Here is a 130,571-nt window from a genome sequence, read left to right on the forward strand (position 1 = left end):
TATTGCCTCTCTCCAAGTTGATTCATTCTCTTCCTAACAGCAAAAGAAGAAGAACTGAATACGGACATAATCTTTGGGTAATAACTCAAGGTTTTCTACAGAGAAACATTGGATCAGACACTTTTGGCGATATATATTTGCTATAGAAATGCGGTGTCAAATACACTGGGTGATACATATTTGTTCAGGATTTAAGACAGAAGAATGGAATGTGATAACGCTCGGGCAAAAGTATCATTTCTGCAACAGCATTGTCTTTCCTGCCAGTGCTACTGCATTCTTCCAACCTCATTAGCTGCTCCAGTTTCTATAGTTAATCAGGGAAGGGAATAAAAAGAAAATAGCATTGTTAGGGCATTAGCAAAGGCTGCACTTATGGTGCAATGCCACAGGAATATAGGAAATGACATTGGATACAGGGTTCGTTGTCATGTATTTCTGGTCCATATATAGACGTTTTGGATCAATTAGCTGCATAGAAAGGGATGGAAATATGTAGGCAGGTAGGTATTTGTTGAAATCTTGAAGGTAAATTATTTTTAAAGGTATGATAAGCAAATCTAGTGCCTCGTGGTCCCTATCTATGAGCAGCAAAGCTAGACTAGAGTACAGGAAAGTTGGTATGTAGTGCTACCCAGAAAGGCTTTTGTGTGTTAGTGGCACAATATTTCTCATTTTAAGATCAGATGGAACTCTCATTTACCAATTGTGGCCAACTTGCATTACAATTTACAAGCAAAATCATAGAATCATAGAGTTGGAAGAGACCTTGTGGACCATCCGGTCCAACCCCCTGCCAAGAAGCAGGAAAATCGCATTCGACAGATGGCCATCCAGCCTCTGTTTACAAGCCTCCAAGGAAGGAGCTTCCATCACACACCGGGGCAAAGAGTTCTTTTATTTGTTCTGACTTTTATACCATCACTTTGATGCAGTTGAAGATGGATGTTGAGATTGACATAATCCCTCTTTCAAAGTCAAATATGGCTGTTTTCAACATCCTTGCCCATGGCCTGTTTACACATTAGGTAGCATGCACCAACATATCTTTTTTGATGATGATGATGATGTTTTTTGTTAATGCTGGATTGTGGATTATTTTATATTGTGTCTTGAATTTTGAACCTTGTTCTTTCTATGTTGTACACCGCTGTGAGTCACCCCCGGGCTGAGAACAGCGGTATATAAGCAAAGTAAGTAAGTAAATAAATAAATAAATAAATAAATATCTGTTTTTATCCAATAAGACAGAGGTCCTTCAGTTCTCTCAGGTTAACACTAATTCTGAAAGAAGACCGGGACATCACATTAGTCCAAAATTATTAACCAATTTCACTGTTAAATATAGATTATAAATTTTATTCAAATATATTGATGGAGAGACTTAAAAAGATACTGAAAACTTCATGAAGAATGCTGGATAGACAAATTAAAGACAATATGAGGATAGTTCTAAATGCAGTTGAATATCTACAAATGCACAAAGAAAAGCAAGGAGTGTTGATGTTCTTAGATGTAGAGGAAGCATTTAATAACATATCTTGGGTTTTTATTAGGTCTGTGCGATCAATGAAAAAAAAGTTCCAAAATAGCAGTATTTTATGCTGTCCTTCAAATTGTATACTGTACATCGTTATCCTGTGTTTCATGTAAAGTCAATCTACTTTACACACACAGAACCTCCTGCTGGTGCAGTGAGTTAAACCACTAAGCTGCTGAACTTATTGACTGAAAGGTTAGCGGTTCGAATCTGGGGAGCGGGATGAGCTCCCACAGTTAGGCCCAGCTTCTACCAACCTAGCAGTTCGAAACCATGAAAACGTGATTTGATGAATAGGTACAGCTTCTGCAGGAAGGTAATGACACTCCATGCAGTCATGCTGGCCACATGACCTTGGAAGTGTCTAAGGACAAGACTGGCACTTCGACCTAGAAATGGAGATGAGCACCACCCCCAATAGTCGGACAGAACTAGACTTAATGTCAGGGGAAACCTCACACACACAAAAATAGAAATCAAGGAAGGAGCGAGACAAGGATGTCCACTATAGCCTTTCTTTTTTATATCAGCTATGAAAGTATTGGTTAGATAAATTAGACCAAATACTAACATGGAATGTTAAACAATCAATAAATTAATTTATAAGATAAGTCTGTTTGCAGATAATATAATCAATCTGACTCAAAACCCTTTAAAAATACTCCAAAAGCATTAGAAATAATAACGGAATTCAAAAAAGTGGTGGGTCTTTCAATTAATTGAGATAAAACAAAGATAACTGATAATATGAGTAAGAAGACAAAGACATTTTGAAACAAGAGACAAAAATTAATACAATTAAAATGAAATGTTTGGGTATTCGATTGAAAACAAAGTCTGAATTATTTAAAAACAACTATGAAAAAGAATGGAAAAACACACAAAAAGGCTTACAAAGGTGGAATAATTTTGGCCTAACCCCATTGAGAAGAATATCAACAAGCAAAATGAATATAATCCCCAAAATGTTTATTTCAATACCAATTTCGTCAAAAGTAGCACTAAAATTTGGAATAAAAAACTGACAAAATTCATTTGGAAAAATTAAAAAAAACACAAAATTAAAATTAAAAATTTACCAGAGGCAAAAGATAGAAGAATTGCATTACCAAATATGAGAGCATACTATAATACTGCAGCTTTAATGTGGATAAAAGAATGGATTTTTCTAAAAAATGAAAGACTACTTACAATTGAAGGGCTTGATCTAAAATATGGATGGCATGCATATCTGATTTATGATAAAATGAAAATAAACTCCAACTTTAAGAAGCATCAAATAAGAAATTAATGATACTCATGGAATAAATATACAATTATTTTTATAATAATGTATCTGCATGGACAAAACCACAAGAGACTTTTCCAAAACTAAAAACACCTAGGAGAAAATATCTATCTTATAAACAACTATTAGAAAAGTGAACTCTGTGGGTATTAAAAACACTACAAGGGCTACAAAAAGATCCAACTATGACATGGTTTAATTATAATAAACTCAAACAGAGACTTTGTCTAGACAAAAAAGAAGGTATACAAGAATTGGAGACTCAGTGGAACCAACTACTTCAGACAAAGAAAATAAGCAAATTGGGAAATGATATCAATTTATTCTGAAAGATTTTGAAATTGAGGAACAAATAAAAGAACCCATGATTCAATGGGCAAAAAAATATAGATCGAGTAATAAGTTTAGAAGAATGGGAAAAATTCTAGAAAAAATAACTAAAATTTACAATGTCAAAAGAAAAATTTTACAAAATGATATATCAATGGTACATAACCCCAGAAAAACTTTTGAAGATATCTGAGAGATCCAACACATGTTGGAAATGCAAAGAAACAGTTGGAATTTTTTACCATTTGTGGTAGACTTGCCAAAAAGCAAAGAACTCTGGATAAAAATCCATAGAAACATGGAAACTATATTAAAAAAACAAAATCCCATTAAAACCAGAACTCTTTCTACTGGGATTATTAAAGATACAAACATTGAAACAAAGAAAGAATATTTATTTATATGACAACAGTAGCAATAATTGATTATGTAAAACTATAGAAACAACAAAACATACCAATATCAAAAGACTGGATTACAAAGGTTTTTTGAAATGGCCAAAATGAACAAATTAACTTTAGCTCTACAACAAACAAATACACAGAAACTTCAAAAAGAATGGAAATCCTATATTGAATTTATAAAGATCTAATGAAGATGACCACAGCAGGATTTGTTGACTAAAAATAGTATTAATACTATATAGATACATTTTGTACTTTTTCATGTCAGGAGTAACTTGAGAAACTGCAAGTTGCCTCTGGGTGAGAGAATTGGCTGTTTGCAAGGATGTTGCGTAGGGAACGTCCAGATGTTTTGATATTTTACCATCCTTGTGGGAGGCTTCTCTCATGTCCCCGCATATGGAGCTGAAGCTGACAGAGGGAGCTCATCCGCGCTCTCCCCGGATTTGAACCTCCGACCTGTTGGTCTTCAGTCCTGCCGACACAAAGGTTTAACTCATTGCGCCACCAGTATTTTGTACTAATTATATACTTTACATTCAAGAGACTAGAGACTTCAGATAATTAACTTGTCAGTACTCTTTAATTAGAATAGAAATGTTTCCATGCTTTGTTATCTAGATATTTCAAAACTACATACATACACACATGTACATACACAAATATATAAAGTTTGTGTCATGTTTTTAAAAAAGAAAAGATGACAATGTACCCAATATTAATTAACTAACAATTGAATTTTCAGATTTATACTAGCTGTCCCCTGCCACGTGTTGCTGTGGCCCAGTCTGTTGATCTGGAAAATAAAATTAATAAGAAAGTGTTGGTTTCTAATAGCATATTTAATTTCTTTATACTTGTGGGTAAACAGTATTTCTTGCTGTTTCTTTGTCAGTGTTGATGTGGAGAGTGTCTGTAACATGCAACATATCATTGTCCTTCTTTAAGGGTCCCTTTCAAATCTATGATACTATATCTGTGTTTGAATCATTATCTATCTATCTATATCTATCTATGGCTGGATGGCTCGTTGTCAGGAGGACTTTGATTGTGTTTTCTTGCCCTTATGAAGGGAGTTGGATTGGATGGTCTTGAGTATTTTCCGTTGGTGATGGGGGTTCTCTGTGGGAAGTTTGCCCCAATTCCGTCGTTTGTGGGGTTCAGAATGCTCTTTGATTGTAGGTGAACTATAAATCCCAGCAACCACAGCTCCCGAATGTCAAAGTCTATTTCCCCCAAACTCCATCTGTGTTCATATTTGGGCGTATTGAGTGCTTGTGCCAAGTTTGGTCCTGATCCCTCATTGTTTGAGTCCACAGCACTCTCTGGATGTAGGTGAACTACAACTCCCAAACTCAAGGTCAATGCCCACCAAACCCAATATTTTCTGTTGGTCATGGGAGTTCTGTGTGCCAAGTTTGGTTCAATTCCATCATTGGTGAAGTTCAGAATGCTCTTTGATTGTAGGTGAACTATAAATCCCAGCAACTACAACTCCCAAATGACAAAATCATAATTTTTGAGTAATGGTCACTCCTTGTGTTGTGAGACATTTTGTTGCCAAATTTGGTGTGATTTCGTTCATTGACTGACCTTGAAGGAGCTGGGGGTGGTGACGGCCGACAGGAAACTATGGCGTGGGCTGGTCCATGAAGTCACGAAGAGTCGGAGACGACTGAACGAATGAACAACAACAACAACAGGGCAGTTAAAGTTGTGTCAAATTGCATTAATTACGCATTGAAGACCCAGCCTTAGTCAAGCCTGCTGTTTCTCTTTCTCTTCTGGACCAGTTTTAAATCAGATTAGAGGCGTCATCACGGTGAAAAGAGAGAGGCAGCAGAGTGAATCTGTCACCCCGCACACAGCTCCCTCTCAGCAATGCTTTTCCCATCACATATGGGAAGCGTCGCCACCGGAGTCAGCACAACACAGGAAGCCTCCCATGTTTTGGGAGAAGCGTCCAATTACACTTCCATCCTGGTTGGGGGTGGGGTTGGGGGTGGGGCCTCTGTCAGAAGTCACATGATGTCATATGATAGGTGATGACCTATAAAGCCCTAAACAGTTCGGGCCCTGCCTATCTCCGCAATCACATCTCCCTCTATGAACAGGTGCAGACACTAAGATCCACCAGGGAGGCCCTCCTCTTGCTCCCACCAATGTCTCAAGCCTGGTTGGTGGGGATAAGGGAAAGAGACTTCTCGGTGGTGGCCCCCTGCCTCTGGAATGCCCTCCCCAAGGAGATAAGGCTGGCCCCATCCTTCACCTCCTTCTGAAAGAACTTGAAGACTTGGTGGTTTCATCAAGCCTTCATCAATCCTCGGTCCAACAGTTAGGACTTGGCCTTGTACCCCATCAATTCCCCAGTTCCCTGTCATCTGAGGGCATCTTTTCTTCCGGCCCAGACCTTTTTTATAGTCCTTTAATTGTCCCTGGAATTGAGTGGCCCCGGTCCTCTAGTGCGGCCATTGCTGAAACCGATGTTTGTTTGTTTATTATGGCCGGTGTGGGGCTCCATCCCTAAAAGGTACCTGTCCGAATGTATCTCCTTCTATGTCCCACCTCGGGATTTAAGATCTTCTGGAGAGGCCCTGCTCTCGGCCCCGCCTCTATCACAAGTGAGGCTGGTAGGGACGAGGGACAGGGCCTTCTCAGTGGTGGCCCCTCACCTGTGGAACTCACTCCCCAGGGAAATTAGGTCATCAACATCCCTCCTCTCCTTCAGAAGGAAGCTGAAAACATGGATATGGGACCAGGCCTTTGGGTAATTCAGCCAGCCCCAGTTTTTCCTTCTCCTCACACTAGCCTTGGCCCAGCCCGTTCCAAATAGTCCAGGCCCCTTATTGAAATCTTTGCCCCTGGCAGCTTACCTTGCATGAAGAAGAGAGTGGAACTGATTTAAAATTGATTGTATATGTTGTGTTAACCTATGTTTATGTTTATGCCTATGTTTTTGTTTTATATTGTATATTTTTGTATTATTTTGCATAGGTGGAAACCGCTCTGAGTCCCCTAGGAGAGAGAGGGAGGTATAAAATAAAGTTTTTCTTATTTTACTGACACAAAAGCACAGTATGTCACAGCAAACGATACCTATATGCTGGATTTCATGTCAAAAAAGCACAAGTCGAACACTTCCCAAGCATCTAGGCCAGGGGTCCTCAAACTTTTTAAACAGAGGGCCAGGTCACAGTCCCTCAAACTGTTGGAGGGTCGGATTGTAATTTGAAAAAAAAATGAATGAATTCCTATGCACACTGCACATCGCTTAAAAACAATACAATAATTAAAATGAAGAACAATTTTAACAAATATAAACTTATTAGTATTTCATTGGGAAATGTGGGCCTGCTTTTGCCTGATGAGATAGGATTGCTGTTGTTGTTGCGTGCTTTCAAGTTGTTTCAGACTTAGGTTGGCCCTGAGCGAGAGCCAAGTAAATGACCTTGGGAGGGCCGTATCCGGTTCCTGGGCCTTAGTTCGAGGACCCCTGGTCTAGGATTATGTGATGTATTTTCGAATGATGCGTGCAGATCCAAGTAAGGTGGCCTTTTGCAGTTGACAGATCATGATTTTGTCAATGTTTATTGTTTCCAAATGTTGGCTGAGATCTTTTGGCACGGCACCCAGTGCGCTAATGAGCACTGGGACCACCTGGACTGGTTTATGCCAGAGCCTTTGCAGTTCGATTTTGAGGTCTTGATAGTGGCTGAGTTTTTCCTCAATGTGGCTCTCATATGGTATGGCGACATCAATAATCCGGATTTTTTTTCTTTTCCACAATCATGATGTCTGGTGTATTGTGTTCCAAAACTTTGTCAGTCTGGATTCGAAAGCCCCACAGTTTATTGTTTGTTTGTTTGTTTGTTTATTATGGCCGGTGTGTCATTCCATCCCTAAAACGTACCTGTCCGAACGTATCTCCTTCTATGTCCCACCTCGGGATTTAAGATCTTCTGGGGAGGCCCTGCTCTCGGCCCCGCCTCTATCACAAGTGAGGCTGGTAGGGACGAGGGACAGGGCCTTCTCAGTGGTGGCCCCTCGCCTGTGGAACTCACTCCCCGGGGAAATTAGGTCATCAACATCCCTCCTCTCCTTCAGAAGGAAGCTGAAAACATGGATATGGGACCAGGCCTTTGGATAATCTGGCAGACTGACAAGGTAATGACGACCAGAATTTGGAAAGGACTATGGTAATGCTGAATGGACTTATGAATTTTAGAACTCAGTGAACGTTGGCCACTAGATTGGCTTTTTAGCTGTTATTGTATTAATTGAATGTTTTAACTATTGTGGTTGAATGTTTTAACTATTGAATTGTGCTGGTCGTAAGCCGCCCTGGGTCCCACCTAGAGGGTTGAAAAGAGTGGGGTAGAAGTGCCCAAAATAAATAAATAAATAAATAATAAAACGGGGTGGAATTGTTGTAGGACGCAGATTTAGGTGCATGTGATGTGATCGTAGGATCGCTACTACTGTTACTGCTGGTTTTATTTAGCTTAAGTACTTTATTGGTTACAACTTCTTTTTCTACAGTAGATAATGGAATATCTATGGTTTAGTAAAGTGATGCCTACTCCATAGGCAACACCCTTCCTTTTGGGTCTTATTAGTGTATCGCTCAGTGCTATATCTAGCCTGTGTAAGTGCAGAGGTTCTCTCTTACAAGCATGGTCTGTCTTTATCAGCTCGGAACCATGTTATTTCTGTTTGTTTTGGTTTTGGTTTTTTGGGAGCCAGGCTAGTAATTTCCTTTCCATATCTTTCACAATTGGTCACCTGTTGATGGAAGACAGAAGAAGTTCAACCTTTCAACAGGTTTTATTCACAAGACAGGGACATAGGCAACAAATGTGATTGGTAATAACTGCAGCATCATTATTGTACAGATCTCTCTTTAGACTTAAATCTTTAACACAGCATATCCCTTCCTTTCTATGGTCTTCCATCTCCATCCCATCCTCAGCCCTGCCTGAGTTGCTTCCCCTCCCAACATTCTTCTCTTCCAAAGACACTCCCTCCCTCTCTCATAAACATTCTGCCCTCCCAGTTTTCCTCTCATAGCAAGTTACTCTGAGTTTATTGTACCTGTTAACAATTAATCTCTGCTATGTCTGAGAATGGCTGCACCAAACTGAAAGGCACTTAGATCCATTGGAAAGTCCTTCATGCTGGTGGCTCCTTCTCTCCTTTGAAAGGGTAAGTTTCCTCGGAAAGGAGGGGTCTGAAATTCTTCCTTATTAACTTTGACATGTCGGATATATTTGGAAGTGGAAGAGTTTAGGAGAGAAACTAGATGTGGAATTGTGATAACCTAGAGTGTTGATACACTTTATACATAGGGCATCACACATTCTGACAACCCAAATGAAGTTATCATTGTTCTGGTTTGTTCAGCCTGATTTCCCAACGTCAGCCATGTGGGGTTTTTTTTCCATGCTGCAATAAATGTGACATTATCTTTTGAAAAATTATGTGAAACTGTTTACCAGTTTATTTTTTCCAGCTGCAAAGGTTTTTTAGAGGATGTCTGATACCCTGTGTGATAATGCACTTTATCCATTAGCCCTATGCTCACAATTGATTGCATCAGCCCGCCTGCCCAAGTTCAGAAACGGTTACTATTTCAGGCCACTGGTTGTTGCTCATTGGTCTTTATATTTTGTTATATATCTGGTTGTGTTATATTGTTTTATTGTGTTGTTATTGAATTTTAATATACTATTTTAATTTTGTTGTTAATCTTGTTCCCATGTAAGCCACCCTAAGTACCTTCAGGGAGATGGAGGTGGGGTACAAAAATTAAGTTGTTGTTATTGTTGTTATTGTTGTTATTATTATTATTATTATCTGTACCCGCCACACATTACTGTGGTCAACTTCTCTCCCTCTTTCTCTCCTTCCTTCCTTTGAACCTTCCTTCCTCTTTTTTTCTTTCCTTCTCTCCTTCGTTCCTTCTCTTCCCTTTTCTTTCCCTTCCTCTTTCTCCCCGTTCTTCCTTCTCTACCTATTCTTGGACTGCACCTCCCAGCAGTCGTCCTGATTGATCTATCTGCCTACTTTATCTAATCTATCTATCTGGAGGATTGCTGGGAGTTACAGTCGAAGAATAGGAAATTGGAAATATGCAGGGATTGGGATGCTCTCAAAGAAATCCAAGGAGAAAAAAGCTTGCATCTTGGAAGCGGCGCATTTGGATCATCCTCTTCTCCTAAAGGGCCCGGTCTAGAGGATTCTGGGAGCTATAGTCCAGAAGAGAGGGTGGATATGCTATTGTGTGTTTTGTTTGCCGGGGGCATCATTTTTGCGTGTGCACTGTAGTGTCTTTCTGCTTTTTTGGATTTTAAGTCCCTTCCGCTGTGTTTTTCAATGTTTTTATGAGTGATGATTATTCATTGGCCTGAGAGGTGTATTGTGTCCAAATTTGGTGTCAATTCGTCCAGTGGTTTTTGAGTTATGTTAATCTCACAAACGAATATTACATTTGTATTTATATAGATAATTATTGTGACTACAGGTGTTTTCTTACTTAATCTGACTCTCTGTTGTTTTTCCCCTCCCCCAAAATGGTACTATAATTTCCATCAGCCTAGCTAAAATGGTCTACTCTGATCTATTTCAGTAGAACAACAACACGGCAACTCCCATTCACAACTCACTAAATTTCTAAGAATTTCTAAGTTAGATGCAATATGATTAAAGTAGGAGCAGTGGGATGAATGAGAAAATACTTCTGGAGATCATTAATCTAATGTCGTGTTATGTAATGGAAATATAAACTAGTGCTACAAGTGCCCAGAAATACTAAAATGCAATGTCCCCAAACATTAGGATGAAAAGAAATTTACATCATGTAATCTTCTCCTCCTCCTTCTCAACATACCAAACTCTCAGGTGAAGAAATATCAGGATGCCACTGTGATGTTGATCTAGTAAAGCCAAAACAACAACAACAACAACAACAACACTCTTTCCATCTTAGTGCTCAGTGATAGCTCTCCAAAGTTATGACTAACTATTAAAGCAAAAAAGGGTGATAACAACCGCAACACTCTCTCCATCATAGTGCTCAGTGATAGCTCTCCATAGTTACTGCTAACTAGTAAAGCAAAAAAGTGATAACAACAATGCTCTTTCCATCATAGTGCTCAGTGATAGCTCTCCATAGTTACAACTAACTAGTAAAGCAAAAAAGGGTGATAACAACAGCAATGGTCTCTCCATCATAGTGCTCAGTGATAGCTCTCCATAGTTACAACTAACTAGTAAAGCAAAAAAAGGGTGATAGCAACAGCAATGCTCTTTCCATCATAGTGCTCAGTGATAGCTCTCCATAGTTACGACTAACTAGTAAAGCAAAAAAAAAAAAGGTGATAACGACAGCAACGCTCTTTCCATCATAGTGCTCAGTGATAGCTCTCCATAGTTACGACTAACTAGTAAAGCAAAAAAGGGTCATAACAACAGCAACGCTTTTTCCATCATAGTGCTCAGTGATAGCTCTCCATAGTTACAACTAACTAGTAAAGCAAAAAAAGGGTGATAGCAACAGCAATGCTCTTTCCATCATAGTGCTCAGTGATAGCTCTCCATAGTTACGACTAACTAGTAAAGCAAAAAAAAAAAGTGATAACGACAGCAACGCTCTTTCCATCATAGTGCTCAGTGATAGCTCTCCATAGTTACGACTAACTAGTAAAGCAAAAAAGGGTCATAACAACAGCAACGCTTTTTCCATCATAGTGCTCAGTGATAGCTCTCCATAGTTACGGCTAACAAGAACTCCCTTACTCTTCTGAAAAAGGAGTGTGGAAAAGCAAACAAAGTCTTGTGCTGGAGAAAGAAGTAACAGATAGGATGAGAAGAAAGCAGCACATATTTTTAAAATAAAAAAATCTTATTAAGTTGTACAGATCATCAGTAGTTCAACCAGTTTGGTCTGTAATTGCATAAAGTAGAATTATGCTGCTTGTAAACTATGCATAAAACTGCAACAAACCCCTGATCTTGTTTCTCCATGTATATCACCTCACTGAGGCCTTGGCTATATATATATCTGCATGTGTACGTCTTAAAAAAATGTAAATGAACCTATAATATTTGTCAACAGTTAATCTTTTAAAACACTTTATGTAATCAATGGTCAACGTAAAATGTGTGAGTGGAGGTGTCCCAAAAACTGCTTTGTGTCTGTACTGAGAGTCTTTCTTTCATAAGAATGTTCCAATGCTGATGTGCTGAGACTGGTCCTTCCAGTCATTTACAATCTTGCGATGTCACTCTGCCTAATCAAATACACCCAATGTCAAAGAGGTGTGTTTATCAGAGATAAGTTGGGTGTGATTGCAATTAAACAAGAAGCTGCATGCCAGACTCCTACTGTGTCCTCTTAACAAAATCCAGAGATTAAATGAGAGAGTGGAAGGATTTTCACAACCAGTTGCTATTTGTTCACCATTACTAATCACTCAGCATAAACTGCATAAGATCTTTCAGTTTTACAGTGAAAACCATAAATGTATCACAGGTTCTTGTTGATTTTTCTTTCAGTGTCATAGATAATTTCTATTTTAACCTTTGTTTTAACCTTCATTTTTAACTTTCTAGTATGAAGTTTTACCTTGGCATTTTAATGATGATATTTTTAATTACTTTTAACTTTTGACCTAATCAAGTTTTAATTGTGTTTTAATGTATGTTAGTTCACTATTACGGGAGTTTTCGGATAATAATTAGTGTCTATTTGTATACTGTTGATATGGTCAGTGGACTAATCAATAAACTTCGCTTGCATAGATTATTTAAGTCATTTCTATTATTTTGATAACCCAAGCTTCTCTTGATGGCACAACTGTGTTTTTCCATTGTTGGGCATAGACTGGGCATTTCTGCAGCCAAAATCATGCAGTGTGTTAATTTATCATTCAGGTTTTTAATGTATTTATTTGATAAACTGAGCCAATCTTAGTTTTGAAAAAAATTGCAGCAAATTTTGAATAATCTTCAAGTAATATTTTTGTAATCTCACAAATTCACCACATATTGGGGAAAGAAGCTGGGTTTTTTTTTCAATTTTACATGTATGTAATTTTGTAGCAATTGTAATAATAATAATAATAATAATAATAATCTTTATTTATACCCCGCTACCATCTCCCCGAGGGACTCGGCGCGGCTTACATGAGGCCAAGCCCACAGTACATCAATAAGCAAAAGCAATACATCAAACACATCAATAACACAACATTAATAAACAATCAATAAAATACAAATCATATAAATCACATAACAAAAACAACAATCAATAATGACATATTAAAAATGTAATAGATTAAAATTGAAAATATGCTGACGTGAACAGGTAAAATGTAACTGGGATAGGATTTTTCAGAGAGAAACGAGGGAACGCAATCCATCCTAAGTCAGTATTAAAGTGCATTATGAGGGCATATTGATGAGAGTTCTCTTTATTCTGGGAAGGCACACTGGAACAACCATGTTTTCAAGCGCCTCCTAAAGACTGTAGTTTTTTCTTGTGGCTTTCTCTCGCCTTTAAAAAAAGATTCAGAGATTTCAACAGAAATCTTTGGCTTCATTATTTTCAGATAAATGTACAGTCAAATAGTAAGTAAATATATATTTAAAATGAATTATCAAACACACCATTATAATGAATATCCAGTTATATTCTATTATCCAGGTGGAGGCCACTAGGGGGTGCTACAGATAGTCTATTTTAGGGGGGGGGGCAGTTGAAGGACGAAAACCATTTCCCCTGTTTTGCTGGTTATTCCCTCTACCCCCTTCCCATATCACAAACAAGAGTTGCTTCCTCGATTGGGACATGGGTGGGGGGAAATAACAGGAAAACAGGAGGAAATGGTTTTCTTCCTTCAACCCACCCTCCACCGCCTACCCCAGTGGTTCTCAATCTGTGGGTTCCCAGATGTTTTGGCCTTTAATTCCCAGAATTCTTAACAGCTAGTAAACTATGGCTGGGATTTCTGGGAATTGTAGACCAAAACACCTGGAGACCCACAGGTTGAGAACCACTGGCCTACCCCCTAGTGGCCTCCGCCTGGATAATGGAAGAGTACAGAATATTCTTTATTCAATGCAAGCTAAATTTACTTACAAAACTCCCACAACTGGTAAGACAACTGAATGCAAGAGCTTTGTAAGCTACCAGTAGTTTTACTGGGCACAACAAAGTTGGCTTCTAGGGGCTTTGGGGGAGGGCTGACAAGGACATCAGCCTTGCAGCGTTGCAGATAGACAGATATCTGCACAGCGCCATGGAGTCTGAACAGTCAGCTTCTAAAATTATATTTACCTATAGATTTAAAAAATAGTTAGTGGTTTTGAAGGAGAGAGAAAAATAAGATAATTGAAAGATCAGTCTATAAACATAAAAGACTATCCCTGAATCTCTCTGTAACGGACAACTATCAACCAGTATCCAACCTTCCATTGTTAAGCAAGGTACAAAAGCATGTGTTGGCTTCTCAACTTCATGGGTTTCTGGATGAAATAGATTATCTAGATCAGCGTTTCTCAACCTGGGGGTCAGGACCCCTGGAGGGGTTGCGAGGGGGTGTCAGAGGGGTCACCAAAGACCATCAGAAAACACAGTATTTTCTGTTGTTCATGGGGGTTCTGTGTGCCAAGTTTGGCCCAATTCTATCGTTGGTGGAGTTCAGAATACTCTTTGATTGTAGATGAACTAGAAATCCTAGTAACTACAACTCCCAAAGGTCAAGGTCTATTTTCCCCAAACTCCACCAGTGTTCACATTTGGGCATATTGAGCCAAGTTTGGTCCAGATCCATCATTGTTTGAATCCACAGTGATCTCTGGATGTAGGTGAACTACAACTCCCAAACTCAAGGTCAAAGCCCATCAAATCTTTCCAGTATTTTCTGTTGGACATGGGAGTTCTGTGTGCCAAGTTTGGTTCAATTTCATCATTGGTGGAGTTCAGAATGCTCTCTGATTGTAGGTGAACTGCAAATCCCAGCAACTACAACTCCCAAATGACAAACTCAATCACACCTCCACCCCACCCCAACCCCACCAGTATTCAGATTTGGGTGTATCAGATATTTGTGCCCAGTTTGGTCCAGTGAATGAAAATAGATCCTGCATATCAGATATTTACATTGTGATTCATAACAGTAGCATAATTACAGTTATGAAGTAACAATGAAAGTCATTTTATAATTGGGGGTCACTACAACATGAGGAACTGTATTAAGGGGTCGCGGCATGAGGAAGGTTGAGAACCTCTGATCTAGATCCATTTCAATCTGGCTTCAGCATTGGTTACCTTGGTGTATCCCTGTTGGTTCTACCGACTCTCTCAGAAGCTTTTGATACCATCAGCCGTGATGTGCTTTAGGGCTGCCTTGCTGAGATGGGACATAGAGGCACTGTTTTACATTGGCTCCATTCCTTCCTGGAGGTGTGAACCCAGAAGATGCTGCTGGGGGATTCCTCTTTGAACCCCAGGGCTCTGTTTCGTCTCCATGCCATTTAACATATATATGAAATTGCTGGGAGAGGCATTGGAGTTCAGGAGTCTGATGCTATCTGTATGCAGATGACACCCAGTTCTACTAGTCTCTTCCACCCAAAACCAAGGAAACTTTCCTGGTTCTAAAGCAGTGTCTGTAATCAATAGTAGACAGTTTGGAGGTACTCTTGGACTTGTCACTGCAGGTTTCTGCAGTGACTAGGAGTTCCTTTGTATATTTAAAGCTTATGCATCAACTGTGCTTGTTCCTTGAGAAGCCAGATCTGTTTGTTGTGGTGCATGCCTTAGTTCCGTGATGGCAAACCTATGACACGCGTGTCAGTACTGACACACGTAGCCATTTCTACTGACACGTGCCCGCTGGATATTATTTCTTTATTTATTTTATGCCATTTAAAAAAATAAATAGGAAAGAAATTATTATTTTGCAATGTTACCTAAATATTAAGGAGTTTCATATTTAAACTGAATGATAAATACTAGGGCTGGGCGGTTTCGTTTCGTTAATTCGTAATTCGTTAATAATTCGTTAATTTTTTCAATTACAAAACGATAACGAACCATTCTGGAGCAATTATTAAAAAAACGAATTTTCAAAAATGTTTTGTAAATGCTTCGTATTTCGATATTGTATTCGTTTCGTTATTGTTTTGAGGTCGTTTCGTTATTATTTCCGCATGTCTGGGCCAGTTTTATGGTTTAATTAGTGAAAAAAAATTATAATATCACACCAACAGTCAACAACAGAGGGAGAGGGAAGCTTCAGAAGGTTTTGGAGGTTTTTTAGCGTATTTCGCGGTCGCGTCCGCCATTAACAAATCAATTCGTTATTGTTTCGGAAATCGATTCGTTATTTTTTAACCATTTACTAAATTTCGTAAATATCGAACTTTTTAAAAGGAAAATTTTGTAATTATTTTAAATATCAAAACAAAAAAAAAACCCAAATACAAATCGATTTTAGAAACAAATTTTTCCGTTGTTACCCAGGCCTAATAAATACTATTACTTTGCTATATTATTCAAATATTAAAATGCATTAAATTAAATGTCAAATTTAAAAATACTTAATTATTAATATTTAGATAACATTGCAAAATAATATTGACCTCACCTCTGAGGATGCTTGCCATAGATGCAGGCAAAATGTCAGGAGAAATGCCTCTAGAACATGGCCATATAGCCCGAAAAAAACCCACAAGAACTGAGTGATTCCAGCCATGAAAGCCTTCGACAATATTGGCTTATTTAATTATTAAGTAAACGAATATTATTTTGCATTGCTTCCTAAATATTAAGGAGTTACATATTTAAATTAAAGTAAATGATATATAATACTTTGCTATATTACTCAAATATTTCAGAATGCCTTAAATGAAATGGTAAATTGAATTTTAATTTGACATTTAATTTAATGCATTTTAATTTAATGCATTTTAAATATTTTTAATATATGCCTTAATATATATATATATATATATATATATATGCCTTAAATGAAATGGTAAATTAAATTAAATATCAAAATATTATTTTGCAATGTTACTTTATTGTTATTGCATTATTATTATTATTATTATTATTATTAGAAATACATTAAATAGCATATTAAATGCTAGAAATACATTTAAATTAAATTAAAAATAAATAATATTTTGTTGGGTTTTTAAAATTATATTTTTATTAAACACTCCAAAAAGGATATTATTTACATAAAGAGAGGTAGAACAACATGATAAGAGAGAAAGTGGGAATTACAATTATATATTTTTTGTTATTTAAACGAAATATTGCGGAATTATGGTTTTTTTCTTGAAGTGACACACCACCTGAATTATGCTCAGTTTTTTGGCGAATTTTGACACACCATGCTCAAAAGGTAGCCCATCACTGCCTTAGTTACATCTCATTTGAATTATTGTAAGGTACTCTCCATAGGAGTGGCTTTGAAGAGTCTTCAGAAACTCTGGCTGGTTTAAAGACCCAGGCTGTCAAACAGGGATGGTTGCAGGCAGTGCACAACCCTTCCTGTTGCAACAGCTCCACTGCCTGCCAGTTTGTTTCTGAGCACAATTCAAAATGCAGGTTATGACCTATAAAGTTCTCTATGGTTCCGGCCAAGGCTATTTGACAGGTCATCTCTCTGTATGAACCTATCTAAGAAAATCAGGAGAGGCCCTTCTCTCAGTCCCGCCACCATAGCAAGCATGACATGAGGGGCCCAAGAGTCTACCCCCAGGCTCTAGAATTCTTTTCCTAAGGAGGTCATAATGCCCCCTTCCTCCTATCCTCCAGGTGGCAGGCTACAACCTTTTTGTTCAGGAAGGCTTTTAAAGAAGAAAGTTCTTAAGAGCGACTCACGATGTTGCTGTAGGGTATCTTGATTGTTTAAACAGTTTTGAAAGAGTGTTTAGTGATTTAAGAGATTTTGACTGACTAGTTTGCTTAATTCTATTTGTACAAGGGTTGAATGAAAAGTAATGCCTTTACCTTCATAACTCCTCAACAGATGGCAGTACTGGTATACGGCAGGTACTGGCTTGTTCAGTAGACTCTCCTCTACAGGGAAGCCATATGTCATGAATCTAACCTTTTGCCAGGAAGGCCGAAGCCTGGAAAGACAGTAGCTGACATGTTCAGAGATAGGCAGGAGAGCTAAGAGGCAAGAGGGAGGAGTCAGCCGACTCCTGATTGGCTAGAGCAGTCAGGGGAGGAGCTAGCTTTTAGAGGGAAAAAAGGCTGTGTCTTTTTGACAAGCTGGGGAGAAGAGTTTTAAACATCGTAGAGTGAAGAAGTATTTTAGGAAGAGGGAGCTGTGAGGAATTTAGACAGGGAGAACTTTTGAAGTGAGCCTTGTAGTTAGAGCATAGGAAAGGCAAAGGTTCCTGGTTCACTGTACAAAGAAGGGTCAGTGAAGGAAAGCCTGTGAGGCAGTCAGTGGGCTGTTCTCAGAGAGACACTGTGTCAGTGTAGTGAACAGTGTGAAACAAGGAACTCACAGGAAACAAAAGTTAAAGTCTTAAGAGAAGACTGCTTGTCTAACCAGCTAAGCCTCAGTAACAGCATTACGCTTTTGTACCACTCTGATTACGAGTTGATTTGTTAACCAAGTTTAAATAAACCTGTTTCTAATTTCATCTTAAACTGGTGTCTGCCTCGGTCTGTCACAATCAATAGACCTCAGTTAGCCTAAAGTCAACTTAATTTCAGTCCAGTCAGCAAGAGAAGCAGTTATTGAAGAAGAACCAAAGGCTTGAACATAATTTACCAATTTCACATTCACACCCATGTTTTCCTCAGACATATATTGAGGTGGTGGCGGCAAAACTACCTAATTACATCGGTCAACATTGTTCATACAGTTGGTCACTTTAGAATATTACTGAGGTGGGATAAGAGAGTCTTTCCCCCTTGCTATAGTCATTTTATCATCGTTATAGTAGTGTCCAGCTGAACGTTAAACCCTTTACATCGCTGGCAGAGGTGGGTTTGCTGGTCCCCTCTGCCCAGTGTGTCGTTGATCTTTATTATACTGGTGACCAGGGGTGGGATAGCCTTCCCCCCCTGTCAAAGATATCGTTGATCTTCGTTATATTGGTGGCAGCGGTGGGATTGCTTTGTCCCCTCTGCCCAGTGTGTCGCTTATCTCTTCGTTATACCATAGCATTGAACAGTTGTGTTGTTAAAGTGCGAAGTATGGAACCCTGAGCAGACGGTCAGTCAATGCGACTTAGGCAACGTGCAGTCATTGAATTTGTTGCATCCCAGACCAAGAAACGAGACCATAAGATTAAATCCACCACACTGGACTGTAGGAAAAACAATCCTTGTTTATTGATGAAAAATTGGTTAAAAAATAAAGGTAAATGCAAAGTCAAAAAGCCACAATAGAAACACAGCAGTCAGTAGAATCTCTGAACTTGAGCAAAATTCCAAAAGCCACAATACAAGAACCAGGAACCTGTTAGCCTCTCGCTAACCATGAACTTGAAAACTAGAAGCCTCTGGGATTACCAGCCATGGAACACAGGAATTCTGCCAAGGCACAGCCACAGTCCCAAACGTTGCTTGATCTAAAGAGAGACCCGGCAGGAGGCCCCTTAAAACAAAGAAGATATTCTTTGAAACGCCCTTTGATTTTGAAGCCTGGGCCTGTCTCTCCTGTAAACGGTTTGACCTTCGTGGAAACTGTGAAACATTTCTGTCTCTAACTATCTGTTCTCTTTGATCCTAATTAAAAAACCCAGGTGGAGAGATATCACGGCTAGCTTCCAAAACATTTTCCTCCAGGTATTCAGTTTCATTTTCTTCGCCGCTGACCTCAGCATCAACAACAGATTCCACACTGTCAGGGAGAGCTTGCTCAGTTGGAAAAACTATCAGATAACCCAGTTCACACAGATCAGGATCAGGCTGAACCCCAACAGAATTCTTGACAGCAGAAGGTGTCACCCCAAAGGAGATTCCAGAGAATGCAAGCTGTTTATGGTGATTGTGTTGATGTGAGTACAGTACATTGTTGGGCGAGTAAGTTTAAAGATGTTGAGGTGACACCTTCTGCTGTCAATAATTCAATGACTGCACATTGTTTAAGTAGCATTGACCAACCATCTGCGCAGGGTTCCATACTTTGCACTTTAACAACATAGTCATTCAATGCTAAGGCTTCCCACCAAAATGGAACTATAGAGGAGAGTCTACTGAACAAGCCAGTACCTGCCACATACCAGTACTGCCATCTGTTGAGGAGTTATGAAGGTGGAGGCATTACTTTTCATTCAACCCTCATATATGTATGTTGTGAATTTTAAAATTCACTTTTTTAATGTTGTGAGCTGCTTTATGTTTCTTTAATTTTTTTATTTTTTAAATTTCCCATTTCTTCCATCTATCACCTAGACCAGTGTTTCTCAAACTTCCTGATGCCGCAACCCCTTAATACAGTTCCTCATGTTGTGGTGACTCCCAATCATAAAATTATTTTCACTGCTACTTCATAACTGTAATTTTGCTACTGTTACGAATCGTAATGTAAATATTTGATATGTAGGATGCATTTTCATTGACTGGTCCAAATTTGGCACAAATACCCGATATGTCCGAATGTGGGGTTGGGGAGGGCATTGATTTTGTCATTTGGGAGTTGTAGTTGCTGGGATTTGTAGTTCACCTTCAATCAAAGAGCATTCTGAACTCCAACAACAATGGAATTGAGCCAAACTTTGCACACAGAACTCCCATGTCCAACAGAAAATACTGGAAGGATTTGGTTTTGGAGTTGTAGTTCACCTACATCCACTGACCACTGTGGATTCCTTGAGATTTGGAGTTGTAGTTCACCTACATCCACTGACCACTGTGGATTCAAACAATGATGGATCTGTACCAAACTTGAATGCACTTTGATTTATAGTTCACCTATAAATCCCAGTGCACTTTGAATGCACTGGGATTTATAGGTGAACTATAAATCCCAGCAACTACAACTCCCAAATGTCAAGGCCTATTTTCCCCAAACTCTACCAGTGATCGAATTTGTGCATACCAGATACTCAATATGCACAAATTCGATCACTGGTAGAGTTTGGGGGAAATAGGCCTTGACATTTGGGAGTTGTAGTTGCTGGGATTTATAGTTCACCTACAATCAAAGTGCATTCTAAACCTCACCAACAGTAGAATTGGACCAAACTTTCCACAGAGAACCCCCCTGACCAACAGAAAATACTGTGTTTTATTTATTTATTTATTTACTTTATTTGTATACCGCTCTTCTCAGCCAATTAGGTGACTCAGAGCGGTTAACAACAAGTAGCGGCAAAAATTCAATGCAAACATCGTACAGCCATTTAAAAGACAATTAACACAATAATACAATAAGCAATTAACATCAATAACCATCAGTAAACATCAATAAACAACTCACTGGTGTCTCATAACTAAAATCATAATCCAAGCTCGTCATCCGTTGTACTGATTTCCTATAATTCATTGTAATTCATTGCACTGCCTATTCAAACGCCTGTTCGAATAACCAGGTTTTTACTTTCTTCCGAAATGCCATTAATGAGGGAGCTAATCTGATGTCTGTGGGTAGGGCGTTCCACAGCTGAGGGGCCACTACCGAGAAGGCCCTGTCCCTCATCCCCGCCAACCGTGCCTGAGTTGCAGGCGGGATCTTTGGTGACCCCTCTGATACCCCCCCCCCCCCGACCACCCTCAGGTTGGGAAATGCTGACCTAGACCATATACTTCTATATCTTTATCCATGAGCACAATTGTCTTAATTTCTGTAAAATATTCAAATTGGCTTTACTGTTTTGATCCATTCCATTTAAACTATTTATTCATCTTTGATTTCTCTTGTGTTACCTTGTATCTTATTCAAGATAAAACTGGGATAATCATCATCATCATTATCATCATCATCATGCAATTTCCTTAAAGAATGGATGATCCTCCACCTAGTTTTTAACACATACCATCCCCAAAGACACAAGGACAACTAGATGGCATCATTGAAAGATGGCAATGGTTGATAAACATCAGAGATGTTGCATTGATGTAAATGGGAATACTATTAAAGGGAGGTTGGTAATGAAAGTCTGTAAAGCTTCTTAAGCAGCTTAGTGGTGTAGCACTATTATAAGACAGGCATTAATATGCTGGTATTGCTACATAGCAATGGGCTTTGTACTCTGATTCTTTTTGATCCTCACGAACAATCCCTGAGTATCTCCTCTGGAACTTTATAAGCAGCTTGTATTAACATTACTTGTACATTACTACACCTGGAACAATAGGAAAGGCTCAATGTAAGCAAGGAATTTCTGGTAAGATATTTATCAAAGTGTTCTGTAAACTTACTATGTTCCCCAGTAACAAATTTAGCAATCACAGACAGGAAGAAATGGCATACGTCCTAGAATGTATTATCAGTTCATATGAGTTCATTATGAGACCGGGCTTTCATCTAACCTGAGCAACAGACTAATGTTTTTTGGGTGCTCTTGAATATTTTTTTGGAGTCTCCTGCAGTGTTCAGCAAGTTTGTGGTAAACATATAAATATTTTTCAGGAGAGGTGCGGATCCAGAAAGGATTCTCCACAACCAGGCAGTTTGAAAGCTTACCTGTTTCCCCTTCCTGCGTTATATCTATGCTTGACAAGAATTCATAAACTGGGAAGCCAGTTGTTGCAAAGATAGAAAGAGCAATGACCCACTCCAAGGTGTCAACAGTGTGGCTCCCAGAGGCTCTCCTACACACAGGTGTGCTATGGCACATAGGAAGCAATGTGGGGCATAATTTTCTAAGGGTGAAGGTCTCATGTCCATAGGGATGTGGGCAGAACAAGTAGCTGCAAGGTGTTAAGGGTAAAGGAGTTAGACACAAATTGTGTGTACCCAACCCTCACACTCTGAAAACGCACACCCAGTCACAGACAGAAGGCAAAGAGCATGTAGAGCAGCGTTTCTCAACCTGGGGGTTGGGAACCCTGGGGGTGGTCACAAGGGGGTGTCAGAGGGGTCACCAAAGACCATCTGAAAACACAGTATTTTCTGTTGGTCATGGGGGTTCTGTGTGGGAAGTTTGGCCCAATTCTTTCGTTGGTGGGGTTCACAATGCTCTTCGATTATAGAGAAACAGTAAATCCCAGCAACTACAATTCCCAAATCTCAAGCTCTATTTCCCCCAAACTCCACCAGTGTTCACACTTGGGTATATTGAGTATCCGTGCCAAGTTTGGTCCAGATCCATCATTGTTTGAGTACACAGTGCTCTCTGGATGAAGGTGAACTACAACTCTAACTCAAGGTCAATGCCCACCCAACCCTTCCAGCATTTTCTGTTCATCAGTTCTGTATGGCAAGATTGAATCAATTCCATCGTTGGTGGAGTTCAGAATGCTCTTTGATTGTAGGTTAACTATAAATGTTAATGATTTATGTTACAATTGTTTTTAATTGCCCTATACTTGTCTTGTGATGTTTTGTATCGATGTTGTTCACCGCTTTGAGTCGCCTGAGGGCTGAGAAAAGCGGTATATAAATAAAGTAAATAAATAAATAAATAAATAAATCCCAGCAACTACAACTCCCAAATGTCAAAATCAATGCCCCTCCCAACCCCACCAGTATTCAAATTTGGGCGTATCGGATATTTGTACCAAATTTGGTCCAATGAATGAAAATACATCCTGCATAACAGATATTTACATTACGATTCATAACAGTAGCAACATTACAGTTCTGAAGTACCAACGAATATAATGTTATGTTTGGGGGTCACCTCAACATGAGGAACTGTTTTAAGGGGTCGTGGCATTAGGAAGGTTGAGAAACACTGATGTAGAGGAAACACTACCATGTTTTCCACCCACAAAGAAAGCACATGAACATATATCTCTGAAAACATACTCTTCACATGAAATAGCAAGAAGTTAAAGGTTGGCTCTATTAGGTTAAAGGATGTAATCATGAATTCTTACGATGTAATGCGTGATACCAAAAAAGAGGCATCAGTTTCAAGATTACACTTCTGTCTTTAGACTCCATTGTAAAAAGATTTGTGATCCAGTGCTTGCCAGTGTTTTTGCAACAAAATCTTGAATCCATATGACCAGGCCCGTAGCCAGGATTTTGTTTCGGGGGGGGGGGGGGGCTAAAAAAAATTCAGGAGGGTTTCGGGGGGGGGCTGAGTTTCGGGGGGGGGGGCTGAGTCTGAGTGAAAGAGAGTCTAGCCTAGCAAACCTTTTGTATCATTACCCCAATACCCCCATGCATATGGGATATATTGATTATGGTGATCAGATCATGATATGAATAAACATAACAGTTTAAATAATGTACCAGTAATGCCTTTTCGCGAGCCACCATGAGAATTTCGGGGGGGGGGGGGGGGCTGAAGCCCCTCAAGCCCTCATTATTTTTCCCCAAAGCCAGATATATCCACAGATACGTTTTATGGACATTTCGTGTAAAATTCAGAAATAATTTTTGATCAATTTTAATGCTATGACAAGGTTAGCAAGTAGCTTATACTCTACAGTATAGGCATCACTATAAACCTTAAATCAGGCATCCTCAAACTATGGCCCTCCAGCTGTTAGGACTTCCAACTTCCAGATGCCCTAACAAGCTTGTTCAATTGTCAAAAAGTTTAAATGCAGCCCTCCGGACATTTTTAGGTTGCATGTCCCAGCAACCCTAGTCAACACAGCCAATAGTGAGAAATGCTGGGAACTGCAATTCCACAAGGTCAGGAGGGGCACACAATTCCCACCCAGCTTTAAATCCGTGGTAGGATATTTATTATTTATTCACTTTATTTTTATCCTGCCTTGCTCTGGCAACTGAGGTTGGCTAAAAATGAATGTAAAACAATACTAATTTAAAACAGTACAACAACAAATATAAAAATTAAAATACAATTAAACAATGTATACCATTAAAATAATTAAATATTCAAAAATGAATCACATTTTATATAAAACTTAACTTTTGCAATCATACTGCCTTTAAAAGGCCAGCCCTCGTCAGTCTGAAAACTGATGAGGAGATAAATATTTTTACCTAACAAGAAAAGCCAAGCCATCCTGGTTTTTCTAGGAACAGAGTCTGAGAGCAGCCTCTGAAAAAGTCTTCTCATGAAGGTTGATTCCAGGAGTTTACTGCCATTTATTAAACATCTCTCTGATTTAACTCTACTCTCTTGTTGCCTGCATCTTTCTCATCCTGCGTCTCAGGGTATTTCCTCAAGAACTACTAGTTGTGTGCAAACAAAAATATGTATATACAGGCTGTGCTAAGTTACAAACATCCGACTTACAAATGACTCATAGGACCTTATCACATTGCTGGGGGAAAGTGGAGATATCCATGAGATAGCAGAGTAAATCTGGTGGGCAGCGGGGAAAACTGTTGTCCCATGCCCCGCATTATCCCTTTCTTCATCCTATGCGGGAAACACTTTCCCATCCCCCGTGCTTTCCCTAGCTTACCTTATGAGAACATGAGAAGCCTCTGTGTTCTCAGGGCTCCATCCTAGGATCCTTCCAGGATGGAGCCCTGCTGGAAGTAGTCTTTAATCATGTGATGAGCTCTGATGGGCTTTGGGGGAAAGCAGGGGCATCCATGGGATAGCACAGCAAATATGATGGGCAGTGGGGAATAACATTGTCCTACACCCTGCTTCATTGACTATTCTAAAGCCTTTGACTGTGTGGATCATAATAAATTGTGGCCAGTTCTTGGTGGGATGGGCATACCAAGCCACCTTGTCTCTCTCCTGAGGAATCTGTACAAGGACCAAGTAGCAACAGTCAGAACTGACCACGGAACAACAGACTGGTTCAAGATTGGGAAAGGCGTATGGCAAGGCTGCATACTCTCACCCAACCTTTTTAACGTGTATGCAGAACACATCATGCGATGTGCGGGGCTTGAGGAATGCAAAGCTGGGGTGAAAATTGCTGGAAGAAACATTAACAACCTCAGATATGCAGATGACACCACTTTGATGGCCGAAAGCGAGGAGGAGCTGAGGAGTCTTCTAATCAAGGTGAAAGAAGAAAGCGCAAAAGCTGGGTTGCAGCTAAACATCAAAAAAACCAAGATTATGGCAACAAGAATGATTGACAACTGGAAAATAGTGGGAGAAAATATGGAGGCCGTGACAGACTTAGTATTTCTAGGCGCAAAGATTACTGCAGATGCAGACTGTGGCCAGGAAATCAGAAGACGCTTACTTCTTGGGAGGAGAGCAATGTCCAATCTCGATAAAATAGTAAAGAGCAGAGACATCACACTGGCAACAAAGATCCGCCTAGTCAAAGCCATGGTATTCCCTGTAGTAACCTACGGATGTGAGAGCTGGACCTTAGGGAAGGCTGAGCGAAGGAAGACCAATGCTTTTGAACTGTGGTGTTGGAGGAAAGTTCTGAGAGTGCCTTGGACTGCGAGAAGATCAACCAGTCCATCCTCCAGGAAATAAAGCCCGACTGCTCATTGGAGGGAAGGATACTAGAGACAAAGTTGAAGTACTTTGGCCACATCATGAGGAGACAGCAAAACCTAGAGAAGACAATTATGCTGGGGAATGTGGAAGGTAAAAGGAAGAGGGGCCGACCAAGGGCAAGATGGATGGATGGCATCCTTGAAGTGACTGGACTGACCTTGAAGGAGCTGGGGGTGGTGACGGCCGACAGGGAGCTCTGGCGTGGGCTGGTCCATGAGGTCACAAAGAGTCGTAGACGACTGAACGAATGAACAACAAACACCCTTTATTGCTAGCATCATCCCTCTCTCCATCCCATGAGGGAAACCATTGCTGCCTGGCTCCCCCCCCCCCCCCCCGTTTTCTCAGCTTATTTATTTATTTATTTACAGTATTTATATTCCACCCTTCTCACCCCGCAGGGGACTCAGGGCAGATTACAATGTACATATACAGGCAAACATTCAATGCCATAGACACACAACACATAGACAGACAGTCAGAGGCTACTTAACATTCCAACTTTTTCTGGCCACCAGGGGAGCTGTGGCTTCACCGTCCATCTGTGACACTGATGAAGTACTTCCTCATTCCCCGCATACTCGCTGATCTTTATGGCCTCGTAAATTAGATAAATTAGCCTCCCTACAAAGTGGTACCTATATTTCCTACTTGACAGATGCAACTGTCTTTTGGGCTGCAAAGCTTGACAACAAGCTACACAAATTTGGTCGGAAGCTAATTCCGACCTGGGCTGGCTTCGAACTCATGACCTTTCGGTCAGTAGTGATCTTAATGCAGCTGACACCCAACCAACAGCGTCAAAGTCCTGGTGCTTAACTTATTAGAACATGGGAAGCCTCCTCTCCTAGGGCTCTGTCCTAGGACACTTCCAGTATGGAGCCAGGACGGAGCCCCACCAGAAGTAGCTCTGCATCATGTGATGGCTCCATCCAGGAAGTATCCTAGAACGGACCCCAGACCTCATGTGATGAGGTCTTTTGTTAAGAACCAGAGTGAGACAACAGGAAGTGAGAGAAATCTACCCCTCAGAAGGAAAGAGTTATCATGGAGAAAAGGTGTCTCCACTGAGGCCTTATCACTAATCCTTATTTACACAACAAGTCATTTTGTTCAAAATCCAATTTTCACAGGATCAGACAGTGATGTGAAATCTTCTGAACAGGGCCACAAAGAGCAAAACAAACATCCAAAGCCTCCCCCCTCCCCTCTCTCTCTCTATATAGAATCATAGAATCAAAGAGTTGGAAGAGAACTCATGGGCCATCCAGTCCAACCCCCTGCCAAGAAGCAGGAATATTGCATTCAAATCACCCCTGACAGATGGCCATCCAGCCTCTGTTCAAAAGCTTCCAAAGAAGGAGCCTCCACCACACTCCGGGGCAGAGAGTTCCACTGCTGAACGGCTCTCACAGTCAGGAAGTTCTTCCTCATGTTCAGATGGAATCTCCTCTCTTGTAGTTTGAAGCCATTGTTCCGCGTCCTAGTCTCCAAGGAAGCAGAAAACAAGCTTGCTCCCTCCTCCCTGTGACTTCCTCTCACATATTTATACATGGCTATCATATCTCCTCTCAGCCTTCTCTTCTTCAGGCTAAACATGACCAGCTCCTTAAGCTGCTCCTCATAGGGCTTGTTCTCCAGACCCTTGATCATTTTAGTCGCCCTCCCCTGGACACATTCCAGCTTGTCAATAGTTCTCTTGAATTGTGGTGCCCAGAATTGGACACAATATTCCAGGTGTGGTCTAACCAAAGCGGAATAGAGGGGTAGCATTACTTCCCTGGATCTAGACACTATGCTTCTCTTGATGCAGGCCAAAATCCCATTGGCTTTTTTTGCCGCCACATCACATTGTTGGCTCATGTTTAACTTGTTGTCCACGAGGACTCCAAGATCTTTTTCACACGTCCTGCTCTCAAGCCAGGCATCCCCCATTCTGTATCTTTGCGTTTCGTTTTTTCTGCCTAAGTGGAGTATCTTGCATTTGTCCCTGTTGAACTTCATTTTTGTTAGTTTTGGCCCATCTCTCTAATCTGTCAAGATCGTTTTGAATCCTGCTCCTGTCCTCTGGAGTATTGGCTATATATATATATAGAGAGAGAGAGTCATACTTTTAAAATGTACCTGTTCCAACTTATATACAAATTCAACTTAAGAACAAACCTACAGAAGCTATCTTGTCCATAACTTGGGGACTGACTGTATACATAAAACAATTTAACAGCAAATACATCCATTTGCACACAAAACAATTCAACAACAGCCTTAGAAGTTTTGGTATCTTCAGGTTTTTTTTACAAACCAAGGAAACCAAGTATGTCAAGGGGAATAATTTTGTGATCTTTCTCATTTGAAAGTCTCTTAACACGAAGCATGCTAGACAAATTTCCAGATTAAGCACTCCAAATCCCACTGCTTTTAATGAGAGAGGAGCACGTATTTAAATTTTATACATCAAATTCAGTGGAACTTCAAAGGAATTCATTTTAGGTGGAGCAGGCCCCTTGCCTTTGAATTTCTTATTCACCTATGAGTGTCATCTTTGCCCTGGGCATAGTTGCTGCAATAAATTTAACAGTGTGATAGTGTTCTTGCATTTTGCCCTGCCCTTAATAGTAAAAATATGGTGCTTCATTATTAAAACAATTGGAATAGGATTGGATTTCCTAGCAGTGTCTCTAGATGCCATCTCTGATTCACCTCTAAACACTAGGCCTGGGCGGTTTCGTTTGTTAATTTTGTAATTCGTTAAATATCCGTTAATTTTAGCAATTACAAAATGATTACAAAACTTATTTTTAACCCGGGAAGTGTTTTTAAATATCGAAACGGCATGCGCCAAATAGATTTTTGTATTTCCGTCCATTTCGGAAATACGTAAGATGGCTATGCTTGCTGGAGCTCTCCTCTCTCTCCTCCCTTAGCCAGTCAGAGCCTGAAAGAGGAGGAGGAGGAGGAGGAGGAGATGGGCGAGGAAGGCGCCGGCTGAGCAAGCGAGCGAGAGTGCGAGCGACCCTCAGCGGGAAGGCGGCCCGTCCCTCCTTCCTCACCTTTGCGGTGGGTGTGCTTCGTTCTCCCAATTCCGCACTGAAACCTTAGCGGAGGGCTGGGCTAGATGGCCTTTGGGAGCCCTTCTCCCAATTTCGCTTTGAGACCATAGCAGAGGGCGGGACTAGATGGCCTTTGGGGAGCCCCTTCTCCAATTCCGCACTGAAACCTTAGCTTCGGAGGAGCCGGCCCGACTCGGCGGCAGCGCTTGAGGGCCCACAGAGTGAGTGCCTGCCTTCCTCCTTAATAATAATTTCTCCTCCCTATTCTACTAAATTAATAATTAAATTAAAAAAATATTGAAAAAATATTGAAAAAAAGGGCGCCATCTTTACAAAATGTTTTGTAAATATTAACGAAATTTCGTAAATACCGAACTTTTTTAAGGGAAAATTTTGTAATTATTTTAAATATCGAAACAAAAAAACCCCCCAATACAAATCGATTTTAGAAACAATTTTTTGCGTTGTTACCCAGACCTACTAAACACTACACATAATATATAATTCATCATTGCAACGATATTTTAAATCCTCCAGAGAGTGAGGCAACACCCTCCCACTGGAGTTTTCACAAGCAAATGTGTGCTTAGGGGGTTTAAACTTTAAACATAGTTAACCTTAACCCTTTTATGACATTAAATATGTCAAGGTGACATTGATTCTTTTGGTAACTGAAGAAATAAGGTTCACACCAAGAGGAATCATGTAACATAAATATGGTATAGCCTTAAGCCAGTGTTTGCTTGTTTATTTTGGTTTTATTGTAATGGATAATTAAACAGTCTATTTGGGCCCAACATCGTTTTTTTTATGTAAATTCATAAAGTCATGTAAATAAGGAAAAGCAACAGTAGAAGAGACATTTGGGTTGCTGTAAGTTTTTTGAGCCGTATGGCCATGTTCCAGGAGCATTCTGTAACATAGGAGAGAATGCTTCTGGAACATGGCCATACACAGGGGCGGCTGAAGCAATAGGCAAATTACACATTTGTATAGAGCGCAAATCACCGAGGGGCGCTCTTGAGGCGCCCCTGCCTTGATTGCCTAGCTTCCACTGCTTGCCAGGCTGCAGGAGGTGGAAGTCGGGTGAGAGGCTCCCCTTGAGCTAGGCCATGTGTTGCAGCCTCGATTGCCTGGCTCCTACTGCCTGCCAGGCTGCAGTAGGTGGGAGCCAGGTGGGAAGCTCCCTGGGAGGTTAGGCCGTGTGGCGCAGCCGAGATCCCCTGGCTCCCGCTGCCTGCCATGCTGCAGGGAGTGGGAGCCAGGCAGGAGGCTCCCTGGGAGGCTAGGCTGCACGGCGCAGCCTAGATCACCTGTCTCCCGCTGCCTTCCATGCTGCAGAAGGTGGGAGCTGGGCAGGAGGCTCACCACAAGGCCAGGCCATGCAGTACAGCCTCAATCACCTGGCTCCCGTCACCTGCCAGGCTCCCCAATGGATCAGAGCCCGGACCCCTCCAGAATTCTCCAAGTAACAGCAACACTCAGATGACAAGGTATATTTTCCCCAAGCCTCTCCAGTATTTTCTGTTGGTCATGGGAGTTCTGTATGCAGGGGCGGCTCGTCCATTACGCAAAGTAAGTGGTCACAGTACACTTTTTTTGCCAGGGGAGCAGAGGCGCCTCTGTAAATGCCCCTGACCATCACTTGAGGAGCACCCCCTTGGCTTACAACAGCCCTAGCAGTCCGGGGGGAGCCTCGGCTTCCTTGCCTCACTGCCGGGCGATCCTCTTCCCAAGGGGCCAGGCCCTTAAGCCTCACCTAGCCCCTCTCGTTCCTGCTCCATATCAATGATTGGTTGGGGGGGGGGGTGCCAAAATATTGTTTGCTTACCATTGAAAATTACCTAGGGCTGCCTCTGTCTGTATGCCAAGTTTGATTCAATTCTGTGGTTGCTGGAGTTCAGAATGCTCTTTGATGGCAGGGGAACTATACATCCCAGCAACTACCAAACATCAAGGTATATTTTCCCCAAGCCTCTCCAATATTTTCTGTTGGTCATAGAAGTGCTGTATGCCAAGTTTGGTTCAATTCCATGGCTGCTGGAGTTCAGAATGCTCTTTGATGGCAAGGGAACTATACATCCGAGCAACTCCCAAATGTCAGGGTCTATTTTCCTCAAGCCTCTCCAGTATTTTCTGTTGGTCATCGGTCAACCCTCCCAAAACTCCTTCGGGATTCATAGTTGGCCATGTTGGTTCTAAATAAAGTTAATTTGTGTTAATTCTATGTAATGTAACTATATGTACATAATGTCTGGTTTGTAAGGTAACTCTTTTATTCGCCTCTACCTTCTACCTTTTATTTTTCAGTGATGGGTTTGGGGGGGGGGGGCAAAATACTGTTTACTTATACTTGAAAATTACCTAGGGCCAGCCCTGGCCATACAGCCTGAAAAACTTACAGCAACCCAGTGATTCCAGCCACGAAAACCTTCAACAACACACAGAAGAAAGGTTTATTTGAAAAATGTGTAAACTTTTGTGGAAAATAAATTGCTTTAGTCATATGTAGTTAAAAGGGTTCATGTGTACTGTTTTAGTAGAAGATCAACATTCCTTTCTAGACAAGAACCTATCATTACAAACCATTTTTAAAAACACAACTATTAACACCCAACTGTTAACTGGAGAGTAAAATATCTATCTCTGCATGGTGCATGGGAGACAGCTGAACAGATAGCCCATTTCCTTCTCATGTGGGATCACATGATGTATGTTTCTTGAAAAAATTGTTCTTCTGCTCCCTATCTAATGCTTGCCTGACCCTGTCCTGCTAGGAGACTTTTCCTTCTGTCACCTCCAACCTTCCCTGCTTTGCCACAGTTTCTTCACTAAGCAGAAAAGATTGCTGTCTCTCAGCTTAGCACATCTGATATCACAATCAAAGTCTTCTACAGACAACAACTTGATCTGGGTGAAGAGACTCACAAAAGCTTCCCACCTGTGGCATCAGAAGAACTCTTTGCCATTCAATCTAATAGCAGAACAAACTTTTTTCTAACTGCAGTTCCAAGACTGGATATTCTTTTAGGATATTGTTACTGGGTGACAAGTTTTCAGACATGATTAGTGATATGTGCGGAAACCTCTGCACTACACAAAAGCCTGACATTTGGCTTAAGTAAGGGGGAACTGGTTCTAAGGAAAAATAATAAAACATGTAAGGAGCAAAATAGTTGAAAGCCTTGTAAATAGACTCACATGAGTTGCTACCTGACATGCCCAGAGCCAACATATTGCAATGTGCTTAAAAATTATTTGAAAGTTAAATTATCATTGGTACCTTTGTTCTGAGGAGAGTAGTGGAAGGTTGAGTGGAGCACATGGCGTTCCCAATGAACCTTTGTGGCAGGAAGGAGATTACTACAAGAGTCATGTGGGTTTCACAGGCAATGAAACTGAGGGGTCCCAGGTTTTCAGTGGCCCATACATGGGACACCACAATCCATAAAGACTAGTCCCAAGGGGGCAGAAGCTGCCATTCCTTTGTTTTTTTGGTACTGTTCCATTATGTGGTTGTTGTTGTTCATTCGTTCAGTCGTCTCCGACACTTCATGTCCATGGACCAGCTAACGCCAGAGCTCCCTGTCGGCCGTCACCACCCCCAGCTACTTCAAGGTCAGTCCAGTCACGTCAAGGATGCCGTCCATCCATCTTGCCCTTGGTCGGTCCCTCTTCCTTTTACCTTCCACTTTCCCCAGCATAATTGTCTTCTCTAGGCTTTGCTGTCTCCTTATGATGTGCCCAAAGTGCTTCAACTTTGTCTCTAGTGTCCTTCCCTCCAATGAGCAGTTGGGCTTTATTTCCTGGAGGATGGACTGGTTGGATCTTCTTGCAGTCCAAGGCACTCTCAGAACTTTCCTCCAACACCACAGTTCAAAAGCATCTATCTTCCTTCACTCAACCTTCCCTAAGGTCCAGCTCTCACATCCGTAGGTTACTACAGGAAATACCATGGCTTCGACTATGCGGATCTTTGTTGCCAGTGTGATGTCTCTACTCTTTACTATTTTATCGAGATTGGACATTGCTCTCCTCCCAAGAAGTAAGCGTCTTCTGATTTCCTGGCCACAGTCTGCATCTGCAGTAATCTTTGCACCTAGAAATACAAAGTCTGTCATGGCCTCCACATTTTCTCCCTCTATTTCCCAGTTGTCAATCATTCTTGTTGCCATAATCTTGGGGTTTTTTTTATGTTTAGCTGCAACCCAGCTTTTGCGCTTTCTTCTTTCACCTTGATTAGAAGGCTCCTCAGCTCCTCCTCACTTTCGGCCATCAGCGTGTTGTCATCTGCATATCTGAGGTTGTTAATGTTCCAGCAATTTTCACCCCAGCTTTGCATTCATCAAGCCCCGCATATCGCATGATGTGTTCTGCATACAAGTTAAAAAGGTTGAGTGAGAGTATGCAGCCTTGCCGTATGTAAAGATCCCTTACCTTGCTAGCATGGATGGCAGGGCCTAGGAGAAGCAGGCCAGTTAGTTGCAGCTTTAGAAGGCCTGGCAGAGGGCAGCAGGAGCCATTTTAGTTTAGGGAAAACACCATTTCAGAGAGGGGGAGTGGCCTAGGCCTGAGCCAGCCTTAGAACAGCCAGGATTGGTTTATTAAAGGGGGCGGAGTTTAGACTGTTTGGAGGGAAAGAAGAGGGCTTTTTCAGTCAGTCTGTTGGTGTTATAGATTAGAATAGGAAGATAGTTTAGGAGTTCGTGTTAAGAGTAGGCAGTTAGCCTTAGGTTTGCCAGCAAAAGAAGCTGTAGCAAACTGGTATAGCTATTTAAGGAGAAATAGCTGGATTTGTAGTTAGCTAGGCCACAGTTGGGGGGTAGCTAAGCTACAGTTGTATCTTGGCAGAGATTCAGATCCTGTCAAGTATACTTGTTTTTTTTAAAGAGAAGAAAATCTCTATATTTGTAACAAAGACAGAACCATTCACATGTAACCGTTACGCTTTAAAGACAAGAACATTTCTCTGTAACAGCCAAGCTTATTAAACAGCATTTACTTCATTCTGTATTTATATCAATAAACTTTCCTTGTTTATTTTGAAACTTAAAAGCCTGAGTCCAGTGTGCCTTTGTGGCTATAGTTCTTTTCATTCAACCTCACCTGTTTCCTTTAAAGAAGAATATTAAAACACAGTACTTGGTGGTAATAAAAGCCCTTTTTAATATTTTAAACAGCTAGGGTGTTCCTGTACATTTGTTATGGTGGCAGCGGAAGTTTAATTAGTGAGACATCCCCTCAAACGTTATATTGGTGCCAAAGTGGTGTGAATTTTTTATACTGGAGGGACAGTTGGTGGGTTCTGTTTGACCCCCTGTCCAGAGATATTGTTTGGCCACACGACGTGCCTTCATAATTTGGTGGCAGCGGTGGGATTCGTTTGTTCCCCCCTGCCTCGATAAGCCTCTAATGCCTTTATACCGTACGCCTTTCCCAATCTTGAACCAGTCTGTTTTTCCGTGGTCAGTTCTTACTGTTGCTACTTGGTCCTTGTACAGATTCCTCAGGAGAGAGACAAGGTGGCTTGGTATGCCCATCCCACCAAGAACTTGTTATGATCCATGCAGTCAAAGGCTTTAGAATAGTCAATGAAGCAGAAATAGATGTTTTTCTGAAACTCCCTGCCTTTCTCCATTATCCAGAGGATATTGGCAATCTGGTCTCTCCTTCCTTTGCCTTTTCTAAACCCAGCTTGCACATCTGGCAACTCTCGCTCCATGTATTGCTGGAGTCTTCCTTGCAGGATCTTGAGCATTACCTTACTGGCATGAGAAATAAGGGCCACTGTATGGAAGTTTGAGCAGTCTTTTGCATTTCCCTTTTTTGGTATGGGGATATAAGTTGATTTTTTCCAGTCTGATGGCCATTCTTGTGTTTTCCATATTTGCTGGCATATGGCATGCATCACCTTGACAGCATCATCTTTTAAGATTTTAAACAGTTCAGCTGGGATCTCGTCGTCTCCTGCTGCCTTGTTGTTAGCAATGCTTCTTAAGGCCCATTCAACCTCACTCCTCAGGATGTCTGGTTCTAATTCATTCACCACACCGTCAAAACTATCCTCGATATTATTATCCTTCCTATACAGATCTTCTGTATAGTCTCGCCACCTTCTCTTGATCTCTTCAGCTTCTGTTAGGTCCCTGCCATCTTTGTTTCTTATTCATTTTGTTTCTTATTCTTATTGTTTCTTATTCTTATTCATTATGCCATCTTTGTTTCTTATTCTTATCCATTATGTGGGCGGACTCTAAAAGGGGGCCTAGACAGAGAAGAATAGTCCATTTTTTGGGGAGGGGGATTGAAGGAGGAAAACAATTTTCCCCATTTTTGCTGGTTATTCCCCCTCCCCCCTCACTTTCCTGTGTCATAAACGATGGTTGTTTTGATTACTGGGCAGGAGGAATAAAAAGAAAAGAAGGCCAAATTATTTTATTCCTTCAACACCCACCTCCACCCCATAAAATGGATTATCCTTCTCTCTCTAGGCCTCTTTTTGGTCTCCGCCTGGGTAATGGAACAGTACCGTTTTTTCTGCCCATCCACCTCTCCTTGCATATTATATTTGTCACAACTTGGGGCTTTGGCAGATAACATGGGTCTGCGATCCTAATAATTGTGCCAGAGTAGTCAGGTTTCTGGCAAACATGGGAGTATCCAAGTTGGGGAACTCCCGAGTCAGTAGGCGGTGTCTCAGGGTCCACCCAGTTATGGGTAGGCAACCACCATCATTAAGTAATTGCAGGTGACAGACCCGGCATGACACATATGACATGACACATATGATAGGAACCTAGACCCATGTGGTGTGCTGACCAACTGAGCTGTAACCAATAAAGTTGTGGCCTTATTTTACCCAATACATGTGTGTGTTTCATTCATTGTGCATGGAAGACAGGAAGAATTGTTGGAGTCTACAGACAATGCCATTGTTGTTGCCCATTTTTGGTCAAAAGATATTTAGCCGCCTGCACTCATTCTATTTTTATCAGTTTTATACTAATTTATGCAATACTTTTGATACGAAAATAAATAAATTGTGTGTGGAGGCCTCCTCCATGCTTACCTAGGAACAGATACCTCCAGGAGAGGCAATTCTTCTAGTTTGTGGACAGAAAAGTCATACTCAGGGTGTCGCATGCAGCCGTGGCAATTCTCCAGCCATCTCAGTGCACAGGAAGGGATCCTGTGAATAATTTTTCAGAAAATTAATGATTTATAAGAATTGTTTTCTGGTGTTTGTAGTCCATTCTACTATTTATATTTCATTTCATGAACTTCCAATCTGGATGTGTGTTCTTAGTTCATTTTAAGTGTCCCATCATATTCATTGACTGTCGGAAAACTAGGACTAGGTGTCCACTCCTTTGCATAATTGCAACTAGCTTTTAAATCATTCAGAACGTGTGGCAATACAACACCCACTGGAGTTTTCACAAGCAAATGGCTTTGTTTAATATATTTAACCTCAATATTAACTAGGGCTAGGTGTCCATTTGGTTGCATCATTGGAACTATCTTTTAAATCCTTTAGAGAGTGAAGCAATACCCACCCACTAGAGTTTTTCACAAGCAAATGGCTTTGTGTAATGCATTCAACTTTAGCCATTGCTAACTCTAACCCTTTCAACTTTAAATATGTGCAGGTTACCTTAATTACTTTTGTAACTGAAGTAGTAGTTCACACTCAGGAAGAATTGTCACATAAATAAGCCTTTTGTTATTTTGGTTATTTTTGTAATTTTTGTTGTATTTTTGTTATTTTTGTAATTTTTGTTGTATTTTTGTTATTTTTGTAATTTTTGTTGTATTTTTGTAATCAAGAACCACAGAGCCTATTGTGGCGCTATATGTGTGCATTTTCCTCCAAGTCATATTGTGTTATAAAGGGGGTTGAAATTGAACAAAGATAAGTGAAATCTTCAGGCATATATATAAATTGGACAACTACATTTTATAACTAGCTACTCACATGTGGAAACTTGGGAGTACTTCGAGGTGAGCACTTTTAGAGATGTGAAGGCCTGGGGGGGGGGGGGGGGGAGATGGGATGGAAAAATTAAGAATATTTTGTTGTCGTCCCCCTCCCCAAAACAAAACAAATTGAAAGAGTGTGAGGATTGACAAAAAAAAATGAACTTGGGGGAAAGAAGGGGCTGAAAAAAACATGGGAGACTAAAAATTCCAGATTATTTTCCTTTGAAATTATGAAAAAATGAGGTATTCATGTATTTACTCTTATAAAATTATTTTGAAAAGCTCTATAGCAGGAATGGAGCTCCTGGTAGCGCAGTCGGTTAAAGCGTTGAGCTGCTGAACTTGCTGACCGAAAGGTCACAGGTTCGAATCCAGGGAGTGAAATGAGCTCCCGCTGTTAGGCCCAGCTTCTGCCAATCTAGCAGTTTGAAAACACATAAATGTGAGTAGATCAATAGGTACTGCTTCTGCGGGAAGGTAACAGCACTCCATGCAATCATGCTGGCCACATGACCTTGGAGGTGTTTATGGACAATGCCGGCTCTTCAGCTTAGCAATGGAAATTAGCACCAACCCCCAGAGTCGGACATAACTGGACTGAATGTCAGGGGAAAACCTTTACCTATAGCAGGAATATCTGTATGAAAGACCATTTACAGTACAGGCAATCTCCAACTTGCAAACATCCAACTTTAATGATTCATAATTAAGAAAGGGGATGAGACAACAGGAAGTGAGAGAAATTTACCCCTCGGAAAGACAATTTTCTCCTGAAAGAGTTATTATGGGGAAAAGGTGTCTCCATTGAAGCTTTATCACTAATGTATTGTCGAAGGCTTTCATGGCCGGAATCACTGGGCTGTTGTAGCTTTTTCGGGCTATATGGCCATGTTCTAGAAGCATTCTCTCCTGATGTTTCGTCTGCATCTATGACAAGCATCCTCAGAGGCTGTGAGGTTACTAATCCTTGTTTCCACAACAAGCTTAATTTCTCAAAATCCAATTATCACGGGTGAAATGTTCTGAATAGGGACACAGACAACTATCCAAAGCTAGCTATCTCTATCTCTATCTCTATCTCTATCTCTATCTCTATCTCTATCTCTATCTCTATCTCTATCTCTATCTCTATCTCTCTATCTTTCTTTCTTTCTTTCTTTCTTTCTTTCTGGATTAACACTTAAACAATGTACCTGTTGAGCTTAAGAATAAACCCATAGAACCTATCTTGTTTATAGCTTGGGGACTGCCAGCATATAATCATTGCAATGCCTTGTCATGGTTTTCTGTCTCAGAGTGCATCTACACTGTAGAATTAATGCAATTTGATACTACATTCACTGCCGTGATTCAGACCCCATCTACCCTGGCCATTTCATCCAGTTTCAAACTGGTATTGAAGAAAGGAGGATTTTTTAAAAAATTACACGGAAATATAATGCCTCTTTTAAAATACACCAAATTGCGCTCTCCCTCCCCCCCCCCCCTCTCTCTCTATATATATGCCTAACAATATTATACATCACATGTGTTATGTTGTCAGTGCCTTCAAAAAAAAAATGTCAATTTTTCAAAAATCTCCATTTTTTTATTTTAAAACCCAGCAATATTGTTGTGGGGTTTTTTTTTCCCATAGCTTCAAAACAGTAGAGGTTTTTCATCTCAAAGAAAGGTGAGATGTTTATATAAGTGGATAAGAATGATTCTTATTTTCCGCCCAGGCTGCATACCAGGCTGTTGCTCTAGTATGCCTAGTTCCATGGGATTTTTGTGGTCTAGCAAGTTTTACGGATTTGTTTCTACTCCTCAACCTCCTACATTTGAGAGGAAGTGTGGTATAGCAGATAAAAAGTTGTATTATATATGACTAAGCCACATTTTGGTTGATAACACTACTTGACTCTAGAAACCACCGAGCAATGAGCACTCTATTAATAATTTTTTTCCTAGCCTGCATGAATCATTTTAAAGAGTCTGAACTGAATACCTATCAGTCTCACCCATTTTTTTCCACATACATTATGAGTCCGTCCCCCCCTTCAGGAGAGAGGGTGGGCAGCAAAAAAAGCCAATGGGATTTTGGCCTGCATCAATAGGAGCATAGTGTCTAGATCTAAGGAAGTAATGCTACCCCTCTATTCTGCTTTGGTTAGACCACATCTAGAATACTGTGTCCAATTCTGGGCACCACAATTCAAGAGAGATATTGACAAGCTGGAATGTGTCCAGAGGAGGGCGACTAAAATGATCAAGGGTCTGGAGAACAAGCCCTATGAGGAGCGGCTTAGGGAACTGGGCATGTTTAGCCTGAAGAAGAGAAGGCTGAGAGGAGATATGATAGCCATGTATAAATATGTGAGAGGAAGCCACAGGGAGGAGGGAGCAAGCTTGTTTTCTGCTTCCTTGGAGACTAGGACGCGGAACAATGGCTTCAAACTACAAGAGAGGAGATTCCATCTGAACATGAGGAAGAACTTCCTGACTGTGAGAGCCGTTCAGCAGTGGAACTCTCTGCCCCGGAGTGTGGTGGAGGCTCCTTCTTTGGAAGCTTTTAAGCAGAGGCTGGATGGCCATTTGTCTGGGGTGATTTGAATGCAATATTCCTGCTTCTTGGCAGGGGGTTGGACTGGATGGCCCATGAGGTCTCTTCCAACTCTTTGATTCTATGATTCTATGATAAAAATATAAATAAAGTTTTTTATATGAAATATGGTCTGCCTTATGTTTTGCTGTTTTAAGGATTATATCATGCTTATGCAAACCTTCTCCAATTATTTCTGAAAGATATTGCAAGAAGTCATTATCACGGATAGCGTGGAATAATTACAACATTCTAGGATGATCACCCGTGCTATCATACTTCTTGGGATATGGACAAAATGCATCAATTTACTAATTTATTATTATTATTATTATTATTTTAAATAATTAATTCATTGAATTCTTACTGTGCTCCCACTTTGCCTTGTATCTCCACCAGCCCACATTTCTGCTGCTCTGTATTTTTTGTGTAATTTTTTTTAAAAAGCAATTTCAGAATTACAGTTAAACTTAGTTTTCTTTTTTTTAAAAAAAAACACCTACAAATAATGAATTACTACTTTGGAAATAGCAATGAGATGGGGAGAGTGGGAAAGAAGGAGGCCCCTGCTCTCTGATGTTACTTCTAGTGCTGGTATGCTGGTGCTGAAAAAGAATGGGCTCATTGCATCAGCTAAGTGATGAGAATGAGGTACAGTCTGTAGGTTTGCCTGTCAATAGAAAAGGATGGGTTTATCTTGAAGAGGCAGAGCGGCAACAGGATGTGCACAGTAACATACAATAGCACAGTAACATACAGTACCATAGGACATGTACAGTATCATAAAGTACCATAGGATGGACACAGCACAATAGGATGTGCATAGTACCATACAGTACCATAGGATATACACAGTAACATACAGTACCATAGGACATGCACAGTAGCGGACAGTACCATAGGATGTGTACAGTATCATAAAGTACCATAGGATGGACACAGCACAATAGGATGTGTGCAATACCATACAATACCATAGGATAGGCACAGTACCATAGCATGGGCACGGTACCATTACATGTGCACAATACCATACAAGACCATACAAAGGTGACAAACCTGCTTCAATGTTCCTTCCCCAACTTTGTGCAATAAAGTCCTTTGTGAGTTAACTTGATCATTTTTAATGCTTCCCTCAATGTACCACTGCTCACAAACAGAACTTGATAGATACTAGGCATGGTTAGGTTCGGTCGGAATCTTCGTAATTCGGAATAAATTTGGAAAGATTTCCTTTTTGAAGCAATTTCGAAGTTTTTAAGGAAATCGGAAGTCTTGTTGCCCTTCCAAAGCTTTTTCCACCATTTCTCTTACGAATCACTACGTGAGTCAGAAATGATTCAGCTTTTCAAACCAGTGTGGATGGATTCCCTTCATTTCCTTTCCCTCCCACATCAGTCCTGGGTGAGAGCAGGAGTTTAACCCAGTTTGGATGGATTTCCTTCGGTTTCCTTTTTTTCCTGCGTCTGTCCTGGGTGAGAGAAGCAGTTTAACCTAGTGTGGATTGATTTCTTCCCTTTGCTTCCTCCCCCCCCCCTTTTCTGGAATAGAACAACTACTTTTAAAGTAAATACCATGCAATGAAACAGGAAATAACACTTTGAAACCATTAACAAAGGATTTGGAAGTCTCTGAAGTTTTGAAAAGTTTTGAACTTTTTTCTGTGAAAATCGGAATTGACTTTAGATCTGAACTACATCCGGAACGGGTTTTGAACCATTTTTTTTGGATCAAACAAGCCTAATAGATACCCATGGAGAGCAATAGGCAAAAGAATGGCAGTGACAAGAGGAAAAGGAAAGGAAAACATGCCAGGAACTATCTGTATGAGAAAGAGTGAGGGCTGATGCTAGGCAAGGAGCATTAGCAGCTTAAGAAGAGCAACAAGACATGGGTTTCATGGTATAAACATGGTATAAACTGTGGGGGGTAAGCTAATGCTTTAGTTAAATGTAGTTAAAAGGGGACATGCTCACTGTTTTAGTAGAAGATCAACATTCCTCTCATCTTCATGAGTCCTGTTGCATTTTGTTTCTAGACAGTAATCTATCACCACAAACCACTATTAACTTGAGATTAAAATACACCTCTCTAGATGGTGCATGAGAGTCACCTGGACGGGTGGTTCAGTTCCTTCTTGCTACCCAGAAAATGGGGTCACATGGTATGTGTTTCTTAAAAAGGACTGTTCTTCTGCTCCCTCCCTACTACTGTGCCCTGCCCTGCCCTGCCCAGGAGACCTTTTCTTCTGGCAGCTCCAGCCTTCCCTGCTCTACCACAGTTTCTTCCCTGGGCACATCACAATCAGATTCCTCTACTGACAACAACCTGACCTGGGGTGAGTAGGCTCACAACTCTTTCCACCTGCTACATGAGTGATGCTCTTTGCCAGCCAATCTAACAGCAGAATGATTTGGTTTTTCTCTACCTACAATTCCAAGAAAGGACTTTCTTTTAAGATATTGTGACTGGGTGACAAATTTCTGAAATGCTTAGTGACTTGTGGGGAACTTCTGCACTACATAAAAGCCTGATATTTGGATTAAGTAAAAAAAATACTCTAAGGACCATAGCATAAGCAAAGAGAGTTTGCAGCAGATTAACACATGTTGTTTTCAGATGTAGCCAACATAATGCAATGTGCCTAAAGTCTATTAAACTGTCTTGCTTGATGGTCCAAAGAGTTGCAGTCCACCAGGTCTATGGACACAAAAGATGTAGTTCAGAGGGTTAGAAGGGACAGAGAGCTAAAAAAAAAAAAAAAAAAAGCCCATGCAGTTGCATACAGCTTTAAATAGTTCTTCAGCCACCTTAGCATCCAGGGAGGAATTCTGTAAAAACATTTCTCAGAAAGATTAGTAGCTTGCAAGAATTATTGTCCAATGTGTCTCTGTGTTCATGTATCATTTTTAGTCCATTCTACTATTTATGTTTAATTTCAGCAGCTTCCAATCTGAATGTGTGTTCTTGGTCCATTGTATGTTTCTATTTGTATTCATGGAATGCTTAAAATTTTGGACAATATGTCTTTATGGGCACACCTCTGTAACATTCAATAGATACAATCAGGCATGTAGCCGGGGGGTTGAGGGGCTTCAGCCCCCCCCCCCTCGAAATTCTCATGGTGGTTCGCGAAAAGGCCTTACTGGTGCATTATTTAAACTGTTATGTTTATTCATATCATGATCTGATCACCATACTCAATATATGCCATATGCATGGGGGTATTGGGGTAACGATACAAAAGGTTTGCTAGGGTAGACCCTCTTTCACTCAGACTCACCCACCCCCCCGAAACTCTGCCCCCCCGAACCCCCCCCCTTTGGGGAAAACTCAGCCCCCCCCCCCCCCCCCGGAATTGAAATCCTGGCTACGGGCCTGGATACAATTATCTCTGATTCTGATAGCATTTAACTGGCTAAAATACCCCTAATTTTGATAACTCTTCGCTGTTCAGAGAAAGCCTAGTTCCTGGAGAGTCTCACTGTATTATTAGACAGTGTACAGAGTTGGAACTGCATGTACAGTAGGAAGTTGCAAAGTATGAAAACTATCCAATGGTTTGGTTGCCATAGTTTAAAATAAGACCAGGTGCTGGCATGCTGTAAGGTAGAATACAGTTAGGTCACCATTTGTTAGTAAACACATAAAATGATAATCAGATACTACATGTTCTACATCTTGGCATCACTAAGAATGAGTTCGCTTTTCTAGAGAGTAATGTCTAGCAGAAGAACTGAAAATCAAATGTAATCATTTGTGACAGCTCCACATCCCCCAGACTGAGGACATTGTCTTTTACTGGTCCTTGTTATGTTTTTTATCATTATTATTACTATTATGTTTATTTATACCCCTCCTTTTCTCTCCACAAGGAGACCCAAAGCAACTATAGGTATAATGTAAACAAAGTTTATTGATTAGTCCATTGACCGTATCAACATTAAAAACAAAAACAGAAACGTGCACAAATAGACAATAATCACTATCCTAAGACTCCCATAATGGTGGACTAACATGCATTCAGACTTGATTAGGTTAAAAGATAATTTAAAATATCATCATTAAAATGCCAAGGTAAAATTTCATACCACAAAAATTAAAAACGAAGGTTAAAACGAAGGTTAAAATAGACCAGCTATTACACAATCCCAAGCCACTTCAGATATCTGCGTCACCCCTACAGTTTACCCCAGTCTCCTCCAGATATGCAGTTCTCAGCTGCGTTGCTTTGTGAAGGAAAAGGGCTGTTTGGTGTGTTATCTTAGCATTCTGGCCAGCCATTAAGAATGTAGCTTTGATCTGGGTATCCCAGTGAGTCTTCTGTATGATGAATGGTTCGAAGTATATAGGTATAATGTGATATAGAGATAATGTGATGGTATTTAGATTACACGGACATCTTCCTTTTGATATAGAGATTATGCGTTCTCTCATACTTCCTCTTGCACAAGTAATATTTGCTTGAGAAAGACTTGAACCTGGTTGGCCCTGTCTGCATTGTTTCATCACACAGATACCATCATTATAGTGGCTTATAGGATTGTTCCATGGGAAGTCATTGCCACAGATGCGGTGACACTTTTGTCTAGAATATTACATATACACAGCCTAGTGATTATACCTTTACACATTTGTCTTTATAACAGATTGTGTAGATTAGCACCAGAAGTCGTGTGGCATGATCCCTTGTCCCATCTCCGCAGCTCCCTCAGCTGGAAAGACATGGGTCTTCTGAAAGACTCGTGTCTTTCCAGTAATCAGATTACCTCAGAAAAAAGCAAAGTTTTCCTGCTTTGTACAAAAGCATTTGTGTTTTCATGCGGTATCATCTGGATGTCCCACTTGAAGAAGCGGAAGGGCACGCATTTTATTTATGTACAAGCTGTTCCCTGCCATGTGTTGCTGTGGCCCAGTCTGGTGACCTGAAAAATCAAGTAATGAGAAAGTGCTGGTTTCTAATATATGTAATTTCTTTATGCTTGTGGGTCAACAGTATTTCTTGCTGTTTCTTTGTCAGTGTTGATGTGGAGATTGTCTGGTTTGCCTACTCTGGAACATGCAACATGGAAATTGTCCTTCTTTAGGGGTCCCTTTCAAATCTATACTATATCTCTCTGTGTGTGAATCATTTCTATCTATCTAATCTATGCTGGATGGCTCTTTGTCAGGAGGGCTTTGATTACGTTTTCTTGCCCTGGTGGAGGGAGATGGACTGGATGGCCTTCAGTATGGGGGTTCTGTGTGGGAAGTTTGCCCCAATTCTGTTGTTGGTGGGGTTCAGAATGATCTTTGATTGTAGGTGAACTATAAATCCCAGTAACTACAACTCCCAAATGTCAATGTCTCCCAAACTCCATCTGTGTCCATATTTGGGCTTATGGAACATTCATGCCAAGTTTGGTCCAGATTCATCATTGTTTGAGTCCACAGTGCTCTCTGGTTGTAGGTGAACTACAACTCCAAACTCAAGGTCAATGCCCACCAAACCCTTCTAGTGTTTTCTGTTTGTCATGGGAGTCCTGTATGCCAAGACTGGTTCAGTTCCATTGTTGGTGGAGTTCAGAATGCTCTTTGATTGTAGGTGAACTATAAATCCCAGGAACTACAACTCCCAAAAAACAAACTCAATTTTTTGAGTGATGGTTACTCCTTGGGTTAGTAGGTGCTGTGGCCAACCTTCCATCCTGCTTTCTCTCTCGCCTTCCCTCCTTCTCTCCCTCTTTCCTTTGTTCCTTCCTTTTTTCCTTTCCTTCTCTCTTTCCTCCCTCCCTCCTCCCTTTTCTTTTATTTTACTTCGTTCTCTCCTTTCTTCCTTCTCTCCCTTTCCTTCCTTTGCTCTTCGCTTCCATCCCTCCTTCTCTCTTTCCTGCTTTCTTTCCCTCCCTCTTTCTCTCCTTTCTTCTCTGCCTCTTCCCTTCCTTCCCTTCTTTACCTCTTGCCTGGACACTGGAAGGAAGGATCCTCGGAGCCAGGTGTGGAGCAGGCGGGAGGGAGGCGATTTGGAGGCAGGCCTCGCTCACCCAGCACCACCCCTTTTCTCTGCCATGGCTGTGGGGTGCCTTCTTGCCTGTTTGCTGGTTGGGCATGCCGTTGGTGCCTCTCGCGCTGGCTGTGCTCGCGCAACGTGTGTGGGGGGAAGAGAATGGGTTTGGATGCATGGGCAGTGTTCTCTTGTAAAATTTAAAGTCTTACTGTTTTTTGGAAGGAATTTTTTTGAGTACAGGACATAGATTGCTCTGAATGCTGTGTTCTGTCCAAATTTGGTGTCAATTCCTCCAGTGGTTTTTGAGTTCTGTTAATATCACAAACGAACATTACATTTTTATTTATATAGATTGATTTATTTCATATACTTGTACCCCGCCCTTCTCACCCCCGAGGGGGGACTCAGGGCGGTCTCACAGCAAACACCATTCAGTGCCATCATAATGATAAGAACAATCAACAAATTCATTAAAACAAAACATTAAATAAACAGTTGTTAAAACATGCCAATTAAAATCCGGGTCCAGGTCAATTCATTGCCACTTAGAAATTGCTTATGTCTTCTCCATACAAGCCGCTGTTCAATGGTCAAATGCAAGGTCCCACAGCCAAGTCTTGAGCTTCCTTCTAAAAGACAGGAGGGAGGTGGCCAGTCTGGTGTCTTTGGGAGGGAATTCCACAGGCGGGGAGCCACTGTTGAGAAGGCCCTGTCTGTTATCTCCACCAATCGTGTTTATGACGGTGGTGAGATAGAGAGCATGGCCTCTCCAGATGATCTTAAATTTTAGGGCCTGTCTGGATGGCCCCTGAGTTTTAAAGCATTAATTTTCCTGAGAAATACAGAATACGTAACCTATGAAAGTCACATCAAATAATTCCAAAGGGTTCTTAATCATGTCTTTCTTCAGGAGGAAATTGACCAATATGTTAGAATTTTAGATTTTATAATAATCAAACTTTCCATTTTAAGCATGAAATCCCCACGTTGAAATAGTCTTTTCTTCTAGAAACTATTTAAAGGGTTCCCAATCATTCCCAAACTCTGAAAGGTCTTTTGACTGAAGGTATCCCAGCAGAATATCCATCTCAGTCACTTCTGCCACTTTCACAGTCCATTCCTCCACTTCCGGTGTTTCCTCCAGTTTCCAGGCCTGAGGATAAATTATTATGGGAGTTCTGTATTCCATATTTGGTTCAATTCCATCATTGATGGAGTTCAGAATGCTCTTTGATTATAGGTGAACTATACATCCCAGTAACTAATAATGCATAATGGGTTGAGCCGCCCCTGACTGTACTTTTGCTACTGTTATGAATTATAATGTAAATATCTGTTAGACAGGGTGTGTTTTCATTCACTGGATGAAAATTGGCACAAATACCCAATACACTCGAATTTGAATACTGGTGGGGTTGGGGCGGGATTGGTTTTGCTATGTGGGAGTTGTAGTTGCTGGGATTTATAGATAACCTACAATCAAAGAGCATTCTGAACTTCACCAATGATGGAATTGAACCAATCTTGGCAAATGGAACTCCCTTGATGAACAGAAAATACTGGAAGAGTTTGGCGGGCATTGGCCTTGAATTTTGGAGTTGTAATCCACCAACATCCAGAGAGCACTGTGGACTCAAACAATGATGGATTTGGACCAAACTTGGCATGAATACTCAATATGCTCAAATGTGAAGACAGGTGGAGTTTGGGAAAATATTCCTTGACAGTAGGCAATTATAGTTACTGGGACTTATAGTTTACCTACAAGCAAAGAGCATTCTGAACCCCACCAGTGATAGAATTGGACCAAATTTCACACACAGAATCCCCATGCCTTGAAGGGACTCACTGGCATGAGCCTACCTCCAGACTTGCATGCTCACCTTCGTCCACATATGCACACCACGCTGGTATGCAACAAGCACGTCTGCTCTCCCCTTCTCCCTTGGAATTTCAGAAACAACCCTCCCCTTGGCTGATAAAAGGGCTTTTGGTGGGAGGATTCACCCTCTGTTTCCAAAAAGGAAGAGAAGGACAAGCAGAGAGATCTTTATTATCGCAGCAGTTGTCATCAGGATGAAGAGTTTCATTCTTTTGCTCAGATGTGAATTGTTTTAATACTCCAAGTGTCTTAATTCTGTTAATATTTATATTTTACTAGCCGTCCCCTGCCACGCGTTGCTATGGCCCAGTCTATGTATATGTGCTTTGTGTGTGCATATATTTGTGTATATATGTGTGTTTGCATATGTGTGTGTGTGTGTGGTTTTGCGCATGCGCTGTAGTGTCATTTTGCTTTTTTGGCTCTTTGGATGTCTTAGTGACCTCAAGATTAGACTACTGTAATGCACTCTACGTAGGGCTGCCCTTGAAGACGGTTCAGAAACTACAGCTGGTGCAAAGATCAGCGGCCAGATTGTTAACTGGAACAAGCTACAGAGAGCGGTCAACCCTCCTGTTTAAACAGCTTCACTGGCTGCGATAATCAATTAAAAGCAAACCAAGATCATTTGAAAAGTCTCTGGAGTTCAAAGATACACAATTCAATGTTCAGAGATGCACATTCCATATCTTTCTGAGGTCACATTGCATTATTTCTGTCATTGAAAGTGATCTGAAACTTGCTGTAGATAAAGCCTGTGCAGAGCCTCTTTTCAGCTCTTCTAGTGTTAACAGCTTACTTGCATTACTCATTCCTTCTTTTTTCAGATTTTTGGACTGGAAACACTGGGGAGGACTTAATGGGTAGTGAGTAGGATGTGGTGGACACTCCTTCCAGATAGATAAAAAGGAAATCTCTACAGAGCGATCCACCGACTGCAATCGCTGCCCGCTTTCTAGCACCAATTCATGGGTTCCTATATAAATTGTGAGAAGTCATTTTCACTAAGGGCCAAAAGATATGGCCTATGTAGCACATCTGCATAGAATCTAGGATTTCGCTATTATTAATTTCTCTATAATCCAATTCCTACTGTATTGGGTCCCACTCTGGTGGAAGCTGACACCTTCTAGGAATGGTTTGAGTAACCCTATTCAGACAAGAATCATGTCCAGGATCAAGACATGACTAGAACAGTTGCCTGTTTAGTGTCTACATGCCTTGTTCTCTTAACTCATTGATTCTTGGTTTTTTGTGGAGTGAATCATGTCACACGTTCTATCACTGTGTTCCTGAAAATATAGTTCTTTAGCTTACTCCATATGGACCTTTGTGCATGATCTTAATGTAAGTTTAATACCCACTAACCAAGGTCATTATTGAGAAAAAGTAATAAGTCAGATTTTGCCACTTTTGGGGTTCTGAATATGTTCAAAATACACTAACTAATTCTTGTTGGGGATATATTGTTCTATTTGGGAACTAGGGGAAACCCAATGGAAATCGAGCTTCTTATTGAATGTACAGACAGTCCTCAAGTTCCAAAAAAGATAGGTTCTGTCCCTATGAGAATTGACTTTTGAAAAATTTGACTGTGTCTTGTTGTGGAAACAAGGATTGCTAATGACGCTTCAGTGGTGACACCTTTATTATTTATTTATTTATTTATTACTTGCACTTATTGACCGCCACTCTCAGCCCTAGGGCGACTCGTGGCGGTGAACAGCAACATAGAAAAGACAGTGTACAATAAATCACGACAATACATACAAACTACTACTACATAACATATACTTATGCTAAAAATCCGCTTCGTCAAATCCTGGGGTCATAGTCAATTTCATAGTCATGGTCCATTCCAGTATCGTTCCAATGATAGACACTCAGTTGAAGGCCTGCTCGAAGAGCCAAGTATCGAAGGCCGCTGAGAGGTCCAGGAGCACCAACAGGGACACACTCCCCCTGTCTAGCTCCCGGCGCAGATCATCCACTAAGGCGACCAAGACCGTCTCGGTACCATGTCCCGGTCTGAAACCAGACTGTGCCGGATCCAGATAATCCGTGTCTCTCAAGAATACCTGGAGTTGTGAGGCCACCACGCTTTCCATGACTTTGCCCAAGAAGGGAAGATTGGAGACAGGCCGAAAGTTGTCAAATTTAGTGGGGTCAAGTGATGGTTTCTTCAACAGCGGCTTTATAACAGCCTGTTTTAGGCTCGCTGGAATCTTGCCTTCCCGAAGGGAGGCATTCACCACCACCGTTACCCACTCGGCCAATCCCCCTCTGGCCTCCTTCAGAAGCCAGGATGGGCAGGGGTCTAGGATGGACGTGGTGGGTCTCATTCCTCCAAGTATCTTGTCCACATCCTCGGGTTTCACAAACTGAAAAGAATCCAACAAAATCAGACAAGCAGGTGCTTGTGTCACATCCACGGAGACTGCATTTAAAGTGGCGTCCAGCTCAGAGCGGATCAAAGCGACTTTGTCTGCAAAGAACCGAGCAAATGCTTCACAGCGCGTTGCCGAATTGTCAGGGCTCCCTCCTGAGATAGGGGGAGTTAAAAGACCTCTGACAATCCGAAACAACTCCGCCGGACGGTTTTTTGCAGACGCAATAGTGGCCGCAAAGAAAGTTTTCTTTGCGGCTTTTATTGCCGCGGCATATGCCCTTAGAAAGGACACAAACCGTGTTCGATTTGGCTCGCTTGGGTCCGAGCGCCACACGCTCTCTAGAACCCTCTTCCTTCGCTTCATCGCTGCCAGCTCCTCGGTGAACCAAGGAGCTGGTTTAGCTCGGTTACTTGAGAGGGGACGTTCCGGAGCGATCCTGTCGATTGCCCTGGTCATCTCCCCATTCCAGAGAGCGACCAAGGCTTCGACATGGTCACCTACCGAGGTGGCGGGAAACTCCCCAAGAGCCGTCAGGAATCCATTCGGATCCATTAGTCTCCTGGGGCGGACCATCTTAATGGGTCCTCCACCCTTGCGGAGGTTAGGGGGCGCAGTGAGCCTAAATCTAATCAGGAAGTGGTCGGTCCATGGCAACGGAGAGGTAGACAACTCCTCCACACCGCCACCCTGCTCCCATCCCTGGCAGAAAACCAAGTCCAATGTGTGTCCAGCACAGTGGGTGGGGCCAGTTATTCGTTGGGACAGCCCCATGGTTGCCATGGCGGACATGAAGTCCTGAGCCGCTCCTGTGAGGGTTGCCTCGGCATGGATGTTGAAGTCCCCCAGCACAAGAAGCCGTTGGGACTCCACCGCCAGGCTCGAGACCACCCCCGCTAGCTCAGGTAGGGAGACTGTAGTGCAGCGAGGTGGACGCATTCAAAATTTGTGGTCTGCGGGATGGGGCTCCTGGTTAGATGGATGGAATCTCTATAGACCACTGCGACACCGCCTCCCCGTCCTCTGGCTCTTGGTTGGTGTTGCACGGAGAAGCCTGGAGGACAAAGCTGGGAGAGGTTTACGCCCCTCGCTTCGTCCAGCCAGGTCTCCGTGATGCACGCCAGATCTGCCCGCTCCTCCAGGATTAAATCCTGAATCCAGGCCGTTTTTCCGTTGACAGATCTGACGTTCAACAACACCACCTTCAAGCCAGAGGGCCCGCTCACCTTTTCCCCATGATAACTCTTTCAGGAGTGAATTTCCCTTCCTGGGGGTAGATTTCTCTCACTTCCTGTTGTCTCATCACTGTTCTTAACTATGAGTCATTTGTAAGTCAGTTGTTTGTAACTCAGGGACTGCCTGTAAACTGAATCTATATAAATAAAAATGTTCATTTATGGGATTAACATAACTCAAAAACAACTGGACGAATTGCCACCAAATTTGGCCACAAGACACCTACTAACCCAAGGAGTGACCATCAATCAAAAAATTGATTTTGTCATTTGGGAGTTGTAGTCAGGGGCGGCTCAACCCATTACGCAAAGTAAGCATTTGCAGTATAGTTGATTTTTCCCAGGGGCACTCTTGAGGCGCTCTTGTGGGGAAATAGACCTTGACATATGCGAGTTGTAGTTACTGGGATGTATAGTTCATCTAAAATCAAAGAGCATTCTGAACTCCACCAATGATGGAATTGAACCAAATATGGCACACAGAACTCCTACGACGAACAGAAAATATATATCAGTGATTGGTTGGGGCACCACAATACTGTTCGCTTACCATTGAAAATTACCTAGGGCCGCCTCTGGTTGTAGTTGCTGGGATTTAAAGTTCACCTACAATCAAAGAGCATTCTGAACTTCACCAATGATGGAATTGAACCAAACTTGGTGCACAGGACTCCCATGACCAACAGAAACACTAGAAGAGTTTGGTGGGCATTGACCTTGAGTTTGGAAGTTGTAGTTCACCTACATCCAGAGAGCACTGTGGACTCAAACAATGATGGATCTGGACCAAACTTGGCACTAATATTCCATATGCCCAAATATGAATACAGGTGGAGTTTGGGGCGAAAAGATCTTGACATTTAGGAGTTGTAGTTACTGGGATTTATAGTTCACCTACAATCAAAGAGCATTCAGAACCCCACGAACGAAAGAACTGGGACAAACTTCCCACACAGAACCCCCATGACCAACAGAAAAAACTTAAGGCCATCCAGTCCAGCTCCCTTCACCAGGGCAAGAAAACCCTTCTGACAAAGAACCATCCAGCCATAGATATAGATATATGTGATTCGCACACACACCCACAGATATAATATCATAAATTTGAAAGGGACACCTAAAAAAGGACAATCATACGTTCCATGTTCCAGAGTAGGCAAACGAGATAATCTCCACATCAACACTGACAAAGAAACAACAAGAAGTACTGTTTATTCACAAGTATAAAGAAATTGCAAATATTAGAAACGAACACTTTCTCATTACCAGACTGGGCCAAAGCAACGCGTGGCAGGGGACAGCTAGTAGTATATAAATTTTATATCATTACTCTCATTAGAAATACAACACTACAGCTTGAGAATCCCAACAATGGATCCTGGCTATCTAAAGAACATGCCAAAGTACATAAGAAAGACTGATGTAACAACTTTATCCATATTTCTAATATTAATTAATCTTTAAGGTGCCACATGGCCATTTGTTGGTTTTGCTACAAAAGTCAATCATAGCTAGTCTCATGGAAAACATAGTAATTTGACACATTATGCATGCTGCCACTTCTTGTTGAGAAGAAACCATGTGTGAAAAACTTAACCCTGAGCCTTTCAACAGAATGTGGAAAACCACAAGGTAGTTACCATTTGGCAATATAAATGGACAACATTCACAGAATTTCTGACAACTAATGCCTTGAATGTTCTCATCTTCCTCTTAGATATCTCCAGAACGAACTTGGAAACCCAAAGCAAAATGTCTTCAGTTGCAACTTACTACAATGGGAAGTCAGTACTTATTACAGGAGCCACGGGTTTTATGGGCAAAGTACTTCTGGAAAAGCTTCTGCGCTCCAGCCAAGATGTGAAAGTTGTTTATATTCTTGTGCGGCCCAAAGCTGGAAAGTCAATGCAAAGTAGAGTGGAGGATATGGTGAAATACAAGGTAGGTAATTACACTTTACATTAAAAAAACTGTAATAAATAAACAGTGATAGAGTTTCACTAAGCGGCTGATAAATAGCATGGCCTGACTTACCAGGCCAAAGAAGTTGCGGTGCAGAGTGTTCCCCACCGCCATTCTTGCCTGAGGGGGCTTCTTCCTCCCAGAAGCCCCCTCTGATGGCGGGAAGGATTCCCGCCGGCGGGTCAAGGGGGCCAATGGCCTATTGACCACGCCCACCACAGCTGAGGCCTGAGTTGGCCTCTCCCCCCTTTCGGGTCAGCCTTCTTAAGGCTGCCCGGGCTCCCCGGCAGGCACTTGGCCTGCAACAGCTGATCCATCCCACCCACCCTGCATGCAGTTTATGTTTTCATGGCTGTTAATTTTGGAGATGTTCACCTTGTCACGGTTACCTGTTAACAGTTAATTGTTTATCTTTGCTTCTCGTCACAACTCCTTGTGGGGCGTGGGGCATGGGCCCTGGATCCGGTTTGGTATCCCCCCTAGCGGTTAGGGGGGACGCCCGGTGGGGTGCCGAGTTGCGTGTGCCCGGTATTGTGCCGGCGGCACCCCGGTGTGGGCAGGATCGGACAGTATTGGGCTGTCTGATCATGATCCAGGACCCATGCTTGGCTGCCAACCCTTGTTCCTGTTATCAATAAATGAGTTGTGGCCATTTTCATCCCACATCATGTGTGAGTGTACTTCTTGGGCTGGCCGTGGGAGGTGTATCACACTTGCACACGCAATATGGTGTTAATCTGGTAAATTTGCTAGTGTAAATAGTTCCTCTTCACAGATGAGTGAAATGTAAATATGCGCAATGGTATCATTAATAAAGCATGTCATCTATATAAATAAAAATGTAATGTTCGTTTGTGGGATTAACATAATTCAAAAACCACTGAACGAATTGCTGCCAAATTTGGCCACAAGACACCTAACCCAAGGAGTGACCATCACTCAAAAAATTGATTTTGTCATTTGGGAGTTGTAGTTGTTGGGATTTATAGTTTACTTACCATCAAAAAGCATTCTGAACTCCATCAATGATGGAATTGAACCAAACTTGGCACACAGGACTCCCATGACCAACAGAAACACTAGAAGGGTTTGGTTTGGAAGTTGTAGTTCACCTACATCCAGAGAGCACTATGGACTCAAACAATGATGGATCTGGACCAAACTTGGCTCAAATAATCCATATGCCCAAAAATGAACACAGATGGAGTTTGGGGGAAATAGACCTTGACATTTAGGAGTTGTAGTTACTGGGATTTATAGTTCCCCTACAATAATAGAGCATTCTGAACCCCACCAATGACAGAATTGGAGCAAACTTTCCACACAGAAGCCTCATGAATACTTAAGGCCATCCAGTCCAACTCCCTTCACCATGGCAAGAAAACATATTCAAACCCCTCCAGACAAAGAGCCATCCAGCCATAGATAATAGATAGATAGATAGATAGATGATAGATAGATATGATTCACAGACACACACACAGATATAGTATCCTAGATTTGAAAGGGACCCCTAAAGAAGGACAATTATATGTTGCATGTTCCAGAGTAGGCAAACCAGACAATCTCCACATCAACACTGACAAAGAAACAGTGTTGCTTGTGTTTATCCACAAGCATAAAGAAATTACATATATTAGAAACAAACACTTTCCCAATACTTTATTTTCCAGATCACCAGACTGGGCCACAGCAACACGTGGCAGGGGACGGCTAGTAATAGAATAATAGAGTTGGAAGAGACTACATGGGCCATCTAGTCTACATATAAAATCACTGCAATAGTCCCAAAGTTTCAAAAATCAGAAACAAGCAGCTATTTCTAGGGTTAGCTAATGAAAACTAAATAAGAAATAAGAAACACTCCTGTTTTATATACTAGTGATTTAAGGTAGACAAGATTCCATTACTGATCACACATGAATGCAGGGTAGTGGATATTTTTAGCAAGCTAACTAAAGTACCCTTTTAATCAGGAAATATGTACATCAATTATGACTCAAAGACTAAATAAATTGTGAGAAAGGGGACCCAAGTCTAAACACTCAATTCATTTATGTTTCATATATGCCTGAATGTATTTTTTTCTTCTTTAAAACAATGCCCCCCCCCAACATTCCACTCCACAATTTTCCCCATCTTACCAACATAGAATTAAACACCCACAAAAAGAAAACATTAAAAACACAGCTGACATTTCCCCTCAAGCAAAGGCAACAATCAAACTATTACATATACTTCTTTCTTTTTTACTTATTAGCGTTTCAGCTTCTGCTAAATATAAATCACTACGTTTGTAATTGATACACAACCACGACATTTTGTAAATTAATCTTTAGATGATTACCTTAAATTTGGTCCCATTTTAATGTAAGTTAATCATATCTATCTTATATCATTCCCTGATTTTTCTTTCTAATCTGCCATGATCTTATTATATTCCATCATTTTTCTATATAATATCTTCTTCTATGTCCCCTTCGTTTTGAATGTTCAACCTCCCCATAGATGATATCAATACAAGGGGTTCTGTCAATTCTTACAATTTTGTCTTTATATTTCATTTCCCTTTTATTTATTTTATCAATCCATCCCTTCCACACACAAAAACAATGTTGATTTATTTTAATCCTTCCAGAGTTCTCAGTTCATTTGTCTAGATCCAGTCTTAATGTTTTTCTTGTAAATCAAGCCATTTTAAGGTAACATGTCCATTTGATTTTTACATGCTTTTGCCATCAAAATGGGCTCACAAACGGTTCATGCAGGTTTCCTCTGTGCAATTTTTTCTTCTTGAAAAGATTTTGTCTGACTCTTTTAGTAAAACATGAAAACTTGAATATCTTCCTCCTTGCAATGTTGTGTAGGATTCTTTGTTTTCCCTCATCCTGGTGAATTGCACCCACTTGTTTGTATACATATCCTGTTTATGGAAGCGTGCTTGTTCAAATGTTGCTCTTCTTTTTGAGCTATTAATGCATCTGGTATGCTATATCTTGCTCTTGTTTGTTTTGTGGGTGTTAAAAAAAATTGTTTAGCTTCAGATATATATCTTGATAATTCTGCTTGATTCTTTCTTCTGTTTGAGAAACATGTTTTTTGAGTTTCAGTAGCATAACTAAAACCTCTAGCTGTCACATCTTGCGGCAGCAGAACAAAGACAAACAAAGGAGTTAATTAGAACCTTTCTAACAAACAGCGAACATAAATTAGTCATTGTTGAGATAACCTGGTCTTGCACAGGTAGATGATATTTTATTTTCTGGTAGCAGATGTAGTAAATTACACAGGGGAACAATTTTTAACATAATTCCTCTGAGATTGATTTTTCAACTGTTTTAGACTTAAATGGGCATTCTAATTTCAAAACTGCAGCTAGTTTTCTTCTATCATGTCAAACTTTTACTCTACAACTTAATGTGCCCACTCTAGGCAGGATCAAAGAAAGCACTACTGCTCTCTTGTTAGCTGAGAACAAACCTCCCTCAAGTGGGGAGGGATGGGGGAATGAGCTTGGAGATCAGCAAATTGTTCATACTTGTCTAGGCTATTCAATTATACATGGGGCAGTGCGATGAGAGGTTATGTACCACTCTTTATAGTGAATCATATTCCAAAATGTAGTCCAAGTTCTTGTCTGTGTACGAGGAGTTAGCGGAATTTATTTTTTTAAATTCACATGCATACTTATGTAAATGTTAGGGACAGAAACAATGAAGATTCTGAAATTGAAGATGACTGTTCATAAGGGATTTGATCAGCATGAGTTGAATGAGTTGGCATAAGATTTGGGTTGATACAAAAAGGCTTCAGAACTCCTAGCATCAAGGTTGTATGAGAAAAACTTACTTGAAAGAGGAGTGAAGGTATCCTACTTTCAATCAGGAGAAAGTGCATTTGTGCAGTATTTTCAAAGTGATGGTGGCTTTATGCATTCATGGTTTAATGGAGAAATTGGAGATTCCAATCTAACATAACTTAATGGCAACTGTTCATCAATAGCTTAAAGCGGAGCTTAAAGTGTGTCCTACTCCACAATGGAAATTTATTTGGTGCAGTCCCAACTGGCCATTCATGTCCACAGATTAAACATTCCAGGAAAAAGTATAAGTGTAATTTTTACCTATATAACAACAACAACTTATTTCTAGACTGCCCGCTCTCACCAACGGACTCAGGGCGGTTTACATGCATAAAGAAAGTCAAAAATTCAATGTATGTTTGGTAGCAGAACTTTACTGCTTGTACATAGTTTGACTTACAGTAACAATATATAGCCTTTGTGTGAATAAAAAATAACTCTAAACAAACAATATATTCAGGTAAATTTTTATTTATTTTTCTTTGTATATACATTCTGTATGATTTGGGGGACAAAAAGTTGACATAGAATACAAGTAGGTGATTTTTTGATTCAGATGCCAAAAGTTAGTAAAAAAACAACTGTCACATCTTCAGTAACTTTACAAAAATTGTGTTCCCCAGGGTTACCCATTTTTTGCAACAAGTTTATCTCCTCTTGGAGATAAATGTCAGCTAATGTTACTGCGAGAAGATCCAACCAGTCCATCCTCCAGGAAATAAAGCCCAACTGCTCACTGGAGGGAAAGATACTAGAGACAAAGTTGAAGTACTTTGGCCACATCATGAGGAGACAGGAAAGCCTAGAGAAGACAATTATGCTGGGGAAAGTGGAAGGCAAAAGGAAGAGGGGCCGACCAAGGGCAAGATGGATGGATGGCATCCTTGAAGTGACTGGACTGACCTTGAGGGAGCTGGGGGTGGTAACGGCCGACAGGGAGCTCTGGCGTAGGCTGGTCCATGAGGTCACGAAGAGTCGGAGACGACTGAACGAATGAACAACAATGTTAATAGTTTTCATAGTTAAAATATAGAGCAGGGGTCCACAAACTTTTTAAACAGAGGGCCAGGTCACAGTCCCTCAAACTGTTGGCGGGCCGAATTATAATAAAAAAATGAATTAATTCCTATGCACACTGCAAATACCTTATTTGTAGTGCAAAAAACATTTAAAAACAATACAATAATTAAAATTAAGAACAATTTTAACAAATGTAAACTTATTAGTATTTCAGTGGAAAGTGTGGGTCTGCTTTTGGCTGATGAGATAGGATTATTGTTGTTATTGTGTGCTTTCAAGTAGTTTCATTCTTAGGTTGACCCAAAGCGAGGGCCGGGTAAATGACCTTGGAGGGCCGCATCCGGCCCCCGGGCCTTAGTTTGAGGACCCCTGATAAAGAGTATATTAGCTTTGGGGTTTGTCTAAAAGTGTCATCCAATTAGTAATACATTGTTTTTAACTTAAGGCTAGCTGACTCCACCCCCACACCACACCACACCACACCCCCCCCCCCCGACAATCTGCACTAGAAGAGTTCCACTTTCAGTATCAAAGGAAGAGGAGGAAATAATCTTCTCCGGCTAACCAACTGGCTCATAAGTCTTCCAATCAAATTTAAGCAGAGATAGAGGAGAAGTAAGCAGAGGCTGGATGGCCATCTGTCAACAAAACTTTGATTGTGTGTTCCTGCATAGCAGGGTATTGGACTACATGGCCCTTATGTTCTCTTCCAACTCTATGATTTTATGAAGCACAAAACTTGCTTTAATTTAAGAATGTTCTCAATATTAACTCTTCATTAAAGTTGATTTGTAGGGTGCTTTATCTGGAGCTCTGGGGTTCTTCAGCTTGTAGGTGAGGCAAGCCTCACAGAGGCTAAGATGTCATCTGGAACCTCTGTCTTATTTGTGTTTGCTACTTGCTTTGGAGCTGGCAAATTACTTAAGACAGATCAATAGTTCATGTGGCCAATACTCCAATGACTTCTATACCTAAAAGACATGTTCTGCCAATTTTTGTTCTTCCTCACAACGAGGGTATGGCTGTTTTTTTTCTCCACCATATTGTTTACAATTGTGTTTTTTTAAATTTTATCTGATGTTTTTAAATGTGTGTTTTATTTGTAATTTTTGGGCTGGTCCCTTGTAAGCCACCCCGAGTCCCCTTGGGGAGATGGTTGGCGGGGTATAAAAATAAAGTTGTTGTTGTTATTATTATTATTATTATTATTTGTCACTCCAGATCTCACCTCAAAAGTCCCAGCTGAAAGATAATTTTAAGCACAATATTTTTTAAAAAAGTTTCTGCAAGAAACAAAATTTTGTATATTGAAGCATCAGAAAGCAAACGCTTCATTATTTCATCCACCCAGTGGACAGTTTTAATTTTGACAGAATGTTGCATTTCAGAATTCCAGATTAAGGGATACTCAACCTGTAATATTCTTTTGGACATATAATTACAATCTGAAGGGCTGAATAATGGACAAAATAAAGCATTCAATGGCTTGGAACTTAAATGGCTTTGCCTACTCCCTTTAGTCCAACCTGCCCATGTTTTAAATAGCCAGTGAAGACATTCCTTTGTCTACCTTATGGTGGGGGCTTTTCTTAGTTGCGGTGCCCTGTTGTAGTGCCCCATGACAACAATTCATTTACTTTTTTTAGTTAAAGATTTGTATATAGTCTCTCAATCCATCAAAGATATTTAAAAAAAAATGGCAAAAAATTATCTCATTTGATATTTAGGAATTATAAAATAGTATATCAATATACATACAAAAGATAAAAGAATAGACCAAAACACAGCTATCATTATTGGGAAGACTAGCAGCTGTTAAAGCACATATTATTCATATTTTTATTTAGTGCAATTCCAATAATAATAATAATAATAATAATAATAATAATAATAATAACAACAACAACAACAACAACACTTTATTTATATTCCACCCTTCTCACCCTGAAGGGTACTCGGGGCAGATTACAGTACACATACACGGCAAACATTCAATGCCGCTTTGTATAGACAATGCACAGACAGACAGAACAGAAGGAGGTGCCATGGAAGGTTGTGCTCAAGTCCAGGCGGTGCTGTTGCTCTATCTTCTAGGACAAAGAGCTGTCAGGACTTCCTTTGGTCACCCAGCATTTTCTGATCTTCTTTCTTTATGGCATCGTCAAATTCTCCCCCGCTATTTAGCGGTACCTAATTTCTCTAATCACATAATATGTAAAAGGGCAATGTAAAATATTTAATATGTATAATATGTAAAAGGGCAATAAGACTAGCTGTTTTCAAATTGCTTAGGTAAACAATGAGGCTGACAGCAGCTCACGCCAACTTGGGGCTTTTAACTTGCAACCTTTTGGTTGATATATATCATAATTGCTGATGATTTACCAGCTGTGCTACACCTTTAAAAATCAACATAGAAAAATGTAAGAAGTGGTAAAAATATATATTGAGAATTTTACTGCAGGATGAAGATCTCTGAGGTTTGATAACAGTTCTAAATATGCTTGCTTACTCTCCAAGAGGAGTCATAGAGATACCAAATTTGGAACTCTATTACGATGCATTTCAACTAGAAAAATTCTGTTAGGATCTTGTGCTCATTCTGTGAATGAGGAAAGCCAGCTCTAAGTGTCTCAGTAGTCTGGAGGTACCCCCTTTTTGTGTGTCAGAAGTGACTTGAGAAACTGCAAGTCACTTCTGGTGTGAGAGAATTGGCCATCTGCAAGGACATTGCCCAGGAGATGCCCCGATATTTGATTTTTTACCATCCTTGTGGGAGGCTTCTCTCATGTCCCCGCATTGGGAGCGGGAGCTGGAGCTGATGGAGGAAGCTCTACCCACTCTCCCTGGATTCGAACCGCTGATCTGTTGGTCAGGAGTCCTGTCAGCATAAGGGTTTAGCCCATTACTCCATCGGGGGTTCCTAGAGGTACCCCTGATTGAACAGCACATACAGGCAAATAGCAGAGGTTTTGTTCCAAAATCTGGAAGGCTTTTATTTTGCAGTTCAGGAACACAAACACAAACAAAGCTGTACAAAAATCACATTCTCTCCTTCTCTTACTCTCAGCAAATTCTCTAATGTAGATCTCCCACTCCAACATCCATCTACACTGACCAACAACAACCACTATGTTGGTTGTCCTACTTTTATACGAGAGCCAGCTAATCCAATATTGTATTTCATCATCCTTGATGCATTCCTTCATGGTTTCATCAGACACTTAAACTTGGCATGTCATTTTGACTTTGCATTCAGTCACTTGGATATGCTGTCATGCTTGGTTTCTTGCCAAATCCTGACACCTCTTCCATAGCTAGTCTTATTGCCCTTTTACATATATACATATTATACAGCTCATATATTGCATACATATTTACAATGCAACGTATATTCACATTCAGTTTACTTTCACTGAATATATTTACATCTGTACATGGCTAATCCCAGATCAAACACCAAATTGTTTGAATTTTGGTGCTGTCAGTGGTTTTGTCGTAATATCTGCCACATTATTCTCAGACTTGCAATATGCCAGCCTTATAACTCCTTGCTGAATTAACTGTCTGACATTTTCAAACTTTACAGCTTTGTCTTTTGTTCAGCTTTTTAAACTTGCACTTTCGGCCATGGCTATGGACATCTGGGAGTCTTCGAATACAGCTACTGGATATTGACATTTTAATTCTAAATCTTTTAGCAATTGAGTCAACCAAATCCATTTATTTGCCACTTCTGACAAAACATAAAACTCAGCTTCAGCTGCGGAAACTGCCACAGTTGTTTGTTTCCTAGAACACCAGCATATTGGGCTTTTACCATATTGTAAAAGCCCAATATGCTAGGATTTTAGGAAACAAAACACACGACTCTGGCCCAGCGTACCTGTCTGAACGTATCTCCTTCTATGTCCCACCTCAGAGGTTAAGATCTTCTGGGGAGGCCCTGCCCTCGGCCCCGCCTCTATCACAAGTGAAGCTGGTAGGGATGAGGGAGAGGGCCTTCTCAGTGGTGGCCCCTTGCCTGTGGAATTCACTCCTCGGGGAAATTAGGTCATCAACATCCCTCTTATCCTTCAGAAGGAAGCTGAAAACATGGATATGGGACCAGGCCTTTGGGTAATCTGGCAAACTGACAAGGTAATGATGACCAGAATTTGGAAAGGACTATGGTAATGCTGAATGGACTTACGGATTATAGAACTCGGTGAACGTTGGCCACTAGACTGGCTTTTAGTTGTTATTGTATTAATTTGAATGTTTTAACTATTGTGGTTAGTGCTGTTATGTATTTTATCTGTTGAATTGTTGGCATCGAATTGTGCCGGTCGTAAGCTGCCCTGAGTCCCCCCTAGGGGGTTGAGAAGGGCGGGGTAGAAGTGCCCGAAATAAATAAATAAATAAATAAATAAATAAATAAATAAATAAATGTGTGTTTTCCACCTATGCAACTGTGAAGCCAATAGGAAATTGAAAGTCACCTGGGAAGGTGAAGAGCTTGTTCATTGTTTCCATCCTAAATATCTTGGTGTTACCTTAGATCGAACACTAGCATATAGGAAACACTGCTTGAACACCAAGCACAAAGTAGCTGCACGCAATGACATCCTGCAGAAACTTACTGGCAGCACATGTGGTACAGACCCCAAATTAGTAAGAACATCAACCTTAGCCTTGTCTTACTCAACTGTCGAGTATGCCTGCCTTGTTTGGCATAGGTCTGCCCATGCAAAGCAGGTGAACATAGCATTGAATGAAACATGCAGAATAATCACAGGATGTCTTAAACCTACACCTGTTGATAAACTACAAGCTAGCTGGCATTGCCCCCCCCCCCCCCCGATGTGCAATGGGAAGGTGCTGCTAAATGTGAGAGAAATAAGGTTGAGCACCGTGAAAGACACCCACTACATAGCTACCAGCCTCCTCCCAGTTGACTCAAATCAAGGAAAAGCTTTATGGGAACTATCACTCCTCTTGGAATCCCCCCAGCAACAGCAAGGGTATCCCTCTGGGCAGCTAGACCAGGAAATCCCAACTGGCAAAATTCAAGGCCCCCAACAACATCTGCAAATGCTTGCTCAAAACACCAGGTTTTAACTCTTTTTCAGAATGTTTGGGGGGAGGGGGCTGATCTGATATCCCTAGGGAGGGCATTCCATAGCCGAGGGGCCACCGCTGAGAAAGCCCTGTCTCTCGTTCCCACCAGTCACATCTGCGAAGGAGGCAGGATGGGGAGCACGGCCTCCCTAGATGATCTTAGAGACTTAGATGGTTCATAGGGAGAGATGCGTTTGAACAGGTAAACTGGGCCGGAACCATTTAGACTTTAAAGGCTAAAACCAGCACTTTGAATTGTGCCTGGTAGCAAACTGGAACTGGCGCAGCAAAGGGGTTGTATGCTCCCTGAGCGCCGCGCCTGTTAATAACCTGGCTGCCACCCGTTGGACCATTTGAAACTGTATGACTGTGTTATAGCAGCATTTTCTCTTGACATTTTGCCTGTATCTGTGGCTGGCTGGCCTCTTCAGAGGATCCCATACAATTCATTACAAAGCTTCCACTTTGCACATTTACTTCCATCTTAGCTGCTGAACTTGATGACCAAACGTTTGGTGGTTCAATTCCAGGAAGCAGGGTGAGCTTCCACTGCTAGGTCCAGTTTCTGCCAAGTTAGCAGTTCAAAAACATGCAAATGTGAGTAGATCAATAGGTATCATTCCAGAGGGAAGGTAACGGCACGCCATGCAGTCATGCTGGCCACATGACTTTGGAGGTGTCTATGGACAACGCTGGCTCTTTGGCTTAGAAATAGAGGTGAGCACCACCCCACAGAGTTGGACACAACTAGACTTAATGTCAAAGGGAAACCTTTACCTTCACTTTATGGTTCAAATATAAGAAAACACTTGCTCCATCTCCAATACCTCTTTGACCATTCCTACAACACCAATTTTAAAGCCCTATATGGCTAAGGTCCAGGTTACCTACAGGTTGTGTTCTCCCATAAAATCTGCTCCTTCGGACACTGAAGTGCTCTGAGGAATGTTTATTTCAATCCACCAGAACCTGACTGGCAATTGTCACTTAGAAGAGCTTTTCATAGACTAGTCTAGACTATGATGTCATAGTTTCTGCAAATCTTATAAGTCTTGTGGCTTCTGACCTGTGAGACTGGAATTATTACACATCAGTCTATACTAGATTGCAGGAGTAGTTTCACTGGAAAAATCCCAGAACAGAGATAGTAGCTGGCAGTATCTGTGGCCACAGAATTCTCATAGCACGGATGGGTAGCACGAAGCCTATAGCTTGTACGTGTTGCTTTTGCAGTCCACAAACATTTATTCCATCATTATTTTTGGCCAAAAACAAGAATTGCAATTCTCAAAATATAGAAAATTGCCTCTTATCAAGTTTGGGTTTGGTTCACGGAGCACATTGTTGCCAATTCTGAATCTCAGCTGTGGCGTGATGCTCATCCTGATGTGGAAGTAGAAGTAATGCTCCTCTAAAATGAGGTCCAAGCTCTTATTTTAGTATATACGAGCCATCCCCTGCCACGCGTTGCTGTGGCCCAGTCTGGTGATCTGGAAAGTAAAGTAATGAGAAAGTGTTGGTTTCTAATATATGTAATTTTCTATGCTTGTGCGTAAACAGTATTTGATTACGTTTTCTTGCCCTGGTGAAGGGAGTTGGACTGGATGGCCTTAAGTATTTTCTATTGGTCAGAGGGGTTCTGTGTGGGAAGTTTGCCCCAATTCTATCATTTGTGGGGTTCAGAATGCTCTTTGTAGGTGAACTATAAATCTCAGTAACTACAACTCCCAAATATCAAGGTCTATTTCCCCCAAGCTCCATCTGTGTTCCTAGTTGGGCATATGGAATATTCGTGCCAAGTTTGGTCCAGATCCATCATTGTTTGAGTCCACAGTGCTCTCTGCATGTAGGTGAACTATAACTTCCAAACTCAAGGTCAATGTCCACCAAACCCTTCTAGTATTTTCTGTTGGTCATGGGAGTCCTGTGTGCCAAGATTGATTCAATTCCATCATTGGTGAAGTTTAGAATACTCTTTGATTGTAGATGAGCTATAAATCCCAGCAACTACAACTCCCAAATGACAAAATCAATTTTTTGAGTGATTGTCACTCCTTGGGTTAGTAGGTGTCTTGTGTCCAAATTTGGTCAATTCACCCAGTGGTTTTTTGAGTTATGCTAATCCAACGATTTAACATTACATTTTTATTTATATAGATTAATGTAATGGGACATTCGCGCAAAGTGCCTTTTTCAGTTCCTGGTGGAATTTACTATAGAAATTCAGTTCCTTGAGGCTGCGAAACAACGAGATTAAGCAGTTATGATGACCTAAATATTAATATACACATTGTGCCAACCAAGAAACCATTAACTTTGTCCACAAATCTAATAAAACATTTTGAATCTGTTAATATATCCCAGTCGCTTTAATATATAACAATTTAGCTATTTCTCATATTTATTTATTTATTGTGTCATATGCGAATTGAGAATACAGTTATAATGTATAGAGAAACAACAAGCAAGGTTAAAAACTTGGCATTTTACTAAATTTTCTTTGACCAGAAGCTATTTATTTATTTACTTACTTACTTCATTTGTATACCGCTCTTCTCAGCCCTTAGGCGACTCAGAGCGGTTAACAACAGTTTCAATATACACAGTACAAATCATTGGACATTTAAAAGCAATAGCATCACAAATCATTAAACGTTAACATCAATACAACAATACATCAATATAGCACATCCACCAGGTCTCATCAATAGAATCAGAATCCAGACTCATTATCCACTATTCCGTGTTCCAATAATCAATCAATCACACTGCTTAGTTGAATGCCTGTTCAAACAGCCAGGTCTTCACTCTCCTCCAGAATGCCAGTAAGGAGGGGGCCGATCTAATATCTGCAGGAAGGGCGTTCTACAGCCGGGGGGCACCACTGAGAAGGCCCTGTCTCTCATCCCTGCCAGGCATGTTTGTGAAGCCAGCAGAATCGAGAGCAGGGCCTCCCCAGATGATCTTAATGTCCTAACTGGTTCATAGGAGGAGATGCGTTCGGACAGGTAGGTCAGGCCAGAACCATTTAGGGCTTTATAGGCTAAAGCCAGCACTTTGAATTGTGTCTGGTAGCAAATTGGCAGCCAGTGGAGCTGGCGCAGCAGAGGAGTGGTATGCTCCCTGAGTGCCGCTCCTGTTAGCATCCTGGCTGCCGATCATTGGACCATTTGAAGCTTCTGAGCAGTCTTCAGAGGCAACCCCATGTAGAGAGCGTTGCAGTAGTCTATACAGGATGTGACTAGAGCATGGACTACCGTGGCCAAGTCAGACTTCCCAAGGTACAGCCACAGCTGGCGCACAAGTTTTAACTGTGCGAATGCTCCCCTGGTCACTGTTGAAACCTGGGGTTCCAGGCTCAGCGATGAGTCCAAGATCACACCCAAGCTGCGAACCTGCGTCTTCAGAAGGAGTGTAACCCCGTCCAACACTGGCTGTAACTGAAGCTAGCCACTTGGAGTGCCCCTGGTGTCACTGTAAAAACGTCCTCCATTGTGCATGACTACATTGTAGTAAGTGGTCTGTGGTTTGCTCTTCTCCACACTCGCATATCGTGGACTCCACTTTGTAACCCCATTTCTTAAGATTGGCACTACATCTCATCGTGTCAGAGTCTGTTCAGTGCCTTCCAAGTCTCCCAAACTTCTGTGTACCCAGGAGGGAAAAATTCTCATCCGGTATCAGCCACAGATTGAGGTTCCAGGTTTTAACCTGCCACTTTTGGATTCTCACTTGCTGAGGTGTTTCTGTGAGTTTCTCTGTAGATCTTAGGAAGCTATTTCTTGATTTAAGGCATTGGCTTGCTGGCTGATATCTGAACAGAGGATGAGCTGGAGATGTCAATTTCTCATGCTAATTTCGCCTTGAAACTTTGTTCTTAAAAGTCAATAATTCTATATCTATGAAGATATAGATGTTCTGCCACTGGGTTTTGAGTATTGCCATTTCTAATACATGTCAACTGTGTTATCATTTGGTCTGTTGCACGTAAACTTTCCTGTTTTTCTAGTGTAGAGGAACATTGCTAAGAAACAATGGTGTAGCTTCTGTTGGAAAATGAGTAGGCAGCCACATGTTCCCTTGACAATGTGGATGAAGTTATCTGGACCTGAAATCTTGCTGCCAGAAGTTGGGAAAGATAGGGCATCTGGGTTTAAGCAAGATGTATTTCCTATATTGCCAGCCATGTGCTTTGGGTGTAATGTTTTGGTTTTGAAATTTTCTTGTGCCTTCATTTTCATTTTCCTCAGGACTTGCGGCTTTTTGGGCCTTTGGCCACAAGGCATTCCTTGAGTACAGTACAGTGTATGTAAGTCTGATCTTACTCAGAGAGAAGCAGAAACCCCACCATTGTTAGAAATACAGATAAAATGAGATTGTGTCATGTTTGGATTAATATTAAGTAATCTGATCATTCCTTTTGTCATTCATTATCAGTGTTTATCTAAGGATTACATTTTGTATTGCAGTTATTTGACAAAATTCGTGAAGAGTGCCCCAACTTCCATGAGAAGATTAAACCAATAAGTGCTGAACTCACCCACCCGAATTTGGCCATCAGCCCAGAGGACACTGAAGAGCTCCTGTCTGAAGTCAACATTATCTTCCATTGTGCTGCAACGGTTCGCTTTGATGAACCTCTGAAGTATGTTCTTCTTGCCTAGCCCTTTGTGTTTATTACAACATACTGTAATTCCATTTAGGTTGGCCTGGAAGTTTTGGAATTTAATAGGACACTTCATAGCCTATAGTACTGCTCAGAGATAAAATAAGTAGGGTTCGACAAATTCACTTGATTGCTCACCAGTGGTACTTCACTTAGGTAGCCTGGGGCGGAGGGTTGGCAATGCTAGTCTCCTTGCCCACCCCTGTTTAGCCCTTTAAAATGGAGACAAAGCTTCTGTGCACTGGGACTATGGCGCAGATGGCTGGGACTCAGCTGCATTAAGATCACTACTAACGGAAAGGTCATGAGTTCGAAGCCAGCCCAGGTCGGAGTGAGCTTCTGACCAATTTGTGTAGCTTGCTGTTGATCTTTGCAGCCCAAAAGACAGTTGCATCTGTCAAGTACAAAATTTAGGTACCGCTTATGCAGGGAGGCTAATTTAACTAATTTACGAGGCCATAAAAATCTCCAGCAAGCATGCAAAGAATGAGGAAGTACTTCATCAGTGTCACAAATGGACGGTGAAGTGAGAGCACCCCTGGTGGCCAGAATAACCTCATGAAAAGCTGGAATGTTACATAGCCTCTGAGTGTCTGTTTATATATGTTGTGTGTCTATGGCATTGAATGTTTGCCATGTATATGTAAATTGTAATCCTCCCTGAGTCCTCTGCGGGGTAAGAAGGACGGAATATAAATACTGTAAATAATAATAATAATAATCATAATAATAATAATAATTGAATCCAGACAAGACAGAGGTCCTACTGGTCAGTCGTAAGGCCGAACAGGGCATAGGGTTACAGCCTGTGTTAGATGGGGTTACACTCCCCCTGAAGGCAGATTCGCAGCTTGGGAGTGATCCTGGACTCATCGCTGAGCCTGGAGCCCAAGGTCTCGGCGGTGGCCGGGAGAGATTTTGCACAATTAAAACTTGTGCGCCAGCTGCGCCCGTACCTTGGGAAGTCGGATCTGGCCACGGTGGTCCATGCTCTTGTCACATCCCGATTGGATTATTGCAACGCACTCTACGTGGGGTTGCCTTTGAAGACTGCTTGGAAACTCCAACTAGTCCAGCGGGAGACAGCCAGATTGCTCACCGGAGCGGCATACAGGGAGCATACCACCCCCCTGTTGTGTCAGCTCCACTGGCTGCCGATCCAATTCCGAGCACAATTCAAAGTGCTGGTTTTGACCTACAAAACCCTATACGGTTCCAGCCCAGTGTATCTGTCCGAACGGATCTCCCTCTACGTCCCACCTCGGAGTCTAAGATCTTCTGGGGAGGCCCTGCTCTCGACCCCGCCTCTATCACAAGTGAGGCTGGCGGGGGCAAGGAGCAGGGCCTTCTCGGTAGTGGGCCCTCACCTGTGGAACTCACTCCCCAGGGAGATTAGATCAGCGACTTCCCTTTTTTCATTCAGAAAAAAATTGAAGACCTGGATGTGGGACCAGGCTTTTGGACATTCTGGCAACTAAAGGAAAGACCTTGATGATGAGCAGAAATTGACGGAACGGAATGGATTTATGGAACTCTGAACACTGACCATGAGATTGTTTACTATTGTGTTGTGTACTGATGTTTTTAACCTGTTAACTGTTTAATTGCTTTTATGTATGCATGTATTTTTGACATAGACATCGAATTGTGCCTTCTTTTGTAAGCCGCCCTGAGTCCCCCCTTGGGGGTGAGAAGGGCCGGGTAGAAGTAACTGAAATAAATAAATAAATAATACAGAGACACGAGGCTGGGATGGCAACGGTTAAACGTGCCTTTCAGCTCGATCCTTGCGGGGCGGCTCGGCTTCCTGCGTGCTACTCAGACCCTCTTGAGCTCCCCTCCTTGAGGGAGGAAAGATCTTTGGGGTCTTCGAGCTCACTTTGGGATTTGTGACACCTTTGCACTCAATCCGGCAAAGGGGGGAGCTTTCCAGCTCAACCTGTCCACCACAACGCAGGTCCTCGTCAGGAGCTACTCTCAACAAGGCAATCCCATCGCCATGTCCACCGGAAGTCCTTTCTTATTGATTTATACGAACTCTTTGTGAAATACATCAAGTCAAGAATAATGGCCCTTCTGCCAATTTAGATTACAAAAGAACCCATAAATGAGACTGCATGCATTTGACCCACGGTCTTATGCACCAAAAATTTCTCTTATACTACTCATCATCTACACTTTCAAAGAAATAAGGCAGTAGCAGTGACTACCAAATCTCATATAAACAAGAAACATGTTCCATATCGAGGGGACATCTTCTCATGAGCTGACATAATGCACTCATCGAAGTTAATTTTCTTTATTTGTGTTTCAAACATTTGGAAGTTCCTTTATCAATCCTTAATGGATGAAACTCATTGGTTGTAGGAATTCATACCACCCTGAGCTCTTCATAACTTTTCTATGCTTTTTCCCAACCAGGCATGCCCTTTTGCTAAATGTCAGGGGCACACAGCAGCTCCTTTTTCTGGCCCACCAGATGAAGAACCTTGAGGCCTTCATCCACATTTCAACTGCCTTTGCAAACTGCAATCGGAAGTACACAGAAGAAATCATTTATCCTCCTCCCATAGAGCCCAGGAAACTGTTTGACCTTGTGGAGTAAGTGACCTTGTGGCATAAGCCTTTCTTTCTGTTGCTGATCTAACTTTTGTGCAAAGGAGTATTTAAGAACTTAGGGTGGATCAAGACTGCCTCTTTATTGCGGAAACTTCCGCAATAAAAAGGGGGCTGTCCAGATGACATTCTGGACAATCCAAATTAATTTGCCACAAACCAGGAAAACCCTGGTTTTGTTGTCGAGTAATTTAGAATGGCTGTGGATTAGGCCCAAGCCATTGTGAGTTGCCTGGTGAGAAAAAAGAAGCCAATATTCCAGAATAAATCTCACCAAGTTGAAGCAGAACCCACCAAGATGTTTTTTTCGTTACAGCTGGAGTGGATGTCAAACTGCAATCATTTGCCAAAGTTTGCAAAGGGAAATATTACAGTTTTTATAGAAAATACAAGCTGTCAGATTCAATTTCCTGCTCCCACCCCCCTTGCCGGCTCCATGCTGATTGGATGGAGTCATCATCTGGCTGGGAGGTGTGGCTGTCTTAGCCGCACCTCAGCCAATCAGGGAACCAGTGCCGCTTCGGCCTCTCAGCCAATAAGAAGGAAGGAGGAGGTCCGGGTGGGAAACCATGAACCGGGAGAAAAGATGAATGGATTAAATGACTAATATTTGCATTAGTGCTGGCATTAGCTTTTTTTAAAGCCTTCGAGCCAGCTCATCTATTGTCTTTGGTTCCTGGAGATATTTCTTTGACTGATTAGAAAGTCAGTCCCTTTGTAGTCCTGGGTGCGGAATATGGGGTCTGTTGATGATATCTTGGATCAGTTTCAGCCAGAAGATTTGACAGAATGGAAGGAGACTGAGGTGACCAAACACCTTTTGTGAAAGATAATTAGAATGTCCTTAGAATCCACCCACCAGATGGGCAAGCCTTTGGCTTCTCCAAGGTCTGAGGAAGTGGAGTCATTTGTTTATCAGTCATGCAAAACATCCTTGATGAATCCTTTTGTTTAGGGACTAGCTGGCCCAGGAAGTGAGAGAAGGTTTCCTGAAGCCTTGAGATGCTAGGTTCATGAATAGGTGACATTTCATGCTTCATATAGGGATATGGGGAAGGGGAGGCATACAAGGAGATCATAAGGGTAAAAATCATGCAAACTGTAAAGGGAATCATGCCAGCCCTCCCTCCCTCTAGAGTCCATCAAAGGTTCGTATAGATCAGTGAAATACCATAAAAGTTTATCAGGGTGTGGTATAGGGTCCATAAGAGTTCCAAAGTCCATGAAAAGTTGAAGTTCTCTAGAAGTTCATAGATTTTTAAATGCTGTATGTTATTGTTATTGCTTATTGTTTATTGCTTATTGTGTATTTTTTGTTTTTGAGTTTTATTAACTGTTCTGTATTGATTATTTGTTATCTTTTTGTTTATTGATGTGCTGTGGGCTTGGCCTCATGTAAGCTGCACTGAGTCCCTTGGGGAGATGGTAGCAGGGTACAAATAAAGTTTTATTATTATTTATTATTTATAGAAAAGTCCATAAAGCGTGGGTTACAGGGGCATTGCCATGTGGGGCCATGGGGCCATGGAAAGAGCCTTAGGTTCCCACATGGGGGAGAGATAGGGGATTATGGGATCATTTCAACCTGATGTCCTTGGTAAAACTATGAATTCCTTGGTTTTGAACCATCTTTTACAGAGTCCGGGGGGGGGGGGGGGGTCACCTCCAATATCAGTTTGTGGCTAATTGATTAGGTAGTGGGTTTATTCCACGCCTTCTTGAAAGTATAGATGAGACCACAGAGTGTGTTTGAACCTAGGGAAGCTAAAGGTTGTTTTGCAGATTTATTGCTATCATACTTCAATATTAATTGACCACTGCAAAGATCTGAAAGACCAATGTCACCATAAGCAGTCTTTTGGTCAATTTTACTTTAGTACCCATGACTCTACTCTGTTTCTTCCTGCTCACACCCATGTATTATGTTCCCATTAGGTGGATGGATGAGTCCCTCATTGAAGAGATCACACCCAAGCTGATTGGAGACTGGCCCAATACCTACACATTCACTAAAGCTTTGGCAGAATATCTGCTTCAGCAAGAGAAAGGGAACATTCATGTTGCCATCATCCGGCCATCTATTGTGGGAGCCAGCTGGAACGAGCCTTTTCCTGTAAGCATGATTGCTTTTCCTTTTTGCTGAGGATGCTGAAAATGCAACCTGTAGCTATTGCTTTTCTCCCAGCCATCTTTCCAACAGAGTATTCCACGACTTTCCTTAGCATGGGGCTGCACTGGATTAACCTGATGGATATCCAGAAGCAACTTGTCAGGCAGTACGAGCTATTGAGCTTGTGTAGAAGGACCTTCATTCATCTTGTCATCATTCTGTAGGAGAAATATGGACTTCTAGGGTGAATAGGCATCAAAGTATCTCCTGAAGTCCATGAACCTTCAATGACGTTTTATTGCTTGTTCTATATTTAGATATAAGTCCCTGATTTGCTCTATAGCATCAGGTACCGCTGATGCCAGCAGATTTGGGGTGTTAATAGAGTTTTATGTGGTGTAAACTGCTGTAAATCCCCTACTTTGGGGGGAGGGTGATATATATAAATATTTTCCCTTATTATATTTTTATTTTCACTGCTAGGCAATTGAAGTAATTGGTGGATCCTGTGCGCTGGACTTGGAGGGAGATGGAGGGGCAGAGGGGGCACCTATTGCTATTCCACCTGAGGCAGAAAAATGTCTTGGTCCACACTGGACCTGGAAATCCAGTATTTTGCTCTGTGCTCCAGTATGCCAGTCTCATGTGTGACTTGCACATTTACAGACCAAAATGAGCTATGTATAATCTCAATAACACTGACAATCCAATTTTTTCCATACTGTTTTCCTTTAGGGCTGGATTGACAACATCAACCACTTCAATGGTTTCCTTATTGCGGTATGTACCTTACTTTTCTGAAAAATGAGGTCAATAAAATGTGATAGTTTTAATCTATAGCAGCCAGAAGAACAAAGGTATGGGAGAAGAGTAGTAGAGATTTCATGAACAACATACTGGGACATTATTTATTTATCGTGTCATCAGCAACCATTGTATTACAATTCTAACAGAGCAAAACAAACACACAGATTAAAAAGGAAAAGGAAAAAAAACAAAAACACAGATTTTGCAAATTTGGTATTTGGTTAAATGTCCTTTGACCAGTATCTGGCCACTTGGAGTGCCTCTGGGGTTCCGCAAGAAGGTCCTCCATTGTGCATGTGGCAGGGCTCAGGGTGCATTGCAGCAGGTGGTCACTGGTTTGTTCTTCTCCGCACTCGCATGCCGAGGATTCCACCCTGTAGCCCCATTTCTGAAGGTTGGCTCTGCATCTCGTGGTGCCAGAGCGCAATCTGTTCAGCGCCTTCCAAGTCGCCCAGTCTTCTGAGTGCCCAGGGGGGAGTCTCTCATCTAGTATCACCCATGAATTGAGGTGCTGGGTTTGGGCCTGCCACTTTTGGACTCTCGCTTGCTGGGGTGTTCCAGCAAGTGTCTCTGTAGATCTAAGAAAACTATGTCTTGATTTAAGTCGTTGACGTGCTGGCTGATACACAAACTGGGGATGAGCTGGAGATGTCTCTGCCTTGGTCCTTTCACTATTGGCTGCTACTTCCCGGCGGATGTCAGGTGGTGCAATACCGGCTAAGCAGTGTAATTTCTCCTGTGGTGTGGGGTGCAGACACCCTGTGATAATGCGGCATGTCTCATTAAGAGCCACATCTACTGTTTTAGTGTGGTGAGATGTGTTCCACACTGGGCATGCATAGCGCAAGGGCAGATGTCTTCACTGTGTCTGGTTGTGATCCCCAGGTTGTGCCAGCCAGCTTTCGTATGATGTTGTTTCTAGCGCCCACTTTTTGTTTGATGTTCAGGCAGTGCTTCTTGTAGGTCAGAGCATGGTCCAAAGTGACTCCCAGGTATTTGGGTGTGTTGCAATGCTCCAGTGGGATTCCTTCCCAGGTGATCCTCAGAGCTCGGGATGCTTGTCTGTTCTTAAGGTGAAAGGTGCATGTCTGTGTTTTAGATGGATTAGGGATCAGTTGGTTTCCCCTGTAATAGGCAGTAAGAGCACCTAGAGCTTCTACTCTATATAGAGCTTCTACTTTTTATACTGGGACATGAGAGAGTACTGCTATAATTGTGCTTCGCTCCACACATATGGTTATCCTCGCTCTTCCTCCACTGCTGCAGCTTCAATGAGAAGAAAAGACAATTGTCAGGCTAGTGGTAATGAGGATGTTTTGGACAAATAGAGACATCATTGGATTTCAGATGGCAACAGCTTTATTGGTTACACACTTCTTCATCTCATGTGCTAAGGGAACATGTGCAAGATGGCAGTAACTGGCATCCATATAGGTAGAAGCCATTGTCTGAATTGAAGTACCACATGGGGATAAGGCAGCAATGACAGGACTCAGAGTGGAGTCTGTCCTGGATGCCTCAACCAGGAAATCTGTTGTGTTGGGAAAATCTTTGGGTTTTCTCCAAATGGATCAATGTGAATGCCCAGACACCCATTCCAAATGTTTAGACACGTTTAATCCTTAAATACCAAAATTAAGTACCTGTCACAAGATACAACTACACTATAATCCATGTGTACAGCTCAAATGAGGAAACAGAAAGTAGAGAAGGCTATATCAAAATAAGGCTGGTTGTACTTAAAACCAAGGAGCAGGTTTTCAAGTGGATTGGAGTGAAAACTTCAGCAACAGCACTAGAAGGTCCCGATTCCTGTCAACCAGCCTCCTGTCATTAGAAATAGCAGTACCACATAATCAGCTGCAGAAAATGTCAACCTTTCTGGACACACGATAATGGATTTGCAGGTCTTTGAACAAAGAAATGAAAAAGGAAGTCTAGAAAGAAAAACTGCTGAATTGCATTATTCACAGATCCTAACCGATTAGCAGAAATATGAACAAACACAATGGCTTCATAGCACACTACATATTCATATAACAGTCCTTGCTACATTTATTTATTTCCTATATTTCTACCCCGCCCTTCTCACCCCCGAGGGGTGACTCAGGGCGGCCTCACAAAAGCATCATAGGATGCCGAACATCATAAAAACAATCAACAATCAGCAATACATTAAAATATTTAAAACAGTAATTAAACAATTGATTAAAAGCACGCCTGTTAAAATCAGAATCCAAAATCCAATCCAGGGTCCAGTCTGAGTCAATTCATTGTCTTAAAAACTTCTTTTTCTTGCTGTTATTACTGGTCGAACGATTGGTTCCATAGCCAGGTCTTAAGTTTCCTTCTGAAAGACAGGAGGGAGATGGTCAATCTGATGTCCCTGGGGAGGGAGTTCCACAGACACGTGGCCAGTGCAGAGAAGGCCCTGTCCCTCATCCCCACCAATCACATTTGCAAGGTCAGTGGGATCGAAAGCAGGGCCTTTCCAGATGATCTTAAATTTCATGATGGTTTGTAACAGAAGATACGTTCAGACAAAACCAGAACTGTTTAGGGCTTTAAAGGTTAAAACTAGTACTTTGAATTGTGTTCGGAAGCTGATCAGCAGCCAGTGGAGCTGGCGTAACAGAGGAGTTGTGTGCTCCTTGTATGCCGCTCCAGTGAGCAACCTGGCTGGCAGCTGTTGAACTAACTGAAGCTTCTGGGCAATCTTCAGAGGCAGCCCCATGTAAAGCAATCCCCTTTGGTCCCATCTACACTGCATTGAACTTCATTATTAGATTGTAAACTCACCATATAATGGAGTTCAATCTGCATTATAAAAACAGTATAGATGGGGCCACAGAGAGTGTTTTGAACCCAGGGAAGCTAAAGGTTGGTTCAGCAGATTTATTGCTTTCACACTTTAGTGCTAATTGACCACTGCAAAGATCTGAAAAACCAGTGTCACCTTAGGCAGTCTTAAAAATCTGAATCATTTGCATTTTTTTTATCCTATTACAGTCTACCACCTACCATAACTGTATCAATATGCTTTATAGCTCAAGCCTTAATATCACTACATCCTGCATCCAAAGAAGTGGCTTTATATCATGGGAACACATGCATTTTTATTTTATTTTAAAAACAGTGTTAAAAGTGCTGCCATGTTTCTTTTTTTCCTCCCTCTTTCTGATTCCTTTATAATCTGCTTTGTCAGTTAGCAATGATGTTCTGCTTACTGGCTTTTTCTCTTATCATGCAGGCTGGAAAAGGGATTCTGCGGACTATAAAATGCAACCTAAAGGCAGTAGCAGATATTGTTCCTGTAGATGTTGCTATCAACTTAACCCTTGCTGTTGGGTGGCACACTGCAGTTCACAGGTAGGACTGTACAAAGATACACATTTGTTGAACTATTGACAGGGACTGAAAGGGTTGCAAAAGCAGTGAGATAATGTCACAGAATGTAAGGAGCTTTGTCATGTAATTTTAAATTGGGGTAAACAGCTGTGGAGGCCCTTGAAAGGTTTTTGTACTACAGCCTTCTTCAGCTCTAGCCAGCACATGGTGGGGGTCTTGTTGGAACAAATAAAAAAAGATCTCAAAAGTCACATTTTCCCATCCTGGGTATAAAGCAATGTTTCCCAAACATTGTATTACTGAAGGATGCAATAACATCCTGCGGAAACTTACTGTCAGCACATGGGGTGCAGACCCTAAATTAGTAAGAACATCAGCCCTAGCCTTATCTTACTCAGCTGCCGAGTATGCCTGCCCTGTTTGGCATAGGTCTGCCCATGCAAAGCAGATGAATATAGTATTGAATGAAACATGCAGAATAATCACAGGATGTCTTAAACCTACACCTGTTGGTAAACTCTACAAGCTAGCTGGCATTGCCCCCCCCCCCTCCTCCTGATATGCAACGGGAAGTTGCTGCTTATTTATTTGTCGTGTCAGGGCAACCAGTCGATTATATTACATTTCTAACAGAACAAAGCTAACAAATAGACAAAATACAAAATTTGTGAGTTTGGTAGTTGATTAAATGTCCTTTGACCAGTATCTGGCCACTTGGAGTGCTTTTGGTGTTGCTGCAAGAAGGTCCTCCATTGTGCATGTGGCAGGGCTCAGGTTGCATTGCAGCATATGGTCTGTGTTTTGCTCTTCTCCGCACTCGCATGTCGAGGATTCCACTTTGTAGCCCCATTTCTGAAGGTTGGCTCTGCATCTTGTGGTGCCAGAGCGCAGTCTGTTCAGCGCCTTCCAAGTTGCTGCTAAATGTGAGATTGGACACTGTGAAAGCCACCCACTACATGGCTACCAGCCTCCTCCCAGTAGACTCAAATCAAGGAAAAGTTTTATGAGAACTACCACTCCTCTTGGCATCCCCCCAGCAACAGCAAGGGTATCCCTCTGGGCAACTAAACCAGGAAATCCCAACTGGATGTCGCACCTCAGAGTAGATTCACCTTGCTGAAAACACCAAACTGCACACAGCCAGAAGTCTTTATAGTTTATTAAAAATAAAAGGTAAAAAGTTCTTAACAGCAAAGGTAAATGTTCTAAAAGATCAATATAAAATAGCACTTTGAAGCTTAATCCAAAAGGCACCAGCAAAGTGAAAAACCCAAGAGAACATGACAAAGTCCTGAAACCATGAACTCAGTAACTGCAAGATAATCCAGTCAAGCAAAGGCAAGCTTCTGGTTAAACAAAAAGTTGCTTTATCAAAGGTTTGGTCTCAAACACACTGCTTAATACCCTTTGCAAAACATGAAGGCGTTTCTGTGGCCTCTGGCCTCCTTCTTGTTAGCTATTCTCACACTCCTTCGAACTCTGAATTCCAAATAGTCAGCCCGATCTAAGGTTCCCATTTCGTCAAGGTCAGTCTGTTTGTTAGTGTCACCCTGTTTCCCTGCTTGCTCATGATCAGGCTGAGAACTATCCTCCTTCTCTGAGTCAATCTGCACCTGCACCTGGCTATTTTCAGCATCAACACTCTCATTCCTTGCTGTGGGAAACTGCACTTCTTCATTGTCTATAACAGGGAGGTCTATAACAGGGACATTTTGAACCAGACTGTGAATCTGAGTCGCATCATCCTCATCAGAGACACTTTGTGATTCCAGCTGAGTCACAACAGTGGATGCCCCCCCCCCCCCACGAGGTCTTCCTGCAGAGGCAAACCAAGAATGGGCAACTTGGAAGCCCCTGAATAGACTCAGAAGTGGAGTGGGCAGCTCAAAAGACAACCTGGCAAAATGGCACTACCTAAAAGAATCCCACACCTTATGTGACTGTGGAGCAGAACAGACAACCCTGAATCTGTATTCTTGTCCACTATGCCCTGCCTCATGTACAGAGGAAGAATTGTTGGAGGATACAGACAATGCCATTGCTGTTGCCTGTTTTGAGTCAAAAGATTTGTAGCCACCTGCGCTCCTTCTATTTTTATTGGTTTTATACTAATTTATACAATGCTTTTGATATGAAATAAATAAATAAATATTTTTTTGTAATGTAACATAGAAGTGAATCATACAGTTGGAAGAGACCATAAGTGCCATCCAGTCTTGCAGGAAAACACAATCAGCACAACTCTGTGTGGGCTGGTAGACGCAAATAAACAGAAGCATTACCACAATTTCTGAACCAAAATATTCCCTGCAATATAATAAAGTGTTTGACTGGACCTGCACTTTAAAAATGTACCTGTTCAGAATTACAAACAAATTCAACTTAAGAACAAAACTATAGAACCCATTTTGTTCACAACTTGGGGACTGCCTATACTTGGAAACGAGTCTCACCAAAGCCATCTTTGTTTAGTTTGCCTGAAAAATGTGTGTGACTATTGATTATAGACATATTTCACTTCATTACAATATTCTTTTTAAAAATGTGTGTGAGATTATATTCTTGGTATGATTGCATTGGTTAGTATGTATAAGGACCTCGTCACATGAAGTCATTTGTCGCATAAAGAAGATTTGCCAGGTAGCTTGGTGAATCCAGTGGGCAGTAGGGGATCTGGTGCCCCGAGTACCGCATCACCCACAGCTATACTTCCACATCACATTGGGGGGGGGGGGGGGGGGAAGCATTGCTGCCCAGTTTCCCAACACACTCACCCCATTGCTGGCAACATGAATATGCTGCCTCTTATTAGGACGCATCCAGCACAGTTTGGGGACAGAGCTCCGTCAGAAGTAGTTTTACATAGTTTGATGGGATCTGGCAGGCTTCCTCCCCAAACTGTGCTGGATGCATCCTATGATGAGTTAAAAAGTGTGTGTGATAAAGTGGTATATGAGAGAGATTCCATTTTTGGTCAATGCTACTTCAGAGAGAATGCTCAAACTTTTCTTCAGCTCATAACCTAGCAGTAGTACAGTTTATTGCCGAAGGCTTTCATGGCCGGAATCACTGGGTTGTTGTAGGTTTTTCTGGGTTATATGGCCATGTTCTGGAGGCATTTTTTTCCTGACGTTTCGCCTGCATCTATGGCATTGGCAAGCATCCTCAGAGGTAGTGAGGATGCTTGCCATAGATGCAGGCAAAACGTCAGGAGAAAATGCCTCCAGAACATGGCCATATAACCCAGAAAAACCTACAACAACCCAGTAGTACAGTTGTAGAAAAGCACCCCAGTTCAGTGGACCTAATCCTAAGAAAATGTGCCTGAAATGCTTTCTTGGGACTCAGCAAAAGGAAAGGGGAACCCCCATTTATAATATCCTCCATCTTTTGTTTGTGATCCATGTACTTGCAGCCTTTCCTCCCCTGAGTCCTCGTACATAACACAGCAGGGTGAGCATCTCTGGGTAATTCATTCCTAAAAAGTAAAGCTTCCTGCATGTAAGAATAAAATGTTTGTCCAATCTTTATTTATCTCCTTGCTTACTTTTCAGACCCAAATCAATGTTGATATACAATTGTACAACTGGTGGCATAAATCCATTTCATTGGGGAGAAATGGGTAAGTTATCATTGCAATGCATATCACATGGAATTCACATTTAGGTATGACATACAGTACTATAATTCTATAATTCTACTATACTATACTATACTATAATTCTATAATTCCATTCAAAGCTCAATGCTCCTGTTGTCCTTCAGTGTCCTTTGTTTTCATGTAGGTTTGATGACTTATGAGGTGATTCCATATTGATTATACTGAGAGGTTTTTTTTAAATAGGCTGGATGGCCATCTGTGTGAATACTTTGCGTCTTCCTACATGGTAGGATGAGGTTTGAGTGTGTGGCTTTTGTGGTCTCTACCAAATCTATGATGCTTTGAACCATGCAAGCTTTTTATTTGCTTACCGGATTTTTTTTTGTCAAAATATTTTAGAATTGTCCTGCACTTTTACAAATACTTCTGAAATATGCAAATATACTTAAAGCAATAAAATTGTTTTAAAAATTGACACTGTGCAATAATCATCATAATGTTTTAAGGAATATAAATATTTTCAGAACTTTGTCTCACGAGTGTAATGACTCACAAATTGGGTACATTTCTCTCCTTTTTTAGAATTACCCATGTTTTATTGTCTACCATCAAGTCATTTTACTAATACTTAAACCTTAGTCTCTTGAGAATATATAATATACTACCCATCCCTTTCCACGCATTGCTGTGGCCCGGTCTCTGTATATGTGTTTATGTGTGTATATTTTTGTGTATATGTGTATATGGTTTTTTGTGTATATGTGTATATGGTTTTGTGTATATGGTTTTGCGCATGCGTTGTAACGTAATTTTTGTTTTTTGGCTTTTCAAGTCTCTTCTGCTGTGTTTTTCAGTGTTTTTATGAGTGATGGTTACTCATTGGACTGAGAGGTGTATTGTGTCCAAAGTTGGGGTCAATTCATCCAGTGGTTTTTGAGTTATGTTAATCCCACAAACGAACATTACATTTTTATTTATATAGATTGTGCATATTTGCTGATTTCTCTTACTGTTTAGATGCTGGAACATTATTTTTAAAATGATTTTTAAAATGATTTGTGCTTTCATGTAATAAAAATCTAAGTAATATGTAGTGGCATACCATATACACCTCAAGTTTAAACCACAATTTCCCTGTAGAACAGAAATCAAAGAGAGGTGTGAGATCATTGTGGCAGCATTTAGAGTTGTTTTAGGTTTGCTAGTTATTGCAAAAATGAAATATGCCTAATAAATAGTGCATTCTTTAACTCCAAAACTTACCTGTTCATCAACTGAAAAATCTTTATCAACTGTCCTGGAAGAGGAATTCCACAATATAAAGCTTGCTAATTATATTCAGTTTGCTGATCCAGATAGGAGCAAGCTATATCATTCTTCCTTCTTCCTTTAAAAATTGGGAAAGTGGCAGCCAGTCCTACTTAGGTGGGTTGCATGCATTTTCATTTATTTTGCCAAAGTTGGTTCCCATCAGCTAGTGTTTGTTAATGTACTTTGGAAGAATGTAAATACAGGATGGTGGTCCATTTTAGTTAATTGGCCAGATCAATTACCGTTGAAACAGGTGGCCTTTCTGGCAAAGGCCCTGAAACACGTGTGTCTCCTATTTCACATACAGTGCACAGAAGTAAGGTCCCTCATGATTCAGGAGGAATGTCAGAGTCCAAGCCTGAGAACTGAATCTTGATGAGGTAAAAGCTGAGTCTTGCAGACATTTGTCATCATTTGCTGTCAAGTCGATTTTTTATTACAGTGCCCCAGTATCAACTAGATGAGATTTCTGACTTGACCTGATGGAGACTAGTTCTTTGATGACTTGCTGACTCAAAGATCCCATTGATATTCAACATGCAGCCCCTCTGGCCAAGAGGCATCTATGTGTAGTAGGCTCATGCATTTTGGCTAACCTCAATCCATTTCTGCTGGCCAGGGACCAGTTGACCCTCCCCCCATATCTGTTTTTGCATGGCTCCCAAAAACGGGTGGGTAGCTGGATAGCCATTTTTGGTCTGTAGCCAAAAAAATGTTGTTACATCCGGCCCATTGGAACTTACAAGGCTCTCTGTTCCTGGGAGCCTTTTCTGTTTTCCTTCAAGGGAGCCTGGGTGTCAGCAACGGGGTTAAGAAAGCACCCTATCCAGCCCATTATAGTGGGGGGACTTCCCACAGGCTCCCCTTCCATATCCTTCATTAAAACCTGGATTAAAAGAATCAAAGTTAAGATAACACTCTTTCTGCAATCCTTTCCCTTCTGTCTGTAGAGGAGACTGAGTTTAATGCTTTGTTAAAGCTGTTTCTTTCTACTCTAGAGGAGACAGGCTGCAGGCACATGCAGCTTTCCAGCGCATTTAAGGAGGCTTCCCACTTCCCAGGGAAGAAAGAGTGATCTCCCTGGGCTTCCTTAAAAAACCCCACTTTTTGCTCTACTGCAAGCCCTGTCTGGAATGGGCAGGGCATACTTCAATCTCTGGGTTTAATGCTTCCTTAAAGCTGTTTCTACTTTCTGCTCTAGAGGAGAGGTAACTAGGTGGTAGTAGTTTTCTGATAGTGAGGGTTTTCGTTCAATTCCCTGGGATTTATTACTATTATTATTATCTTTTAGAAGGCGAGGAAGGGGAGAAGACAAAAAACTAAAAGGGTGACTCTCCCAAGCCCCCCGTCCTCACATGTCCCCAACTCTTTGATTGGGGCAGCAAATCGCAGCAACTACGACTCCCAAATGACAAACTCAATTTTTTTTTTTGAATGAGGGCCACTCCTTGCGTTAGTAGGTGTCTTGTGGCCAAGTCTGGTGGCAATTCATCCAGTGGTTTTTGAGTTATGTTAATCGCACAAACAAACATTACATTTTTATTTATATAGACTAGCTGTCCCCTGCCACGCATTGCTGTGGCCCAGTCTGGTGACCTGGAAAATCAAGCAATGAGAAAGTGCTGTTTCTAATATATGTAATGTCTTTATGCTGGTGGGTCAACAGTATTTCTTGCTGTTTCTTTGTCAGTGTTGATGTGGAGATTGTCTGGTTTGCCTACTCTAGAACATGCAACATATCATTGTCCTTCTGTAGGGGTCCCTTTCAAATCTATGAGACTATATCTCTGTGTGTGTGAATCATATATACGTATCTATCTATAGCTATGGCTGGATTGCTCTTTGTCAGGAAGGCTTTGATTATGTTTTCTTGCCCTGGTGAAGGGAGTTGGACTGGGTGGCCTTAAGTATTTTCTGTTATTCATGGGAGTTCTGTGTGGGAAATTTGCCCCAATTATGTTGTTGGTGGGGTTCAGAATGCTCTTTGATTGTAGGTGAACTATAAATCCCAGTAACTACAACTCCCAAATGTCAAGGTCTATTTCCCCCAAACTCCATCTGTGTTCATATTTGGGCATATAGAGTATTCGTGCCAAGTTTGGTCTAGATCCATCATTGTTTGAGTCCACAGTGCTCTCTGGATGTAGGTGTACTACAACTCCCAAACTCAACATCAATACCCACCAAATCCTTCTAGTATTTTCTGTTGGTCATGGGAGTCCTGTGTGCCACATTTGGTTCAATTCCATCATTGGTGAAGTTCAGAATTCCCTTTGATTATAGGTTAACTATAAATCTCAGCAACTACAACTCCCAAATGACAAACTCATTTTTTTGAGTGATGGTCACTCCTTGGGTTAGTAGGTGTCTTGTGGCCAAATCTGGTGGCAATTCGTCCAGTGGGTTTTGAGTTATGTTAATCCCACAAACAAACATGACATTTTTATTTATATGGATTAGCCGTCCTCTGCCACGCGTTGCTGTAGCCCAGTCTGTGTTTTGTGTGTGAATATATATGTGTGTGTGTGTATGTGTGTGTGTATATATATTTGTGTGTTTATATGAGTACATGTATATTGTATATATGTGTGTGCTTGTCTATATGCATATTTGTGTGTATATATGTATGTATATGGATATGTGTGTGTGTATGAATGTGTGCATGTGCATATGTATATGAGTGTATGTGTATATGTATATATGGTGTATTTTGGGTTTTTTTTAAAGTCTGTTCTGCTGGGGTTTTGTGCGCGCGCGTGTGTTTATGGGTGATGGACACTCGTTGGACTGTTAGGTGTATTGTGTCCAAATTTCGTGTCAATTTGTCCAGTGGTTTTTGAGTTCTGTTAATCCCACAAACGAACATTACATTTTCATTTATATAGATTTAAAAATCTTTACTTTGAGTTGATTTTCCGCCCATCAAACATTTCTCTCTGGGCTATATGAATCTACACTGCCATATAATCCAGTTCAATAAGTTAGTTAAACTGCATTCTGAAACTGCATTATATGGTGTGTAGATCCAGTCTCATATAATGCAGTTTAACTGCATTGAACTGCAGTATATGAATCTATACTCACCATACAACCCAGTTTTAAACTGTAATATATGGCTGTGTAGATGGAGCCTAGTTCTCGTTCTTCAGCAGGAGTGTGCTGGACTAACTTCTAAAGCAAAGCAAAGCAACTCTTGACTGCAGTTTTCAATTACCAATTACCTGTTCCCAAAATGCCTAAGGAGTCACAAACAGCCTTCTGCTGCTCTCTGTAGCTGATACAAAAACCCTTCTGCTACTCTAAACAGATGCTCTGTTAAACGATATAGTTCTGATCTATGCAGCCTCTGCCTGGCAAGGACCCTCCATTGAGTCCTTCTGGTGGCAAACTGCTTTCTCTAGTCTTTGGCAGGCACTGGCACTGGGAGAGTAAGGCCCCTTTCTTTTCAAGCCCTCCGAGCTGCTTTGCCAAATGTGACACTCCAGTCCACAAATATTTAAGAAAGTTAAATAAATAGCTCCGCAGAGGCCTAAGAGGGCTGCCACAGTTTTTGAGGATTAACTGCTCTGAGTTCAGTCTTTGCTTTCCCTTTTCCCCAAAGTCCTGTTCCAGTTTTCTTAAAGGAGCAGTAAAAATAATAACAATGATTTAAAAATAGCTTGGGTCCTAAATTAACAGAAAAGTCAGGCAAATCCATCTTCATCTATTAAGAAGGTTATAGCTTCTTGCTATCTAGCACTAAAACCATTCTTGGTCAGACCACACTTGGAATACTGTGTCCAATTCCAGGCACCACAATTGGAGGGAGATGTTGGCAAGCTGGAATGCATCCAGAAGAGGAAGACTAAAATGATCATGAGTCAGGAAAACAATCCCTATGAGGAGCAGCTCAAAGAGCTGGACATTAGGCTTGTTTGATCAAGAAAAATTTTGGTTCTAAACTCGCTTCGTTTCCAGGGGGCGCCAGCGTTTCGAATTTCAGAGGACTTCCGAAATTTAAGATTTCGAAATTTCCAAAATTTCGTTAATTACGAATCAATTCGTTAATGGTGGACGCGATTGCACAATGCGCAAAAAACACCTCCAAACGGGACAGGGGGAACTTCTGAAGCATCCCTCTCCCTCTGTTGCTGACTGTTGGTGATAAAACTTACAACTAACAGAAACCAAATTAAAATAAATTCAGGATGAAATTAAAATACATTAAGTTAGTAAAAATACAAATTAAAATCACTTAAAATTAATAAAATAATAAAATAATAAAATAAATAATAAATAATAAAATAAAATAATAAAATAAGTAATAAGATAATAAAATATCTCCAGGAGGAGGAGGAGGAGGAGGAGGAGGAGGAGGAGGAGGAGGAGGAGGAGGAGGAGGAGGAGGAGGAGGAGGAGGAGGAGGAGGAGGAGGAGGAGGAGGAGGAGGAGGAAGGGCAACGCTGGCACCTTTTCTCTCCTTCTTTCCTGTCTTAATAATTACGAAATAATTACAAAAATTTGGAAAAATTGTTTCGATTCTTAATTACTCCTCACACTATTCCTGCATGGCTCGATATTGGATCGTAAGCTAATTTAAATACGAATTAATAACGACTTTAGAAACTAACGAACACGATCAAACAAGCCTACTGGAAATGTTTAGCCTGCAGAAGAGAAGGCTGAGGGGAGACATGATGGCCATGTATAAATATGTGAGAGAAGTCATAGGGAGGAAGGAGCAAGATTGTTTTCTGCTGCCTTGGAGACTAGGATGCAGAGCAATGGCTTCAAACTACAGGAAAAAAGATTCCACCTGAACATTCTCTCATAACTGTGAGAGCTGTTCAGCAGTGGAACTCTCTGCCTCTGAGTGTGAAGGAGGGCTTATCCACACAGCCCTATATCCCAGAATATCAAGGCAAAAAAAATCTCACAGTATCTGAGTGTGGACTCAGATAACTCAGTTCAAAGCAGATATTGTGGGATTTTCTGCCTTGATATTCTGGGATACAGGGCTGTGTGGAAGGGCCCTGAGTCTCCTTCTTTGGAGGCTTTTAAACAGAGGCTGGATGGCCATCTGTAGGGGGTTCTTTGAATGTTATTTTCCTGCTTCTTGGCAGGGGTTTGTCCTGGATGGCCCACGAGGTCTCTTCCAACTCTATGATTCTATGATCTGTATGACAAAAGAGGCTGATGGTCTCAAACTGAGGTTTATAGACTCTCCCAAACACTTCATAGATGCCTAATGGGTCATATGTAGCCATGGCATTTCATGAGTATCAACATTGCAGAAGTTATTAATGAGGAATACTACACAAGTTAGGAGAGCTTGCAGTCATTTCCTTTTACTTGAGCCTCCTGTTGGGTTAATGAAGTGCAAACTACTTTTGCATTTTGAACTCAGTTTCGGATAACTGAATTCATCCGGGTTAACCTGAGGTGTCGTTTGGATGACCCATCATGGGTTTTTGGACCTGTCTGACCCAGGATGGACCCAAAACATGGAGGAAATGCCTCCACACTCTGAACCACACAATTTGGAGCAAAATATTTTGAAAAAAATAAAGGTTCGGAGGGGACAGATGTGGAGGAAATGACCTCCTCACTCCTAGATGCTTTAGTGAGCACTTCGGTGCACCCTACACAAACACACACACACTTTGACCATATTCTGTACACTCTTGATTTGTGCATTAACCCACCATATAATCCTTATGAAAATTAAGCTTTAAAATTTGTCAACTTTTTTACATATTGGGAAAAATATTTTCCTTGTAAGAGAAGTTGACAAACTTTTTTTGGTGCATTCAAATTATTATAATGCACAGAAACACAAGGAAGACCCTTCATCTATTTCAGCTGCCACTTCATTGACCTCAGTGGTGAAGAGAACTGACTTAATCCCCTCTCCCACTATCATTCCCTCTTCTTTCGGTGTCCTATCTTATTTAGATTGCAAGCCTGGAGGCTTGGAACTGTCAAATTATCACTTTGTATACTGCTCTAATAATCTTTGAGGCTATACCATTGTCTTGTGGGGTTCCTCAGGGCTCAATATTGTCTCCCATGTTGTTTAACATCTACATGAAGCCGCTGGGGGAGATCATCCGGAGTTTCGGGGTACGGTGTCATCTGTACGCGGATTATGTCCAACTCTGTCACTCCTTTCCACCTGCTGCTAAGGAGGCTGTCGAGGTCCTGAACCGGTGCTTGGCCGCTGTGACGGTCTGGATGAGGGCGAACAAATTGAAATTGAATCCAGACAAGACAGAGGTACTCCTGGTCAGTCGCAAGGCCGAACAGGGCATAGGGTTACAGCCTGTGTTGGATGGGGCCGCACTCCCCCTGAAGACGCAGGTTCGCAGCTTGGGTGTGACCCTGGACTCATGAGCCTGGAACCCCAGGTTTCGGCGGTGACCAGGGGAGCATTTGCACAGCTAAAGCTTGTGCGCCAGCTGCGCCCGTACCTTGGGAAGTCTGACTTGGCCACAGTAGTCCACGCTCTGGTTACATCCCGTTTAGACTACTGCAACGCTCTCTACGTGGGGTTGCCTTTGAAGACAGCTCGGAAGCTCCAACTATTCCAATGCTCGGCAGCCATGATTTTAACAGGAGCGGAGCGCAGGGAGCATACAACCCCCCTGTTGTGCCAACTCCACTGGCTACCGATCTGCTACCAGGCTGAATTCAAAGTGCTGGCGTTGGCCTTTAAAGCCCTAAACGGTTCTGGCCCAAGCTACCTATCCGACCGCATCTCTGCCTATGAACTCACCAGGACTTTGAGATCTTCCGGGGAGACCCTGCTCTCGATCCCGCCTGCTTCTCAAGCTCGGCTGGCGGGGATGAGAGATAGGGCCTTCTCGGTGGTGGCTCCTCGGCTGTGGAACGCCCTTCCTATGGACATTAGACTAGCACCATCTCTAATGGTATTCCGCAAAAAGGTGAAGACCTGGATGTTTGTGCAGGTGTTTGAGTAATTTAGTGCAATCTGGTAATAGAACATAGGAATGGAACAATGGACGACGAACCTGGACTACGCTTGGATGATGAGAAGATTGGGTACGGTTGTTTTTTGTAATAATTGTGCATTGTAATTTCTTATTGGTAATTTATGGATAATGTGTTAAGTCAATTGTTATATGTTGTATGGAACCACTGCTGTTTCTACTGTTTTTACTGTTTGTGAACCGCTGTGAGTCGCCTTCGGGTTTGAGATACTGCGGTATATAAGCAAAGTAAATAATAATAAAATAATAATAATAAACTCATAAATAAATAAATAATTTTATTATACAAGCAGTTTTAGTTGATAGATAGCCAGGCCACTTTCTCTACTCTAAATCAGTGGTTCCCAATCTTTTCTTGACTTTGCCCAAGGACCACTCCCCAGCATTAGTACCAAAATCAGTTTTTCGTCAACTTTGGATTCAGTTTGGTTATTTGGGGTGCTGATTTAGAAAACTGCATGGGATAGACCACACCAGCTCTAGTTTCTGATACAGAACATATGCCATCCAGTAGTCACCATCTGCTCGCCCACAGAAAACCATATTTAATAATCTAGAGCTGATGTGGTCTAGCTAATGCAATTTTCTGAATCAGCACCCCAAATAACACCAGGAACAGATCTAAAAACAAAGACACCAAAGCGCTCCCATTTCCAGGCACTTCATGGAATGGCTCCGCCCAGGGGAGGGAGGCGGAGATGAAACAGGAGTCAGGGGGCTTGTTATTGCACCTTTCGTAGTTAGTCAGCCTCTTCCCTCCTCACATCCCCATTGCCTTGGCACTATAAAGGGGTTTCACGAGACCAGTAGCTCTCGTTGCAACGGTGAGGCTGCGAACCATATTTTAGTTCTTGGGATCACTGGTGGTCCATGGACCACAGGCTGAGAACCACTGCTCTAAACAGACCTTTATTATAGGGGTATAGGGTGGCAACCTGTGTTAGACGGGGTAACACTCTCCTTGAAGACACAGGTCCGCAGTCTGGGGGGTCCTCCTGGACTCAGCACTGACGCTTGATGCTCAGGTGTCGGCGGTGGCCAGGAGGGCCTTTGCACAGTTAAAATTTGTGCAGCAGCTGTGACCATGGCTCGAGAAGTCTGACTTGACCATGGTGGTCCATGCCTTAGTTACCTCAAGATTGGACTACTGTAATGCACTCTATGTAGGGTTGCCCTTGAAGATGGTTCGGAAACTACAGCTGGTGCAAAGATCAGCGGCCAGATTGTTAACTGGAGCAAGTTACAGGGAGTGGTCAACCCCCCTGTTGAAACAGCTCCAGTGGCTGCCGATAAGTTTCCAGTCGCAATTCAAGGTGCAGTCATCACCTATAAAGCTCTAAACGTTTCAGGACCTGCCTATCTGCACGACCGCCTCCTCCCCTACGAGCCCACGCGGTCCTTAAGATCTTCCGGGAATGCCCTTCTCTCGCTCCCACCCCTGTCTCAGGTGTGACTGGTAGGGACGAGGGAGAGGGCATTCTCGGTGGTGACCTCCTGTCTCTGGAACTCCCTCCCCAGGGAGATTAGGCAGGCACCCTCCCTTGCCACATTCCATAAGGAATTAAAGACATGGATGTTTCGTTGTGCCTTTTAACTGATGATCCCTATGACAAACAATTGTACCGTGATCTATTTTCACTATTTAACCTGCATTCCTATATTACACCATTATTCATATATGTAAGTTAAACTGAGATGATCCTGATCCTGTTTAATTGCTCAGTTTCCATGATATCTCCTGTGCCATTTATGTTCCTATCCACCTTATTGAATTAATTACCCTTTAATCCATTTGTATGTTGGCCTCCTTCCCCCCTTTCAAAATTGGGTTGCTGTTGCTTGATGCTTGTTTATTACTATTATGCTGTTTTGTGTCATTTTAATTTTGTAATTTGCGGTTGTTTTGCTTTTAATTGTATGTTGGCTGGACTTGGCTCCATGCAAGCTGCCCCGAATCTCCTTGGGGAGATGGAGGTGGGGTAGAAAAATAAAGTTCTTCTTCTAGCCATTACTTTTTCATGTTCAGGTATCAAATCTGTTAGGTTTCAGAGTGTTGGGTTTTTTTTAGCAGATTATTTTGTAACTGACGAAGTTACATGGAAGAATTATGGATACATTTCAGTAAAAGCAATTCAATACATTTCAGCATATGAGATTAATCAATTGAGTCAGGTATGCCTTACATAGGTAAACAAGAATTTTTAAATCTAATAGAGACCACTTCCAGGGCTACATTTTTCTCTCACTAAACCTACCTTTTTATGATTTCTACCTTGGTAGCCAAATCTCTAAATCGATGGTTCTTTAACAAGCTAGTGGTAGCTAGTGAGCAGGTACATCTATTCTTCACTTTTTTCCTCTTTTTGTTGTTCATGCATGCTCAGCAAGGGATTCAGGAGGCAGCTGCTGTTCACCTTGAATGTTGTAGGAAGGCATCCATGACTATAAGTAAATCAGTTCAAATAGAATCCCAATTTCTTCCTGCTCAAACTTTATTGCATTGTCACTTCAACAGTAAAAGTCAGTGTTTCTCCAGTCCTCTCAACAATGCTAACAACAACAACAACAACAACAACAACAACAACAACAACAGTCATAATGAAAAAAGGGAGAAATGTGATATTGGCATACATTTAGGAAATTGCGAAGAAGCTGAGCACATTGGCTAGCTCGCTGTGTGTGTATCTGTCATAATAACAATAGTGCCTTAATATATATGTAAAGAATGGATGGAATGAAAATGCTATTCAACTGCAGTTCTATCAGTGTCAAAAATCCCTCTTGTCCTTTCCTTCCTCCCTCCCCCCTACTTCTTTTTTTCCATATCATATGTAATCTGATCATATTAAACACGTTCATGCATGTTTGGATTTTCTGGAAGCACATCTTCAACATCATAGACTTTCTGATGAAAGCATTTCTTCTCTGTTATCATACAGAACCAATCGTCTTATCTACATACGAGAAAATTCCCCTGGAGAAACCCTTTAGAATACCAAAGGGTAACATGACATCAAGCAACCTGGCACATCAGTATTCAACAATTGTCAGTCACATAGCCCCAGCCTTTCTGTATGATTTGTATCTGAGGCTAACTGGGAAGAAACCAAGGTGAGAAAGGCATCCATACTTTTTTTTTGATATTCAAAGCCGTGATCCAGAGCAACTTTCAGCTTACAGTACATTGCAGAATTATTCACGCATACGCCTTTGCTTTTTTCAGATTTTGTTGTCTCGCAACCTGTAATTTTACTGCAGCACAATGTTAAAGTAAACAATAACAAACTGTCACTTAACCTTCCTGAATGAATACTTGGTAGAAATATCTTGGGCAATAGTTAAAACCCATCAGTCTTCTTGGTAAATTTCTGACAGCCCTGTGAATCTTGCTGGTGTTGTCTTTGTCTGTTCTTCTTGGCAAAATTAAGCCATGATTTTCCAAAATGTGTAAAAGTGTGCATGTGCGCGCGGGGGGGGGGGGGGGAGGGTTATGCCTAAATTATCACATAAAAAGCAGTCTTGGATCTTTTCTAACCTTTTGGATAAGAAAAAAATCACACATTGAACCATACATTAAGTACATTGCTTTGTACACACTGAGTACTATTAAGTACTATTAAGTACTTCTAGATGCAAAAGACAGTTCAGAAACTGAGAACAGATCTGTAGATGAGAAATCTATCCAAAAGGTATCCCACCTATTCAATTGCATTGGCGTCAAGAAACCATTTGTACTGTGTCCTTTTCTTTTCCAAAATTAAGACTTTTGATTTATTGTTAATTTTGATGTTATACTTCCTATAGTAGGTAGGTAGTCCCCTGACACTAAGTCCAGTCATGTCTGACTCTGGGGTGTGGTGCTCATCTCCATTTCTAAGCCGAAGAGCCAGCGTTGTCCGTAGACACCTCCAAGGTCATGTGGCCGGCATGACTGCATGGAGCGCCGTTACCTTCCCACCGGAGCGGTACCTATTGATCTACTCACATTTGCATGTTTTCGAACTGCTAGGTTGGCAGAAGCTAGGTCTGACAGCGGAAGCTCACGCCGCTCCCCGGAATCGAACCTGCGACCTTTCGATCAACAAGCTCAGCAGCTCAGTGCTTTAACCCACTGCGCCACCGGGGGCTCCATTCTTCCTATAGAATGAGATAAATGTTCTTAATAACCTATTCAAACCAACCTGTTTAGTAAATAATAATAATAATAATAATAATAATAATAATAATAATAATAATTTTATTTATATCCTGTTCCATCTCCCCCAGGGGGACTCAGTGCGGCTTACATGAGGCCACGTCCATCACTACGGTAAACACAATATAACACAAAAGCATAACAAAACCAGAAAATAAAATGCACAAAATGCAAAACCAATATAATAAGCAAGACAGCAATATCAAATCAAACATTAAAACACAAAGTTTTAGACTGGGCAGGGTCAAATTCAATGATAAAATTTTAAAACACTGGGAGATAGGACAATATAAATTATCGAGGAGGAGGATCTGGGAATGAGGAAGGATTTAATTGCATGGACCATAAAATAAAGTGCTTCTGGGGCCATTTTATGCAAATTTTGGTCAGGGAGTATCTTACATTCAATCATTGAAGGCACATTGGAATAACCAGGTTTTCAGGTTCCTCCTGAAGATTGCCAGTGTGGGGGCTTGCCTAATATCTCTAGGGAGTGAATTTCAGAGCCAGGGGGCCACCACAGAGAAGGTCCTCTCTCTCGTCCCCACAAGTCGCACTTGCGATGTGGGCAGAAGCGAGAGAAGAGCCTTTCCAGAAGATCGAAGAGGTTGTGTGGGTTCGTAGACGGAGATGCGGTCGTGCAGGTATCATGTTATCGGCACACAAATGTGTCTACTAACTATATAAGGGAGCACACCACTCCGCTGTTACACCAGCTCCACTGGCTGCCAATTAGCTTCCGAGCACAATTCAAAGTGCTGGTGTTAACCTATAAAGCCCTAAACAACTCCGGCCCTGTTTACCTCTCCGAACGTATTCTCCCCTACGTACCATCAAGATTACTAAGATCGTCTGGAGAGGCCCTGCTCTCGGTCCCACCGGCCTCACAAGCGAGCCTGGTGGGGACGAGGGACAGGGCCTTCTCGGTGGTGGCCCCACGACTCTGGAACTCTCTCCCACTGGAGGTCAGAACCGCCCCGTCTAGCCTGACATTCAGGAAACGGGTGAAGACGTGGTTGTGGAGACAGGCTTTCGATGAATGAGACAGCACCCTAGGATTGTGGATGGAAGATAAGGTATACTTGTTTTTAATATGATGACTGACCACCGTAGTTTAAATATAGTTGTTATTTTAAATGTGTTATTGTAATTATGAACTATGATATTTTACTGATTGTATGTTTTTATGGTTGTAAACCGGGCTGAGTCCCTCTAAGAGGTGAGAAGCTCGGTATAGAAAACTTTGAAATAAATAAATAAATAAATATAAACCAAATCATTAGAAGCGATGTCCAAAAAATGGAACAAAAGCATAGTCCAACAAAATTGGAACAAAAGTGAAGTCCAAAAAAATGGAACAAAGATACAGCCCTTTGCCAGTAGGAATTTAATTTGCCCATAGCAGATTTCTGTTTATATTAATAAATGCAGCACTTAAATCAATGAAGGTAAGAAAGAGCTGACATTGAGTTGCTGAATATTTTGTTACCAAACCGGACAGGAAAAACTTTTCTGAAATCAGACTACTTCTATACTAAAGCAAAATGATCTTCTGCCAATTCTCTATTTTCTGCGCCCATTTCCATGCTAGAAATGCACTAAAGCATGTCCAGAAAGTTTGATGGGATGATGTTAGAATTCTTCATCTTTGGGGGACCATGCATTTTGAGCCTGTAAATTCAGGGTTTTCCTATATAGACCTTTTCTGAGTGGCTTTCCATATTAACTTGTCTGGAGCTGCTGCTAGACTGCCAACTCCACTGTTGATGCAACAGCGCCCTCTGCAGGACAGCTTGATATCTGCATACCATATTCTCCAACCTTATAGGTATAGCAAATTGCCATATCCAGAAATTGAAACAAGGGTGAGTGACTTTAAATTAATTGCTCAGAAACTGGCCTTGACATGAAACAGCCTTTTCAATCAATAGCAAGAAAGTTTGGCAGATGAAATTCTCATTTTGGGAAATCATTGCTTAATTTTGCCAAGAAGAACAGGCAAAGACAACAGCAAGATTCACAGGGCTGTCAGATATTTACCAAGAAGACTGATGGTTTTGACTGTTGCCTAAGATATTTCTACCCTATTTCAGGAGAGTTAAGTGACAGTTTGTAATTGTTTACTTTGGCGTTGTGCTGCAATAAAATTACAGGTTGTGAGACAACAAAATCTGAAAATGACAAAGGCATATGCTTGGGGCCAAGGCTCAGGTAGCCCACATCTGTCTGCTTGATGAACCAGAGTTAGTGGCATGTTATCAAGAAAAATCTAAAGAGGGTTTTCATAAAACACTCTTTTCTCCTGCAGCTGTTTCTGCCTTAAGAAAAATTGGTAGAACTGAGACTATATAACTTTTTTTTTTTTGTCGTGTCAGGAGTGACTTGAGAAACTGCAAGTCGCTTCTGTTGTGAGAGAATTGGCCGTCTGCGAGGACGTTGCCCAGGGGACGCCCAGATGATTTGATGTTTTTATCATTGTGGGAGGCTTCTCTCATGTCCCCGCATGAGGAGCTGGAGCTGGTAGAGGGAGCTCATCTGCCTCTCCCCAGATTCGAACCTGTGACCTGTCGGTCTTCAGTCCTGCCGGCACAGGGGTTTAACCCACTGTGCCACCGTGGGCTCTTTAGACTATATAATGACTTACTTACTTTTACTTTACTTACTTAGGCGATCCCTCATAGTCCGAGGATGATGGTCCTCCAAGAGTGTTAACCTGGGGGTGGATCCATAGGTGGCTATGGAGCCCTATTCTTGATCTGCATCTTCTCCCACAGTGAGGGCATTGGCAGTCCCCGTCTGGGTTGGCTTGACGTGCCTTCCTCTTGGCATGTTTCTCTCTTTCGCCCTCCATTTGAGCCTTTTCAAATTCTGCAGCACTGCTGGTCACAGCTGACCACCAACTGGAGTGCTCAAGCGTTCTGGGATTCTGGGAGGATTTTCCCAGCTGAGGTTAGAAGGGAGCTACCTCGATAGTTTCCGCAGTCTGTTATTTCCCCTTTTTTGAAGAGGGTGATGATGGTGGCATCCTTGAAATCTGCTGGGATTTTCACGGTCACCCACACTTTTTCAATGAGCTGGTGGAGTTGGTGTGTCAGTTCAGGTCCACCTCTTTAAAGATTTCAGCAGGGATCCCATCAGGTCCGCTGGCTTTGTTATTTTTTTGTTGGCTGATGGCATTGCTGACTTCTTCCAAACTAGGCAGTGTTGCAACAACAAGCTCAACCAGATCACCACCAGGAAGCGTTAACGCTTACCTTTCATTTCTGAGATCTTGGAGAGATTACAGGCGCTCTCAGACAGCCCAGGATTCCACACCAAAGCATGTTGTTAAAACCCACTTTGGCATGGATTTCTGTTCCCACTCCCACCAAAAAGACAAAACAAAACAAAAAATGGGCTTTCCCCAGGAGGTGTGTGGCTACATGCCATTCAGATTACAACTGAGATGACATTTAGCCACCCCAAATTCCCCCAAATTTCCCCATAAAAATAAAATAAACTGTATCTGGCTGCCATAGCATTGCTCATTGCACCCTCCTGGTGCTAGGAAATCACGTACCAGGAGACCGGGGGAAGGGCGGGGGGGGAGGAGGAAAATCCCTAATGATAATAATAATGTTGATGTTGTTGATGATGATGATGGTGATGGTGATGATGTTAGGCACTTTGAACAGAAAGCTTAATTAATTAGACCTTTGAGTGATCCAGGTGGGGTCTTCTCAACTTCTGATCACAGTTTTCAAATGTCATTCCAAACCAGAAACATTACAGTGGTTTTGGGTCTGGATTAGCCAGTGCCATTAAAAGGATCTGATTTTGTATATAAATATAAAGCAAATACTAACCTGCCTATGAACCACTTAGAAGAATCCTACCCATTTCTTTCTATTTTTTTTCTTTAAGGATGATGAAGCTTCTCAACCGCCTACATAAGTCCATGGCAGCCTTTGAGTATTTTGCCAGCTGTACCTGGGAATGGAGTTCAGATAATATGAATGCATTGTTGAATCAGCTTAATCCAAAAGACAAGAAAGTATGTATTCATCAATATCATAGCTATTATCTGTAACATAGTGTGCAGAGTTCATTGAAACAATTCAAATTTCCAACAATCAGCTCCACCACAACCTGGGTTGCTTGCCAAATTAAGAATCTGTGTGTGTGTTCCTCATCTATGATGGCCAACTCACTCTGACCAAGAAAATATTATGCTCCTTAATATATTGAAAAGTAGATATATGGGCTTGAAGTATCTGATCTTCCCCTTCCAAAAAAGCAACCAACTTATATTTGCTCTAGTTATAGGTAGTAAGTACCCACATCCTCCAACAAGAACACAAGCATAACACAGCTGTTGCAGGTGATTATAGTAGCTCCCTCATAATCTATGATCCATAGTCATAAGTAGGCAATAAAACAGAACTCTAGGTCTTCCTCTCAGCATTCCTACGCTAAATCCCAGTGAGGGAAAAAATGCCAGTTGGGCTTTCTATCCATTCTCCAAGCTCTAGGAACTCGGTCATTCAGGTCTTTTTGGCTGATTTTGTAAGGAAACACTTTTGAAATATTTTATATCGGTATTATGGCTGTGTAACTTAATAATTTCACACCACACTGTTGAGGAGCATTAGGAATAATATTCTGATATTCTGAAATTAATTAAAACAGTTTAAATGACAAGGAATGAGTGTGAATTTTCAAGATCACCAGTTCCCCACAAAAATACATTATATTGTCCGTACTTTGAGTCTATGTAAACCTACAACTCCCAGAAATCCCACCCAGTTTACCAGCTCTTAGGATTTCTGGGAGTTGAAGGCCAAAAACATCTGGGGACCCCAGGTTGAGAACCACTGATGTAAACAGTTGTACCACTTTCATTTCAGGAAGTGTCTACCAGTGTTTACTCTGACATTCCACTTTCTCCAGGCTTTGGCAGCTGGGCAGAAGGGATGGAACCTATCTTATTCCATCATTTTGGGCTTTATGGTGTCCACTAGGCATAAAAATTGTGGTGTGTATCAATTGGTGTCTGGAGTGATGCTAACCAGAGTGACAAAGCACTCAGAGGAGGGAGGGGCTAAAGGAGGGAGCAATTTCTCCACCCACCCCCCTTCCTTCTCTTGTTTTGCTTCATCACTCTGGTTATTATCATTATAGGCATAAAGCAGTGATTAGCATGATTATCTTGCCTGTTGTGCACCACAAAGTCCAGAACAATGTGGGCAAGGTACAAGTGGAGGCCCAGCACTGCCAAACTAGTTTCTGATGCTACAGAGCTGTGCAGACACCCACCAGCCCCCAAGCTGGCTCAGTGGCTGGCCATGCGGACCATGGCAACAGTAATCTGGAGTACCCCATCCCTCCACATTTGGGAATTTGACTTTTGAGGATTTGATTCATGCTGAAAGCCAATCATAGGATATGATGGAGGACCTCAAGATTCCTAGAGAGTTGCCCATAGGGTCATGCTAGAGGAACAGATATTCCTAGGGAGGCACTCACTCAAGAAAAAAAATGTGATTTTATTGTTTGGAGTTTTCAACTTTTGCAGGGGTTCTGTGCCCCTCACACCTGTGAATGTGGAGGATTGACTGCATTATCTTCAATAAATTATTGTATGATTGGAAGAATATATTTTAAGTTGTTGAGATATATCCTCTCCACCAGATGTTGATAGCTTATTTTAATTTCATGTTATTTGAAAGCTGCCTGAAAGCCCCAAACCACCACAAAAAGCTTTAAAATCATGCTTAAAGGTGGTGCCATTTGTGTGATGAATAAAGCTTTTCTTCTTTGCCTATCCTGCTAGAGGCAAAAAAAAAAAAAAAAAAAAAACAGCAAAGAAGTTTCCCACAGTTCTGGTAATGGCATCCAGCCAAACAGAGCTGTAGGTTACATGTGCTTGCAACATTGGTGCATAGATGCAATGAGAAGCATACTATATTTCATCACATAATAGTTGCCACTGCATACCGCCATTTGTGGGGTTCCAAAATTGGTGTTTATGCTGTTCCACGCAGAATAGTTGCACCTTTTATTCGCTCACCCATTCATGGACGAGTGAATGAAGGCCTGTGCTACCCTCCCATGCCCCTTCCTCCTTGGAGATACAGGACTTCCCTTGGCTGACAACCAAAAGAAGCCACATAGCTGACAAGGGGGCAGGCACGCAGGTCGGTGTAGCCTTACAATTGCAAGGGGTACAGACGAGCAGGGGGCTGAAGCCTTATACACCCATGTGCCTGCCCCCTTTCTTGTTACAGGGCTTCATTCGGATGCCAACCAAGTGAAGCCCCATACCTGCAGGTTTTTCACCACATAATAGTTGCCACTGTATAATACTTGTGCTTCTGCTTTTTTCTGCCAAACAATGGTGGGGGAAAGTGTGACTTTTACATGGTGAAATACAATATTTTCCCTGACTCCCAAATATCCCAGGCATCTCACTTTTGGTAGAACACCATAAAAGTCTTCATTGGACCAGTGTTATTACCAAGGTGCATGGAGCTCTCCCCACATTGTTTGATGTCTAATATGTGGTGTTCATGGGAGGAGGAGGAGGCATATTTATTTATTTATTTATTGTGTCATCCGCAACCAGAACATTGTATTACTTTTCTAACAGAATAAAACAAACAAACAGATTTTTTTTTTAAAAAAAAACACAAATTTTGCAAACTTTGTAGCTGATTAAATGTCCTTTGACCAGTATCTGGCCACCTGGAGTGCCTCTGGTGTTGCTGCAAGAAGGTCCTCCATTGTGCATGTGGCAGGACTCAGGTTGCATTGCAGCAGGTGGTCATTGGTTTGCTCTTCTCCACACTCGCATGTCGTGGATTCCACTTTGTAGCCCCATTTCTTAAGATTGGCTCTGCATCTGGTGGTGATAGAGCGCAGTCTGTTCAGCGCCTTCCAAATCGCCCAGTTTTCTGTGTGCCCAGGGAGGAGTCTCTCATTTGGTATTAGCCATTGGTTGAGGTTCTGGGTTTGAGCCTGCCACTTTTGGACTCTCGCTTGCTGAGGTGTTCCAGCAAGTGTCTCTGTAAATCTTAAAAAACTATTTCTAGATTTAAGTCGTTGACATGCTGGCTGATACCCAAACAGGGGATGAGCTGGAGATGTCTCTGCCTTGGTCCTTTCACTATTGGCTGCTACTTCCCGGCGGATGTCAGGTGGTACAATACCGGCTAAGCAGTGTAATTTCTTCAGTGGTGTAGGGCGCAGACACCCTGTGATGAAGCATGAGGAGCATCTCCATCCTAAGAACAGCAGTATTCTGCTGACCTAAAACTCTGCATCTCTTTTGCTTTATAGAATATGCAAATTCAGGAACTATAGTCCCTCCTCCCCTCCATTTGTTATATATCACTTCTATTATTCCTCTCCCCCCAATTCTAGCTATTCTGCTTCGATGTCCGCCAGCTGCATTGGTCAGAATATATGGAAAACTACTGCTTAGGAACAAAGAAATATCTTCTGAAGGAAGACATGGCTGGAATTCCTGCAGCAAAGCAGCACTTGAGAAAGTGAGACATACAATATTTCGTATACCTCAGCATCATATGTCATTTCACAGTGGTGCAACAACAACAAAAAAGCGGGGGGGGGGGGGATTCACTCTTATTGTGGTTCTTTTTTGTTTAAACTAGGCCTGTTCTTCCCACATATATTCTTGCAAGGCAGATTTATGCTTTGGGGGTGCGTCAGAAAGCACAACTCTATTTAAAACAAAGTGTACATGGAACAGTCTGCTATTTTCAAGAGGAAAATAGATCTTTTAAGGCAGTGGTCCCTGGACCGCCAGTGGTCCTCAAGAAGGAAAATATGGTCCGCTGCCTCGCCATTACTACTGCCTCGAAACCACGTGGCAAAGAGAGTGATGGGTCTCGTGAAAATCTTATGGTGTCGTGGCAAAGGGGATGTTGGGAGGGGAGACTGATTACCCATGAAAAATTACTACTACCACATCAGCTCTAGATTATTAAATATGGTTTTCTGTGGGCGAGCAGATGGCAAACTACTGGATGGCCTATGTTCTGTATCAGAAACTAGAGCTGATGTGGTCTACCCAATGCAATTTTCTGAATCAGCACCCCAAATTAAAAAACCAAATCTAAAGTTGACCAAAAACTGATTCATAACTGTTTTGGTACTAATGTTGGAACGTGGTCAAAGTGATCCATGGTCAAGTGGTCTCTGGTAAAAAATAAAAGTGGGAACCACTGTTTTAAAGCCAAAACAAACTTCTTTCACCACCACCCTCATTGCAGGGGAAATTCATCAGTGGTAGGGAAAATGTATAGGGGCCCAATGCAACGGGAGTCATGCATTGCCCATCATCAAGAGCAGTATAATTCTAATGTAATAGGAGTGGCATAGTTCTCCCTCTCTTTAGTCTTTATTTATTTATTTACAGTATTTATATACCGCTTTTCTCATCACTAGGGGGACTCTATCTCACATGCCTTTAAAATTGAGTAAACAGTAGAAAGCACAAGCTGATTCTAGTTTTCCACAACCCATGTTTTCTCCATGTTCCTGTATAGTGCAAAGCAGAGCCATTAGAGTGCAAAAATCACATCAGCCCCATGACATGTAATTGGGAGGGGAGAAGAATTCCTTTTGCATCCTAAGTAATGTTTGCCATCAAACTGATGTTCTTCTCTTTCTGTTTTTGATTTTCTCTCCCCAGACTAAGGAATATTCAGTATGCAATAAAAACAACCCTTCTGGTGATCATCTGGCACATATTCATCGCAAAGTCACAAATGGCTCAGAACATGTGGCACTTTGTTTTGAACCTCTGCTACAAGTTCCTAAGCTACTTCAGAGCTTCTAGCACCCTCTGGCATTGAAATACCAGTACAGTTAGTGACCTCCATCTCTTCAAACAACAACAAAGGTGCTTCCAAATTGCAAGTATCTTTGAACTGCCACATCATTGGATCAGCATTCAGCATATACCAGGATTGAAGATTTCAACATTTGGGAACATTTTTCTCCTCCTCTCAGCATAAAAAGTTATCTAAGGCTAAGAAAGGAAGAGAGATTTTAAACAGTCTGAATGTGTCTTCAGCAATACTCAGTCAAGAATGTCAGAACATGAGTGGTGCTTTTTGTACACAAATGAGGCAAGTAGTTGCATCTACTGCGAGCTTTCAGTAAAGTTCAGCCTTATAAAGGGATACAAGATATTAATATTTAATTAGGAGAGTATGTGGTTTTATTGAATTGCTTGTGAAAAACCATGCCTACCCATGTAATCAAAAGTGGGGAAAAAAGTGGAATTGAACCTGGGATATATCACTGAATTTTCTCTGACCATTTTATGAATATAAATTATGCTTTGAATTTTAATGCTTGACTAAACTTGTTTTCCAAATGAAAATATAATTAATTTATTGCATGCAAAACTTAATGCCTTCCTCAGCAGACACCCTCCCCTTCAATTCCCCCAACATTTAAAATACTTCAGAGGAAGACTAGCATACAAAAAAGACAAAAGGTCAGGAGAGAATGCTTCCAGATCATGGCCATATAGCCCAAAAAACCTACATCAACCCAGTAGCAATAGAGCACCTGAACACAATCTGCTTACTATGGAGAGCAATGTTGTGTTTCTATTTTAGGATGCATCTTATATTGTAGAATTAATGCAGTCTGGCATCACTTGAACTGCCATGGCTTGGTGCTACCCCGTTTCCCCAAAAATGTCTTATATTCATTTTTGCTCCCAAAGATGCGCTAGATCTTGTTTTCAGGAGATGTGTTATTTTTCCATGAAGAAGAATTCACATTTATTGTTGAACAAAGCAAATGAGCACATATTATATACTGTACAATAGTTGTCAGTATATAATATATATTTCATACACAGGGCCACAAAAATAAGGCTGTACAGTACCTGGCTCCCACACACTGTCTGGAGACTGTTACAATCTTACACAGCAGTTCCTGGACCATTTGAACAGCAGGAACGGTATTGGAGCTTCTGGCCACCAGGGGGAGCATGCTTCCAAACAAAAACTTTGCTAGGTCTTACTTTTGGGGGAGGCCTTATATTTAGCAAATCAGCAAAACCTCTACTAGGATTTATTTTCAGGGGGATGTCTTCTTTTCTGGAAATCAGGATATGGAATCCTAGGAGCTGCAGTTTGGTGAGATACCAGCACTCTTTAGCAGAGAAAGCTAAAGACCTTGTAAAATCACCATTCAGTATTGAGCCATGTAAGTTAAACCGCCTTAAGTAGACAGTGTAGATGCAGTTGTAAGTTGCAGTAACTATTCCTTATATACATAAAACCTTCCCATGAGGCTAGGAATGCTGTTCTTGCTTCATTATTTGAAAATGTGATCCCAGGAAAACAAGGAGGATAGAACAGGTGATTGTGAGAGAAAACAGGAACTTGTTGGCAACTTTGGGATGGCTCAGGCAGTCCAAGAAGAAGAGATGGCCTCCATGTTACTTGCTCCATACCCAAGCTCTTCTCCATGGCCTTGCTCCATACTGGACTATATTATGACTAGCATCTGATGAAATTTGTCCTTTCTAGGAATCTTCTAGTTTCTCAAGGCGAATTTGCAAGGGGAAGCAGCAGAGACAAAAGTAGCCAGTGGAAGGGGCCAAACAAAATTCAGTAACTATCTTCTGGAAATGGCTGCTTCAATATCCACATTTTTCCAAAAGTCTGTATTCGTGATCCAGCAGTTCATGCTCTACTGGACATTGGTGGAACTTATGCTATTGGGTCCACCAAGCAAACTCAGATTGTTTTCCCCTGAATGTTGCTATGGCACCTTAGCACCCAATGGTGGGTGCTAAGGTGTATCCTATGGCAAAAGGGTTAGTTGCTATTGCAGAGGCAAACAACAAATATTGCACAGAGGTACTGAATTCTTCTTTGCACAACATTAGGAGGCTACTTAAACAGCTGCAACCTGCTCCTATTCCAAAATAAGTCACAATGATTTCTGAAACGTATGCTAATTCCATTCTATGATATTGAAGTGGAGTGAGGTTCCACCTAAAGTGGAATGAGGTTCCATCTAAATCAGTGGTTCTCAACCTGTGGTCCCCAGATGTTTTTGGCCTACAGCTCCCAGAAATCCCAGCAAATTTACCAGTTGTTAGGATTTCTGGGAGTTGAAGGCCAAAAACATCTGGGGACCCCAGGTTGAGAACCACTGATCTAAATATTGCCCGCCCTCAGTGGTTGATACTCCAAGAGCAGTCCATATCAACACAAACATGAAAAAACAATGGACCAAAATAACTGCCTTCAAGACTGGAATTACTGGGGTGTTGTGTGGCTTCCAGGCTGTATGGCCATATTCTAGCAGCATTTTCTCCTGATGTTTTTTCCTGCATCTGTGGCTAACATCTTTGGAGGATTTTTTTAAATCTTTACTGCCAACTGTTTTACCCTGCATCCCCTATCCAGCCTTAACTGCCACGGAACAATTGGTACATCACAACGGAAGTCATGGCACATCATCCATGCCCTCTGCAGGCCACAGTGGGGTGGCAATAAACATCCTGACACCACTGCCATTGCTCAAATCCTAAAAGCATCAACTCAGATAATGGGATATGTCAATACATATTGCCAAAAGACAGGTGAATCTCCAACTCTAACAAAATGTATCCATGTTTTCAAAGCACAGAGGAGACATAGGCCAGTTGCTTTCACAAGAATGATATTCTCCTTTGTTGCCTCTTGTATCTATACTAGGGAGGTAGGCTGCTTTGATATGTCAACATGGTATAGTGGTTTGGACTCCAACTGGAGATTAGGGTTCAAATCCCTGCTTAACCACAGAAACCTTTTGGATGACTTTGTGCGAGCTGCACACTCTCAGAGTCAGGAGAGAGATAACAACAGAGATTTGTTATCTTGGTTTCTGATTTATGGTGATCCTAAGATGATGCTGTCACTGGGGTAGTGACAGCATCATCTTAGGATCACCATAAATCAGAAACCAAGATAACAAATCTCTGTTGTTGAGGATGAAGTCATATACAGATTTTGGTGATCCCATCTCAATGTTTTCTTGGGTTGAGAGTACGTCACTCACCCAAAGCTCCCCCAGTGGGTTTTCTTGTCTGAGCAGGGATTCAAACCCTGGTCATCAGAGTTATAGCCCAACACTCAAATCACTATGTCACACTGGCTCTGTAATAAATCTACATGTGTATCTGTTCCATTTAAGATCTGCAATGGGAAACTGGGCACACTTTCAACATTCGGGATTGCTCCTCTGTTAGTTCAGAGTAAAAGCCAGAGCAGAGTCACCGAGGGAAGCCACCAGCCATTCCTGGACATACAGATCTCTTTTAGCATTTGATTTCAAAGCAGGGCGCATGACCAGAATGGCCTCTCATTGCTTTTGCTTTGTAAGTCGGTCCTACATGTTCCTACTCTGAAATTAGTTAAAACATCAGAGCAATTCCCAGGTAAATGCACAGAAGATGATAGGCACTTACAATCTCTAGATATCAGGTGTGTGATGTTGTGATTGGACCACAACTCCAGAGATTCCTCTCCATTCACTATGCCAGCTGAGAATGCTGTTAGCTGTAAGCCATCAACGTCTGTAAACGGCTCAAAAAGCCTGTGGAAAAGTTACATGGCTGAAATGGACAAATTAACATGTCTACTAAACGAAGGGACATTGAAAAATGTTTGCATAAAGAAGAGAAGGGCTTGCCAATTCTGAGTTTTGAAGGATAAATTAAAGTTTTTTTGTTGATGTTGTTATAATATGAGTAAAGTGATGCCTAGATGGTAAAGCATATGATATTAGCTTTCTTTGTTACTAGATAGGGATAGACTGGAGTTCACCTATCTTCCCTCCTTTTCCTCCCTATTTTTCTTTTCCAATTTTTCCTTTTTTTAAAGAGAAGAATGTATAAAAAGAGAGGGTGCAGATAAAAGCAATGAAGTGTGTATAAATATGAGCATCAACAGAAACTAAGTGTAAGCAAGATATTGTAAAGTTAAAACAATAAAAAATAATTTATTTTAGAAAAAGTTACATTTTTATACTAAAGCTCTTCACCAACTTTGCCAGTTGTGAAACTCTGAAAGTTGTAGTACCAAAATGTAACTTTCCCAAGCTCTGCAAATGGAGGGATGAACAGAATGGGATAAAGGATAACAGCAAATCTATGTTGCAAATCTTGTTTTCTTCTGCTTCTGTGGAAACACAAAGCAGGTGACATCCATGCACCATTTCTTAGATCAGTTAACTCCAAATTCTGGTCATGTCTCCGCTGCCTTGTTGGGGATTCTGGGAGCTGAAGCCCAAAATACCTGAAAGATCAGAGTTTGGAAAACCCTGGCTCATCTTTCGGATAAAAAAAACCAACAACACAAAGAAGCTAACAGAGAAGTTGGTTGGAGGACGCAAAGCACCAGAAATATACAATGTTTTCCATCATGTCTCAAGAAGCGTTTCAATTCTGGGCTCTCTAGTGCTCTTCCCATTTCTTGTCTGGCAAGCACTCCTTTCACCCAGGGGCTTTTGGGATTGACACATATACGTTCCCGAGTCTTCATAACAAGCCTGTTAAGAGGAAAATATACATAATCAGTCTTGTAAAGAGGAGATATAATTGTGCTCTTTAAATATTCTTCCTCTGAGGCTGAGAGCATGTGAATTACTCAAGGTCAAACAATAGGTTTCTGGGGATTAGCAGCTATTTGAACTTTGGCATGTATCCTACTGCTATTATGGGCAACCACTCATGGTCAAGTATTATTGTCTTCCAAAGGTAGAATCTTGGTGATGGGTCCATAAGTAACTATGGAGAGCTATTCTGGATCCACATGGCATTTCAAATTGAGTACATAGATGTCCAGATGGAAAGCTGTCACAACAAGGGTTTGCTTGACACGCTTTCCTCTTGGCATGTTTCTTCCTTTCTCCCTCTATCTGTGCTTCCTCAAAATGCAGAACACCATTGGTAACAGCTGATCTCAAGTTAGAATGCTCAGGTGCCATGGCTTCTCAGTTCTTGGTATCTATTCCACATTATTTAAGATTAGCTTTAAGCCTGTCTTTTTGCTGTCCACCGACCTTTCATTTTCCATTCTTGAGCTAAGATGAGAAATGACTGCCTTGGGAGATTATGATCAGGCATACAGACAACATGGCTAGTCCAGGAAAGTTGATGGCAGAAAATCATCATTTCAATGTTGGTGGTCTTGGCTTCTTCCAGAACACGAATGTTGGTCCGCCTGTCTTCCCAAGAGATTTACAGGATTTTTCAAAGGTAACGCTGATGGAATCATTCCAGAAGTTGAGAGTTACATTTATAGATGGTTCATGTTTCACAGGCATACAAGAGAGTTGGAAGGACAATAGCTTTATAACCAAGCATCTTGGTATCCCTATGAATATCCTAATCCTCTGCTTCATTTGAAAAAATGCTTCACTCTTATAATTATACCATCTAAGAGGTCAATGCTTTGACCAGAGGGTGTTTCAATGATGTCTTAAACTTATTTTTTGTGGTAGAAAAATTGTTGGTGATGACAAGGTTGTATTCTGCACATTTGGTCAGAAGCAGGATGCCATTTGGGTTGCTGTTTCCAACCCCTTCTTTCCCTGTAGTCCTTGGTCACAAATCGAAATCTCACCCAACACTTGCATTGATATCACCCAGGAGGATAATTTTGTCCTCCTTAGGTATCTCAGATAGGATGGTATCTAGCTGACAGTAGAATGCTTCCTTGACATCTTCCTCAGCATCTAGTGTTGCTGCATAGATACTTAGGTTAGTTGCCTGCTGGTTTTTGGCAAAATTAATCCATAGAAATGAGAGTTGTTGGTTAATGCCTATGGGTGCTTTAGACCAATACTTCACCAAATAATTTTGATAACTAAGCCAAGTCCATGTATTCATCATTCTTGTTCAGGCAGTCCCTTCTAAAATAAGGCATAGCCTCCTTTTTCTTCCTTCAGCTGTCAATTTCATATTTTCCTCTACTATTTTCTGTTTACAAAATACAGCCCAACCTCAGCTGTAACTGCTCTTTCTGTTACTATTTATTATTTACTCATGTTATGGTAAGTCTATGAATAAAAAATATCAAAGAGCACAGGTCTTCCAAGCTCACTACTTCCAAACTTACTAGGGTTTTTCAAACTCAGGGCCATCTTATTGGTGACTTCCAGTATCACACTTGGATCTTCATCATCATCATGAACTAGAGTAGAAATTTTGGCACCCAGGACTTTTTCTGTGTCTGGTCTCTAACTCTTATCAAAGTCTACTGCTTTGGCTATGAAAATCTTTTCTACACCCTTTACATCCTGGTGTATAGCCCATAAATCTGGCCCCACCCACTGTGCTGGACACACATTGGATTTGGTTTTCTGCCAGGGATGGGAACAGGGTGGCGGTGTGGAGGAGTTGTCCATCTCTCCGTTGCCATGGACTGACCACTTCCTGATCAGATTTAGGCTCACTGCGCCCCCTAACCTCTGCAAAGGTGGAGGACCCATTAAGATGGTCCGCCCCAGGAGACTGATGGATCCGAATGGCTTCCTGACGGCTCTTGGGGATTTTCCCGCCACCTCGGTAGGTGACCATGTCGAAGCCTTGGTGGCTCTCTGGAATGGGGAGATGACCAGGGCTATTGACATGATTGCTCCGGAACGTCCCCTCTCAAGTAGCCGAGCTAAACCAGCCCCTTGGTTTACTGAGGAGCTGGCAGCTATGAAGCGAAGGAAGAGGGAACTAGAGAGCGTGTGGCGTTCGGAACCGAGCGAGTCAAACCGAGCACGGTTTGTGTCCTTTCTTAGGGCATATGCCGCGGCAATAAAGACCGCAAAGAAAACTTTCTTTGCGGCCACTATTGCGTCTGCAAAGAACCGTCCGGCGGAGCTGTTTCGGATTGTCAGAGGTCTTTTAACTCCCGCCTCTGCAGGTGGGAGCCCTGACAATTCGGTTGCGCGCTGTGAAGCATTTGCTCGGTTCTTCGCAGACAAAGTCGCCTTGATCCGTTCTGGGCTGGACGCCGCGTTAGATGCAGACTCTGTGGATGTAACGAGAGCACCTGCTTGTCCTATTTTGTTGGATTCTTTTCAGTTTGTGAAACCCGAGGATGTGGACAAGATACTTGGAGGAATGAGGCCCACCACGTCCATCCTAGACCCCTGCCCATCCTGGCTTCTGAGGGAGGCCAGAGGGGGATTGGCCGAGTGGGTAACAGTGGTGGTGAATGCCTCCCTTCGGGAAGGCAAGATTCCAGCGAGCCTAAAACAGGCTATTATAAAGCCGCTGTTGAAGAAGCCATCACTGGACCCCACTAAATTGGACAACTTTCGGCCTGTTTCCAATCTCCCCTTTTTGGGCAAAGTCATGGAAAGCGTGGTGGCCTCACAACTCCAGGTATTCTTGAGAGACACGGATTATCTGGATCCGGCACAGTCTGGTTTCAGACCGGGGCATGGTACCGAGACGGTCTTGGTCGCCTTAGTGGATGATCTGCGCCGGGAGCTAGACAGGGGGAGTGTGTCCCTGTTGGTGCTCCTGGACCTCTCAGCGGCCTTCGATACCGTCGACCACGATATCCTTCTGGGGCGCCTTGCGGAAATGGGCCTTGGGGGCATTGCTTTGCAGTGGCTCCGGTCATTTCTGGAGGGTCGCACCCAGAAGGTGTCATTGGGGGACTCCTGTTCCGCACCACAACCGTTGACTTGTGGGGTGCCACAGGGTTCCATACTGTCCCCCATGCTGTTTAACATCTACATGAAGCCGCTGGGTGAGATCATCCGGAGTTTCGGGGTGCGGTGTCATCTGTACGCAGATGATGTCCAACTCAGTACTCCTTCCCACCTGCTACTAAGGAGGCTGTCGAGGTCCTGAACCGATGCCTGGCCGCTGTAACGGTCTGGATGAGGGCGAACAAACTGAAATTAAATCCAGACAAGACAGAGGTACTCCTGGTCAGTCGCAAGGCCAAACGGGATATAGGGTTACAGCCTGTGCTGGACGGGGTCGCACTCCCCTTGAAGGCGCAGGTTCGCAGCTTGGGTGTGACCCTGGACTCATCGTTGAGCCTGGACCCCCAGGTTTCAGCGGTGACCAGGGGAGCATTTGCACAGCTTAGGCTCGTGCGCCAGCTGCGCCCGTATCTCGGGAAGTCTGACTTGGCCACGGTGGTACACGCTCTTGTCACATCCCGCCTGGATTACTGCAACGCTCTCTACGTGGGGCTGCCCTTGAAGACGGCCCGGAAGCTTCAGCTGGTCCAGCGTGCGGCAGCCATGTTACTAACTGGAGCAGGTAGCAGGGAGCACACAACGCCCTTGTTGTCCCAGCTCCACTGGCTGCCGATTTGCTACCGGACCCAATTCAAGGTGCTGGTCTTGGCCTACAAAGCCCTAAACGGTTCCGGCCCAAAATACCTTTCTGACCGCATCTTGGCCTACGAGCCCACGAGGACCTTGAGATCGTCTGGGGAGGCCCTTCTCTCGATCCCGCCTGCATCACAGGCACGGCTAGCGGGGACGAGGGAGAGGGCCTTCTCGGTGGTGGCCCCCCGGCTGTGGAACACTCTCCCAGCACACATCAGACAGGCGCCCTCCCTCATGTCCTTTCGAAAAAGCCTTAAGACCTGGCTGTTCGAAAGGGCATTTAATTAAGTGCTAAGCAACAACATTACGGTAATGAGAACTGGAATGGTATAAGGAAGATGAGACTGGCTATGATTCTACTAAGAGACGAAGCGGATTTTTATGTAGTTTGTATTTGTCGTATAGTTATATGTTGTTGATACTGGCCTTTGTAACTGTCTTTTTATGTGTACTGTACACCGCCATGAGTAGCCCGTAAGGGCTGAGAATGGCGGTTAATAAGTGCATCAAATAAATAAATAAATAAATAAATAATATATCCACTTCTGTTTTATTGGGTTTTTTTTTTTTGTTAATTTCTCTTTTGGGATATGCATAAGCCTTGGACCCAAATACTCTAAGATGCCCTACACTTGGCTTCTGTCCATGCCATAGCTCATAAGGTGTTGCCCTTTTGGCTTTAGTTGGCAGCCCATTTTGCAGGTAAGTTTGCTATTGCAACTGTGTCTTCCCAAAGTCTTGCTTGCAATATGGACATTTCTCGTAGGGCGTGATTTCCCCTTTCTGCCACTCATTATTTTCTGTGGAAAATGCAACAGTTGTCTCATGTTTAATGCTTTCCTTTCTGGGGAATTCCTCTATGAAGCTTTCTCTGTATTCACCTTAATTATCTGCTATGAGAATTTGTGGCTTTCTGTCAGTCTTGTGGCTTTTCTAGCACTTGGTTTGCTTCATGGATCAAATAGGTGATATGCTGTAGTAACTAACATAGATCAGCAAGTATATGTTCTTACCAATTGAGTTTGCTTTCGTGCATCCACAGACAGGATTGTGAATAAACTCTAGAGGGCACTGTGCCTCCTCCTTATTCTACTTAGGAAGTTCAGTCTCTGTTGTAGCTTCATACAGTACACATAGCAGTCCTTCCCGGCTTTTAGTTAAATCTGCATTTCCAAATTCATTTATACCATCAATATCTCTGTTTCATCCATCTGTACAAGAGTCTAAGTCGGTTCTGTATTGTCTGGCAATCTATACAGATTCCATTTTTCAACCAATAACATGATCTTCAGCTTCAATTGCTTACATTATAGTAGGGATCCTCAAACTAAGGCCCAAGGGCCGGATACGGCCCTCCAAGGTCATTTACCCAGCCTTCACTCAGGGGCAAGCTAAGTTTGAAACAACTTGAAAGCACACAACAACAACAACAACAATCCTATCTCATCAACCAAAAGCAGGCCCATGCTTCCCATTGAAATACTACTCAGTTTATATTTGTTAAAATTCTTCTTCATTTTAATCATTGCGTTGTTTTTAAGTGTTTTTTTGCACTACAAATAAGATATGTGCAGTGTGCATAAGAATTCATTCATGCTTTTTCAAATTATAATCCGGCCCTCCAACAATTTGAGGGACTGTGATCTGGCCCTCTGTTTAAAAAGTTTGAGGACCCCTGATTTAGAATTACAGTTCCAGGAGGGTGGGGGGGGGGGGAATAGGGGGAGGGTGGGGGTGATGGGGGATAGACATCTAAGGAATGTACAAAGTGTTATTTAAGGAATATTTACTTTTGGAATGGTGTATACTGAAATAAGTCTTGTATGAAAAAAAGTGTGTTAATTGTCGGGATGTAGCAAATAAAAAAAACTTTGGATTAGAAAGCCCTAGCAAGAAAATAAAGAATTTACAGGCACATGTTTATTCTCACCAATTCTATACGTAAAAGGAAGAAGATTACACAGGAACAAGATGCTACAGGGTGTCATTTACTGGCTATGCAAAGGCTTGGCTTGTGAGATTTTGATTCGGGGGGTGCTGAATTTGATTCGGGGGGGCTGAGTTTGATTCAGAGGGAGGGGGCTGAGGATGTACCCTAGCAAACCTTTTGTATCGTTACCCCAATACCCCCATGCATATGGGATATATTGAGCATGATGATCAGATCATGATATGAATAAACATAACAGTTTGAATAATGTACCAGTAAGGCCTTCTCGTGGACCACCCTGAGAATTTCGGGGGGGGGGGGGTGAAGCCCCTCCCTCCCGCTACATGCCTGATCACACACAACTCACACATCTCTCTCATCTGTTCCATCTCATATCTCCTTTTTTTGTTTCTTCTTCCTCCCATCTTTCTCTTTCTTTCTTTCTGTCTGTCTCTTCTCTCCTCTCCCTCTTCTCTTTTTCCTTCTCTCTTCACTTTCACTTGTCTCCTTCTCTTTTCCCCTTCTTTGCTTTCTCTTGCTGTTTCTCTTTCTCCTCTTTTCTTTCTCCTCATTTCTCCATCTTCTTTGCTTTCTCTTTTGGTTTCCATTTTTCTTTTCTGCTTTTTCTTTCTTTCCCTTTCTCTTATCTCTCTTTCCCTTCTCCCTTCCCCTTTTCCTGAACATCATCCTGCCATTCCTCAAGCTGTGCACTTACAGAGTTCAAGTTATTTATTCTTCCTCAAAGAAAATTGAGAAGATCAGCGGGCATGCTTTAATACACAAAATTGCAACCTTTACTTTTCAACTATTGGAAAAGAAATTTAGAAGCAGCTGAAAAGGAAGAAACAAAAAACAAAGCGAGTATCTTATTACTCAGAACTGATGAGGTGTCTCCTTAGAAAAAGGGGAGCAACTCATGCACAGAGACAAACCTTCCTTCTGATATACGTTCAGCTTTCTATAGTCATGTGACAAGTAGGTGAGACATAGCCAATGTGCTTCTGATATCCTGGTATATATATTTGTTCTGAGATGGCACTGTGCCCAGGACTTTGTGAGTTTTAGTATGGGTTTACCTTAACTATAATTATCTGCATATCTCATGAGGATGAGGAAATAATAAGGACTGCAAATTCCTTTATTTAATAGAATAATAGAATCAAAGAGTTGGAAGAGACCTCATGGGCCATCCAGTCCAACCCCCTGCCAAGAAGCAGGAATGTTGCATTCAAATCACCCCTGACAGATGGCCATCCAGCCTCTGTTTAAAAGCTTCCAAAGAAGGAGCCTCCACCACACTCCGGGGCAGAGAGTTCCACTGCTGAACGGCTCTCACAGTCAGGAAGTTCTTCCTTGTGTTCAGATGGAATCTCCTTTCTTGCAGTTTGAAGCCATTGTTCCACGTCCTAGTCTCTAAGGAAGCAGAAAACAACCTTGCTCCCTCCTCCCTGTGGCTTCCTCTCACATATTTATACATGGCTATCATATCTCCTCTCAGCCTTCTCTTCTTCAGGCTAAACATGCCCAGCTCCTTATGCCGCTCCTCATAGGGCTTGTTCTCCAGACACGTGATCATTTTAGTCGCCCTCCTACTTTACTTTTACCTTGTTCCTCGTTTTTTATATTTTACCATGTATTCTTATTGGAAATATGATTTTAATTAATAAAGAACAGAATATGTTAATGAGTACTATTTATTTCAACATAAAGCACTACCCAAACTGTTGCTATAGTACTAAAATTATTTGTTTGGAAGCCAGAGGCACAAATCAATGGACTCATTCTTATAGGGACATTGAGGTACAGCAAATAGTGTCTCTGTGCTATGAAAAGAACGATAGGGCACCCATGTTTACACAGACTGGGACATGTGGAAACGCAAAGATTGGCCATTATTCTACAGCATCTGCATTGTTAAGTACAGTTACCTAATTCACCTCTTCTGGTTTGTCCCCTACAAATGTGGTTGAAATATGACTCACCTCTGCTCCATTCACTGACAGAATGGACTTCCTTCTTTTCATGCAGCAGAAAACTGGGAAACTAGGTTTGGGAGGGGTTAGGATTGAAGCGATAGTGGTAACCAATACTAAGTAGGAATTAATATGGAGATGCTATGGATGAGCAAATCTATGTAGAGAGCCAGTGTGGTATAGTGGTTTGAGTGCTTCTACATTGTAGAATTAATGCCATTTGAAACCATGTATAATTAATGCAGTTTGACACCACTGCCATGGCTCAATATTATGGAATTATGGGCATAGTAAAGTATGATAGCTGGTACCCAGTGCTGGTAGTGCTACACTGATTCTGCAACGCTGCTTTTCTAATGCTGAAAGCACAATGCAGCAGCAGGATACCACTGAACTCATAGCGCAAGGCGGCTGCAGGATACCACAAAACTCAGTTAATGCAGGGGGGACACAGATAACAGTGAAGTAATATAACAGGTTGCGATAGTATGATAGCTGCAACCCAACGGTATGCTACTTGAGGAAGGCGGTTCAGAATAGAGGAATGGAACATGACCCCATCATGGGTCAGAAAGGGGGGGAACAGAAAGGAGGGAAGGGGGAACAATAAACAGGGGAGGATTGGGCTTAAGGGAAGTAAAGGAATCCACCTGCGTCTCTCACTCCGTCTGCTCTCTCGACCACATGGTCACACACGTGTTCCTCATTCACAACCACCATTCCGCAATCAGTGTAGCACTATCAGCACTCGGTCTCAGCTATCATACTTTTACTGTTGCGGAAATACATTATTGCAACATTACCATGGATGTTTTGGTTTTGCAAGGTCTTTAGCTTTCTCTGCCAAGGCATGCTGGTGCCTCAACAAACTACAATTCCCATACTTTCATAGCTTTGAGCCATGGCAGTTAGAGTGCTGTCCAACTGCATTAACTCTACAGTGTGGCTACAGTGTGAATCCCCACTCAGCCAGAGAAACCCACTGAGAAACATTGGACAAGGCATATTCCCTCAGCCTCAGATGAAAGCAAAAAAAAAAAACTCTCTGAACAAATCTTGCTTGGTGTAACTCACTAAATTAGTCAGTATATTAACTCCCAAACTGCACTGGTACATACTGTTGTATTGTAAGAAGCCATAGCAGATCTTGGTAAATCTGGAAATGAACTTTCCCTTTAAATATGAGCATCAAAATGATACTTGAGAAATTGGCGTGAGGAGACAGGCTACACATCTTTAGTCATCAGTGGAGTAATGCTTGGGACTGAAATATGCTTCCTACTTAAAGGACTCCATATATCATTGAATTGTTGCACCTAAGAGTATTTATCCATCACCATAAAACCATGGGTGAGCCGCTGCCTCCCTGACAGTCACCCCTCCAGCATGTGGTGCATGACCCGGCAGATCTCTGCAAAAGTGTGGCACTAGTCTATCACTTCTATGTGGGCCCAGCAATGCTCTATCTCCATGGCCACCTCTGTCTCCCACCAATGGCCAGTGAGGGAGAGATACACATGGCCTCCACAACAGCTGGACTAAATGTCTGTGATGAAGTGGGTGGACGTCCAGTCAATGCCATCCAGTGACTGCTCCATGTACTCCCTCCAGCCCTGATACAGGGATGGCACCACTGTCCTCAAGAAGATGTGTGTGAGGGGACCTTGTAGTGGGGAGCTACCAGGGCCATCAAGCAATAAAACTATTCCTGCTCCACCATCAGGAAGGGTTGTTCGTCAAAAGCCAGCATCTCTGTCAGACTTTGGGGGATATTCCTCGCAGTTTCATAATGTTTGGGACATCTCACTATTTTTAGTGATTTTTTAAAAACGTTTCCTTAAATAAAATGTCTTTTTAAAAACCTCAAAGCTACTCTTCTGATTCCCTGGAATGTCTCCACAGAGAGGAGCAGCAGAAGGACAGAGAGAGTGTGTGTGAGGGAGGCCAAAGACATGAACATTACAAACAACTTCCAATGGCTTTGTCTATGTTTTGTTTATTTTTTAATAAAATAAGTGTTTGGGGTGAGGAAGACTGCTATTACTAGACTGGTGTAGTGGGCCAGGTAGTAGCCACCTGTGCACAAGCCAGATGAACTGGGGCAGCAAGGGCACACAAGTCCGAACAGATAGGGCAGGAGAGGGAAAGAAATGAGAGAATTGAAGAGGTAAAGGAGAAGAGTTATTTTTTTGGTAATTTTTAAAATATATTTTTTGTGGGAGAAGGAAGGTTCAGGGCAGAGTACAAGCTTACTTACTTACTTAGGCGATCCCTCGTAGTCCGAGGATGATGGTCCTCCAAGAGTGGTATCCTGGGGGTGGGTCCGTAGGTTGCTGTGGAGCCCTATTCTTGATTTGCATCTTCTCCCACGGTGAGGGCATCGGTTTCCAGGTGGAAAGCGGTCCCGGTCGGGGTTGGCTTGACGCGCCTTCCTCTTGGCATGTTTCTCTCTTTCGCCCTCCATTTGTGCCTCTTCAAAGTCTGTAGCACTGCTGGTCACAGCTGACCGCCAACTAGAGTGATCAAGGGCCAGGGCTTCCCAGTTCTCAGTGTCTATGCCAGAGTTTTTAACGTTGGCTTTGAGCCCATCTTTAAATCTCTTTTCCTGTCCTCCAACATTCCGTTTTCCATTCTTGAGTTCGGAATAGAGCAACTGCTTTGGGAGACGGTGGTCAGGCATAATGGCCAGTCCAGCGGAATTGATGGCGGAGGACCATCACTTCAGTACTAGTGGTCTTTGCTTCTTCCAGCACGCTGACATTTGTCTGCCTGTCTTCCCAAGGTAGATGATAGATAGATAGATAGATAGATAGATAGATAGATAGATAGATAGGGGAGGGACGGAAAGGAGACTGAAAGATATTCTCCCATGGGGAATCAGACCATACCCTGACCCCTCCTTCCCTTTACAAAACCCAACACAAAGTGAAGCCTCCAATAACAACCAAAAAGACCTTTTAAAACAGCCCACCCACCCACCCCCCCCCAAAAAAACATGCCCACCCTGACCTCCCTAGTGAAATAGGGGGGAAAAGAAAGACTGAAATGGTGATAAAACGCAATTCAAAGCAGCTATGGCAATGAAACCAAGTGAAAGCCAAGCAAATAAAAAAGCAGAGAGAGCATCAGAGCACTGGAACAAGCAATCTCTCTCACATACAGTCAGGCTGTGACTGGAAAATTGAGGTATTTATATACCCAGCTTGGAAAAAAGACATCTGAAGCAATTACTTCTTGTGATTGGCTCAGACAGCAGGGGCCACAGGAAACCCTGTGCACGAGGGCTGCTATTCTGCACACCACAAGGTTGTCTTTGGAAATCCGAATACAAGTGAAACCACCCAAAGCCTGGCGCCATGTTATTTGTTGTGGCTGGGAAAAAAACCCCTTACGCTGCCCATGCTGTTACAGCTGAAATTTTAAATGAAAACAACAAATTAGACAAATCCTGCTTTAGAAAGCAAATATGTGCACAGCCCTATTTGTTAATACAAATCTCCAAATTACTAACCGGAAAGGGATCCCTCTGAAGCATTATGAATCACATTTATGGACTTGGAGCAATTGTCACTGGTGTGTGCCACAGCACTATTGGCAGTGTGCAAGAGTCTGGAGTCGGGCCCGTAGCCAGGATTTTGTTTGGGGGGGGGGGGGCTAAAAATTTTCAGGGGGGGTTTCAGGGGGGCCGAGTTTCGGGGGGGGGGGCTGAGTCTGAGTGAAAGAGGGTCTAGCCTAGCAAACCTTTTGTATCATTACCCCAATACCCCCATGCATATGGGATATATTGATTATGGTGATCAGATCATGATATGAATAAACATAACAGTTTAAATAATGCACCAGTAAGGCCTTTTCGCGAACCACCATGAGAATTTCGGGGGGGGGGGGCTGAAGGCCCTCAAGCCCCCCCCCCCCCAAAACGAAATCCTGGCTACGGGCCCGACTCCAGACTCCGACTCCCCCCCCCCCCCCCCGGCTACATGCCTGTCTGGAGTAGTATTACTCCAGACTCCTACACACTGCCAAAAGTGGACACACCAGTGTCATTATTTCAAATTCGTAAGCATGACAAGACCTGCTACCTACCTTAAGTTGTTCTCAGTTCTGATCAGTAATACTACTCCAGTTCAGACTATAAGCAAGAGTGAGGGAGTTCATCCAATGACAAAACCTACCTCAAGCTCCTCTCAGGTCTGACACACTGTCACAAGCACTTTCGCAAGCACTGTGCCACATGCCTGTGATGCAGTACCAAGTATATAAGTGTGAGGGAGTTCATCCACTGTAAATACATCAAGTTTCTCTCAACTCTGACATGCTGCCTCAGAGTGCAATATCATACACCAGTGATGTGCTGCTATATCTAGTCTACCAACACAAGGGAGTTCTACAATCTCTGCATCCATCCTGCTATCCTACATGTGCCACAGCTGGCAGTGGGCAGAATGAGGGGCCTGCAGGTGATGAGGTTGTATTCCCTTCCCTCGCAGCACCTGTACCCCCTTCCCCCGCAGCACCTGTACCCCCTTCCCCCGCATTGGGTTGTCTAGATGAACCTGGCAGTGGTCTCTGACGGTGGACCTAGACCTACCGATGCATGTATACATCCAATGCATGTATGCAGTGTGCAATCACTGCAATGTTAAAAGCAGCAGGGGAAAAAAGACAAGAAGCATCTGTCAAAGGGATCTTGTTTTAACATTTCACTTTTATTATATTAGCAGGAAACTGTATTTTTAAAGTACCCACACAACTTGATATATCACTGTCTTTTTCAGATTTACAATAGTCTGTTTTATTATCAACAGCTTCAAACCCAGCTTGTTGATCTCCAACATTGAGGTGTACAACACCTGTCCAGCCAGAATTCACTAAAATTCATTAACTGAACCAACCTCTCCAGCCTCTCCAGCCAGCCAGTCTCTTCCACCAGGCTCTGGATGGACTAGCCAAGCTATGTACTTGTACCCTGTGGCTAAGGGTGGGGTGCCCACTTATAGCATGGTCGTGCCCGGTGACTCTTCGCTCCAGCTGGCCTCCAGCCCCTCCAGCGAGCCAGCCTCCTCCACCAGTCTCCCAATGGGCTAGCCAGGCTGTGTACTTGTACCCTGTAGCCAAAGGTAGGGTGCCAGCTTATAGTATGGTCATGTCTGGTGACTCTTTACTCCAGTCAGCCAGCCTACAGCCAGCCTGCCAGTGGAAAGTGCCAGCAAGTCAGACTTGCAAGATCCATCATCCTACTTACTTACCTGCCTGCTTGCTTCCTCTGGCAAGACCAACATTTCACTTTACAATCATATTTTTGCTTATAAGTCTCATTGATATGAAAATGCTTTAGTTTAATCACATATGTTTAATTTGAAAAAGAAATCCTAAAAATAAGTGAATGACCAAAACATTCTGAAACATAGCAGGCTTGAAGTAGTAAATGTGGCTACAACTGTGGCAAACTTAATCCTGATAGCTGTAAAACTATTTTAATGTTTCAAGTTTTTGAGGCTAAGAGAGAGACTCACTCAAAATGCTTAAATTGGGGGGGGGGGGGGGAATCTAAAATTCAGTTAATGCTTTGATTTTTCTGGAACTTTGCAGAAATGATGCCCTACTTATGTCGTGTAATTTTTTAAAAAATTGTAAAAACTTTTTAAAAATTCCTAAAAATCAACAAATGACCAAATTTTCTGAAACTTGGCAAGCTTACAATCATAAATATCACCTACTACTGTGGCAAGTTTCATCCTGATGCTGTCAAAATAACAGAGAAATGAGCCTTGAAAGTTTTCCGATTGCCACTAATGGAACAAATCTTACCAAGACAATATGGAAACTTCAGAATTCAGATTATGAATAAAAATGCCCCCCATCCCCCAGAATCTTTCTGAAACAAAACAAGGGATCATCTGAATTCCAAAACAAATTCCAAAACTGATTTCTGTCGTTTTGCACACCTCTATTCTGTAGCACTGGTAGTGGGACACATGGCATCCTCTTGCACTAGTGAGAGATGGTGCACTGATCAGCTGTGGCAGGTCCTATTTGTGATCAATGTACCATCACTCATATGAGAAAGGATTGGAACTGTTGTCCTTCAGGGTAGCACTCATGAGTGCTGCAAAACCTTAGTTCCTCATGATAAGTGACTAGAATTAAAGATGTGTTTTGGTGGTTAAATGGTGAAACAGAACATAGCTATTATAGTGTGTCCAGTGCAGTACTCTGTCCAGTGATCCTCCAAAGGTCACACAAGTATTTTACTCTGGGGCTCCCTTGCCTTAGTTCAACACTAGTACAATTACACCTCCCTACTACTGTTTATATAGAGCAGGCGTGGCAAAGTTTTTAGAGGCCACATGCTTGGCGGAGCAGGGCAGGTGAAGAGGGAGGGAGGCTGATGATTGACATGAGTGGGAAGGCAGTGGGCATGAGTGGGTAAATCAGAGCACAGTTAGTAAGGGGAGGAGGCACAGGAGTGCTGTGGGGATGGTTGGGGTAGGGGGTAAGGGAGGGAGGCCATGGGGGAGATTAGCATAGGGTTGAGGCCGGAGAAGGGGGGCAGTGGCATGGGAGAAGAGAAGGACCTAACTTGCAGATGTGCAAGGCTCTTGGGAGAGTCCTGCACAATTGCGTGTCCTGCAAGGTGCTCCTCTTCAGTCGATTTAGCAATGCTACAGGCAATGAGTGGGGAGTGCCATAAGCCTTTGCCACAAGTAAAGTCATTTGTCTTGAATGGAATGCCCATATTTTGCTCTTAAACAAACCTTACAGGAGTCTGACAATCTGGGCCTTGCTTGTGAACAGAAAGTTTGCATTTATAGAGACAACACGCAGTGCTGGGGCAGGCTCCTGAGTCTAAATCTTCTGTGTGTTGTTGTTGTTCATTCATTCAGTCATCTCTGACTCTTTGTGACCTCATGGACCAGCCCATGCCAGAGCTCCCTGTCGGCCGTCACCACCCCCAGCTCCCTCAAGGTCAGTCCAGTCACTTCAAGGATGCCATCCATCCATCTTGCCCTTGGTCGGCCCCTCATCCTTTTACCTTCTACTTTCCCCAGCATAATTGTCTTCTCTAGGCTTTCCTGTCTCCTCATGATGTGGCCAAAGTACTTCAACTTTGTCTCTAGTATCCTTCCCTCCAATGAGCAGTCGGGCTTTATTTCCTGGAGGATGGACTGGTTGGATCTTCTCACAGTCCAAGGTACTCTCAGAACTTTCCTCCAACACCACAGACTTCTGTGTGTACACTATTGCAAACAGGAAGCTGCGCTGGAAGGGCACTACATCGCATCCCCTTTTGAGGACCATTCTCCTGTCTCAAGGTACAACGCTTGCAATATATTAGATAGAATTGAGCACTCAATAAAATTCACAACCCCTTCTTAAATTTGACGTGGATGACTAGGACAGTTTTAAATTGTGCATTTTAATATTTTGATAAATGTTTTTAATGTTTATGTATGTATATAAGAATTTTTGTCCTGGCATTGAATGTTTGCCGTATATATGCTGTGCTCCGCCCTGAGTCCCTTTTGGGGTGAGAAGGGTGGAATATAAATATTTTAAATAAATAAATTCTCTATTCCTTCTCAAGATAGATACCATGGAACTGACTCCACAGCACGTAACAAAGTAAATTATTTTACAGGTATAACTCTAGTAACAACCTACAAGACTTGCATGTCTGGGGAAATCAGATAAAGATGCTTGAAAGCTAATTCATCGTCGTGAGATGGCTCCAGAAATCTATCGAGTTATGTCTGTACATGTATTTCTAACTGGCACAGGATTCTCACACCCAGATGCTATGAGGAAGAGGACACCTTGTTTGCCTCCATGCATAGAGGCTAGTTTTGTTTTTGTTTTTTGTCGTGTCAGGAGCGACTTGAGAAACTGCAAGTCGCTTCTAGTGTGAGAGAATTGGCCGTCTGCAAGGACGTTGCCCAGGGGACGCCCGGATGATTTTTTATCATCCTTGTGGGGGGCTCCTCTCATGTCCCCGCATGAGGAGCTGGAGTTGATAGAGGGAGCTCATCCGCCTCTCCCCGGATTCGAACCTGCGACCTGTCGGTCTTCAGTCCTGCCGGCACAGGGGTTTAACCCACTGCGCCACTGGGGGCTCCTAGAGGCTAGATTTAAAAAATGGGAAACAGGAACCATCTCGTTCAGAGGGTAAGAGTCAGAAGGCTGTTTGAGCCTGCCATAGCCCTTCACATATTTCTTTCCAGCTTTGGCGTTTCAGGACCAAGGATCTTTCCAGCAGGTTACTTTATATTGGGCCTAGTTTGCTTGTTTTACTGGGAGGTGGTTTCATGCCTGGTTTGCTTGTTTTACAGGGACTGGTTGGCTAGTTTTTGTGGTGGGTGAAGTGCTGCTTTGTTTTCCTCATGTCTTTTCCTTGTTGATTACAGTGCTGCTTTGTTCCTGGTGTGCCCTTTGCCTTTGGATTCCTATTTCTTCAAACAGGACCATTTATTTGGCACTCTAGGACAGCCTCTTTAGGTCCAGCAACTTGAAGGGAGATAACCTTTTTTTTTGAGGGGGGGGGGGGCTCTGATAAAATCTGGAAGCTTGGGAAGGAGATTTCGCATCCAGCCTCAGCAACAACAACATTAAGTTGATCCCCTTCCTTTTTTCAGAGGTATGTCAGTAGGACTTTAGGTCAAATAAAATGTTCCTTGTTTAACCAAAATATGTTTGGTTCATCATTTCACGATTGGATATAAGCCACTGCCATTTCTTCTTCCATAGCCATGAATTTTACTTCTGAGTGACATTTATTTCAGTTTTGTTTCCTGTCTTCTCCCTTCACTATTTTGTCTGCAAGGCACAAAGTCAATACAAGTTTTTGCCATTTGCCACTTATTTATTTACGACATTTATATGCTGCCCTTCTCACCCCGAAGGGGACTCAGAGCGGCTTACAAGGTATATATTACATACAATATATTATACAATATCATCATTAAACATTGCTATATTGTACCATACCACTATATCGTAATATTATTAGTAATATTACAAGTAATGTAAATATATAATTATAATATCATATTATTATCATATTGCAGTACATTATAATATTATATTATAAGAATAGGACAGGAGACAAGGTTCTCCTGCTGGATATGTAAGCATTCTCTGATCCTCTGCCTCATTTTCATAGCCAGTATCATGCAAGTGTTGTGTAAAGCACTGTGGCGCATACGGAAAATCTTAACCTGTGCCTTATGCTTAACATTTGTTCTGTTCATTTTAATATGTATTTTGAAGAAATATATTTTGTGTATTTTATATAATGTTTTTAGATGATTACATGTTTTTAGTAATATTGTAACCCACCTCAAGCCACAAGGAGAGGTGGATAAGAAATAAAATTATTATTATTATTATTATTATTATTATTATTAATTATGAGTAAGCTTTCCCAAGACTCTCTATCAGTCATCAGTTTTCCAGACTGAGTAACTTATTGGGTCCACACCCCTGCCTCCATTGACACTCTTTTGCAATCTATCTCTGGTTGCCATATTTCTACATGAAGTGCCAGTGTGGTGACAGTGGCTAATATACCATCCCAAGATTAAAGTTCCCACTGGGACATGAAACTAGGCAGTCCCTCTAATGCTAAAGCAATGCTAATAAACAATCAGCTTCAGGCAGTAATCCAATCAACTGATACTACATTCAGAAATCCATTTAATCAAAAAGACTCCTGCTCCAGCTTTGCATACACACACCATACATCTGTGTGCACAGACACCAAACATAGATCATGTCTAAGTTAAAATATTTCTAAAGCAGCACACTGATGTCATTCCCTGCTTTATTTGGAAAGTGACTGGGTGTCTGTTACTCCCTTTTTGAAGTTGTACTTTTAGTGCTAATTTAGTGCCATAGGGAGAGGCAGCTAAGAAATTGTTGTTGTTGTTGTTGTTATATTATTATTATTATAATTATTATAATTATTATTATTATTATTAACTTAAAAACACCACAAATACAACTTCAAAAAGGGAATAAGACATCCAGTTACTTTCCCAATAAAGCAATGAATGGTATCAATGTGCTGCTTTAGAAATGTTTTGACTCAAGTCCCTTCTGCACTGCCATGTAAGATTATCAAAGCAGATAATGCACATTACCTGCTTTGAACTGGATGAGTCTACACTGCCGTATAAACCAGTTCAAAGCGGATAATCTGGATTTTATATGGCAGTGTAAGAGCTCTTACATACAGTCATATAACCCATAATAGCAAGGCAGATAATCCACATTATCTGTTTTGAAGTGGAATATATGGCAGTGTGGACTCAGATAACCCAGTTCAAAGCAGATATTGTGGGATTTTCTGCCTTGATATTCTAGGTTATATGGCTGTGTGGAAGGGCCCCAAGTCCACACTGCTATATAATCCAGTTCAATGTTGGCCTAGAAGGTACCTGTCATGAATGGTGTTATCAATCTTGCCCATGAAAGATGTTATCAGTCTCGTTGCTTTTTGAAAAAAAGTGTAATAACTAATAACATTCTGCTTTTTGTGGGTGTGTTAATGAATAGCACTCGCTCCTTATTTTATTATTATTTATTTACCCTATTTCTACCCCGCCCTTCTTACCCTGGAGAGGACTGTTGTAAGGCATCCTTACAACAGGCAGCAATCTGATGTCACACACACACACACACACAATCAAATAGTTACAATTAAAACCAAACAATTAAAAATAAATTATTAAAACCACAATTGAGATCACACCATCCAAATAATAATCCAGGGCCATTCCATTTGTCAATCACTTTGATTTGTGGTTACTTATTGCACTGCTCCAATTACTTGTCAAAAGCTTGGTTCCAAAGTCACGTCATTAGTTTTTTCCTGAAGGTCAGGAGAGAAGGAGCTGGTCTGCATTCATTGGGGAGGGAGTTCCACAGATGAGGGGCCACCACTGAGAAGGCCCTGTCTCTTGCCCCCACCAGTTACACCTGCGAAGGAGGTGGGACTCAGAGCAGGGCCTCCCCAGAAGATCTTAACCTCTGAGATGGTTCACTACTTATTTTAAAGAGGTGAATAGAGTAATGTGTGTGTGTGGTTTTATTTTAGGGGGGGGGGCAGTTTTATAGTGTTGGAGTTTTGAAATTACTTTTAATTAGTGCTAAAATTTCAACTTCAAAAAGGGAGTAACAAAAGTTAATTTTAATGAGCATTATAGCCCCAGAGATTACTCTACCAGATATGCTTTTAAAACAAGTTTATATTATTACACACACCCACAAAAAAAAAAGACAACGCACAAAGCAGGATGTTCCTAGTCATTACATTCTTTTCAAAAAGCAAGACTGAGAAGGTGGCTTAGGACTTGTAGGCATTCCTATAAAAAGCCCTTTCCTCCTCCACCTTCTCCTCCCAGGCAGTTCCAAACCCAGCCTCTGAGGCACACAGGATTTCCGTTAGCCACCACCATTCCTCCTTCATTATCTGAATTGAAAGTGAAAGCATCATTTCAGGGCCCTTCTACATAGCCATACAACCCAATATCAAGGCAGATCATCCACAATATCTGCTTTGAATGGGATTATCTGAGTCCACACTGCCATATGATCCAGTTTAATGTGGATTTTATACAGCTATGTAGAAGGGGCCGTGGGGCCCTTCCAGACAGGCTGTGGTGATAGTATGATAACTGGGTCCGGAAGCTCCGAGTGTTTAGGAGGTGGCTGTGAATAAGAGAAGAGAGGGGGCAGAGTGAGAGCGGGGAGAGTGAAGAAAGGATAAAAAAGAGGGGATGCTTAAGGTAAAGGTTAGGGCAAGCTTTAGGGTTTGGTTAGGATTACGGTTATGGTAAGGGTTAGGGGTTATGGTTAATGTATGGTTTAGGGCAGGGGTCCTCAATCTAAGGCCCAGGGGCCGGATACGGCCCTCTAAGGTCATGTACCCAGCCCTCGCTCAGGGTCAACCTAAGTCTAAAATGACTTGAAAGCACACAACAACAACAATCCTATCTCATCAGCCTAAAGCAGGCCCACGCATCCCATTGAAATACTAATAAGTTTATATTTGTTAAAATTGTTCTTCATTTTAATTATTGTATTGTTTTAAAGTGTTTTTTGCACTACAAATAAGATATTGCAGTGTGCATAGGAATTCATTCATATCTTTTTCAAATTATAATCCAGCCCTCCAACAGTTTAAGGGACTGTGACCTGGCCCTCTGTTTAAAAAGTTTGAGGACCCCTGGTTTAGGGTAAGGGTAAGGTTTAGGGTTTGGGTTAGCATAAGGTTTAGGATTTGGGTTACCACAAGGGTTAGGGTAAGGTTTAGGGTTTGGCTAAGGGGTTAGGCTTAGGCTTACGGTACGCTTCAGGATTAGGGTAAGGGTAAAGGTTTCATCATTAAAGAACTCTTACATTTCTTCTATATTATCTGTCTCCAGCCTGGCTTACATTAGTTAAGCCTCTCTTGCGCAAACTGCGCTCCTGTCACGATGCCAGGGCTCTGCCTTATTCAGATAGAGATAAACCAAACAAACTCCCAGATTGTGTTAAACAATTTAATTAAAGCAGCACTTACTTTCTGGCTGTTTTAATAGTTCAAAACCCAAAACATAACAATAGCACTCAGCCACAGAATATAAAACAAAACTGATAACAAATGCTATTTCAGGTTCAAGATAACACTGTAGCCAAAAGGTCCAGTCCAGTGGTCAAACACCGAGTGTTCAATGAGCAACGTCCAGGGATCAAGAGTCTATACCGTAATCAAAAGCCAGTCCAGAGATTCAAGGTTCCAGGGTTCCAAGAATACAGGAGACAGGTCAGGATACCAAAAATCCACAAACCTGGGGAAAAACCAGCAGCATCTACCATCAAAATAAGACAAATACTTTTCTCCCGAAGATCAGTCCCAAGGCTAGCTCCGTATATCCAGAAACACCTAGCTGCAATGAATCTCTTGCATACCTCCACCCCTAACTGCTTTCACCCATGAACTCTTACTTACAGATTACTCAACCCTTTAGAACTAAGACTTAATTAACCCTTCCATCAGCAAGTGCTAGGCCTACCACCACCAAACACCATCAGCTACAGAACATGATACATGACAGCTCCCAAAGAAGCGATGTGGCATCTCCATAACGCTCGGAGCTTCCAGACCCAGCTATCATTCTACAGGGTGAGGCAGCATAACTTCCTTTTTTCAAAACTTAATAAAACCCATTGTATGAATCAGAAATTTTTATTTTTTTATAATGTAGGAGCATACCTAAAGTTTTGTTTTATGTAGTTTTGAAAATCAAATTAGGTAAGTGACGTCCCCCATTCTCCATACACTGAGTAAACCAATTTCTGGCATTTGTCATAACTCTTGCCAGCATAGCAGGTGTCATGTTGGCAATTTCTTCCTGGATGTTGGTCTTCAAATCTTGTAGGGTCCTTGTAGGGTCACGGGATTTCAAAAAAAAAAAACCCATAAAAAATCACAAGGGGCCAAATCTGGAGAGTGGGCCGACCACTCCAAATCCGCTCGAAAAGTAGGCCTCAACGGCAAAAGCACGCTCCTCACTGTTCCAACGCATGATGGCGACTGAACTGTGTCAGGACAAAACTTTATACTCCCGCCTCTCGAACAAGACCACTAGCGCTCCGCTACGTCTTCAACCGACTGAATGGCGAGCATTTTAAAAAAGGAAGTTATGCTGCCTCACCCTGTATTACCCAGGCTCTATATCCCAGGATCTGATCCCAGGTTTTATGATTTAAACTGGATTATATGAATCCCCACTATCAGATAATGTGGAATAAACAGAAAACCTGGGATCAGATCCTGGGATATAGAGCCTGCCTAGACTCTCAGGGTCCTTCCACAAAGCCATAAAATCCAGAATATCAAAGCAGGAAATCCCACATTATCTGCTTTGAACTGGAATATATGGCAGTGTGGATTCATGATAACCCATTTCAAAGCAGATAATGTGGGATCTCCTGCTTTGATATTCTGAGTCATATGGGTGTATGGAAGGGTGCTCAGTTACCAGGTTTGGAAATTAAATGTTCAGTGCAGGGGGGGGGGGGGGGAACCCACCCTTGTTCGCTTCATGGCTCTTGCGCCTCTTGGCTGCCTTGAGAAGCTCCTTCGTCCCCTCAAGCACAGTTTCCCGCTTTTTCTCCCTCCCTGTCTTCCTGAATATCAAGCAAAAAGTGGGCGCTAGAAATAATATCATACGAAAGCTGACTGGCACAACCTGGGGATCACAACCAGACACAGTGAAGACATCTGCCCTTCTGCTATGCTACTCTGCTGCTGAGTATGCATGCCCAGTGTGGAACACATCTCACCATGCTAAAACAGTGGATGTGGCTCTTAATGAGACATGCCGCATTATCACGGGGTATCTGTGGCCTACACCACTGGAGAAATTACACTGTGTAGCTGGTATAGCACCATCTGACATCCGCCAGGAAGTAGCAACCAATAGTGAAAGGACCAAGGCAGTGACATCTCCAGCTCATCTCGTTTGGGTATCAGCAGAGGCGGCCCTAGGTAATTTTTAATGGGAAGCAAACAGTATTTTGGCACCCCCCCCCCCAACCAATCATTGATATATATTTTCTGTTCATCATGGGAGTTGTGTGCCATATTTGGTTCAATTCCATCATTGGTGGAGTTCAGAATACTCTTTGATTGTAGGTGAATTATACAACCCAGTAACTACAACTCGCATATGTCAAGGTCTATTTTCCCCCAGGAGCGCCTCAAGAGTGCCCCTGGGCAAAATCAACTATACTGCAAATGCTTACTTTGCGTAATGGGTTGCCAAGGCTCCCCACGGACTGCTAGGGCTGTTGTGAGCCGAGGGGGCGCTCAAGTGGCGGTTGAGGGGCATTTACAGAGGCAACCACTAACTTTGCATAATGGACGAGCTGCCCCAGGGTATCAGCCAGCACATCAACAACTTAAATCAAGAAATAGTTTTCTAAGATCTACAGCAGGGGTCCTCAAATTAAGGCCCAGGGGCCGGATGCGGCCCTCCAAGGTCATTTACCCGGCCCTCGCCCTGGGTAAACCTAAGTGTGAAACGACTTGAAAGCACACAACAATAACAACAATCTTATCTCATCAGCGAAAAGTAGGCCTACACTTCCCCATTGAAATACTAATAATTAGATATTTGTTGAAATTGTTCTTCATTTCAATTATCGTATTGTTTTAAAGTGTTTTTGCACTTATTTATTTATTTGTCGTGTCAGAGCAACCAGTCCATTATATATTACATTTCTAACAGAACAAAGCAAACAGACAGAAAAATACACATCTTGTGAGTTTGGTAGTTGGTTAAATGTCCTTTGACCAGTATCTGGCCACTTGGAGTGCTTCCAGTGTTGCTGCAAGAAGGTCCTCCATTGTGCAGGTTGCATTGCAGCAGGTGGTCAGTGGTTTGCTCTTCTTCACACTCGCATGCCGAGGATTCCACTTTGTAGCCCCATTTCTGAAGGTTGGCTCTGCATCTCGTCGTGCCAGAGCGCAGTCTGTTCAGCGCCTTCCAAGTCGTCCAGTCTTCTGTGTACCTAGGAGGGAGTCTCTCATTGGGTATCAGCCATTGGTTGAGGTGCTGGGTTTGGGCCTGCCACTTTTGGACTCTCGCTTGCTGAGGTGTTCCAGCGAGTGTCTCTGTAGATCTTAGAAAACTATGTCTAGATTTAAGTCGTTGGCGTGCTGGCTGATACCCAAACAAGGAATGAGCAGTAGATGTTTCTGCCTTGGTCCTTTCACTATTGGCTGCTACTTCCCGGCAGATGTCAGGTGGTGCAATACTGGCTAAGCAGTGTAATTTCTCCAGTGACACCCTGTGATAATGCGGCATGTCTCATTAAGAGCCACATCCACTGTTTTTGCACTACAAATAAGATATGTGCAGTGTGCATAGGAATTCTTTCATTTTTTTTTCAAATTATAATCTGGCCCTCCAACAGTTTGAGGGACTGTTACCTGGTCCTCTGTTTTAAAAGTTTGTGGACCCCTGATCTACAGAGACACTCGCTGAACACCTCAGCAAGCAAGAGTCCAAAAGTGGCAGGCTCAAACCCAGCACCTCAATCAATGGCTGATACCAAATGAGAGACTCCCTCTTGGGCACACAGAAAACTGGGTGACATGGAAGGCATTGAACAGACTGCACTCTGGTATCACGCGAAGCAGAGCCAACCTTAAGAAATTGGGCTACAAAGTGGAATCCACGACATGCGAGTGTGGAGAAGAGCAAACTACAGACCACCTGCTGCAATGCAACCTGAGCCCTGCCACATGCACAATGGAGGACCTCCTTATAGTAACACCAGAGGCACTCCAAGTGGCCAGCTACTGGTCTAAGGACATTTAATCAACTACCAAGCTTGCAAACTTTGTGTTTTGTTTGTTAAAAAATGCCAAACAACTGTTTGGTCTGCTCCTGACACGATAAATAATTCCCTCCCCGTCGCAAGGAAGGCGAAAGGCAGGCCCTT

The 130,571-nt window shown here is 42.0% G+C and overlaps 1 protein-coding gene across 1 annotated transcript; it reads left to right on the forward strand.

The window, feature by feature from the left end:
* The first annotated feature begins 41,875 nt into the window (after window positions 1-41,875).
* LOC132776435 (fatty acyl-CoA reductase 1-like) lies at window positions 41,876-102,513 on the forward strand. The gene is given in 14 exon segments (XM_060778091.2): window positions 41,876-41,936; window positions 41,939-42,017; window positions 42,019-42,065; window positions 52,935-53,158; window positions 67,631-67,806; window positions 70,249-70,428; window positions 72,379-72,556; window positions 73,289-73,333; window positions 76,611-76,729; window positions 80,263-80,330; window positions 91,549-91,720; window positions 96,708-96,837; window positions 100,206-100,333; window positions 101,500-102,513. Coding segments are annotated over 14 exon segments (1,767 nt in total). The 5' UTR covers window positions 41,876-41,878; the 3' UTR covers window positions 101,663-102,513.
* Window positions 102,514-130,571: the final 28,058 nt, after the last annotated feature.

This window comes from Anolis sagrei, chromosome 5 (assembly GCF_037176765.1).
Source record: "Anolis sagrei isolate rAnoSag1 chromosome 5, rAnoSag1.mat, whole genome shotgun sequence".
NCBI classification, from domain to species: domain Eukaryota; kingdom Metazoa; phylum Chordata; class Lepidosauria; order Squamata; family Dactyloidae; genus Anolis; species Anolis sagrei.